Source organism: Cornus florida, unplaced genomic scaffold, assembly GCF_030987335.1.
Source record: "Cornus florida cultivar Cherokee Brave unplaced genomic scaffold, ASM3098733v1 CherokeeBrave_3.0.0_Hap2_Chr10, whole genome shotgun sequence".
Lineage (NCBI taxonomy): Eukaryota > Viridiplantae > Streptophyta > Magnoliopsida > Cornales > Cornaceae > Cornus > Cornus florida.
The window spans coordinates 81,397,279-81,541,457 of NW_026775580.1; the positions used below are offsets into that span (position 1 = coordinate 81,397,279).

General features: G+C 36.7%; 4 protein-coding genes, 1 long non-coding RNA gene and 1 pseudogene across 6 annotated transcripts in view; 3 read left to right on the top strand and 3 right to left on the bottom strand.

The window, feature by feature from the left end:
- LOC132279108 (glutamate receptor 2.8-like) overlaps window positions 1–53 on the bottom strand; it is a 2,171-nt gene extending 2,118 nt beyond the window's left edge. Inside the window, exon 1 of the mRNA XM_059781035.1 lies at window positions 1–53. This exon is cut by the window's left edge and continues 604 nt beyond it. The gene's annotated coding sequence lies outside the window, so the exon portion shown is untranslated.
- A 16,252-nt stretch (window positions 54–16,305) lies between these two features.
- Window positions 16,306–18,882, bottom strand: LOC132277972 (glutamate receptor 2.8-like). The gene is made up of 5 exons (XM_059779811.1): window positions 18,735–18,882; window positions 18,189–18,517; window positions 17,677–17,995; window positions 17,136–17,530; window positions 16,306–16,981 (listed from the first exon to the last, which is right to left on the bottom strand). Exons 1-5 carry the CDS (start codon window positions 18,880–18,882, stop codon window positions 16,568–16,570), a joined length of 1,605 nt encoding a protein of 534 aa, XP_059635794.1. The 3' UTR covers window positions 16,306–16,567.
- A 5,710-nt stretch (window positions 18,883–24,592) lies between these two features.
- On the bottom strand, window positions 24,593–56,151 carry LOC132279103 (glutamate receptor 2.8-like). 2 transcript variants are annotated; one of them, XM_059781031.1, is made up of 5 exons: window positions 55,859–56,151; window positions 41,521–41,853; window positions 26,111–26,429; window positions 25,621–25,997; window positions 24,593–25,241 (listed from the first exon to the last, which is right to left on the bottom strand). In XM_059781031.1, the coding sequence occupies exons 1-5, from the start codon at window positions 55,871–55,873 to the stop codon at window positions 24,756–24,758; spliced, it is 1,530 nt and encodes a 509-aa protein (XP_059637014.1). In that variant the 5' UTR covers window positions 55,874–56,151; the 3' UTR covers window positions 24,593–24,755. The 2 variants fall into 2 exon arrangements, with proteins under 2 accessions (XP_059637014.1, XP_059637013.1); XM_059781030.1 differs by having other exon boundaries at window positions 41,521–41,867.
- Window positions 27,285–38,047, top strand: LOC132279104 (uncharacterized). Its single transcript, XR_009471220.1, has 2 exons — window positions 27,285–27,534; window positions 37,911–38,047. It is a non-coding gene; the product is annotated as an uncharacterized LOC132279104 (long non-coding RNA).
- A 5,932-nt stretch (window positions 56,152–62,083) lies between the features above and the next one.
- On the top strand, window positions 62,084–63,626 carry LOC132277973 (protein FAR1-RELATED SEQUENCE 5-like). Its single transcript, XM_059779812.1, has 4 exons — window positions 62,084–62,173; window positions 62,344–62,597; window positions 62,658–63,253; window positions 63,358–63,626. The coding sequence occupies exons 1-4, from the start codon at window positions 62,084–62,086 to the stop codon at window positions 63,624–63,626; spliced, it is 1,209 nt and encodes a 402-aa protein (XP_059635795.1).
- Window positions 63,627–124,386: 60,760 nt separating this feature from the next.
- Window positions 124,387–129,192, top strand: LOC132277977 (DNA-directed RNA polymerase subunit beta-like; annotated as a pseudogene).
- The last annotated feature ends 14,987 nt before the right edge of the window (window positions 129,193–144,179 follow it).

Genomic DNA, 144,179 nt, shown 5'->3' on the forward strand with positions numbered 1-144,179 from the left:
TTCCACTAGTGTAGCCACATAAAAATTTGAGTATATATGTGGCAGTGTATAATCAGCGAATGATTCCCAGCCACCCAGTTTGTTCAGGTCCACCACTATAGGATCATCCAGCTAAAAAAAATTTGCAAAACGAATTTAACATTTAAAAAGCTATATATATATATATATATATATATATATATATATATATATAGGAGTACTGGCAATTACCAGGAAAAACTGAACTCGTATTTGTCCATCTTTCTTGAAAGAGATAAAATCAAGTTCAACGTTGATAAGAGCCCATTGTATTCTCTTGGTAACCCCTTTCTCCGGTGCCAGCAGTGGCGTTGGGGTGGTCAGTAAGTCTTTAGTCCGTAGGATCTTGTAGATGGAAGCTGACAATCTTGGCTTTTCAAATGAAACGGATGTTTCACACTCTTCTCTTTCTACGTTCTGCGATTCACCAATCCCTTCTCCTAATTCCACATTAAGCCCAAGGTCATTATTCATTGAATGTCTCATTTTTCTAACGTGTTATTAGTTTTGGCATCCCAAAAACTGGGCCCACCGGGTATGTGTTTGGTTTGATGTTTAGATTTCGACTTTTGCCTCTTAAATTAAAAAATAAAAAATTTATAAATATATATATCTATATATGTGTATATGTATATATATATATATATATCATGTAATTACATATAAATTGTATTAATGATCCATATCTACCATTTGATGAGATTAAAGTCTTATATTTTCAAAAAAAATAAAGTTGACCAAAATACTAAATATAAAAAATACGGTTCATTTGTCACTTTTTGTATTCTACAAAAAAAAAAAAAGAGTAATATGTGGCTGCACAAAAAATGGTATTTATGTGCTTAAAAGTGATACCTTTATGTCTACGTCAATATTTTAGTTAATTTTATTTTTTCAAAATTTTGAAAATTTGACTCTATCAAATAGTAAATATAAATTATTAGTACTATTTATTTAATAAACTCATATATCATTATAACATAAGATTATTCACTGGACTTACGACTCGCTTCATGGTTAGAGTTTTCACTTAACTTTCAATCCTTTGAAATATCATGCTCGTCACATAAAGTGAAAGTTTTCAAGAAAACAAATATTAAAGAGTCCAAGAAGACTCAAAGATTGGAAAAGAATAGGAGAAAAGAGTGATATGAAATTGGTAGAAGAAAAAATATAAAAGATGGAGGGAAAAAAGAAATAGAAGACTTAAAAAGCTTAGGAAAAAAAAAAAAAAAAGAAAAAAAAAAAAGAAGAAGAAGGAGAAAAAGAAGAAGAAGAAGGAGGGTACGATTATTATTTTATTATTTTTGGTAAATTTATTCACATTCTCCTACCCACCCTCTATATAACTTCAGTTGGTCAACCTAAAAAATGTAAAATAAATCATACACCAATTTAGATTAGGTCGACATGTAAACTTAAGAATTATGTGGACCGGGTCTAGGCCACTGTCCAAGTCATAAAAAACCTGGGGCGACTGTCATTCCTGTGTTTAAATGTCTTTAGAAAGAAAAAAACAAAAAAGAACAAAAATAATAATAAAAAATATAAAAAAAAAAAACAATGCATTTTCCTGGAGGAGATACTGCACAGGGCTTTTCAATTGCGTTGAATTTAAAACGGTAATCAGGATGGACGGCCAAGAAAGATGGGAGCGCCTTTTTGGAAGAAATTGGGTTCTGAGTGGAGTAGTTGAGATGAGCTGCTACACGCAGCATGGAGTTCACTTTTTCCATCTCATTTCCACCCATTACAGACTTCAACTGAAATAACAGCAACAATAAAACAAAGGAAGTCAAGCTGCGATTGGTGTTCATTTTCAGCTTTATATCAACCAGCTCTCTAGCTATTCAATTGGTACGTTGCTGAGTTTGAGTACAAATTTGACACTGTTGGAGATCAACTGATCATATCCTACATACAATGAATATATATATATACTTACTGAATTTATGGTGTGGTGAATAAACAGCATGTGAAGGGGTTAGAACTGGTCCAACGATATTCTATTATATATATATATATGGTTTGAGTGTCTAAGAATTTTCCTAGAAGGAACAGATGAAAGTAAGTTAGTTAGTATACCACGGTGACCGTATTTTTCAAGTCCAACGACTGGGGTTTTGCTCAAAAGTCACATATCCTACTAAATAAATCATGTGTGTTCAAATTAAGTCCTTGTTCTTGTCGACATATTAATCACTAATTAATTTTACTTGCCCCTAGGGGACGGATCTACTATTTGCCCTCATTTTTATTTTTTTTTCCAAAAAAAAAACAAAAAATTATATACTATTAATTTTTTGAATTATATATATCTATAAAATTTTAATATTGTTTCCCCGAAAAAAATAACAATAAAAAAATAACTTTATTTTAATATTCTTACATTAAATACTTTGTTTTACTATTGTGTGTGCTAGGGGAAACAAATTTACTTATGTAACAAATTTCCTTTGTTTTAAACCCCGCACATACAATATTCTGTAACTAAAAAAATAATAAAGGAACATTTCTACAACAATTTTTTTTTAGCCATTTTGTTTTAATTTCCCTTTGATTCAACCAAGGGATGAGCACATAGGTGAGAAAACAACCTATTTTCTAGTATTAGTTTGACTTGGACAAAGTTTTGTGGGCCGACCCAATCATATCAGCACAAACTTTCCAACTCCAATAACACCACCATTTTTGTTAAAAAAAATAAATGCATCAATTGATTTGAAATTAGTTTAATCAAATAAAATTGATTGTCTGAAGTAATTCATTTGGATAGCTAGAGGGTCAAATCAGCGTACTGATTTAATTTCTGGACCAATTTTAAAGTGTTGATTTTTTATCCGAAAAGATTATTTTTCTACACGAAACAGTCCGATGAGCATATACTTACATCTTTTGTCATTTTTGATCGAATTATATCATTTAGGACTTTAAAATAGAAGGCATGTTGATTATTTTGAATTTTTTGTTTGTTGGTTAGATGCACTTGGAATGCTCTCAGGTCTCAATTTTTATATGGGCTAATTTTATAAAATCTCCACTACTTTAATATTTGATTGTAAACTCTCAACCCATTTCAAAAGAATCCCTACACTTTAAAAAAACTGATCACATTACCTACAATAATTAAATTTAAGGGTTTAAGTTATATGAGATGAGTCTACGGTTTAATTAATTTACTTTTTAGTCTGTAATGATATATATACTTTGATTAACTTTGTGGGCTCATTGAACTTAAATCTTATTAGCCAGGTGTTTTGATAATTTATGGTGCTGGAGTTGTGATTGTGACATGTAAATTAGTAAACAAGTAATGGAAAAAATTAAAAAAGAAGTAGAGCATAAAACTATTACTTTTTTTTTGGATACTGCTCAGATAAAACTTCATAAGATTGAATTACCTGATATGCCTCCACCCATATCGTCGTCGTTTTTGTTTTTTTTTTTATTTTTTTTATTTTTATTTTTTTTATTTTTATGTTGTGATAATTTTAAAACAATAATTATCTTATAATATCATTATACTATGATAAAATGAAGTGTATTGATTTGGAGTCAATTTGACCAAGTAAATATAAATTAAATATTTGTTATTCTTTTTCTCTCCTAGTTTATTTTTAAATACTTATATCATAAAGGATGTATACTATATAAACAGGAGGGTAAATTATATTGATACTCTTTTCGGGCAACCTGATATTAGATTAATGATTGAATTTTTTATACATTTAACTTTTCATTCCAATCGGAAATGGGATCGGTCTTAGTACAGTCAATGCATATGGCAATGGCTAACGTCACTAAATGATATAGCTGGCACGGCTCAATAGGTCTTGTACATTTGTTCAAGTCAGGTAGATCATGATGACCTTTTTATCCATATGTCTCTACTGGTCAGAGTTCTCTATATTAGAGTTGCATTGCACAATCAATCGAATTTGATTTCAATTGTTGTGATGAAAACGTAAAATTATAACGCACGTTCGAAGAATAATCAAACAATCACAAAGGAAAAAAAATCACACCCGAGAATTCAAAATATACATGGTTCACCAAAATCTTAGGGCTACGTCCATGGAGCACATCGAACAAATTCACTATGAAAAAGATGAAGAATTACAAGGAGAATTCTCTCTCAGTTTCTCTCAAATGCTCTCTCTTGTATTGGCACACATTTTTCTCTAACTTTCTCACCCTATTTATAGAGTCCCCAAACTTGTCTTACAAGAATTTGCCTTTTGTAAAATTCAAAACCAATAAGGAAGTTAAATCAGATTAGGAAAACTGAATTTTCCTTAAACCAATAAGGAAGTCAAATCAGATTAGGAAACTGAATTTTCCCTAATAGATTAGGATATTGAATTTTTCTTAAAATTCAGTACTCTTGAAGTTTTCATATAATTAAATCTTCCTAAAAATCTTTCACCTAATCAAACTCCACAAAACCACAACAATCTCCCACTTGGAGTCTGGAGCACTTGTAAACCCATTCCATCTTCTTCTCATGTATGTCCCATACATGTCGGTGCATTTCTTTCTATCTTCAAGCTAGAAAACCAACTGAAGTTGCGCACAACTGAAGTTTCTCCATGGTCACTGTCTTGGTCAACATGTCAGCCAGATTCTTTGTGCCAAGTATTTTCTCAAGTGTCAACACCCCATCTTCTAACAAAGATCTGATAAAGTAATACCGAAGTCCTATATGCTTGGTCCTTGAATGAAATGCTGAATTATTTGCCAGATGTATCGCACTCTGACTATCACTGTGCAAAACATTTTTCTCCTGTTCAAATCCCAACTCTGTCAACAAACCTTGTAACCAAATCATCTCCTTGCTGGCCTCTGTCATCGCCACATACGCTGCCTCTGTAGTAGATAACGCTACAATCCTCTGTATTTGCGAAACCCAACTAACTGCAGTTGTACCCACCATGAACACATACCCGGTAATACTTCTTCTGTGGTCCACCTTACCAGCAAAGTCTGAATCTACATAGCCATGTAGCTTCACTTCGCCCATTTTAAAACATAGGCATCTGTCTGTGGTACCCCGTAGATATCTCAATATCTACTTTACTGCTTCCCGGTGTAACTTGCCCGGATCCTTCATGAACCTGCTTATTGCTCCTACTGCATATGCAATGTCTGGTCTTGTGCACACCATGGCATACATCAAACGTCCAATGGCTGAAGCATATGGAATTTTAGCCATGAAGTTTTTCTCATCTTCTGTCTCCGGACACTGAACTTGAGATAATCGGAAGTGATTAGCTAAGGGAGTACTCACTGCCTTAGCATTATTCATGTTGAACCTCTTCAGAACCCATTCAACGTACTCAGCCTAAGACAACTGCAAAGTACCTTTCTGTCTGTCTCTGCTAATCCTCATCCTAAGAATCTGCTTCGCTACACCAAGATGCTTTATCTCGAATTCACTAGACAACTGCTTCTTCAATTTGCTGATTTGTTCAAAATCAGAATCTGCAACTAACATGTCATCAATATAAAGTAGAAGGATAATGAAACTTGACTTAAACCTCTTGAAATAGCAGCAATGGTCAGCGTTGCACTTGTTGTAGTCATGTCACTTCATAAAACCATCAAACTTCTTGTACCACTGCCTCATGGCTTGCTTCAAACCATATAAGCTTTTCTTCAACTTTCACACTAGTTTCTCTTTCCCTTTGACTGAGAAACCCTCCTGTTGTTGCATGTAAATCTCCTCCTCATTGTCACCATGGAGGAAAGTAGTTTTGACAGCTAATTGCTCAAGGTGCAACTCATTTGTTGCAACAATGCTAAGAACTGAGCGAATGGTACTCAGTTTCACAACCGGGGAAAAAAATGTCTGTATAGTCAATGCCTTACTTTTGCTGAAAGCCTTTGACCATCAATCTCGCCTTGTATCTCTTGGAATCATTGTGTTCCTCTTTTACCCTGTACACCCATTTGTTGTGAAGAGCTTTCTTCCGCATGGGCAACTTGGGTAGTTCCCATGTTTTGTTAGAGATAAAGGACTTCATCTCATCTTCCATTGCAAGCTCCCACTTGCTAGCATTTTCAACTTGACATGCTTCATCATAGCATTTAGGCTCACCATCATCTATGAACAACATATAATCCAAATATTTCCTATTCAGTACATGAGGTCGCGTAGACCTTTTGGGTGCAGGCATAGGAGTTGGAATCTGCGGTGAACTATGCTCTGTGAGTTCTGGCCAAGAACCCTCATCTGTCTGCTCCGCATCAATGCTCTCTGGATCATCATCCAACTCAACAAACTCAGGTTTACTTTGTACAGGACTAGTTAACTGTGCTGCATCTCTATCCTTGTATATCACCTTCTCGTTGAAAATTACATCTCTACTTCTGATGATTTTCTTGTTCTGATTATCCCAGAGTCGATAACCAAACTCATCTCCGCCATACCCAACGAAGATGCATTTTAGTGACTTGGGGTGGAGCTTTCCCCTAGCATGGTCACTAATATGCACGTATGCAATACAACCAAAAACTTTTAACCATGAAAGATTTACCACTTTGCCACTCCATACCTCTTCTAGTATTCGATGCTCCAAAGACACCAATGGTCCACGATTTATTAGGTAAGATGCTATATTGATCGCTTCTGCCCAAAACTGTTTGGGTAGACCCGAATGTATGCGCATGCTTCTGGCTCTTTCTGTCAATGTTCGGTTTATCCGTTCTGCTACCCCATTCTGTTGTGGGGTTCTTTGCACAGTCCTCTCTAATCTGATCCCATTATCAAAACAGAACTTCTTGAACCCAATGTCTTCATATTCACCACCATTGTCTGATCTCAACCTCTTGATCTTCAAACCTGTCTCATTCTCCACCATGGCCTTCCACTTCTTGAACACATCAAATACCTCAGATTTGTGCTTTAAAAAATAAACGCATACCTTCCTCGTGTGATCATCAATGAAAGTCACGAAGTAGGATTTTCCGCCAATGGATGAAACAGTGGTTGGCCCCTAAACGTCTGTGTGAACTAGCTCAAGTTTCTCCTTTCTGAGATCTTTGCCACTCTTCTTGAAATTGACCCTCTTCTGTTTGCCCATCACGCAACTCTCACAGAAGTCAATATCAATTGCCTGTATGCCTGGTAGTTTTCCCTTTGAGTGCATAATCTTCAGCCCCCTTTCACTCATGTGACCTAGTCTTTGGTGCCAAAAGTTATGATCTTTTCTGTTTTCTGCAACTGCTATAGACCCACAAGCACTGGTAGTTGTGTAGAGAGTGCCAGATTTCTTACCACGTGCAATGGTTATAGTGCATTTGGAAACTTTCCACGAGTCTCCATTAAAGGTTGTAACAAAACCTTCATCTGACAATTGTCCCACCAAATTAGATTCTTCCTCAAGTCAGGGATGTGTCTCACATCCTTTAACTTCCAAGCTGACCCATTCAACTTGATTTGCACTTCACCCTTGCCAACGACGCTGCAAGGCTGATCATCACCAAGATACACCTTACCAAGGTTACTCGGTTCATAGCTATTAAATAGATCTTTGTTTGAGGTGCCATAAAACGATGCACCAGAATCTAAAACCCATGACTCCGCCTTGTTCTCCAAAGAGCATATCAATGCATCATCTGATTCTTCTGAGACAAAGTTTGCTTCAGTTTTTCTTTCGGTTCCATTCTTTGAAAGTCTGCAATCAACACGATAATGTCCATTCTTTCCACAATTCCAACACTCAACGTCACTGAGAGCTATGGAATTCCTGAAATTTTGAGACTGTGTCCTTCCATTCCTTGACTTGGATCTGCCTCTATTTCTATTATTGTTGCCCTTCTTCTTGTTTGAACCATTGCCTCTACTTTCAACATTCAACGCCGAATCACTGGTGGAAACCCCTGTTGTTTGCTTTCTGATTTCTTCAGTCAGAATCATGCTCACAACTTCATCAAACTTTAACTTGGTCTTCCCTGCAGAGCTACTGATCGCTGTAACTGTGCCACTCTAACTCTTGAGTAACTGCCCTAGAATTAGCAGTGCTCAGACTTCGTCTTTGAAGTCGATATCAACAGACTCTAATTGCCCAACTATCTCGTTGAACGCATTTAGATGTTCGTTGAACTTACCACCTTCGACCATCTTCATGTTCAACAACTTCTTGATCAAGTGCACCTTGTTCGCTTTAGAAGGCTGTTCATACATACTAGAAAGGGCTGTTATGAAAGACATCATCGTCTTCTCGTTCTTGATGTTGAAGACAACTGACTTTGACAACGTCAATCTGAAGGTGTCAAGAGCTTTCCTATCAAGTAATTCCCATTCTACATCCTTTGTATCCTCTGGCTTCTCTTCCAAAGGTTGATACAGATTTTTCTGAAACAAGAGGTCTTCTATTTGCATCTTCCAGAAACCGAAGTTTGTGCCATTGAACTTCTCGATCATGGATGAGGATGTTTTATCTTCTGATGCCATTACTCTAACTCGAACGGACAGATCTGATCGAAAGACTTTCAGAATTTCGTCAAACACCTTCTGTGCCCTAGGTTCTCAACCAAAGGCTCTGATACCAGTTGTTAGAGTAGCACTGCACAATCAACCGAATTTAATTCTAGTTGTTGTGGCGGAAACGCAAAATAACAACGCACGCTGTTCGAGGAATAATCAAGCAATTACAAAAGAAAAAAAAAAATCACATACAAGAACACAAGATATACATGGTTCACCCAAATCTTAGGGCTACGTCCATGGAGCACACCGAATAAATTCACGATGAAAAAGATGAAGAATTATAAGGAGAATTCTCTCTCAATTGCTCTCTCTTGTATTGGCACATATTTTTCTCTAACTTTCTCACCCTATTTATAGAGTCCCCAAACTTGTCCTACAAGAATTTGCCTTTTGTAGAATCCAAAACCAATATGGAAGTTAAATCAGATTAGGAAACTGAATTTTCCTTAAACCAATAAGGAAGTCAAATCAGATTAGGAAACTGAATTTTCCCTTATAGATTAGGAAACTGAATTTTCCCTAAAATTCAATACTCTTGAAGTTTCCATATAATTAAATCTTCCTAAAAATCTTCCACCTAATCAGACTCCACAAAACCACAACACTCTCTACTGGTTAGAGTTGCTTGCTTCCTTCTACCTCTTTTGTTGGGTTTTTTTTTCCGGTTCTCTTGGTTTGTTTTCTTGATTTGTCTTTCCTTTTGGTTCCCTGTTTTTCTTTGTGTTTTCTTCGGGTCTGGTGGGTGTAATATGTCATTCGTTTTGGGTTATTCCTGGTTCCGTCTTCGTTTGTGTTATGGTGTTATCTTTTTTTGGGTATGGTGGAGTGTGTTTCCGGTTTCTGATCTCTGGTTCTATTTTCCGTTGGGTTTCATTTTCTTGCCCTTTATTTAGGTGGTTTTTTCTTGCTGGCGGGTGGTTCAGGTTGTGGCGGCTTTTTCTGTTTGTTGCGTACTGGTTTTGCTCCATCGCTGGCGATGTTTATTGTATCTGTTTCTGGGTTTCAATGGGTGGTTTCCGGTGATGTGGCATTGGTCTAGGGTGGTTTATCGATGGTTGCTGTTTGCGACTTCCTGGTGGCTAGATCTTTGGTTCAGGTGGCCACGTGGGTGTATGGGGTTGTGTCTGCGATTGTTTTGGGGTACGTGGTTGATGGGATAGTGGTGGGCCCTTTTGGGACACCTTCATTTATGGTTGCTTATTTCCATTTCTTATCCACCTCAAAATTTCTTAGTGGAACTGCAGGTGCACGTGGGTCTCCTTCTTCTTTTTTTCCCATTTGTGGTGTGGCATATTGTGCTTCCTCTAGACGTTTTCTCTATTGACCTTGCCGTACAGTTTCGGGATTGGGATTGGTTGACGCGTGGTCTTCTGCAGTCTTTGTTCTCTTATGTTCTAGTCTGTTCTAAGTGTCTCGGTGGTTCTTCTTTTGGGCTTTATAAATATGTTTCTTTTGGTTGTTTCTTCTATATTTCTTTTGCTGTTGTTTTCTATCGTAAGCACAGAGTGAGTGGGTTAGTGGGTTGGTTTGTTCTAATTATTTTATTTGGGGCTATGGAGGTTCCTTTGATCGATCAAAAGTGTAGGCTTATGCTTACACAGGAGGAGATGAAAGCAGTGCTTTTTTTGCTTGATGACACCGCTCAGGGTGTGTCTGTGTGCTGCAATAGTCTGTTTGGCAAAGTCTGGGCTTCAAAGATTATTACTTTGGCGGGTGCTAAGTATGCTTTTGGACGAATGTTTCATAAGTTGTCGGCTAAGGAGACTTCATTTGAGTCTTCATCTACTAGTCTTCTTGTTTACAAAGTGGCACGAAACTTGTTTCAACTTCTTATTTTGGATCTGTCGTGTCGGAATCGGATTCTTCAGGGAAGTCCGTGGCTGTTTGATGGGCATTTGTTGGTGTTGAAGGAGTGGGAGGATGGTTTACTGTCTTCTAGGATGTCCTTTCACTTCTCCCCGTTTTGGATTCATTTGCTCGATGTTGTTGCCAATTATCTTTTTGAAAATGTTGGGCGGAGGATTGCGAATACTTTAGGCTGGTGTTTGAAAGTTGAACTTCGGGATAAAGGTATACTGGAAAGTAAAGAAGCTTTGTTGGTTGATAGTTGAGTTCTTCGTCTCAAGGTGGAATTGGATGTCACTAAGCCTCTTCGTAGACAGATGCGGTTACAGGGGCCGTTCAAAGCCGATTTCTGGGTTCAAGTTCGTTATGAAAAGCTTCCATCTTTGTGTTTTGCGTGTGGGGTTATTGGCCACCATTGGAAGTCTTGTTCTTCTGGAACCTCTTCGACTACGTCGGGGAAATTGGAATATGGGCCGTGGTTAGGGGTGGAAGGGTATTTTGGGAAGAATTTTTGCAATTCGGCCGAGGATCCGGCTGGTTCTATGGGCGATGGTGTTGGTTATGTGGAGGGAGAAGATTCTGGTTGTGGTGTTGGAGGTACTTCTCCTGGTGTGAATTTTCTTCCATCTTCTTCGTTTCCTCCAGTTGCTGTGGGTGAGACTCGTTAGGGTTTTCAAGGAGTGCACGGTTCTCCTTCGCAAAGCTTTGTTGCTTCGATGCAAATGGACGAGCCTGTCCATGTGTGCCCTCTGTGTCCCAGGATCAAGGCCATGATATGCCTATCAAACGGAGTGGTCGAAAAGGTAAAGGTGTTGGTGCTTCACATAATGGTAACCGGTTTATTTCTTTGCATTCAACTAACGGTCAGGGTTCTTCCATGACGAGACCTTATCGTAAGCGTCGTCCAAATTTGCATGGTTCGCTTAATGGGTCAACTAAGGTGGTGGGTAAGAAGCCAAAGATGTCGGTGGGGCATGTTTCGGCTGGTTTGTGTGCTGGTTCATTTTTGGCCGGTGTATAGGGCGATATCCAGTGTGGCGCCAATGGGGATGATAACCATTCCGATTCTTCTCAATTGCATTCTTTTGCGACCCGGTTGGCGCTTTTGGTTGGAAATGCTGTGACTCCGTGTTCTGAAGCCCACTGATCTTTGGTTGCTCTGTTTTTTGGTGGTTTTTTGGGTTGTATCTTGTTGGGTTGTTTTGCTTTAGTTGTTGGTCTTGGATGTTTGCTTTGTAGGTGCCGTTGGGCTTGTGTTTATTTGTGATAAAATAAAAATAATAAATAAAAAAAATGGAAAGGTAGATCATCAATATGTCATAGTATTTGATGTTGATATTTTGAGACTCAACGTGAACTAGATAGCAACAAAAAAAGACTTGCCGGAAAAAAAAAAAAAAAAAAAATCGAAATTGACCCAAAACATTTGCTATTGTGAGTCTCGTAAACTTGTTCGGTTTGGAAAGTTGGGACCAATCCAAATTTGACCTAACTAAAATTTACCAGGCCAACCCATTGCAGCTATAAGAGCCCATTTGGTACAATAGAAATGAAAAGAAAAATATGGTATGGGAGGTTTGTATTTGGTATGAAATGTTGGAAGACAAAAAAATATAAAAAAATGGAAGGATTTGAAACGATTTAATAAGGCTTTATCATTTTAAAATTTGGAAGAAAAAGAAAGAAAATGTTAGCATTTTTAATAGAATTTTGTGAATACCATATTTGTCCATCTTTTATATATAAAAGGATGTGCCTTGTAGCCAAGGTGGTGGGCGGGCCTCACGGGTTAGTGTGAGTGTCAGTGTTCGAGCCATCCATACTACTAACTATTAACTCCTCCCCTTCGCCCTCTAACTACTAACCCCACTAACCATTGCCAGGTGAAAAAAAAAATAATAATAAAAAAAGAAGATCTTTTATATATATAAAAAAAATTATAAAAAGTGTATAAAATATAAATTCATTAAAAATAGTTTTGTTTCATTTCTTTCCCAAAATATGATAAGTAATTTTTTTTTTTTATTCATTAATCAATCAATAAGTAGTTAACATTATCTTCTCCTTTTGTTTCTTTTCTCTCCAAATTAATGTTGTTTAATTTTAAATAAAAAGATGGTAAACCATTGAATAGTCTAGAGAAAAATAAAATCTATTAGAATCTGTCTATATTCTAATAAATATTGAGAAAATAAAAATAAAAAAATTTACAATGATCTCTCATCGATTGTTACTAAACTTAATTTAAGATTACAAACTGAACAATTTCTTTATTATATTCAATGAATGGTTACATATATCTATATACATGAAGGGGTTGGTTAGAACTGGTCCAACGATATTCTATTATATATATATATATATATATATATATATATATATATATATATATTGTTTGAGTCTCTAAGAATTTTCCTAGAAGGGACAGATGAAAGAAAGTTATTGTACCACGTTGACTGTAATTTCCAAGTCCAACGACTGGGATTTTGCTCAAAAGTCATATATCCTGATAAATAAATCACGTGGTCAAATTAAGCCCTTCTCTAGTCAATTTATCAATCACTGGTCCGTTTACTAACTCTTTTACTTTCTTATTTTTATTTATTTTTAAAATAAAATCATAATTTTCATTTATGAATCTGAAATATAAAGTTAAAATATGTTACCATGCTTTAAATATTTCAAAACAAGAAATTAAAAAGCAAGTTCAATAATTGTAATTTTGATTTTGTTTTCTAAATTGACAATCAATGTTATATATATATATATATATATATATATATATATATATATATATATATATATATCATCATCCCTGCAAGACCCAGATCACTGAAATCAAAGGGCATTGCAAGATCCAGATCCCCTTTGACCAAATAAGCAATAGTGCAAATAAGTCTTAGAAGGTAGAGAAATTGATTCCTGATTTAGAAGGAACAGGGGAAGCATGTTATTACGACCGAAACTTTGTCATCTGGAAAGTGCATATAGAACTGGGGAGCTTACAAGTTCAAGATTCTGTTCATTTCTTTTTATCGGGAGTGTTTGTAGAGAGAGAAAAAGAGAGAGACAGAGGCATTCTAACATAAACCAAAGAAGATTTCGGATGTGGCGATGATGCCGGTGGTTGTCGACAATGGCGGTGGTTGTAGACGGCGAGGGTCTGCGTTTTAGGTTTTTTCTTTTTCTTTTTCTGTGACTGGTTGAAGTTGATTTGGGTATATTGTTGATGGCTTTTGATGTGTATGAGAGAGAAGAGAAATGGCTGTGGCAGTGGCTATGGTGGGAGGAGGTGGCAGTGGCTATGTTGGGAGGAGGTGGGTGGAGAAAATGAGTGATAAAGATGACAAGTTAGATTTTATTTTTTATTTTGGATAAATAGTGTTACAGGATAGAAAGTAATTTCTACAAACAGTGTACAAAATAAAGAAATTTCTTCACAAAATTAAAAAGTACTTTTTTAAAATTAAAAAGTGAAAGTATTTTATTAAACATGATTTTTATTTTTGATTCTCAATTTTAGAAATTGACAGCATAAATCAAGAATCATTCCTGTTAGTAAACAGGCCAAAATAATTGATTTTACTTGCACCCAGGGGACGGATCTACTATTTGTCCTCATTGTTTTTTATTTTATTTTAAATATTATATATTACTAATTATTTTATTTTTTGAATTATATATATCTATAAAATTTTAATATTATTTCTCTGAAATTACAAAAAAATAATAATAATTATAACTTAACAAAAAAATAATAATAAAGGGACATTTCTATAACAATTTTTTAGCCGGCCTTCATAACTCGCCATTTTGTTTTAATTTCCCTTTGATTCAACCAAGGGATGAGTGCATAGGTGAGATTACCACCTCTCATGAAACTAGCTTTCTATTAGTTTGACTTGGACAAAGTTTTGTTGGGGGACACAATCATATCAGGACAAACTTTTCAATTCCAATCTAATTCACATAAAATGGGAATAAGAATGGGAGCGAATTCGAGAATGTGAAAGCAGCAGAATTAAGTCATAAGCAGTGAGAATCTAAGCGAAAGCGCGCTTAGAGCGTCAAAAGCAACACCTGTCAAAAAGAATTGTGTGACTTAGACTCCAATAACACCACCATTTTTGTAAGGACTTGAACCCAGTGGTCCGAATTGCTAATTGGGTCCTTACCCGAACCCGAGGTTATCTAAAGGCATAAAAGTCATTCCCAATGTCGAGACACCATTAATATACCGTTCTAAGGTTTGTAGCATTACATGACATCATCAAATGGCACGGGTTTGGAAATGGAACACAAGGGAAGAAGAGATGCAAACTGCGCAACAGCTTGTACCGGTCGACCGAAGAGTTGTATCGGTCGTCCGAAATGGCTATACCGATAGTCCGAAATGGCTCAACCAGTCTGCCGAGTATGGCTCCCTCGCGAGTTTGGCTACTGGAATTCACCCAAAAAGATACCGGTCGTCCGATATCCGTTATCGGTCGACCAAAATAACCCTGGAAAATGTCTTCGATCATCTACAGAACTGCTACAAAACATATGGGAAGGTAACGGCCTCACTTGGGATATGTAAATTAGTAAACAAGTAATGGAAAAAATTAAAAAAGAAGTAGAGCATAAAAGTATTTTGTTTTTTTTTTTTTTTTTTTTTGTTTTTTTTTTTTTTTTTTTTGTTTGGGTAAGTCTATCTTTTTTCTTTTTTTTTTTAATTTTTTTAATTTTTAATTTTTATTTTTAATTTTTTTTTTATTTTATGTTGTGGTAATTTTAAAACAATAAGTATCTTATAATATCATTGTACTATGATAAAATGAAGTGTATTGATTTGGAGTCCAAGTAAAATAAATTAAATGTTTGTTATTCTTTTTCTCTTCTAGTTTATTTTTAAATACACACAAATAGAAGGGTAAATTATATTAATACTTGTTTTTGGCAACGTGATATTAAATTAATGATTGAATCTAATTCTAATATCAATTATAATATTTAATTTATATATTCATTTCTTCGTTCAATCTAAAATGAAACAAGTCTTCCTAGTAACAGCTGTTAGCACAGTCGATGCATACGGCAACGGCTAATGTCACTAAATGATATAGCTTGCACGGCTCAACAAGTCTTGTACATATGTTCTAGTCGGCATAGTATTTGATGTTGATATTTTGAGGCCCAACAATGATGAACTAGATAGCAGAGAAATTGGGCCAATTCATTTGCTATTGTGAGTCTCATAAACTTGTTCGGTTTGGAAAGTTGGGACCAATCCAAATTTGACCTAACTAAAATTCACCAGTCCGAACCATTGCCAGCTATAAGAACCCATTTGGTACAACAGAAATGCAAAAGAAAAATATGGTATGGGAGGTTTGTGTTTGAAATGTTGGACTACAAAAAAATTGGAAGGATTTGAAACGATTTAATTAGGCATGAATGCTTTTGTTATCCTTTCAAAAATTAAAAAAATGAAAGAAAGAAAGAAAATACTAGCATTTTTAATAGAATTTTGTTAATACTAAATTTGTCCATTTTTTATATATATATAAAATAAGTGTATGAATGTAAATTCATTAAAAATAGTTTTCTTTCATTTCTTTACCAAATTAAACATGACAACTATCATTTTCTTTATTTTCATTTATTAATCAACCAATAAGTAGTTAACATTATTTTCTCCTTTCTTTTCTTTCTCTCCTAACCAATGTTATTGGTTTTTTTCCTTTCCCCTCAACCAAACATAGCCTAAGAGTCCTTTAGTTCAGTTTTATACTAGTAGGAAACTAATAGGAATGTTGTTTAATTTGCAATAAAAAGATGGTAAGCCATTGAATAGTATAGAGAAAAATAAAATCTATCAGCAACTGTCTATATTCTAATAAATATAGTGAAAAAATAAATAAATAAATTTACAACAATGCTCTCATCAAATCGAATGTTACTAAACTTAATTTAAAATTACAAACCGAACAATTTCTTTATTGTATTCAATTAATGGTTACATCTATATACATAAAGACTTGTTTACAAGTAAAGTTAGTTATTATATCATCCCACAAAATTAGGGATTGATACAAATAAGAAAGTAAATCAGATTGTGAAGGAATCTTGGTGATAAATAAAAGATTCCTACTCGGTAATTATTTGAATTTCTTACCTAATACAAATAATTTATGTTCTTGAGGCTAAGATAAGTTGACACCGTTGAGAACACTATGCTAGGAAGAGTGCACCATTTTCTTGCTTTCTTTTTTCTTCCATGGAAACAATTTCGATAGTTGAGTTAGAAGCAGTTGTAGATGGGAGCTGATATTGATGGTGAGGTGAATCTCCGGTAGTAACATTAACAATCCTAGTAGAAGACACCCTTTTAACAAATTGCCGCGCACGCCAAATTTCAGAGCAGAAAAGGCAAGCTATACTAATACTCCCCGCTACAATGAAGATGCCGATAAAGTTATAGGCATCGAGGCTAGGTGTTTCTTCAGGGAGCCGTGAAATTTCAACTTCCGAAATTTGTTCTTTGCCGAAATATTTCTGCTCAAGCTCAGTTATTTTCCCTTCATCGGTGAGATTCATGATTGCCTTCGAAATTAAAGGAGCTAAGCAAGACTTCAAAGGGAATGCCTGTTTTAAGAATGAATAATAAACGAGAATCAAAAATGCGTTTACGTTGTTGCTTCATGATTAATAACGGTAAGGTTGCCCCACTCCCAAAACAAAATAATTAGATATATATATACACATATAACAAATTCACGTGTTAGAATGAGAGACTCACAAAGCCAAGTCCATTTGTTCTGATAATTGGTCCACTCACAGAGTATTGTGAACCATACTTCTGGAGGAAGAGCTTGATGTAAGGCAGCTCGTCATATATGGCAGCTACACCTCCATTGTCACTTCCTTTAGACAAGGCCTCCTGATAGTCATCGATAGTCGAATATGGAATGATACGAGACGCATCGAATTTGGTCTCATTTATCAGATAAGTTTTCACAAACGAACCTTCTTGGCATCCGACTTTGTAATCCCCTTTCTGATTGAAGAAGGGTCGTAGCTGATCTATTGTCAACATTGTGGTAAAGTTTGCTGTGTAACTCTGCATTATAATGAATGCCGTGTACAACCATACCACCAGCACAAGTTTTGACCACATGCTCACCACCATCCTTCCTGTTACGTGCCACCAAAACAACTATATATACTTTAAATTGCTGTGTTCAAATTTGACATTTTTGTAACAACGAGTTTCAAAATTGTACACTCATTTTAGATAATTGAAACAAACAAAACACGAGGATAGTGATCGAGGAAGTTACTTTCAGGAAGGACGAGCATTGAAACTGGATACCAAATCATCATGCCGAGTTGCTGAAGGAGTGAACCTGAAAAATCCGTGTTGATGACGTTTGAACGCATCTCCAGAGTTCCAATTAGAACTCCAACAAAAATGAAAGCCATGATAATCCCCAGCCAAAGATTCGGGCTTAAGGGCTTGAGGAAGATCCACATATTTTTTCGTGTACCGTGTTTAGTTGGTACAAGAATGTAAATACTTGAGTCTAAATATGACATCGTAAAATCAACCCATGATGCTCGATAGCCCTTTATGGTCATGTCCCCCACTATAGCCTCATACTGATGAAAAAAACAAAGAAGGAAAAACATCATATAGCTAACCATTTTGGGGAGTTTAAAGGGCTGATATATTCAAATAAAATCAATGGATCGATCCGAAATCAAAATATGGGCGGCTACTAATTTTAAAAAATTGAAACACATATATATACATCCTTAAGAATAAAAAAAGCTGAAAGGATATCAAACTGACCTGGGCAGGATTAGCTGGTACATCCTTCAGAAATTCATCATAATCTTCAGTATCAAATGTGGAAAACTGTGGCTCATTAACCTTGAAAGGTAACAATTCTAAGGCGGCACGGAACACATCTATGGAAAACCCAGTGACACATGGATTAAGGGCTCTAGTATTATCTTTACATACACTAACAAATTCGTTGAATCCCTTCTTCTTTGGAACCCATAGTTTCAATGTATTGGGTATGGAAGCTTGGCATTCTTGCTCACCAACTGGAGTGCTTGACACCTGAGATGTTCTTCTCTCTAGAGTCCCGCGTTCAATATTTGTATCTCCTTTGCCTATTAATGACATACAACAATAGAATGAATTAGATTTTTTTCCCGTGCTTGCCTTGATTAAGAAATAATTAAAGAACAGCACGAAATCTGATCTTTCTTTTCCCTGTTACTCATGCGCGGGAAGAACAATATGACCAAGGATTAATCTATGCTAAGTTAAAAGATATATATACACACACACACAAAGGAGGGAAAAAATGAGTTTTAAGTGAATTACCTGCATAAGCTGCATTTGCAACGCATTGGAAATGTAACCACAATATGATGAAGAAGAAGAAGAAGAGAAAGGAAGTAAGGCGGGCCATTCTGTCCATTTGCAACTCCTCCTCATGCCAATTGCAGGTTAAGTAATACAGAGGCGTCATTGACTTTACAAAAGACCGTTGGAGAAATGGTCTATGGTCTATGGTCTTTGGTCATGGAAAACGGCTGTACGCGTCAGCACACAATATAATGGAAGCCCAAAAATGTATCTATACGCTAATCATTAAAACCTAATTATATAGATGTCATATCAAGAAGCCATTAACAAAAAGTACAAATTTAAAAATTAATGTACTGAAAATTATAGGTACTTAAACACTGTCGTAGTAATATTATTATTAAAAAATAATAATAATAAATTCAATATTTGTCTAACTAAATTTATGTAAATAAAAAATAATGTCACAAGTCACCATAATATCATTACCTATTCACGAAAATAACTCAAAAACATTGAACTTTCAAATCTTTTAACAATGAAGACAAGTGGGCCAAGCCCCCTTAATCTGCAATCAGAAGTACTATTGCGACAAGTCATGCATTCAAGAAGTAGATTCCGATTTCCGTGTAAAAGAAGTAACAGTACAGTTGACAACAAAAGTTGAAGCATTATTGAGAGAGAAGTTTCATGAAAGAAACAGACGGAAGACTGAGAATAACACACGCCTACGCAAGACGACCTTTTCTTGCCCATTGGCTCATAAGTGAATTCATCTTGCTAAGATCATCTTCAATACAAAATGTTATTTTTGCATGTTAAATTTATAATTTGAGAGGAATTATTGTATTAAAATACTATATTTTAGCAATTATACTCCAATAATGCATTTGAAAGGAATTACAATATCAAAATACTAATTTGAGAGGAATTACAATATCAAAAAAAAATAATAATAATACATATCTTATATAAATACGGAGAAACTTTTTTATTTTATTTTATCTTATATAATACGTGTTCCAGAAGGAGTGCTTTTGTGTGTGTAAAAACACAACCCAAAAGTTTTAGCCCCTACGCCAACAAAAAATTAGGCCCGATGGTGGCAGTGAAGGGACTGGTAATTACAACCCAACAAAAGCAAAGAGCAATCCCTCATGTCCGGGTTTTGTCAGTGACCCAAACCTGAATATTTTCAGGTCGGGCAGGTTGCGAGGTTCAACCCTTGTTTTTCCACTCACTTTTCCCTGGTTTGAAATTTTTCGAGAAATATTTTATCATTTTCCTGTTTGAAATTATTTAGCATCACTTAATAAAACATACCTTTTATATGTATTACAATTGAAATCACATAAAAGCATAGGACACTGAATATTGAATGAGAAAGTAACAATTTATATATGACTAAAGAATTTTTGAATTAATACGCTAGGTCAACCACTAAATACATAATTAAGGAATATTTTAATTTGTCACCCAATTCTATTTATCAGGTTCTTGTTACTTATCCACCTGTTGGTAGACTTCGTTATCTTTCAAACTAAATAAATAAATAAAAAATACTACTGATCTTCATCAAAATCAATTGTAGAGAGTTCTTTAAAACATATATTTTCAAATTACAAAGGTAAGGTAACAAGAGAGCAGCCAAGCCTAAGTACAAGTAGCTAGCCTTTGTTCTGATTTAGATACTATGGACAAGCAGATGTTATTAGAAATTCTCGCGGATGATACAAATTACCACTGTTTAGGATGATGGGAATCTAAATCGAACCAAACCCTGTGTGCCTTATCCATTGGGTTAAACATGTTGGTATTTGAACCTAGGGATAAATTTTTTTGTCTGGTTAGGTATGATTCATATGCTCTACAACAATTTTGTCCTAAAACTCATTCTCTAATAACATGTGAAAAAATGCCAATGATGATAGTATTTTTAATAACAGAATCCAAATTGTTCATATATAGCATCTTCTTGGTACGTAACAACTTGAATAACAAAATCAGCAATGGTGGGTAAGGAAATGTACCAAGTGTATCAATACATATTTCTTATGATGAACCAAGAAAGCACTGTCTTAGCTTCTTTGTTTATGGTACCTCTGCAAAATAAACAATTGATGATTTAGAAGTTATTTGTTCAAAGGCTGCTGTTAATTAGAAATTCATTAATCATTTGGTATTTGAGAGTGCAACAATTATTCTACACGTTTTAAGGAAAGTTTTTCCTTACTAGATGCATTTCGGTTCAGTTATGATACAATAAGGCTGAAAAATTTTAGTGTCCCTTCCAACTTTTAGTTGATTTAATTAAGGAAACAGATTCAATGTTCAAAGATATCTCTTGAGTATATTCTTATAGTCTTGCTGTGAAACGATAAAAATTATTCTACAGGTTTTGAGGAAAGTTTTTAGTGAGATGTGAGATTTTGTGAATCTACTATTTTCTATCGCTTTAGTCCATCTCCACAATATCTATTACAGCCACAGGTATTACCAAATCCTAAAAATGGCTATCTCAGGACCCAATCCCAAGGACTATTTGCCTTACTTTATCAACTCTCTCCATCCTCCAAATTCATGAAGAGTAATTTTAAAGGCTTGGTCTAATGGTATAACCTCTCTATCCTCAAGAATGAGAGGAATTCAAGTCTCATTAATGAGAGGAATTCAAGTCTCATTGTTTTGGAATTTTCTTTACCCATTCAGACAAGGAGTCTCATAAATTGGGCCATTTTGTTATTCCCATCCAGATAAGGAGTCACAGAAATTGGGGTGGAAGTATTTTCCTTTCCATTCATTCGGATCTCATGGTGGGTAGGAGAAGGATATTGGAGGTGCAAAGGTTACTTACATCATCTCCATCCATCTCTATTTTTTAATGGATCTGATGTATCGGCTAAAGACATATTGGTGGTTCAGCAGAGTTGATCTTAATCTTGATTCTCCACCGGCTAATTCGTTTGGCCTAATGGTACAAGTTGACAGAAATGATTTCAACCATGCCATAGTCTTAGAAAAGAGTGTTGAATTAAGAAAGTGAAGTGGATGTGGATGTGGATGTGGATGAAGACCGGGATGGGTTGAAGACCGTACCCGCAAGTAAACCTTTCGTTCAGGCCTTGGAGAAAGTGATAGTAAACCAGGGTTACATGGATCAATGTATAATTTGTTTCGTCAAGTTTCGAGTTGGTTCTGAAGTCACTCGCATGCCCTGTGATTATGTCGACCATGAAGATTGCATTGTTCATTGGCTTGAGATCGGTAACTTTTGTCCGATTTGTCGCTTCAAGATGCCAACAGCTGAATAATTTGAATTAGAATTGGTTTTTTTTTTTTGCATCCATTGTAATGGCACTGTAAATGTAATGACATTTTTTATAACATATATAAATCGTTTTGTTTTTATCAATTCATGTAATATGTTGTTAATTTTTTGTTCTTGATTTACTATTCTGTCGTACAGCGTCGGTTCATTCTTAATTTATTCAGTAAAGAAACAAATTGGCATAGAAATATTAAGCTTTCTCTTAAAATTGTTTTCAAGAATAGAGAACGTGAATGGTAAAATTACAAAACAGTTTTTGAAACGAGCAGGGATGGCAAATTCTCCATCTTCGCCGGGGCCCGTCCCATCCCACCCCATTTATAGCGGGGATGGGAATGGGGGCAAATTGTGAATCTCCACCGGCGCCGGGGATAGGGTAAACCCGTCCCGCCCCGTCCCGTCCCACCTAGATTAAGTGTGAAGTTACTAATATACCTTTACATATAATAATTTATTACTAAATTAGATTTATTATATATATGAAAATAAGAAAAAAATGTGTTTTTTTTTAATAAAAAAAATTATGAGCCAGGGCAGGGCAGGGTAGGGATGGAGATTCTGGCAAAATTTTAAGCGGGAATGGGGATGGGGAATGGAATCCCCACCCCGTTGCCATCCTTAGAAATGAGGGATATAATATAAATAGGAGAGAGAAATATGAATATAATGAGTAATATATATATATATATATATATATATATATATATATATATATATAAAGTATTTATAGAATAAAATTAATTAAATAAGGTTATTATATATATTATATATAGAAATGAGAGAGAAAATGAATAAAGGATAGTTTGGTTATTATATATATTATATATTTAGAAATTAATTATTTAGAGAGGAGAGAATAACAAAATTTAAAAATTATTTTCATTTTTTCAAAAAATCCCCCTGTATTTTCAAAAGTGTGCAGAATACCCCCTGTGGGCATTTTGGGTAGAGCAAAAAGGTAGGTTTGGTATTAAAGACTGACTTTTGGTCACATGCACGGCACATGCCAATTTTCTTGGTCAGAAACCCTTATTTACAACTTTTTGAAACTAGAGGGGTCAAGTTTGAACAATAGGAATGTTATTTGCACATTTTTAAAAATAGAAGGGTGTTTTTTGCACTTACCCGGTGTAAAAACCCATAAATTAATTATAATGGGAATGAATGGGATGGGAAAATTTGAGAAAAATAATAATCATTCACTAGCTTGTGAAGTTAGAAATAAAAAAGTCATTTTCTTTTAGAATGGTGGGCAAACCTAGAAAAGGAGAGTGATCTCCAAAATACTAAACGGTCAATTAAATAGTAATTATTGTTGGTTACTATTTATCTTTTGTTAAGTATAAGGTCACCCTTAAAGCAATTGTTTTTAAATTTTGATCACGAAAATCTAATTCTCTTAAAAAAACAGTTTAAACTTGTTCTAGATGAGTACTTTTTGAAATTTGTATGAAACATATATCATTTTTTAGAGATTGTATATATTCAACACACTTAATATTAGAGAGAAAAACATTTTATAAAAGTAAAATTTTAGAATTAATACACCCATATCAACATATTATTTCTAGAATCCAACACACTTAATTTGTCATTTCAACATATTATTTCCAAAAATAATGTATATAGATTTCTATAAATATATCTAAATTTAAAGAGAGAAACAGAGTATATATAATTATATATAAGATTTGTAGAGTTTAGGGATTCAACACACTTAATATTAGAAAATTTATAAAAATGAAATGTTAAATTATCAACGGATTTCCTGCGATTATTTCTAGTATGGAATGAGTCAATCATCCACTTTGATATCTTATTGAACAAAAATGGTGATATTCTTCCTCCATTGATCAAGAATTTCGATTTTTGGGAAGTATCATGATCATCCAATAAGAAGCGTTTCCATTTTTTCAAATGAACGATTTGAAGACCTATTGATTCTAACAACTGATTGCAGAGTTGATCATTCGGACCTTTCAATTCATAGACGTAGATCTCGGACCTATGAATGGGGATATTCCCGAAACTCACAAAGAAAAAAGGAAGTGAGTTAGACAAAAAGAAAAGCAACTTGGACAAAAATTCAACACACTTAATTTGTCATTTTGACACATTATTTCTAAAATTTCAACGCAGCAAAGTTGTTATTCATTTATAATATTATTTTCTAACTATAAAGACATTCTTCTGAAGAGTTAAAATGGTTTGAGCTCTATAAAATTAAATATCCCAAAACAAATTAGTTACCATATCATACGACCCTCTAGAAACACGGAGATATTTTTAATAGTTCCGGCATATCTAATATATCTCAAGTACCTCGAGTTAACCAATCGCTGCTCAATGAACCAAATCATTTTTTCACACACATCTATCAAAACTAAAGGTTTTGAAGTAAACTAAATCTTTACCCATAGAGAATTTTCCTGGGGGGTAAAAAGTCCCGACGTCATCGTCATCGAAGGAATAAGATTGTATGTAAATCAGTGGTAAATTATGAGGTAATTTAAAAACCTAACACCACCATCCATCACCAAAGGAATAAGAAAAAAACTAGGCATTTACCAAATTACAACACAAACTAGCCGTTTCACATTAAATAAGACAAAAGTATCCCAACCATACTTTGAAGAGGAGCTTTACTAAATTTATTCTAAAATTACAACAATTTATGATCTTAAGGTTGACAATTTGGAATATATAGCTCAACCGTTGAGAACACCATGATAGGCAGAGTGCCCTTCTCCTCCACCTTCATCTTCTTGTTCTCCTCCACCTTCATCTTCTTGTTCTCCTTCTTCTCTCATATAAACAATTTCGACATTCTCATTAGAAGTTGTAGGTTGGAGCTCATTTTGATTGTCAATATTTGGCAGATCTTCCACAACATTAATTTTCTTGGTAGAAGACACTCTTTTAACAAACTGTCTCTGGATCTCAGAGCAGATAAAAGAAGCTATGCTAATAATCCCTGCGACAATAAAGATGCCTATAAAGTTATAGGCGTCAAGGCTCGGAGTTTCTTTAATGTCGAGGCAAGTAGTTTCTTTAGCAAGTCGTGAACTTTCAACTTCTGAAGTGTCTTTCCTTCCCAAATATTTGTGCTCAATCTCATCCATTTTTCCTCCGTCAGTGACACTCATGATAGCCCTCGAAGTTGGAGGGACTAGCGAAGAGTTCATCGGGAACGCCTGTTTTAAGAATGAATAATAAACAAGAATCAAATATACTTTTTCGTACTTACATCATAATTGTTGTTACAAAGAAACAAATTATTTTGATTATAATTAATAATTATGAATATTTTCTAGTTAACTATTACACTTGCACATAATACCTAAGTAATGTTGCTTGGCATGTTGCCTTTTAGTATCTCCTCTTATTTTAAAAGCAAAATGTATATGGAATTCAGTCTCTTCAAAAAGTATTGTAAAAAAGCCATGTCCAAACTTTCATGCAAGCAATGGAAAAATATATAATAAAACCGGTAGAAACTTTTCTCTCCACACAAGAAATGCACATACATATATACATATATATATAGAGAGAGAGCTAGAATGAGAGACTCACAAAGCCAAATCCATTTGTTCTGAGTTTTGGTCCATCCAGTACTGTGTATTCAGAACCATGCTCTCGGAGAAAGAGCTTGACGTAGGGCAGCTCGTCAAAAATGGCAGCAACACTTCCATTAGACAAGGCCTTGTGATATTCCTCAATGGTTGAATATGACCTGAGACGGGTGAAGTTCTGTTGTTTTAGATAATCTTCCACAAATGATTCAGATTGGAATCCAATACTGTAATTCCCCTTCTTATTGAAGAAGGGTCGTAGCTGATCTATTGTCAACATTGTGGTCAGGTTCGCCGTGTAACTCTGCAAAATTACATATGATGTATACAACCATACCACCAACACAAGTTTTGACCACCTGCTTATCACCATACTTCCTGTCACCATCAAATGCAACCATATATATATATATATATATTTAGTCTTCTACGCAATCAATTTAAAATTTAAAATAGAATTCAAAGTTTAGTAAGGATAGTGAAGAAATTACTTTCAGGGAGGACGAACATTGAAACTGGATACCAAATCATCATGCCAAGTTGTTGAAGGAGTGGACCCTCAAAATCTGTGTTGGTGACGTCTGAACGCATCTCTATAATTCCGATTAGAATTCCAAGAGAAATGGAAGCCATGAAAATTGCCAGCCAAAGTTCTCTGTTAAAGGGCTGGAGGAAAGTCCATATGTTTTTGCGGGTATCATGTTTAATAGGTACAAGAACATAAACACTAGAGTCCACATATGACATTGTAAAATCAACCCATGATGCCCGGTTAGCCATTATGGTCAAATCTCCCACTACAGCATCGAACTGTTGTGAACAAATCAAAAAACATAATCTAAGCATTTTGTGGATTCCCCAGCGTAAATAAGTGAAAATCTAAAAAGATACAAAGCAAAAATTCTAAGGTAATGTTAGATTAGAGTTATGTTACAAATCTTTTTAATCATTGTACAACTTGAATATTTACCGGTGTGAATTTACAATAACTTCTTATATTTTATGTCACGATCCGTCCGCTGTGTAGATATTATTTGCTTTGAATACTCCTTTTACTCATGATTTTAAAAACGCGTTTACATGGTTATGTGTCCACACATATAAATGTCAATAATATTTTCCCCAGATGAATTGGGACATCCCAATCACTTCCTCTTTAGACTCAGTGTCTTCACTGGCTTGACCCTCATGGGTTTGTGCAAACTCTCCCACTTTTGGAGGGATTGCCTTTGATGCTGTGACGGCTCGGATTTTTCTGAATTTTTTTTTTTTTTTTTTTTTGGGGTTGGTTTTTATTTTCTTAGTGCATCGTTTTGCATGCAGGGCATCGATTCTCGTCCACGTGGGTTTCGGTAGTCCTTTGGGACATTTCTTTGAGTTTAGAATTCTTATAAATGTATTTGGGTCCATTTTAGCATTTTTCCGGTGTTTGGGTCGATAGATCCCATGTGAGTCCTACGCCCGAATTTCTCATACTCGGGAATTTTCTAGGCTCATGTGCATTTAATAAATGTTGTTTGGAGTTCATGTGGGGGTTATAGGTGGAAAATTTCATATATATGAAATTATTGTATATAGCTTTTGCAGAAAGGGCTTTTTAGTCTTTTTGTTGGTCAAAATAGACCCCACCTTTGACCAAGCAAGTGGAGGGGGACAAAATACCACTTCACTTCTGCATCTTCACTTCCTTCATCAGCCGACACTTCCCCCATTCTATTTCTATATTTCTCTGTTTCTCTCTTTAAACCATAAACATCATCTTCAAGCTTAGATTCGGAGCATTTAGGGTGTGAATTGGACCTTGAGCTAAAAGAGAAAGTTGAAGAGCTCGACAAAAGTTATTTTTTGGTACCATTTTGGAGGCCACTTGTGAAGGATCCGAAAATTCAAGGAGCTTGGGCTTTGCATCTTTGAGGTAGGGGTTTGCTTAAATTGTGTAAGCCTAAGTTGTGTAATCTTAAGTTGTTGTAAAATATACCTTGATTTCCCCTTAAAGGCATTCTTAATATGGTGAAATTTGACTAGTTTGTGTTCTAGGGTTTCACACATGAACATCACTTGCTTGACCTTTGATTGAATTGAAACAAATACTCTTTTATATGTTGTTAAGCATGATGACTGTATTTCTAAGTATGCTAATTTAGAAGATTGTATATACTATGTCATTTATTGTATGTTGTATGTGGTTTATTTGAGCCAAATGGTTGTGCATGTGAGTTGTACCATGTTTAGCATGCCAATTGAATGATAAAATGCATGAATTAGACTATCTATTTCATTAAGGTTTAATGCATGTGGGTTTAATTTCCAATGTGAGCTTCCTTTAATGAACTACATGCAAAAGCATACTTATTGTTTCAACTTTGGTTATGTATTGATGATGGAATGTATGGTTGTCCCAAGCATGTTGCACTTCATCCTCATGACATTTTTCATAGCATGATGTGGGTGAGTAGAGTGGTGTGTGGTGATTGTGGAGAAATTAAATTTGTGAAGTTCATGGAGTAAAGGTTTTCTTAAACCCGGTATTCGGGAGGTACCCCTTTATCGGCGGTGCTAATTAGCTACTAGGGACAAAATGAGGTACCCGAAGTCCGGCTAGTTAATGATTTTAGTGTGGGTGCGTTTGGGGTTGGTTGTGTAAGTAGTGTGCGGTTGCATAATGCATTACATACATTTCATTATATAATCCTAAAGTTTACGTTTGAAGGTTAAAATGTGTTGGAGTTATACTTCAAATTGATTTTATTAATCTATATTTATGAAGACTTTAAGTATTTTACAAACGCTAAACTTAAAAGTTCTTCACCTGATACATTTAATCTACTTTAGTTAATATGTTATTTATGAACATAATATATGTTCATTAATACTAAGTTATTTACAGTCCCACTACTACTAGTATAAATAGTATGGCATATGAAGCCTATGAGGACACACACTCTCAATACAAGTAAGAAAGAAAAAGAGATTTTATAAAAGTGTTTTTTAAACTATTGAGTTTGAGTGTGTGAGTTTCATTTTTTCTATTGATCGGACGGAGATAAATACACAGGTTCATGAAGAAGAAGTGCAACCTTCATGAACATACAGTTTTCATAGCTGGGCTTAGTTGAATCCCGGAGATAGTGCTGCCATTTATCTTCCGTTGCACGTGGGAGAGGCTTCAACTATATTCAAGAAGCGATTACGCGCCTCTAAGCCTCGATACTCACCATTTTAATATATTGGTTCTAACAATTTGAAGATAGTTTTCTTTCCAATGGCTTCATCTTTGTTGCTGGCCAATGCTGTTTCTTCGGTTTTTCAACCGAATATCGAGGCTTTTGATGGTAAAAATTACCTTCGGTGGAAAGGAAAAATGGAATTTTTCCTTCGACAATTGAAAATTGCTTATGTCTTGACTGAGCCATGTCCAACTCCTCTAGGAGACAAAATGCCATCTGATCAAGTTAGTTTGATCAACGAAAAGATGTCAAGGTGGATTGAAGATGATTACTTTTGTCGTAATCATATCCTTAATGGTATGGTCAACACCTTTTATGATCAATACTCGAAAAAAATGTAAGACCGCCAAAGAGTTGTGGGACATTCTTAAATTAGTCTACACAACTGAGGAGGCCTGCACCAAAAAGTTCTTGGCTTCTAATTATGTGGGCTTCAAGATTGAAGTTGAAAGGTCAATCTTTGAGCAAGCACAAAAATTTCAACTCATAACAAACGATATTATTGCTACTGGAATGTCTCTTGACGAGAACTTCCATGTAGGGGTTATTATTACAAAACTCCCTCTATTTTGGAAAGGATTTTCGTAATAAACTCATGCACAAAAGGAAGATATTACTCTAGAACAATTAATACAACACATCTTCATTGAAGAAGAAACCAGAAATCGTGATGTCAAGCAAGATTCTAAAGAAACAACAGTAAAAGCTCATGTTGTTGAGGAAAGGTCTCACAATAAAAACGTCAAGAAGAATCACAAGAAGAATGATTTGAAAGCCAAGTCTTCTGAAAGCTTCAAAATACACTTCTGGTGCAAATGCGAAAGACAAAGGTTGTTTCTATTGTCATAAAATCGGTCATTTTGCTAAAGATTGTCGAAAACATAAGGTTGATCTCATGAACCAGAAAGATCCTAAGAAATACGCTAAGGAAGATCTAACTGCTGTAATCACTGAGGCTTTTGTTATTGGAACCTCAGTGGAGGGGTGGATTGATATTGAAGCAACTCGCCATATTGTAACGAATCTTAACTCCTTTAAAACCTACGAAATAGTGGGGGATGGAATGTCAATGGTTATGGGAAATTCTTCCTCTTCCAAGGTTGTAGGTAAAAGAAGCGTGGACTTAAAGTTTACCTCCGAAAAAGTGATTACTCTGAAAGATGTGCTACATGCTCCAGATATTCGCAAAAATTTGGTGTCCGGTGCCCTCCTCTCCAAGCATTAATTCAAGATGGTTTTCGAATCTGATAATTTCATTCTATCTAAGAATGGTGTGTTTATCGAGAAAGGCTATGTTACAAATGGTATGTTTAAACTTAATATTGAAAATGAAATATTTTCTACTTATATTACTGTGTCAATTGATTTATGGCATGGTAGATTAGGCCACGTGAATTTTAAGTCCATTAATCAAATGGTTAATGAGGGGTTAATCACAGCTTGTGATAAAACACATATGGATCAATGTGTGACTTGTAGCAAATGCAAAATTACTAAGAAAACCTTCAATTCGATAGAGAGGAAATCCATTCTATTAGAATTGATCCATACTGATGTATGTGAAATTGACTTTTTATCACGTGGAGGGCATTGCTACTTTATCACTTTTATTGATGATTGTTCTAGATATACCTATGTTTATACTTTACGATCTAAAGATGAAGTTGTAGACAAGTTCAAGGCATATAAAGTAGAAGCCAAAAAGCAGCTGAATTCAAGCATCAAAGTTATTCGATCAGATAGAGGAGGAGAATACATCAAGTCCAAGTTTCAACATCTATGTGAAGATAAAATAATCGAAAAATAACTAACAGCCTTTTATACTCCTTAACAAAATGGAGTAGCTTAAAGAAAGAACAAAACTTTGACAGAAATGGTGAACTCAATGCTTACCAGTTCGGGCTTACCTAAAAATATGTGGGTAGAAGCTTTGTTATCTGCTTGCCACATTCTCAACAGAGTCCCACATAAGAAAGTCAATATGACTCCATATGAAGTATGGAGAGGAAGAAAGCCGAATGTTAATTATTTTAGAGTCTGGGGTTGCTTAGCTCATGTTAGACTACCATATCAGCAAACATCGAAGATTGGTCATAAAGGCATTGATTGTGTATTTATTGGTTATTCAACAACCAGTAAAGCCTACCGATTTTAGAATTTGGAGTCTCCCTCGCCTTATACAATCATCGAGTCAGTTCATGCAAATTTCTTTAAGAATATTTTTTCGAAGAGAGAAGGCAAAAATGAACATGATATTCCTTCAGATTCTAATACAAGAAAGAGAAAATCCTATGATCCTTCAGAAGAAGTTGAACTAAGGAGGAGCTTCAGAATTGTTAAGCCAAAGTCCTTTGGACCAGACTTCTATACTCTTATGATCGAGAATGAGCCTGTAACTTATTCCAAGGCGATGTCCTCACATGATGCTCCGTTCTGGCGAGAAGCAATCGATGATGAAATGCATTTAATTATGTGATACTCCCGGATTTCCGGATGCGGGTTGGCCAGGCTCACGCCCGACTATCCGAGGATATCAAACAAATTAGCAATAAACGAACACAGAATACAATTAAGGAAACAGGAATAAATAAAAATTTGCTGAAAAGAAACTAGAATGATAAACCAAATACTGAAACCTCAGAATAAAATTAAATTAATAAAGAATTATTCTGATACATCCAAATTCTCCATTTCTAATACAACTTGGGAATCCCTCTGGTGGACCCCTAATAAAAATCATCACTGAGAAATGAACCACCGAAAAAGAATCCAATGCTAAACCATACAGGAACCGCCTACGTCGTCGGAAGAAAGAGAAGTCGTCTCTGCTCAGCACGAATAAGATCTAAGACCTAGAACCGTCCGTTACCTGAAAAATAATAGTGGGTCAGGCCTACGAACAAGTTCTATCCTAACTATAATCCAAACAGAGACTCGATACGCAGATACATCCTAGATGTCTCAACCATATCCATATAGTCCGTAAATAGATATATACATAATACCACACTACAGGACTCTCACTAGACTATGCTGAGGGTCTCAACCTGAATAGAAGGTAACATGCAAAAACGCACCTGAGTGGGCATGACTACCTAAGCCTAACAGGGTATACCTCAACTAACATAGCTAGCTATGCATCCTACTGCATATACGCTCCCTAACCGTCGACTATGAGACTCAAGCTCAGATCGCGGCACCATAATTATATATATAAAGTCCAATCCTATCCAACCATAAGAAATCTAGCTAGTAGATCAGCTTGTTCAGCCACACAGACTAACATAAATTAAGTGTATATACAACCTATCCAAATACAATGTTGAACCGGTCAACTATTCGTCGCCAAAACACAACATATAATTAGGATTTAAATATTTTAATTAAATCACTATCCTTCCTATTAACAGAAAATATAAACAACCATCCAATATGTCGTTCAACTATTTTAGTTGACAGGACATGAAACCATGTAGGATTTAACTGTTTTAGTTAATCCATTCTGTATGTATGAATGGGTTGGAATTAGCGTTTTGATCTAATCCGTTCCTCCATATGTCACCGTCCCATACCGGTACATACCATGCATATGATCCGTAAATGATGCATTAACGCAATCAGTACACCAAATAGAATCCACATAAATCCATGTAGCTGATAAAACAAAATTGGAACAGTTTATCAACTAAATATCCATGATAATATCCATGAAATTGACGAGACAAAACTTAATCGTTCGTCAACTTAAAATCCAAAATCCATTCATATAATTGACAGAAAATATGCAATTAATTCTTCAATTAAGTCCAGGTTAACTCTCATGTAAATTACAAAACCTATGTTTTAGTTTAGCAATTTAAGTCCAAAACCATCATCCAGTTGAAAACCATCATCCAATTAATTGCAGAATAGTGTATCTAATAATTTAATAATTTAAAGCAAACCTTTTACTCATGTAATTGCAGAAAGATTAATGTTTCAGCAATATAAAAATCCAAAGTATGCACAGGTCTAATCTGTTAACTAAAAGACTCTACTGTGCATCTAAAACAAAAATTAGAAACATGTTATAATTCATTAAATTGCCATATTAGAGCAAGCAAGTAATTTCCTATCCTTAATCTACGTAATTGTAGAACGGATTTATTAATTCAGCAATTATATTCCCGAGTGTGCACAGATTAAATTTATTAAGTAAATGACCCTAACGTGCATTTAAAACAAGATTAACATCATGTTATAATTACTTAAGTCGCCCATTTAAAAATTGAACAACTACTTCCCTTCCAACCATTAACAGTATGTAAATTGTCTAAATTTCACACTGATCATTCCCTTCCTATAATAGGCTAACTTATGCAATTAGAGAGCTTAAGATCTCTTGAAATTACTTTTAAAATTGTTAGTTCACTCCCTAAAACAATTTAGAATTCCAAACATAGCCCAAACAGTTCCCGGACAGCTCCAGATTGCAACCAAACGTAACCTAACCAAAGAGCCTTCTCTTGAAAATCATAGAGTAGGCTCTCTACACCATGGAGCCTGCTCTAGAAACTTAGAGCCTACTCCATAAAAACTTAGAGCCTGCTCTTAAAGGCTTAGAGCCTTCTCTGTCCAGTTTTGCTCCGTTTCTCCTTTCAGCTTCGTCTTCGGCTATTCCCAACCTTCGGTTCATCTTTAATACTGAGTTTAAGAATCCTATTTACACCAAAAATCATCCCCATGACTGGTTTTATAATCCGTTCAATCAGTGAATTAAACTACGCAATTTAATTTTCCTCCAACCGTTAACAGTACTAAAAAGTTGTCTATGTTCCTACTGTTTAACACTTTAGCGTAAATGTATAAACTATGCAATAAGAGGTTTAAATACACTTGAAGTTTAAATTAAGAACCCAAATGCCCTCACAACACAATTCGAAAGAATTAAAATCATCCAAACGGTGCCCAGAAAATCAGAAAACACTAAAATACGTCAAAATAGGAGAGAGCCTGCTCTAAAATGCAAGAGCAGGCTCTTGCAAGCATGGAGCCGGCTCCATGCCTTCTTGGAGCCGGCTCTTGAATGATGGGAGTCGGCTCTTCAATCCCCAGAGCCGGCTCTTCATCCCTCTGAGCCTCTGTTCTCCTCCAGCTATGTTTTTTCGACCATCTGCTTCAGCACCGACCACTTCCACTCCCTTTGTTGGTTTTTAAAATTGTTCCTAGGAGTCCTAAGTATATCTAAAACCATCCCAAATCCTTACTTAAGTCAATTTGCATCAAATTAAAACTTAAAACTTTTACCGATCCAACATGCTTAGAAAGAGCAAGCACTGCAACCAAAACAAACTTGCGTGAACTGTAACAAAATTAATTCACGCCTAAATACAAATAATTGATTAAACAAATACTAAGTATCTAAGATTCAATTTATTAGTCCATTAACGCCCTAGAGACTATCTACAGATGCACAGAACACAGGCAACGGGAGAGAGAAAGGAAAGAACTTGGCTTTGCGGTTTTGGAATCAAAACCTTGTCGCCGTCTTCCTAGGTTTTTTTTCCGGCGAGCATGACTGCCGTCAAGCCTCCTACTGCTCAACCTTCCCTTCTCCTATGACCAATCATTTATCCACAGTTGAAACTCTCACCAAAGATGGTCTGTTATTGTCTCACAATTTACGCTCTGTTCCTCTCTATCTCTCTGGTACGTGAAAAAGGTTTACATATTTTTTTTAAAACCTTAAGTCAACATAATGATATATTTATAGGTTTAGAAAATCTAAAACCCTAATTCTAATTTTAATCCGAGAAAGAAAAACAACCATAAAAGTTATAATGTAAGTCGGCTAAAAACGTGAGAATATATGTAACCCTAAAATTATAACCTATATTAAATTAGGATTAATACCTCAAGTTTAATTATTAATAAATAGCAATAATTAAAACTAGCTCTATATACATATATACCCATATATATACATGTATATACTTCCATAGGTAAAATGGTACCCATTTACACTATTCAAATAGTCCGTTAATCATATCCAAGCCCAAGTTCGATTAAAAATAAAATAAAATAAAAACAATACATTTAATTTAACATTCCAAATGCCACTTAATCACGCACACTTATAATTAAACAGTTTATTCATTTAAACAACAAAACAGGAAACCACGTAACAAAAGTCATGAAAACACCTAAGAATAATAAAATAAAAATAAAATTTCAATTATGTCCTTTTTAAATTTAGGGGTATTACAAATTATGTCCAATAATACTTAGATGTTGGTGAATCTTCCTCTTGGTTGCAAGCCAATTGGTTACAAGTGGATCTTCAGGAAGAAATTAAAGTCAGACGAAATGCTGGATAAGTACAAGGCTAGATTGGTAGCAAAAGGTTTCAAGCAGAATAAGGAGATTGACTATTTTGACACTTTTGCTCCTGTTGCAAGAATTTTTTCTATTAGACTTTTGATTGCCTTAACTACTATCAATAATTTGACAATTCATCAGATGGACGTAAAGACTGTTTTCCTTAATGGCGATCTAGCAGAGGAGATCTATATGGAGCAACCTAAGGGGTTTGTATTACCTGGACAAGAAAAGAAGGTGTGCAAATTAATCAAGTCATTATACGGCTTAAAACAAGCTCCAACATAGTGGCACGAAAAATTTAAGAAAATGATGATATCTGCTCGATTTAAGATTAATGGAGGTGATATATGCATCTAGTAGATTTCAAGGAAACTTTGGTGTCATAATCTGCCTCTATGTTGATGATATGCTCATTTTTGGGACAGACATGGTTCATAGAAACTAAGAAGTATTTGACTTATAGTTTTGACATGAAAGATCTTGGCAAGGTTGATGTGATAATGGTCTAGCACTTACGCAGTCCAGCTATATCGAGAAGATTTTGAAAAAGTTTAATCACTTTTCAGATTCTGTAGTCTCTACTCCAATTGATCTTAGTGTGAAGTTGGTACGCAATCAAGGTAAAACGATGGATCAACTTGAATATTCTCGGATTATCGGCAGTCTTATGTATACAATGTACTGCACAAGGCCAGATATAGCCTTCGCAGTGGGTACTTTGAGTAAGTACACAAGCAATCCAGAAAAAGAGCATTGGAATGCCTTGCTGAGAATCCTAAAGTACTTGAAATGTACTATGGATTATGGATTGCACTATGGCAAATTTTCAACTGTAATTGAAGGGTACAGCGATGCTACATAGAACTCTGACAGAGAAGACTCATTATCTGTGACTGCCTGGATCTTCACATTCGGTGGAGCAGCGATTTTATTGAAATCAAATAGGCAAACATGTATAACTCATTCCTCTATGGAATCGGAGTTTATAACACTTTCCTCTGCTGGAGAAGAAATTGAATGGTTGAAAAGCATATTGGAAGATATCCCGATATAGAACAAGCCAATACCACCCTTGACAATATATTGTGACAATATAGCTGCAATGTTTCGAGCTAACAGCGAGTGTTATAATGGAAAATCTAGACAGGTGCGATTGAAGCACAATCATGTGAGAAGGATCCTAGCTGATGGAATTATTTCTACTCAGTATGTGAAATCTAAATCAAATTTGGCAGAACCATTGTCAAAGGGCTCGGATAAGGACCAAGTGTCCGAGACATCGAAAGGGATGGGATTAAAGCCTGTAATTGAATAAGTTGTACTGATATGAGAACCCAACCCGGTGATATTTCTCCTGGGTTCAATGGGAAAAACAAGTAACATAACAACTTGTGTGAGCACATTAATGTTCCTTTCCCTATGATGTGATGTGGTGCTCAATTCTGTAATCAAGGAGGTTGAGATTTAGATCTCTTAATGAATTTATAGATCAATTTTCGATTGGAGTGTACAGGATCACTTTTAATAAGTTCATCGACTAACCTTTGAGGAGGCTGAGACTTGTATCTCTTAATGAATTTTATAGATTGGATTTTCGATTGGGGTGTACATAATCACTCTTGATAGATTCACCAATTTATCTTGCAATGAGGACGATGAGATTAAATTCTCTTAATGAGTTCATAACCGATATTCGGTTGGAGTATGCAAGGTCACTCTTGATGTTCACACCGATCTGAGTGTGGAAGGGACCACTTCTATAGGATCCAGACAGGCTTGATCCTTAACGACACTCAGAAGTATGGATTCCGGACACATGGTCAAAACGTGTCAAGCTTTAGTACTTTATCTCCGAATAGAAGTGTGTGTGTAGTATTTCTTATTCATCAACATAGTTCTTGGTTCAAGACATCGTTCACCAAGTTCCTAAATAAAATGAAGGGTACTTACACTATGTAATGGTTCAAGTCCAAAAGACACCATTATTAATGCACATGACTGTATCGATCAACAAAATAAATTTGAAACAAGTGGGGGATTGTTGGAGTTATATTTCAAATTGATTTTATTAATCTATATTTATGAAGACTTTAAGTATTTTACAAATGTTAAACTTAAAAGTTCTTCACCTGATACATTTAATCTACTTTAGTTAATATGTTATTTATAAACATAATATATGTTCATTAATACTAAGCTATTTACATTCCCACTACTACTAGTATAAAAGTATGGCATATGAAGCCTATGAGGACACACATTCTCAATACAAGTAAGAAAGAAAAATAGATTTTATAAAAGTGTTTTTCAAACTATTGAGTTTAAGTGTGTGAGTTTCATTTTTTCTGTTGATCGGATGGAGATAAATACATAGGCTCATGAAAAAGAAATGCAACCTTCATGAACATACATTTTTGATATCTGGGCTTAGTTGAATCCTGAAGATCGTGCTGTCATTTGTCTTCTGTTACACGTGGGAGATGCTTCAACTATCTTCAAGAAGCGATTATGCACCTCTAAGCCTCGATACTCACCGTTTTAATATATTGGTTCCAACAAAATGTGATTGAAGTCATTTGCATGATCCCCTTTCTTATTATTATGCTCTTACGTAGTATTTGCTATACTTACTTGACTTGAGGAAACGCCATTTAGGCATCCTCTACTGAGCTGTGCTACTCACCATATCATTAACATTTTTCAGGAAATAGTAAAGAGGTGGAAGATGCATTGAAGGAGTACTTTTGCCAGACTTAATTGCATAGACAACATACTTATGTATATTTTTTATGTGTATGGCACCTTGTAACCAATAATATAAATTTTTGCTAAGTTTGTAAATTGATGGCTATTTATATGAAATTTTGGGGAGAAATGATTTTGAGGCCAATAATCCATCTTTTGTGGTCTCATAATGACTTCTACTACATCGTAGAATTCTATAGCCATTTAATGATGTAAATTGGACCTATTATGTTGTAGAAATGTTGCCATATTAATGTACCTATGTATGTAGATGTTTCGGGATAGTTTTGGAGTTGTAATGATGTGTCCATTAACATAATTGCGATGAATGAACCAACTAAAGCTTTCTCGGGAGTCCATGGACATTTCTAGGTTAAACCCGATTGATCAGGTTGGGATCCAATCAATCGGATTCTCCTATAATTAAAAAAATTTCAAATGATGCCAGAATTAGATTTCAATCCGATTGATCGGATAATTTTCCTAAACTTATATAATCTTAAGGTTGTCAAAATTGCTCGAATTGACCAAACTTCAAACAATCATAACTTGGTCATTTCTAACTCAAATTAAGCCATTCTTGAGTCTATATTGATGCATTTTGAGCCTATATTGATGCATTTTGAGCCACCTTTCCATTGGCATCAACCTAATTTTATAATTTTAACTTGAAATGATTATTTTACCCCTCGTAAACCTAAGATTTCGGTATGAACCCGAAGTCAGGGTTACCATTCTTTAATGATCCAATATGGTTATAAATGACTAGTATAACTTCATTATGACTCCTAACTCATAGTAAGGTGCATAATGATCATTTTGCCCTTAGTTGACTTCGGGTTCGGGTAAGAACCTGTTAACAATTTGGATCCTCAGAATCAGGTCGTTACATATACCATTTGTTATAACTCATCTTGTTATATAAATCTTATTCGCTTTACACACTCTCTATACTCATAATTTTCAAAACAAGTATGTACAGTCATGAGACATTCATACATATAAGTGACAACGATCTCTCCCATAAAATGATGTGAAATGTCACAATCACCCCCTATTGGAACCAATGTCCTTTACTTAACTCTCATGGTCATATCGTCCACAGCTACATGAGGGTCAGGCCAACGAGAACGATGGGTCCCAAGAGTAGGTGATTTTTCCACATCACTTCAAAAGGGGAGAAAAGGTTGTTGGAAAGTATATGCATGGACACCTCCTTGTTGGGATTTATATGCCCTGGCATAGCAAATTCCTATTTGGACTATAATGACATATGTTACTGACGTTTCTGAAATATTTATGCTTGATATAATTGGTGAATTCAATGTATTATGTTTCGATTCATTATAGAATTGATAGTGTCCACTTGATTACAAGAGATATTTATATATGTATGTGATGGCGATCAATACATGAATATAAATAGTAATCATAAATTGTTCATAGTCGGTAATTATGGATGGACTCATAATTAATTAAGACTTGAACAGGATCAGCGTTAGGTTGAGATATATTGCGAGAGCCGTCATATGCAATTGCTCCCTATCACTGTCATGGCATTTGACTCTTAAGTATGAGAAAAGTATAAACTCTTTTATTAATTAATAATTATTTTGATTTGTTCGGCGGATATTTCGGGATCCTTAGACCGACACTTTGGATAGTTATGTAATTAATAGTTAGAGGGTTATATTTTCAATATTTGCATCATTGCTACTTCTATTTTTTTTGTATTGATTATGGTTGATCACAAAGTAAATTCGAAAGCCTTCGTGTGTTTTTAGACAAAATGATTTATTATATATTTATTATTTAAATTATTATTTTTTGTCAAACAAATGTTTTATTGTAATCGAGCCAGATATAATCAATGGTACCAAAATAAATTTATCAATTAAATAGTCGGATTGATGACTTTATTTATCCGATAACTAATTATGCATAGAGGGGTCAAAGTGCAACATTGACTTAGAGGTTATTTATTATTTAATTGGAGTTCAATTAATTTCTTTTAGTGGAGTAGAAATTAATTTATGAATTAATTGAATTGGGTCCTTAGATCGGGCCAATTATTAATTCATTGTAGCCAATAAAATAATAAGCCCAAAGAATTCTCACTCATAGCCCAACTTGATATTGGAATCCTATTAGATTTGAGACATGTGAATTAGAGATTAAGAAGGATTTATTGTTTCCTTTTCTTTGTCTTTTTGTTGCCTATATATATACATGGTTTATGTATATTTTATGGGTGATTTTTGGAAGAAGGAAAAATGAATATATTTTCTCTCTCTAGAAAATTAGGATTTATATTCTCATCTAATAGAGGCTCTCACAAGCCTAGTTTTCCAAGGTCATTTATGGAGGCTTATGAGTGATTCCTAAAGGCAAAACAATTACCAAGAAGATGGAGATCCAAGGAGAAGGCATCTTGCTAAGGGATTTACAATAAGTGAGAACATTCACTTTAGAGGAAATATTTAAAGGTTTACTCAGACATTTGATGTAAGTATTCAATCTATTAATTGAATGATACATCATATTTTATTTTTGTATAAAACTTGTCTCTATGTGATGAATCAAGATTTATGAATCAAAATTCCTCGAAAAGTTTTTTACAACTTGCACGTTTCCCTACACTCCTAATGGTGTGGACTTATTTTGAAATCCGTGAATACTGAGAGAGTACATAGCAAACAGTATCATGGTTCGCCGTATCGGTCGGTTTGTAACGAGTCCAATACCATTACACACCTCCATGAACCGACCGATTTACACCGTGTCCGAATCCATTACACCGCAACCGATACCGCGATTGCAAACCATGGACAATATCTTCACAACCATGATAGGTCTGTTACAATTATTTGTTTGAAATCTTTTTAAATTCATCAAATTATATCACTTAAATTATTGATTTTAAATCCATTCATTTCGGATCCTTCAATCAAAATGAAACCAGAGAATGTTAACAGTGAACATCATGATTTTTGTACGTAAATTTGGTGTAGAACTAAATTTTACTGGTTATTTTTGAATTTTTCTCTACAAACTCTAGAGAGAAGGGAGTTAAACCCTCGACATTATCTTTTAAAAAGTAAAGAAGGACCACTAAGTTATAGATTTTGATAAACGATTTCTCTTCTTAATATTATAAAGATCGATCCATAAATCAAAATCTGTAACTTAGTAGTTTCATATGTAAATCCCATTAATTAAAGTTAAAATAGGATCCACCGATTGATGAAAAATTTACTGATCAAATCACGTAATTAAATTTGTTAAATACTTCTTAATCCATCAATATCTAACAATTAAAATGCAATCTGAATTTAGAAAACCTAGTACAAAAAACTGCAAAAATAGTTTTTATTTTTTAAAATAAAAAATACATCTATTTTAGCAATTAATATATAGAGAGAGTGAACATTATTATTATTATTATTATTATTATTATTATAACATCGTAAGAGAAGATAAAAAATTAAAAATAAAAATAAAAAGTAGAAGGATATCAAACTGACCAAAAATAAAAATAAAAATAAAAAGTAGAAGGATATCAAACTGACCTGCTTGACAGTTATATTATGAACAAGTTCATTGTAAGTCCCAGCACTTTCTCCATTTTCCTTCTCAAATGAGTAAAACACTGGCTCAACCTTGAAAGGTAACAATTGTAATGCGGCACAGAACACTTCTATGGAAAACCCAGTGGCACATGTCTTCTTGGTTTTAGGATCTTTGTGTACTTTGACAAATTCGGTGAATCCAACTTTCTTTGGAATTCCAATCTTCAGCTTGACGATGGATCCATTCAAATCCGTTCCTGTCTCGTTGGTGCAAGCTGAGCAACTTGGCACACCAGTTCCACCTAATACCTCAGATGTTTCTCTTCGTAGAGTCTGGTGTCGAACAACTGTTAAATACAATAAATAAAAAAAAGGCCTAAGAATTTGGCCAGGTATTGCTTGAAAACATACATAAACAACCATTTTATATTTGTAGGTAATGTTATCTTGAATCTTATTTCATATTTGGAACTATATATATGTATTCGAAAAGAACTATTGAACATTACACTTTCTACTTTTTCGACCAAAATTTTATTTTTTATATTTGCTAATTTGGCTCCTCCAAGTGAATCCTGAGAATCCGACGTCCCTATTTAGGGCGCGTATGTCTTACCAGCATTGAGTATGATGACTATAGTCTATATCCACAATCTTATTTGATTTTACAGTCTGACTGCAAATATATATGGCAAACATATATAATGGGAATTGGTCGATTCCTGTTGGGTAGAAATGGGGTGAGAGAAAAATTTAGAGAGAAAAATTTAGAGAGAGAATTTTAGAGAGATGGAAATAGGGTGAGTGTAATATAAAATAGATGTGTTATGCGTCAATTATGTACCGGGTGAAATAGATGTTGAATATAGGTATCCATATTAAACCCTTGACCCTCAAATTAACTGGTTAAAAATTACCCAATCTATTTTTGACCCACTTTAAATATGGTTCACCTAAAATCATTAAAAAGTGTTGCGGTCGGACCACCCTGCCTACCTGGGGTGGCTCACCCGGACGCCTTCCGGGTCGGGTGCTTAGCGTGGTACCGGATCAGGGACTGGGTTTAGTTCTGACACCAATTGTTAGATAATGCTGCATACCCACCCATTTATACCCACTCACTTTTCCAACCGAATCTGATGTGAGACAAATATCCCTTTGTAATATTATGCCATGTCGGACTCTTAATTAAGAAAAAAAAAAACCGCTGATTAACATACTTATGTATTGCAAAAAAATTTCTCTCTTCGATTCGCGCTCCCAACGATTTCCTCTTTCTCTGTAATATTCCATCATCTTCCTCAATTTTTTCTTTGGCTTCAATTCTGGTGTGCTCTCTTTCTTCCTTCGATTTTACATTCCTCATGCATATATTTATGCCTTAATCTTCTTTCTGAATATAAGATTTTAAGTCATAGTCCCTGTGGAGGGAAAAAAACTCCTTTCAATAAAAAGCGCACACGTAATCACTACACATATCTACATTCCAAGGACATATAAGGCCCATCATGCTCAAGCCCAAATTGAGGGTATTTTTAGCCCAAGACCATTGTTATTTGTCCTCTAACCTCCATCAAGGCCGAATCAAGAGGTCATCAGCCCAACTTGTTAACATTTAACATCCGGTCCGTTACCCAAACCCAGTCGGATCAAAGTATGTTCAGCCCAGTTATTCAAGAATGCACAAGTCCTACTAGTTGAAGGATTTACCGTAGAAGGAAAATTCTGAGATAGGAAGTTCTATACAAGGCAAGTTCTATGTATGGAAAATTAAACAATGGAAAGAACTCTATTAGTAAAGAATGTTTATATAGAAAGAATTGGAGGGCAAGCAACGCGAGTCCTACCATAATTTTACAATCTTTTGTATATAAATAGAGGCTTAGACCTCCAATAAGGAAATCAAGCAATTCTACGCTTCGACATATATTGTTCTTGTTTATTTTTACTATTGATTGAGTGAGTTGTTTTATTTTTCTTAATCATTATTGGTTGAGCGAAATTCTGCACCTACACTTTGGCGCCGTCTGTGGGAATCGTATAAAAATATATTCCCACTTGTTCTTCAAATCAAATCCTTAGTCGTATCTGGAATGTCAAACGGAGAGTCAGCAATGAATCAATAGATAGAATTGATGCAAAAGATGCGAGAGGAGTTCTTGCACCAATTTGAGACACTCCGGCAAGCAAACGATACGAGTGTCGCCCAGATAGCTGCGCTTCAGCAGCAAACTCATACGCTGCACACGGCAATGGCCAGGCTAACGCCACAACCACCACCAGGCGATGCTGCAGCACCACCCCCCACCCAGAATTTACCTCCAGTTCACGAGCCTCTGGCCAAAGGGACACCACCCAACGGGGCTCGACCTAATGAGGTTCAGCAACAGCAAAGGACAAGGTCCGAGGTGGTTTCTTCGGATAATCTCCCGCGTCGCACACAGGACGAACAAGCCAAGTCCAGCCATAGGCTTACGGTATGGTCCAATTGCGTTCCAGATGGCGCACGCGTACAAGATGCCTTCGATGAAAAGAAGCTATTAAGAGTTCAGACACCAGCCGAGATGGCTAAAGAGCACAAGAACTCCTTGGTCAAGACCCCATTTACTGACGATGTGTACCTTGTGGAGAGACCAAAGAAGTTCACTATGCCATCCTTCACCCAGTTCGATGGGGCAGGAGACCCCTCTCGGCATCTCGATCATTATGCGCAAAAGATGGCACTGGACGATCATAACGATCCGTGGATGTGTAAGGTTTTTCCTACCAGTTTAACCGGAGCAGCGTTAGAATGGTTCAGGAATAGGCCGCACAAGTCTATCCCTGATTATGAGACCTTGTGCACTATGTTCTTAGCCCAGTATTGCGGAAATAAGAAGCAGAAGAAAAGTATCGCCAGCCTTTTCACCATAAGGCAAAGAAAGGGAGAAACTCTGCAAAATTTCTTATCCAGGTTTAACATGGAAGCCTCGGAGATAGCAGATTGCCACCCTGCCACGACAATCGAAACATTTAAGTTGGCAATGATCCAGGGAACCAAGTTTCACACATCCTTGATCAAATATTCCCCCCCGGATATGCAGACTTTGAACCCTAGGGCACAAATCTACATTCGGTTGGAGGAAAACGTAGCCCACCGCGCACAGCACGCTACCCTCGTCATAGTGGAAAACAAGTATCGAGAGAAAGCTGCAAGCACAAGGATGCAGAAGGTACCTCATGTTACCACGCAAGTCACCCAAGCGCTTGAGAAGAGGCAAAGGACAGAGGACAGGCTTACCACTCTCCGTACTACCTTAGCGCGCCTATTCTAAGAGAATAAGATGAGGTTCGCAACTCCTCAGCCCATGAAACAACCCTTGGAACAGAGGGACAAAAGCAAACATTGTGCCTACCATAGAGACTATGGGCATACCACCAATGACTGTAGGTCCCTTCAGCGACAGGTAGAAAGCATGATAGCAAGAGGAGAGTTGGGGGAGTATCTCGCCACGAAGGAGTGCGTAAAACCTCGGGAGGTTAACCCTCGATGGGTAGAGGGCGGTCAGGTAAAGGTTATCCATGCCATACACGGAAGGTCAGAGGATGATGAAGAGTTGTACAGATCCAGGCTGAGAGAGGCTCATAAGTTACGAAGATTGTCTTCGGTAAACACGGTTGCACCAAGCAGCATCAACATTGGATTCGGTAACAATGATCTGTCTAGAGTCCAGCGTCTGCATGAGGACCCCTTGGTCATTAGCCTCCTAGTAGCGAATTATATGATTAGGAGGGTGCTGATAGATCCGGGAAGTAGTGCCAACATCATTACAAAAGCAGCCTTCGATCAGCTGGGGGTTTCACCATCGTCCATCAGGCCAACTTTTAGCCCCCTAATGGGGTTTGATGGTACTAAGGTGAATCCGCTTGGGGTGATCGATCTATTCGTTACTGCAGCAAAGAGGACTCTGAAGGAGAACTTTGTAGCGACGGAAATTCATCCATCTTATAACCTCATTATGGGGAGAGGTTGGATCCATCGTATGAACGGAGTCCCCTCTACCCTTCATCAAGTAATGAGGTGTTTATCCCCAGATGGCAGGGAGGCCATCGACCTCTGGGGAGACCAGGTTTCTATAAAAGAATGTTACATGCTAACGCTACATGAAGCAAAGAAGGCGTCGAAATCACCTCAGTTAGAGGCGAATCCCAAATACGCAATCAAATAGCAGTTACAGTATCCTCTGCCCAAGTATCTCAAGGCAGAGGAAGAAGCCGAGGCTGAAGCACCTACCGAGGAGTCCCTCGAAGCTATAGAGGTAGTCCTCGGAGACCCTCAGAAGGTCATCTACATTAGCTCATCTTGCACAGCCGAAGAGAAGGAAACATTGATTAGGGTCATTCGGTGCAATTCGGATGTCTTTGCCTGGGATCACTCGGACATGGTAGGGATCGAACCTACGGTCTCATGCCATAGTTTGAGGGTTAACCCAGAATTCAGGCCAGTCAAGCAGAGGCACCGACGGTTCACATGAATGGAATCGCATAATAGCCGAGGAAGTAAATAAACTATTACAAGCAGGATTCATTCGAGAGGTGCAATACCCACAATGGCTCTCAAATGTAGTAATCGTTCAAAAGAAGAATGGGAAATGGAGGGTATGCGTAGATTATACCAACCTTAACAAAGCTTGCCCAAAAGATAGCTTCCCTCTGCCCAAGATTGATCAAATGGTGGATGCTACGACAGGTTATGAGAGGCTCACATTCCTCGATGCATACTCCGGCTATAATCAGATTCCCATGAATCCTGAAGATAAGGAGAAAACCGCTTTCATCACAGAGACGGGTACTTACTGCTACAGAGTGATGCCCTTCGGTCTAAAGAATGCCGGAGCCACATACCAGTGACTTGTCAATAAAATTTTCAACAATCTACTGGGGAATACAGTTGAAGCCTATATCGATGACATGGTGGTCAAAAGTATACGGAAAGAGGATCACCCGAAGCACCTCTAGGAGGTCTTCGATACTCTCAAGAGGTACAATATGAAGCTGAACCCCACCAAGTGCTCCTTCGCCGTCTCTTCAGGACAGTTCCTCGGGCACATTGTAAATAAAAGAGGAATAGAAGTAAGCCCAGCTCAGGCAAAGGCACTCATACAGAACCAAGAGCCAAAAACCCGCAGGGAAGTGCAAGTTCTAACTGGCCGAGTTGCGGCCCTCAGCCAGTTCATATCCCGATTATCTGATAAGTATAAACCTTTCTTTGACGCTATTCGATCCAAAAACAAAGACATGTGGGGACCTCAGCAGCAGGAAGCTCTCAATCAATTGAAAAGCTATATGACAAAACCCCCAATCCTTTCTGCTCCAACGCCCGGAGACACTCTCATCCTGTACTTGGCAGTATCAGCTGTAGCAACAAGCGCAGTGTTGATCAAAGAAGGAGGCAAGGTTCAGCACCCAATCTTTTACACAAGCAAAACGATGACGGATGCCGAGACACGGTACAGCAAGACGGAAAAGATAATCCTGGCGTTAATTTATGCCAAGAGGAAACTTCGAAATTACTTCGAATCTCATAACATAGTGGTACTTACAAATCACCCTATACGGGCTATCCTAGCTAAACCAGACTTGTCTTGTCGAATTACAAAATGGGCTATTGAACTTAGCTCTTTTGATATCACCTATGCACCGAAGGTATCTCACAAGGGGCAGTCAGTAGCGGATTTCCTACTAGAGTATGAAGATCAATCTGAGGAACCGACACTTCAAGAGCGGTACTGGGAGTTACGGGTTGATGGCTCTTCCAACCAGAAAAGGGCAGTGGCCGGGATTGACATCACAACACCCGTGGGTACCAAGCTGCAGCAGTCAATTTTGCTAGATTTCCCAGCTACTAATAACGAGGCCGAGTATGAGGCGTTGCTTGCCGGACTTCGGCTAGCTAAACAGCTACAGGTACGGTGTTTAAAAGTTTTTAGTGACTCACAGCTTGTGATCAATCAAGTGACAGGGCACTATTATCCCAAGGAGGAACGTATGAAGTCATACAAAGATGCTGTGGAGAGTGTCATCCGGGAGTTCGATCAAATCGAATTCCATCAGGTACCACGAGATGAAAATGCCGAAGCAGATTGATTGGCCGCAGCCGCTTCATCTTCAGACGAAGAGTTGATTCGGCTTGTTCCAATCGATGTTCTCGAAGAACCTAGCATTAATCCCCGGCAAGAGGTGATGGTGATCCCGTAAGTTCCACGCGAGCCATGCTGGATTGATCCAATCGAGGCCTACCTCAAGGAGGGAGTTCTCCCAAATCAAAAAGCTGAGGCAAGGAAGCTTAGTGTCACGATCCGATTCCTAACGACGCCATGAGCATAGAAGATACGCATGCTGGTTGGCTAAGAACATTCATTGACTGGGAATGGTTCCAGGGAAGTGGCGTGCAGGACCACAGGATGGTACCTTTTCAGAGTTCAGGCAGGCCGACTCGGTTCAGTTCGAGGTGCTTGTCGCTAGTCTTGGACTTGACTATGAAGAAGGGAGTTGGCCATCCCTGCACAAACTGGTCGGGAGCTGGAGCCGTTCCCCTAATGAGGCCATGGCAGGCCGAAACCAGTCAGCATGTATCCTTGGGAGGGCAGGTCGTGGTGGCTGACCAGGGCGCTTGCGCGAGCTGAAGCAGCGCCTTGGTGCCGCACGGGCCGTGCCGCTGCGCCAAATCTCTAGGCCCGTGACAAATGGTATCAGAGCAGGACTTGGGGAAAAGCACAGAGGTGTGCCCCCTTGTCGATCCGGGGGTCTTGAGAATGAAGACGGTGCACTGAAAAAGCGTCGGTGGGCAATCAATGCTGTTGGAGGAGAGCCTCTATCTCCCCATGAAGATGCGTCCTTTAAGCCGGAGGGCCGCGCGCATCGGATGGCCGGAGGGCCGCGCGCACCAAAGTTCTTGCAAGTTCAAGAGGCGTGCAAACCGTTGTGAAGGGCGGGTATCAAGTCAGCCGGAGGGCGCTTGTTTGCTCGGGGTGTCGCGGAGGCGGCATAACGTGGGGTTGCGTCCCGAAGAAGTGGGCGTCCCTTTAGCCCGAAACCCTATCATTGGGCGAGTGCAGCCAGGGGTTGTACAAGGAAGCGATGGTGGGCAGGCGAGCATACCACTTGGAGGAGACAGACTTTGGAATGTTGGACGCAGCGGAGTCAGCGCCGCACTGCGACGAGGGCGTCGCAGGATTTGGGTGGGGGAAAATGTCACGATCCGATTCCTAACGACGCCATGAGCATAGAAGATACGCATGCTGGTTGGCTAAGAACATTCATTGACTGGGAATGGTTCCAGGGAAGGGGCGTGCAGGACCACAGGATGGTACCTTTTCAGAGTTCAGGCAGGCCGACTCGGTTCAGTTCGAGGTGCTTGTCGCTAGTCTTGGACTTGACTATGAAGAAGGGAGTTGGCCATCCCTGCACAAACTGGTCGGGAGCTGGAGCCGTTCCCCTGATGAGGCCATGGCAGGCCGAAACCAGTCAGCATGTATCCTTGGGAGGGCAGGTCGTGGTGGCTGACCAGGGCGCTTGCGCGAGCTGAAGCAACGCCTTGGTGCCGCACGGGCCGTGCCGCTGCGCCAAATCTCTAGGCCCGTGACATTAGGCTTACCGCGGCTAAATACTCAATCATCAATAACCAGTTATATCGAAGGTCATTCTTCGGTCCTTATCTCAAGTGTTTAACCCCTACTGAGGCTCTCACAATTCTAAAACAAATTCATGAAGGAGATTGTGGAAATCACTCGGGAGGAAGATCCCTTGCACACAAAATTCTAACCCAAGGTTATTTTTGGCCATACTTGGCTCGGAATGCCGAAGAATACCCAAGAAGATGTGACAAGTGTCAGCGCCATGGTCCAATAAAGCATCAACCTGCCGAAGGTTTGCACGCCATGGCTAATCCATGGCCGTTCACCCAATGGGGGATTGATGTAGTAGGACCGTTACCCAAAACCGTGGAAAAAAAGGAGCATGTGCTTCTGGCTATGGATTACTTCACCAAGTGGGTGGAAGCTGAAGCCTTCTCTAGCGTCACCCATGAAGAAGTAAAGCATTTCATTTGGAGCAACATTATTTGCCGGTTTGGGGTACCAAAAGTCATTGTAATGGACAATGGTAAGAACCTCGATAACAGAAGTACAAGAAAGTTCTTTAACGAACATGGAATCCTGCAAAAATTGGCTGCAGTTAGTCATCTACAAGGCAATGGGCAAGCTGAAATAACTAATCGCACGATATTTGGGTGCTTAAAGAAGAAATTGGAGAAATTGAAGACAAAATGGTACGAGAATCTCCCTCAAGTGCTCTGAGCTTATCGAACCACTCCAAGACGACCCACGGGAGAAAGCCCATTTGTTATGGCATATGGATCCGAAGCTGTCATTCCTACCGAGTCCATAATTCCAACCCTTCGGACATCCTTGGTACTGGAAGGGAACAATGAGCAACAACTCGAACATAGCCTTGATCTTGTGGACGAAAGGAGAGATGCAGCAGCAATTCGGCTCGCGGCATACCAACAGCAGGTGTGTAACAGTTATAACAAACGCGTCAGATTCAGGAGCTTTGTGGTAGGAGATTGGGTTTTGAAGCAAGAGACAGCTTATGTAAAGAAACTGGAACCTAATTGGACCGGACCCTACAGGGTTACCAAAGTAGTGGGGAAAGGAGCATATCGATTGGCTAAAGCTGGCGGACGTCCCATTGCGCGTCCTTGGAACGCAATACACCTTAAAAGGTATTTCCATTAGTTAAGTTTGTCAATTTTGCTACAAATTCTTCACAAATAAGGTTGAGTATGTCCACAGTCAGCCAAACTTTTCTTTATTTTGCTTCTATATTCAGTACAACTCTACTCTATTTATTTCTTTCTATAAAAATGGGGGCCATACTACTCTATGATTATGCAACTTTTATGCATGCGTCGCATTAGGCAATTTTTATGCATGCCAAGTCGCACTATGCAATTTTTATGCAATTAGAAGCAAGCTGCTAAAAAGCATTCGTCACAATGATTTTTAAGAAAAAAAAACATGAGTTATGGCCTATGCTTAAAACTTTCTATCCCACATCGACAAAAAGTATGTGCTACATTCTGTTCTATATGAGAATATTCAAATAGTTAATTATGGTGTAAGGAGGGCCCACTGGTATTTAAGGCTGTCAAGCTCGATACTAGAGGCATTCCTTACACCGACCTTTTTGACAAAATTTAGTCTGTATCCCACATCGGATAGAAATAGAAAAGAAATGCAGTTCATATATGCGTGGTCCACTACATTTGGTTGCCAAGAAGGGAGTATCAGTGGAGGAGAAAAGTCTCTAAAGTCAACAAATAGGAAACTTCACAGCCACTGTTACTCGCTTTCTTGGCCTCTTATCATTTTTGAATCCTCGGCCTCATGATAAGTTGTTTGAGAAAAAATATAAACAAACTTCCCCTCAGTCTCAGCGCCGGGGAGTAGTTCATTCGCCTCGGACCCTGAGTGTCCGGCTCGGCAAAAATCTCGCCTCGGACCCTAAGTGTCCGGCTCGGCAAAAATCTCGCCTCGGACTCTAAGTGTCCGGCTCGGCAAAACCTCCCCTCAGGCTCAGCGCTGGGGAGTAATTCATTTAACCTCCCCTTAGTCTCAGCGCCGGGGAGTAGTTCATTCGCCTCGGACCCTGAGTGTTCGGCTCGGCAAAAATCTCGCCTCGGACCCTAAGTGTCCGGCTCGGCAAAAATCTCGCCTCGGACTCTAAGTGTCCGGCTCGGCAAAACCTCCCCTCAGGCTCAGCGCCGGGGAGTAATTCATTTAACCTCCCCTCAGGCTCAGCGCCGGGGAGTAGTTCATTCGCCTCGGACCCTAAGTGTCCGACTCCGCAAAAATCTCGCCTCGGACCCTAAGTGTTCGGCTCGGCAAAAATCCCGCCTCGGACCCTAAGTGTCCGGCTCGGCAAAACCTCCCCTCCGGCTCCGCGCCAGGGAGTATTTAATTCGCCTCGGATCCTAAGTGTCCGAGACAGCTTCGGACCCTAAGTTTCCTATTCAGCAATATTCCTCCACAATTCAGTGCCGAGGATCAATTCACCTCGGATTCTAAGTGTCCGAGACTGCTTCGGACCCTAAGTGTCCTATTCCTCCACACTCAGTGCCGAGAAACAATTCGCTTCAGACCTCTGGTGGCCGGATCAGAACTTTTTCCTCCGGACTCCAAGTGTTTAATACCCTGTGGGTGTGGATATATCATAAGTTCATCATGATCCACCCCACATCAGGAACACACGAGAAAGAAAGAGTATGTATACGTCTACTGTAGGCAAGTCAAAGGCAAGAAGAGTTCACGTAACAGTTAGATCATTATCCATATGAGTCATCCTGAGATATCAATTAAACTGTTAAAAGGATCTCTTTCTTCCCACCATCCTTGCTTTTTCTCGGATAGCATAAATCCGAAGCATAAAGACAATGTGTTTTGTTTGTCATAAAAACATTACCAGTCAGAAAAGTATGAACAATATCAAAAACATACAGCAAAAACAAATCAGGTATTGAAAGCCTAAAACAAAAATTATATTTATTATCCCAAACATACTGTCAATAAAAACGAAATACATAGTTCTACTTCCTCTTCGGATCGAAGGGAGTAGATTCAAAAGCATCCACTACAGTAGGACTTGGGGTAGGAGGAATTGAAGCCGCAGGGGTAGAAGAGCTAGGAGTACCCTTCAGGTGCGCCTTCACCATCTCGGCAAAGCGGATTTCAGCTTCCAAAGCCTGTGGCCCTTCATCATATGGGAAGTGCACCCCCACCTGCTTGTCAAAAGCGTTCGGATCCATCGTCCTAGGGCTCGAGCCCTGATGATAGCCAGACCGGAACGCTTTAGCACTAGCCAGGTGTGCCAGACAGGAGTAGTGCCCCTGTATTTGCTTCCCCGCCTTGAAGCAAGTAGTAAGAGCCTCGGTCAAGCGTTGAATTTCGGCCTGAAGAGAATCCACCTTAGCCTCAGAGGTAGCCAACTGCCTCTTATACACATCCTTGGCTTCAGAAGCTATCTTCAGATTGGTAGAGGCAGTGGTGGCTCTCTTCTCTGCATTGTCAAGATCCTTCTCCAGCTTCTTGATGGAAAGGGATTGGGCTTCAGCAGTGGCGCAGAGGGCCATGGTGTGCTATAGACCCTGTATAACAGAGGAACAAATATGAGCATAAATGGAAACATGAGTAAGCAAGAGTAACATAATTCTGAAGGAGCAATACGAACCTCTATGGCCCGGACCGGGGAGGAGGGGAGTAGCTGTTCCAATCCCATTTGGCCGATGGCTTCCTCGTCCTTTAGGAGCCACATCCCTCGGGCCACAGCTAGTGCAGCTGAAGGGTCTGTGATCACAGAATCCCCTGAATGTAGGACTGACTTGTCAGCCCTGGTGAAGGAAGGAGTCCAAGGAGCCCCAGTTTCAGCCAGAACAAATGCCCTGACTTCATCTTCAGGTTCGGCCTCTCCAGCCTTTTTCCTTCTGTTTTTAGAAGGGACCTTGCCCTTGCCAGAGGATGAGGGGTTGAGGCGAGATTTCTTTATTGGTGGTTCCTCAGCCTCTACTTCACCCTCAATAGACCTAATAACGACCAAGGGTTGGGCATCTTCGGCTTTCTTTTTTAAAGCCTCAGCCCTCCGTATCTCCTCCTCAGTCATGGGGAAACTATCAAAGGATGGTAGAGACAGATCCATGAGGTCTGCAGCAACAGCACTGGAGGCAATATCCTTGAGGTTTGAAGAAGTTAGCAGGTCCTCGATAGGCGAGGGGTCACTCCAGACTCGGTCCTCAAGAAAAGAAAGTCTATTCCTTGCTGCGGAGGATGGGAATGTAGCTGAAAAAACACCAAGAAACTCATAAGTACGGCGAAACATTAAGACTTGGCAAGGAAAACAGGCAGAACACTTGGTATGAAGGGAGGTTAAGTATTCTATACCTAATTTCCCGAATTTGCGCGGGATGGGGAGTGTAATTGATCGAGGCACGAACCATTTTCCTTTAACTATAACCATCATTTCTTTCCACTTCTTCTCGGATGAAGGAAGGTTCGTGCATATCCTCTGATGAAGGGGAGAGGTAAAAAAGAAGCGGCCAGGCTCGGTCCCATGCTTAGATATATTATAAGTAAGCAGAAGGTCGGCAAAGGTCAAATCCAGAGCCTCTAATTTCCGGTGCACCAACAGTGCAGAAAGGATGCGAAAGAAATTAGGGTTTACCTAAAGGGGGGCAAGACCTAACTTGTTGAAAACTAAATGATAGAAGGGGTGAAGAGGGAACCGGAGGGCGCTAAGATGCCCTATCGAAAGAAGCAATTCACTCTCTTCAATTCCCTTGCCGGAGGTAAAATCGACACCCTCGGGATATTCTACAATTTCTACTCCCTAAGGAATATCAAATTCTTCCATTACCGAAGCAATAGAGAACTTGATGCGGCGAATAGAGATGATTGCTTTCCTCTCTTCATGAGTAAGAACATTATCAGAGCCTGAGGTGGATGTCTCGGCTGGAAGGGGGGAAGTACCTAATTGATTCAACGAAAGACGATCTGTAGAAACCCTAGGAGGGGGAGCCCTAATGCGAATGGGGGAAGATGAAGGTGTGGATTCAGAATCCCCAATGTCTATACGTTCGGGAGTAGATGAAGTACTCATAATGAAAGATTGAAGAGAAAGATGTGAAAAAAAAAAACTAACCTAACAAGGTGATGGAATGAAGAACGCAGGAGGGCAGCAAGGGCGAATGTAACTCTTGTAGAATCTTGTATAACGGAGTAATAAAGAAAGACCTCGAACCGTTTTTGAAGCAAAATAAAAAACCGGTTTCAATTCCTTCTTTAATGGGAGCCGTCACTCAATTAAAAATGAAATTTGGGGCAAAGCATGGAGGGAAAAAAACTCCTTTCAATAAAAAGCGCACACGTAATCACTACACATATCTACATTCCAAGGACATATAAGGCCCATCATGCTCAAGCCCAAATTGAGGGTATTTTTAGCCCAAGACCATTGTTATTTGTCCTCTAACCTCCATCAAGGCCGAATCAAGAGGTCATCAGTCCAACTTGTTAACATTTAACATCCGGTCCGTTACCCAAACCCAGCCGGATCAAAGTATGTTCAGCCCAGTTATTCAAGAATGCACAAGTCCTACTAGTTGAAGGATTTACCGTAGAAGGAAAATTCTGAGATAGGAAGTTCTATACAAGGCAAGTTCTATGTATGGAAAATTAAACAATGGAAAGAACTCTATTAGTAAAGAATGTTTATATAGAAAGAATTGGAGGGCAAGCAACGCGAGTCCTACCATAATTTTACAATCTTTTGTATATAAATAGAGGCTTAGACCTCCAATAAGGAAATCAAGTAATTCTACGCTTCGATATATATTGTTCTTGTTTATTTTTACTATTGATTGAGTGAGTTGTTTTATTTTTCTTAATCATTATTGGTTGATCGAAATTCTGCACCTACAGTCCCTAATCTGGATTTTCATGAGTATATTTCTAAAATTTTGTGGTTATTTAATGAACATAGTTTTGTGAATATTTTATTTTTTGAATTCATTTATTGCCAAATAGCGTAAGTGATTTTTGTACTAGCTTCGATTCTATCCCGTTTCTACCATCTTCCTGTTGTTTCCATTCTATTCTGTCTCTTCAATTTGTGCTCTCTCTCTCTTTAACTTTAGAAGACAACTCTAATATGTGGTATGTTTCTAAATCTTTATAGGTATGTTTCTGAATTGTAGTGGCTAATTCAAGAACAGATTTTTTGTAGGTGTTATTATGGAAGATTATGCATTTGGCATTCCCATTACAAAATGCATGTTCCCATGAGATTCATTAATTATAAGTTTCATTATTTATAAGTTAATTGAACTCCCTTAAACGAATTTGCAATCTTGTTTATATTTGATTTTGCAAACCAGCATAAACAAATACTCTGATTTCTCTCGAAATCAAGGATAGGCAAGAACCGAAAAGGAAAAAGATGAAGAGAGATGAGAGATGGGAAATCGCAGGGAGGGAAAATCATGTGGTCATAACTTTCAACCTTAGAAAGAAAACCAATTATATATATATATATATATATATATCCAGCATTTTTTTTCTTAGTTAAGGGTACGATGTGGCATAGCCACATAAGAATTGGAAGCAAATCAGATGTTTTTAGTTGGACCCCTATCACGGATTGATTTTTTTTTTTTTTTTTTTTTCAAAGTGAAAGGTGTGAATTTAAGTGACCTTAAAGACACATGAATGTGTAGATTTCTTGTTTTAAAAAATAAACAATAAAGTACCTGGGGAAGCTGCATCGACAACACTTATGAACTTGAACGTGAAAGGCAACCACAATAAGATGAAGAAAAGCGAGGAACGTAGACAATGCTTGCAGTCCATTTTGCAACTTCTCGTCCCAAATGCAGAGGTTTGTTCGATCACTTGCTTGCTGATTTATAGGGTTGCCTAAATCTTACTAACCCAAAAAATAATAATAATAAATAGATTGCTTAGTCTCCAAAGCAAAGTAATATATAAATGCAGTGAGGTCATACACAGCAACTACGCCCAACAATTGGGCGAATGATAAATAGTCAAGTGAGTTCAAAATATTAAATTATATAGTATGTGTGTATATATATAAGTATATTATTATTTGAAATAGAGTGAGAGATGGTGAGAACTTTCCTGGAAGGAACAGATAATTATTATGTTTACCATTTCAACTATAGTATTATTTTAATAAATTTTTAATTAAAAGGGAAAAAAATAGATTATAGAACGTGGTTACGTGGATACAATAAATACTTTGCAAGAACACTGATTACTACTGTTAACTGGTGAAAAAATATATATATATATATATATATATCGTTGTGATTAAGTTTCTTGTTATTGCTGTAAAAGTATATCTTTTTACCTTAAATAAAGGAAAATAAGAATTCTGCATGTATTTGATTAAAATGAAAACACGTAAGAAAGTTGTAAAAATAATATCAATTAACGTGTTTTTTCTTAGTGATTTATGTAATTCATTTCATACCTTTTTCTGAGCCATGAAATTACATGACAAGAGTCTTCTTGTTTTGAGCTCATATTTTCAGTTATTGAATTGAGAGTTCATCTCTCACTGCTAGGATGTTAAATTGAGCTATTTTAGTCTGATACGGATTAGTTGGTGCTTTATCTAATTTGATATCATCACCTAAGGAATCAGTCTAATAAATCTATATCTCGTTCAAATAATTCCATATGATAATCCGATCTATATATATATATATATATATATTACAAGACAAGAAGAATTAGAAATTAAATTAATAGATATAGAGAGTCCAAGCCTGCCAAATAAATGTATGGTCCGATACATGCTTAATGTCACGGACTTGGAACTTATCAAGTTGAGTGGCACCTGTGTGGCGTAACCTCTGGTTGCGGGGCGTAACATTAAGCTCCCTATTGGGCTTGTCCCTTATTGTTCTTGTATGTTTCTTTTCTCTGTTTAATAAAATTTATTTAACCAAAAAATAATAATAATAACAAAATTGAGAACCCAAACTTGTTTATCCCAAAGAATTTTTTTTTTTTTTTTTTTCTGACAAAATAATAAATATCAGAATTTTACTTTGATTTAGAATGCTATCGTTTGTTAAATGTACAATGGTCCTAGATAAATTATTATATTAAGCAAGAATTTCATACAAATTTAAAAGAAAAACCAAGTATTTTTAAGTATCATAGGTTGCAATAAAGAAAAAATAGTTGAAGAGAGGATTGTAGTCTGTAAAGATACAGAGTGCCCATTGATATAAAAAAAAATTAAAAAAAAAATAAAAAAGAAGAAAAGAAAGAGATTAAATTAAAAAGTGAATTTTAGAACTGTGCGATAATTTTAGAATTTTAAAATTTAATCGGTATAAAATAAAAATATAAATAGAGAAATTAACTGATGAAATAAAAGAGACACCTAGTTGATGAAGACAAGTGCAATAAACAAAAGAGGTCAAGCACAAAAGGCCTAAGAGAGGGGCAAGTCTTTAAATTCAATCCTCGTTTTGGGACGTTGTTTTATGTCAAAGACTTTTAAATGCATTGAATAACAAAATAAATAGACTATGAATATGAATCTACCCTTTTCTTTGGGTTTCCACGAAAGCATACAACGCAATAGGCATCAAGGTCCCCACAATGTCATGTCTTTCAACTTAAGACCCATGTTCTGAGAGTGACATGAAATTAAAAGTTCTACAAGTGCTTAATTTGCAAAAATGTTTATAGTATGCATGCATACATATATATATATATATTAAAATAATAATAATAATAAAGAAATAAAACTTTTGGTTTTCATACAATTTTCAAACTTAACCAAGAATAATTAGTTTTTCAGCTAAATTGTGTGATACAATCATACAACAATTGCATTGGCTTTAATCATTTTACTAAAATAAATATGAATCCTTAAATATTTGCAATTAGAATTTACTAATTTAGCAACACTATGGTAAAGAGAGAAAAATCAACTTCGGTAACTTTCCTCGATTATGTTTTTTTCGATACTTTGTAGCAAATGTACCAAAAGAGTGCTTTGTTTACAGTTACAGAGTTCGTTTTTATACACCATTGATAGAGTTGAAAGTTTAATGCCGACATTATTTGGTGGGTGGTTGACATGGCCGGTGTGAATTTCATAAAAAATAATAATAATAATAAAAATTTTAAAAAATTAAAAAATGGAAGGAAATAAGATTGATAAATTATTGATATATCCGTCAGTGGGGCCAGTTATTATTGAATTATGTATAGCATGATTATGCGTTTGAGCATGGGATGGAAAATATTAGTAGTAAGTAGCTCCAAATATATCATAGAAAATTGGCGGTGACTTTGAAAGGAATTAATTGGATGATGTGAATAAATCCAAGGGAAGGGCCCCTCCCCTGTAGTTTCTCCGAAACAAGAGGAACACTGCTGTCACATCTTATTCTTATCAAAATGTAGCTCAGGTACCATTCAGTTTAGGGAAAAAATCTTCTCCGGGCACCCTCTTACTGGAGGGTGTCCATTGCTAACATGGAAGCGTGACATGACAAGTTGGTAAAAAAAGTATTTACTTTATTTATATATATACTATTATGTATATATGTGTAGAAGAAGTTTATATAGTTATGGACAAATACAAGCTTAAATTTCCCTCCAAATATTGTTACTTCTTTTCCCCCCAAATTCTCAAATCTTATTCCCCCCAAGTGTCTGAAATTCTGCCCTCTCTCTCTCTCTAATTGAAGTCATGAAGAATCCGGTGACTGACCAATATTCCGGCAGCTGAATAACAATCCGGCCAAAGTTGAAGCTATTGAAATGATCTCTCTCCCTCGGTCTGTATATCCAGCGAATGGCCAAGGTTCGTACAGGTGATTGTCCCTCTTAAATTGAAGTTTGAAGTCTCTGGCGAAAGACGCTTCGTTCATGTCTCTCTTCCTCTGAAATTCAATTCTCCGTCTGAAATTGAAGCTTCGTTCAGGTCTGTCTCCCTCTGTCTCCCCAAAAGTAAAATGTTTATTCACAAATTTTGTATCATTATTTGTATCTGAAATTTTTTTTGTATCATTATGAAGAACTGAAGGTGAAGCTTTTGAAATGGTCTGTCTCCATCAGTCTATCTATCCGGCGAATGACTAAGCTTCGTTCAGGTGTTTCTCCGGCTGAAATTGAAGTGTGAAGAATCCGGCCAAAGACCAAGCTTCGTTGACGTCTCTCTTCCTCGAAAATTCAACTCTCCCTCTGAAATTCAAGCTTCCAAGCTTCGTTCAGGTGTTTCTCCCTCTGAAATTGAAGTCTGAAGAATCCGGCCAAAGACCAAGCTTCGTTCACGTCTCTCTTCCTCTGAAATTCAACTCAAGCTTCCTACACATTGTCCGTCTTCAAATAAGCATATATATTTGTACAAGAATTTGGTTTGTTTGTTTTTCTACATTTTTTTAAATTTCAGTGAAACTAAATTTTACTTTGTTTGTTGTTCTGCATATGTATTAGAAAATTTGCAGAGTCTATAGTTTTATTTACATGTTATTTATAAGTTTATTTTACATGGTATAATCACTAAATTTGTGATATATTACTAATTTTGTTTTACATTTGGGTTATGAAATACAAAACCCCTGAATTATATACGATTCAATGAAGACACAAAAAAATAGTGTGAGAGAGATAATATTTTTTACAGTGGACATATGTGTTTACATATAATTTATAAGTCTATTTCTCATCTGATTATACTAATTGAAATTGTGATGTATTAGGGCATTTGTTTTGTATTTGGTTTTTTAAATAACCCTTGAATTAATTTTGATTTAATAAATTAAGACACAACAAAACAGTGTAAAGTGTGATAATATTTATAGCAGTGTAGATATGTGTTTACATGTAATTTATAACCCTATTTTACATGTGATTATAGTAATTGAATTTGTGATTATAGCAATTGTGAATGTGATATATTTTGTATGACATGTTCATATTAGTAGTGCCACATGTTGGAAAAGTGTATGAATGTGTGGACATGCATTATATGACTCTATCTGTTAAAATCAAGTAAAGATGTTAGGTTAAAGATGTGATGTTTTATTTTTTAAATTGTTGACACTTCTGATGTTTAAGGTTATGTTCTCCATTTCAGAAGTTCATTTGTTTCCCACCTTAAATGATTTTCCTTTATGAGGTTAAGTTGAAGTACGTTATGAATAATTTTGTATGACATCGTCATATAAGTAATGCCACATGTTAGAAAAGTATATGAATAGATGTTAAGTAAAAGATATGATATTTTTTTATTGAACTGTTGATACCTGTTTGTATAAGGTTATGTTGTTCAGTTGTAAAATTCATTTGCTTCCCACTTTAAATGCCTCTATGAGTTTCAGTTGAAGTATATGAGGAATAATTTTGTATGGTATGTCCATATAAGTGGTGTCACATGTTGGAAAAGTGTATGAATGTGTGCACATGTATTATATTACTCAATCTGTTAAATTCAGGTCATAATGTTAGGTAAAAGTTGTGATAGTTTATTCATTACATTGTTGACACTTGTTTGTAAAAGGTTATGTTGTTGAGTTGAAAAGTGCTTTTACTTCCCACTTGAAATGATTTGCCTTAATGAAGTTTAGCTGATGTATGTTAGGAATAATTTTGTATGACATGTCCATATAAGTGGTGCCACATGTTGAAAAAGTGTATAAATGTTTGCACATGAATTATATTACTCAATCTCTTAAATTCAGGTCATGATGTTAGGTAAAAGTTGTGATAGTTTATTCATTACATTGTTGACACCTATTCGTAAAATGTTATGTTGTTGAGTTGAAAAAGTGCATTTGCTTCCCACTTGAAATGATTTGCCTTAATGAGGTTCAGTTGATGTATGTTAGGAATAATTTTGTATGACATGTCCATAAAAGTGGTGCCACATGTTGGAAAAGTGTATGAATGTGTGCACATGAATTATATTACTCAATCTGTGAAAATTAGGTCATGATGTTAGGTAAAAGTTGTGATAGTTTATTCATTACACTGTTGACATGTGTTTGTAAAAGGTTATATTGTTGAGTTCAAAAGTTGTGATAGTATATTAGGAATGGAATAATTTTGTATGACTTGGTCATATATGTTGTGGCACATGGTGGAAAAGTGTATGAATGTGTGGACTTACATTATATTACTCTATTTGTTAAAATCATGTGAAGATATTAGGTTAAAGATGTGATGGTGTATTTATTAAACTGTTGATACCTGTTTGTAAAAGGTTATGCTGTCGAGTTAAAGATGTGATGGTGTATTTATTAAAATGTTGACATCTGTTTGTAAAAGATTATGCTGTCCAGTTCAAAAGTTTTTTTGATTCCCATTTTAAATGCTTTTCATTTATGAGGTTGGTTGAAGTATGTTAGGAATAATTTTGTATGACATGTTCATATAAGTGGTGCCACATGTTGAAAAAGTGTATAAATATATGTTAGGTAAAAGATGTGATTTTTTTTCAGTAAACTGTTGACACCTGTTTCTAAAAAGTTATGTTGTTCAGTTCAAAAGTTCATTTGCTTCCCACATGTTGCACAAGTGTATGAAAGTGTGGATATGCATTATATTACTATCACTTAAATTCATGTCAAGATGGTAGTTAAAAGATGTGATGATTTATTTATTAAAGTGTTGATATGTTGTTCAGTGCAAAACTTCATTTAATTCCCACTATAAATGAATTGCCTTTATGAGGTTCTGTTGAAGTATGTTAGGTTTTTTTTTTTGTATGATAACTTCATATAAGTACTGTCACATGTTGGAAAAGTGTATGCATATGTGGATATGCATTATATTATTCTATCAATTTGATGTGCAGATGTTAGGTAAAATACTTGATGTTATGTTTATTAAACTGTTGCTACATGTTAGTGAAAGGTGGTGATAGTTGAACTATGCTAATACTTACGTGTTATGCTTACATTTGTAGGTTTTATATTTAAGTTATGGCCATGGAAGATGGAACTATTAATATTGAAGATATGGAAGATGGAACAATTAATATTGAAGATACAGATAGCGAATCAGATTATGAGGTACATGAAGTACAATGTAAACCATGTCTTGAAATGGAGTTTGATTTTGAAGATGCGGCGTATGATTTTTACAACAATTATGGTGGCAGAGTCGGTTTTAGTATTTGGAAGGAGTACGCAAATAAAAGTCGGAAGGATGGAAAAATAACATCTAGGTTGTTTGTTTGTAGCAAGGAGGGTTTAAGAAACCAAGGGCTGAAACACGCACAAACTATGGTGCACGCATGTTTGTAAGGTATGATGTTGGTTTGCAAAAGTTCATTGTAAGACAGTTTGAAGAAAGTCACAACCATCCCCTTATCATGCAGCAGTGCACCCACATGATGCCATTGCAGCGAAAAATCAGCTCAGTGCAAGGTATTGATGTAGAGTTGGCTTGTGATTCTGGAATAGCAGTTCGTAAAGCCTTTGAATTAAGCTCCAGGTAAGTTGGAGGTAGAGAAGCAATTGGTTACACCAAGGTTGATGTACAAAATTATATTAGGACAAGAAGACAGAATGAGCTAGAGTGTGGAACGGCGGGTTGGCTCATGAATTATTTCCAAACTCATTCATGGGAAGATCCATCATTTTTTCATGCTATCCAACTGGACAAAGATACAATGATAACTAATATTTTTTGGGCGGATTCGAAAATGATATCAGATTATGGCCATTTTGGAGATGTGGTTACATTTGATACAACGTACAAACTTGTCCAAGGTAACAGACCTTTGGGTGTTTTTCTTAGTTTGAACCATCTTCGGCAGACATGTGTGTTTGGTGCCGCTTTCATGTATGATGAGACGGCGGATTCGTTTGCTTGGTTGTTTAATACATTCTTGAATGCAATGTCGCGTAAAGTGCCAAGGACAATATTGACTGACCAAGACGCAGCAATGGCAAAGGAATTAGCAGAAGTAATGCCCGACACAAATCACCATCTGTGTACGTGGCACCTCATGCTTAATGCACAAAAGCATATCAGCAACATGTCTGTTGGTGGGAAAGGCATAAAAAGTGTGATCTCCAAATTAATGTTTGACATTAAGGAACATAATAAGTTTTTACAGGAATGGTCTTTGATGGAAAGGGAATTTGGTATGGAGAATAATACATGGTTGGCTAACTTGTTTCATTTGAAACATGTATGGGCCAAAGCATACGTAAAAAATGTATGGTATGTTGGTATGCGTACCACACAGCTAAGTGTACCACACAGCTAAGTGAAAGCTTCAACAGTGGGTTAAAACAGTACTTATCTAGACAATATGCACTTCCAGATTTCTTCAAGCATTTCGACATGTTGTTGTACGACAAAAGGTACAAGGAGTATGAAGCTGAATATGATTTGGTCCAAAAGATGCCTAGGATGAAAACAAGATCTCCTATATTAGATCACGCTGGACATGTGTACACTGCTAACATATTTGAACTTTTTCAGGAACAATTATTAATAGCTTGTATGAGTTAGTATATCCTGAACTGCAATGACAATGGTAACGGGGAATATGTGTATGAAGTTACGCTATATAATCAGAAGGTGATACGGCAAATGATACGGACACGTGACAACCATTTGTCTTATTCTTATGGAAAGTTTAAAATGGAGGGTGTCATGTGCAGCCATACTCTACAAGTCCTCAGAGATAAGATGTATGCGAGCAAAATACCGAGCCGATATGTTTTGAAAAGGTGGACAAAAAATGCGGAGGACGGCAGGTTGGAAGAATTAATTGGCCCAGATGTGCTGACGGATCCTAGACTTGAGATGAGACGATGGCACAGAATACTTTGTCGTCAGCTCACAGAAATATCTTCCATTGTATCTCTCAGCCACGACGGATTCAATAATGTTTTGATGTAGCTTAGTAATTTGAAACAAATTGCGGAAGGATCAATACCTAATCACGGCTGCCACCAAAGACATTGTGCAAAGCATTCCAATTTGAATTTGAAGGGGATTGCCACCAAAGATACATCGAAAGGAAGAAGGCGTAGGTTAGTATCTGCGTTAGAAAAAACCATTAGAAAGAAGAAAAAGACTGACAACCGTAATTTGGAGGTACATACCCTTAGCCTTATCATGCATGTATTTAGCTTTATGTGCGTGGTTTTACTCTGTTATGTTTATCGTTTTATCTCTGTTGTCATTATACAATTTTTAAACAACAAACTCCTCATATCGTGTTATATAGAATTCCAATGGTGGCGTTGTTGCCAGAGTGATAGGTTGCAGTGCTGGTATTACCACCCCTTCATATATTTTACACAATATGAGTGTTCTTCTAAGTTTCACATATCCAAAAATATATGTACATCGTAACACTTGAGTTGATGGTTTGATTGTTTAAAGGGTGCTGAAATTCCATCACACATATTCATGTCTGAAGAATTTGATAGGGCAGGATGATAAGCGCCGAATACTGTATATTCAAGCACCCTAAATTACATTCACAAAGTCCATTAATTGATTATTTTATGTAGATTATCTCCATTTGCATGTTTTTGTACATTTTCAAGTTAAATTGCAAAAAGGAAGCAAAAATGATGCCTTGTGGAATTTTGAACAAAAAGGGTGCCAATTCTGAAATTCTGGCAGCAGTAGAACCTGACTTTTGTTGCCATTTTTGACCTAGCAAACTCAAGAACTGGACTTCCATCATAACACAAAAGATTTAGAGCTCTGAATCAGCTTTCCAAATCTTCAAGCGGTTCATCATTCGGAGTTCGGAGCAGAGAGTTAAGATCTTCTTACCAGAGGTGCGCAGAAATGCCTGGCAGCACTGAAGTTCTGCCTTTCTCCCCATTTTCGACCACTCAGAATTAAGAATTGGGTCTTCATCAAAACATGAAATTTTTAAAGATCTGAATCAGCTCTCCAAATCTTCAAACAGATCATCATTCGGAGTTTGGAGCACAAAGTTATGGTCATTCTTCCACAGTGGGTCAGAGATGGGCAAGAATTGCATGTTGCTCATTACACTAATTTCGAGTGCTCGAGACCACCCTTCGAGTGCTCGAAATTCTGGCAGATTGCACTCGGAAATGGCTCAATTTCAGCCACTTGCACATTGGTTTCCTCAATGCCATCTTCCTTCTTTATGAAGTGGTTGGAGGTGTTCCTTGGAGGGGAGAGAGCCTTGACTTGAGCTTGATAAGAGAGAGGGAGGACCACATAAATGTTATCCTTCATTCTTACAAGATTAGAGGAGAGAGAAGAGAGCAAGGAAGAGAGTGTTCTTGAGTGCTACAGTAGAGCTCGAAAATGAAGTTGTATTCTTCTTCTTCTTCTTCCATTTTTGTATCAATGGAGAGCTAAACCTCCATCTAGGGAGGTGATGAAGCCTCCTCTTTTGATCATGTTCTAGATTAGGCTATACTTTTGGGGACTATAATGTATAATGTATGGTAGTTTCATAGTCTAAGAGCATATTCCTTCTTGTAATGAATTTTAATGTGTAAATGGTTGATGTAAGTTCATTGTCATATCTTTGATGATTCTTGGATCAATCTTGTTGCTTTTATTTTCATAGTGACAATGAAAATATAGACTATGAATGTTTTTCAAGGCATGTTGATTTTGAAACTTGATATTCCATTGCTTAGGTACCTCCTTTGATGGTTTATACTTGATTCCTACCTTCATGTGCTTCACCATTTGATTGAAAGCTTGATGGTCTTTTGTTTGAGATAGTGTATTTGATTCTACACCTTAGTTTAAGTAGTTCAACTATGGTTGCTTTTGATGGATCATTCTTGTTTTGATTAAGTGAACTTCTTGATGATTATTAAGCAACGGAGTTGCTTCATATTTCTTGACCATTGCATATATGCTATTTATCCCCAAATTTAGACCTAATCTAGCATGTACTTAGGGTGTAGTGTGGATTCATCTCCCTAGTCTTTTCTACTTGTATCTCACTTCTTCAATTTCATTGCAATCTATTGTTTTATGCATTTTAATTTCTTAGTTTAGTGACAAACACACAAACCCTTTATAAACCCCTCATCACTCTAAAATGACTTTAGATACTTAGGTTGCCTTAAGACTAGCGCAGTCCCAGTGGTTCGACTTACCCGTCCAATAGCCCTATTTTACAATGATTCGTGCTATTGCGAAGAGGGTTGATTTATAATTGATTTCGACCGTCGATCAATTTTTGGCGTCGTTGCCGGGGACTTGCATACGGTTTAGTGACCAAGGTTCTAGGATTAATTTTAGTTTGATTGTGAATATTGTGTTTTGTGCATATTTTTCGTGTGGTTTAACCATTTTCGTGTTGTAAGATTCTAGGGACTCGAATCTCGCCGTGGGAACGCTAGCAAAGCGTAAGTCTAGAGGACCCCAGGTAAGTTTCTTGACCTTTTAGTTTCACATTGTAAGATATCGTGCATGTGTTAAGCTTAGAAGTAGTTAATTTATTTGCAAGCCCTTGTTGAGGCTATATTATTGTTTTAATTCTGTGTATAAGCATCGGTCCTTGTCGTGGCCATTTATTTTCTGTCTTGATAATTGAGGAGAAAGGGAACATCGTATGTGGAGTTGTGGATAATGAATTGCTTTGTTGATTATATGCTATGCTGTTGATGTTCGGTCGTAGGTCACTCTCTCTACCCACAATCGATTCGCCCATTGATATCAATTCTCTTGAAAGAACTCTTAGAAGAAACCTTAGGGAATCTACTCTTACAAGGGATCTTGAAACTGAATTTAATACAATGGGAGATAATATAGGAAATCCGGGGAATGAAAGGGCTGAAATTCCTAATATCGAGCCAATGACTCGTAGAGATCATTTCATCCCTACCACCTATGCTTCTCCTTCTTGCATAGTAATGCCAAACATCGATGCAGCTCAATATGAGATCAAATCAAGCACCATCCAAATGCTTCCATCATTTCATGGCTTTGATAATGAAGATCCATATAAGCATCTTGATGAGTTCCTTGAAATCTGTTCGACCATCCGGTTGAGAGGTTTTCCGGACAATGCACTCCATCTCCATCTTTTCCCATTCTCCCTAAAGGATAGGGCAAAATATTGGTTGAACTCCCTCGCTCCCAATTCCATTACTTCTTGGGCTCAATTGCAACAAGAATTCCTTAAGAAGTATTATCCGGTGAGTAAAACCAACCAAATGAGGCATTCCATTCTAAGCTTTTCTCAAATTGATAGAGAACAACTATATGAGACTTGGGAAAGGCTACAAGATCTTCTTTTGAAATATCCTCATCATTTGATCCCAAAATGGCAATTAGTGCAAGTTTTCTATGCCGGCTTGACCGAAACCCATAGATTCATGGTTGATTCTTCTTGTGGTGGGATGTTCATGTCCAAGAATGCGGATGAGGCTTGGACCCTACTTGAGAATTTAAGCAAAAATTCACTTCAACATAATTCTCGTAGGGCTGCGACCTCAACCATTGCAAAGAACACCAACCTTTGTCAACCAAAATCAATAAGGGAGGAATCATCTCAAGTGGATGCCATCGCTCATAAATTCTACCAATTGAAGGCACCACATCTTCCTCCTTCATTGTCTCAAAATTCGGCAAGTTCAGTTTGTGCTTCATGTACTAGTCCATTCCATCTCTCGGAAGATTGCCCCACACCGGAGCAATTTCCCAATCCTAACCAAGAGCAAGCTAATGCCATGTTCTCAAGGCCCGGGCATAACCCATATTCCAATACATATAATCCGGGTTGGAGAGACCATCCGAATTTTCGTGGAGGCAACAAGCCCCACAAAATTCCCAATTTCAAAATCAAGGGCCTCAAAATCAGCCCTCTTCTCAATATCAAGGTAGGCCTTTCCAAGCCTCTTCAAGCTACCATCCTCCTTACAATCCAAATGTTTCCAATCAACCTCCTATGTGTCCAACTGACGAGATAGTAGCTGCAAACAAGCAAATGATGGAATCATTAAATAAGCAAATAATGGATTCCAACAAGCAACTCTTGACATCCTTGCAGCCTACTCTCCAAATGGTTCACTCTCATACTCAATCCATAGCTAATCTCGAAAATCAAGTGGGCCAAATAGCTAACTCGGTGAATCAATTGCTTCAAAAGGACAAGGGCAAGCTTCCCTCTCAACCTTTTGAAAATCCTAGAGGAATGCATGTGATTGATGAAACCCCTCCTCCGAGTGGGCCAACTCATGAACAAGTTCAAGCTATCACTACCCTTCGGAGTGGTAGAGTGGTTGACAACAAGGTTGATGGAGACACAAGTGAGAAAAACCCTCATTTGAAAAATCCAAATTCAAGCTCTTCAAGTCCAAATCCAAGCTCTTCTTGTCCAAATACCATTCACGGAAAGCCCACTCATGTCACCCCAAATGTGGAAACTTCTTATGAGCCAAAAGCTCCGTTTCCTCAACGTCTCCAAGAGTCGACACATTTTGGGAATAAGAATTGCAAAATTCAAGACATGTGGGAAGTTTTCAAGCAAGTAAAGATTAACTTGCCCCTCTTGGATGCTATCAAGCAAATCCCTCCCTATGCAAAATTTCTCAAGGATTTGTGTACTCAAAAGCGCACTTCTAAAAATCATTTGCCAAAGAAAGTGAGACTAACTGAGAATATGAGTGCAATCATTCAACACAGTGCTCCTCTAAAGTATAAGGATCCGGGCGCCCCAACTATCTCGTGTGTCATTGGTGACAACAAGATAGAAAGGGCCCTCCTTGACTTGGGTGCTAGTGTCAATTTGATTCCATACTCGGTTTACCTACAACTTGGGTTGGAAGATCTTAAGCCGACATCCGTGGTTTTGCAACTTGCCGATAGATCGGTCAAGCATCCACGAGGCATTCTTGAGGATATTATCATCAAAGTGGACAAATTCTACTTCCCAGTAGACTTTGTGGTTCTTGATACGGAACCGGTCCATGACCCAAAAAAGCACATTCCCGTGATCCTTGCTAGGCCATTTTTAGCCACGGCTAATGCATCAATTAATTGCCGAACCAGGGTGATGGACATTGCTTTCGGAAACATGCAAGTCAAACTCCACATCTTTCATACAACTCAACATCCCTCCAATGAGGATGATTGTTTTCTTGTGGATGTCATTGATGAAGTGGTCGAAGAATCTCTCCCCTTCATTCTAAGTAAAGATCCTCTTGAAACTTGCATGTCCCATTTTGACTTCTCAAACTTTGATGTTGATCAAGCCATTCAAGAAGTCAATTCCTTGCTTGATATTAATGCTATCATGGATGTACCTCCTTGGAAAATTCCAAAAGAACCACTTCCCCAACTTTCCACTACTCTTCCGGTCCCATCATTGCTATCTCCGCCACAACTTGAGCTTAAGCCGCTCTCGACCCATCTCAAGTATGTATTCCTTGGTCCAAAGCAAACTCTTCCGGTCATCATTGCCTCGGACCTTCAAAAAGACCAAGAGACCAACCTTTTAGCGGTGCTCCAAGAGCATAAAGAAGCTATTGGTTGGATAGTGGTAGATTTGAAAGGAAATGACCCCTCCATTTGTATGCACCACATTCATATGGGGGATGACGCAAAGCCTACTAGAGAGGTCCAGCGCCGGTTAAATCCAAATATGAAGGAAGTGGTCATGAAAGAGGTGATCAAATTGCTAGATGCGGGAATCATCTACCCTATCTCTGATAGCAAGTGGGTGAGCCCCACACAAGTTGTGCCCAAGAAATCCGGTCTCACCGTTGTTGAAAATTCAGCAGATGAGCTCGTGCCACAACGGACTACCACCACGTGGCGTGTGTGCATTGATTACCGGAAACTCAATTCGTCAACTAGGAAGGATCATTTTCCACTTCCATTCATTGATTAAATCCTGGAAAGGTTAGCCGGCCAAAGCTTTTATTGTTTTCTTGATGGTTATTCCGGCTATAACCAAGTGGCAATCGCCCCCCAAGATCAAGAGAAAACAACATTCACATGTCCCTTTGGTACTTTTGCCTATCGACTCATGCCTTTTGGGCTTTGCAATGCGCCGACGACGTTCCAAAGGTGCATGATGTCCATATTCTCGGAAATGGTTGAAAAGTTCTTGGAAGTTTTCATGGACGATTTTTCCGTATTTGGCTCTTCCTTTGACTCGTGTCTCAAAAATCTGTCTCTTGTGCTCCAAAGATGCAAAGAGACGAATCTCATTCTAAGTTGGGAGAAAAGCCACGTCATGGTCCAAGAAGGCATTGTTTTAGGACATGTCATTTCTAAGCGGGGAATCGAGGTAGACAAGGCAAAAGTTGAGTTAATCTCTAATCTTCCTCCTCCGAATTCCGTCCGTCAAATTCGTTTTTTTCTTGGCCATGCCGGATTCTATCGTCGCTTCATCAAAGATTTTAGCAAAATCTCACGGCCCTTGTGTAATCTCTTAGCCAAGGATGTTCCGTTCAATTTTGATGACGCTTGCATGGAAGCTTTCATCAAACTTCGCACTCTCCTCTCATCCGCCCCAATCATAAAACCGCCTAATTGGTCTCTTCCCTTTGAGATCATGTGTGATGCATCCAACTATGCATTAGGGGCGGTTTTGGGCCAACGTGTGGATAAACTTCCGCATGTCATTTATTATGCTAGCAAGACTCTCTGCGATGCCCAATTGAACTACACCACCACTGAAAAAGAATTGCTAGCTGTGGTGTACGCCTTGGATAAATTTCGCTCTTATCTTCTTGGTTCCAAGGTCATCGTCTTTTCGGATCATGTCGCTCTGAGGCATTTGTTAGCGAAAGAAGAGACAAAACCCCGTTTAATTCGATGGATCCTCTTACTTCAAGAGTTTAACATTGACATCCGGGACAAAAAAGGGACCGACAATGTTGTCACCGATCATCTCTCTCGCTTACTTATTGAAAAATCTTCCGAATTCGCAGCCATCCGTGATTCCTTTCCGGATAAGCAACTTCTTCAAGTTTCACATTTCAATCTTCTATGGTTTGTGGATATTATCAACTATCTTGCGGTTGGCAAAATTCCAACTCATTGGTCCAAACAAGAGAAGGACCGATTTTTCTCCCAAGTCAAGCATTTCATTTGGGAAGATCCGGAACTATTCAAGTATTACCCGGACCAAATCATCCGGTGATGCATTCCTAAAACTGAGACCACAAGCATTCTAAATTTTTGCCATACTCTTGCTTGTGGAGGCCATTTCAGTGCCAAAAAGACCGCTAACAAAGTTCTTCAAAGCGGATTCTTTTGGCCTACCTTGTTTCGGGATGCATACAATTTTTGCAAATCGTGTGAACGATGTCAAAAACTTAGATCCATGTCCCGAAGAGACATGATGCCCCTCACCAACATTTTAATTGTTGAAATTTTTTACGTGTGGGGGATTGACTTCATGGGACCAATTCCATCTTCTTATGGCTATGAGTATATCCTTGTAGTGGTGGATTATGTGTCTAAATGGGTTGAAGCCGAGGCTACTAAAACCGATGATCATAAAGTCGTGATCCAATTCATTCAGTCCCATATCTTTAGTCGTTTTGGTACGCCCCGAACAATCATTAGTGATGGCGGATCTCATTTCTGAAATCGTTATCTCAAATCCGTCCTTACCAAGTATTCCGTCATTCATAAGGTTGCTACACCTTACCACCCTCAAACGAGTGGTCAAGTAGAGATTTCTAACCGGGAGATTAAGCACATTTTGGAAAAAACGGTTAGACCGAACCGCAAAGATTGGTCATTAAGGCTAAACGATGCGCTTTGGGCTTACCGGACAGCTTATAAGACACCCATTGGCATGTCACCATATCGACTTGTCTTTGGCAAAGCATGTCATCTCCCGGTAGAATTAGAGCACTGTGCTTATTGGGCCATAAAAAGGTTCAATTTTGATCTCAAACAAGCCGGCTCTAATCGTACGTTGCAATTAAATGAACTTGAGGAATTGCGTAATGACGCGTATGAAAGTGCAAAAATCTACAAGGCAAAGACTAAAGCTTTTCATGACAAACACATCGTCAAGAAGTCTTTTGCCCCCGGACAAAAGGTTTGGCTTTTCAATTCCCGCTTGAAACTCTTTCCCGGTAAACTCCGGTCAAGATGGGATGGTCCATACATTGTCACTACTGTCTTTCCTCGTGGAGCAATCGAACTTCATGATCCTGCAAAAGGATCACTCTTCAAGGTTAATGGCCAACGGCTTAAGCCTTGCATTGATGGCACAATCCCAACCTGAAAAGTTGAGGAAGTCCTCTTGACGGACCCAATTTATGAGGATTAGTGCCAACTTTAACTTCGTCTAGCTATCGACATTAAATTTAGCAAAGCAAGGGAATAAATTCTTTCGATGTTCCAAGCTTCCCTACCTCCTTTCCATTGCCTGAGCCTTGAAATTTTCTGGGAAATGGTTTCGAAAAGCCAAAAATTTGATTTTTCTGGAATGCTCTTTAGTTGTGTTCCACAATTTTAGACCGACTTCTTAGACCTTCTCAACTCTTGTTTTCATTCCCGGAAGTTTCCGGCTCTATCGGGCAATTTTCTCAGACTTTCGACTTGGCCCTCACATGCATAGCCTTTTCTCTTCCTGCATTGTTGGATCATGATTCCTAAAAATCATCCATACATTACATTGATGTTGCAAAAAGTTGAAAAGTTTCTTAAATTCATTCATGCAGTAGAGAGTAGTTGCAAGGTCTCAAAATTTTCCCAAATTTCATTCATATATTCATTGGCGGAAAATTGCACAGTTTGAAAAATTTTCTAATTTTTCCATGTATTGCAATGAGGTATAGAGTTGAATTTTTCAGCCTTGCATTCGAATGACATGATGTTGCAAAGTTTAAATTTTGTTGCAATGTTTCAAGTTAAAAACATATATATTTTTATGCAAAAATTTTGCATTATTATTATTATTATTAACAATAATAATAATAATAAATTTTCATGAACTTGAAACATTGTCTCAAAAAAAAAAAAAAAAAAAAAAAAAAAAAAAAGAGAAGCAATTTTCATTCATTCATAGGAATTCCATTGCAGCCATGAGCTCATAACTTCATGCATTCATTCATCCATGCATTCAAGTTGGTTGAAAAATTTGTATCCCATTATCATGCATGCATAAAAATGATAAATCTTCAGGTTCACAGTTTGCATGAATGCATGCATGCATTGCATTCATGCATCCTCATCCATGTAGTCCAAGTCTTTCATCCAATTTGAGTCCATGCATCCCATGTTACATTTCTTTGTTGCAATCATCCATGCAAACTCATTGCCTTCATATTGCAACATGCAATTTCCATGATGAGCAACTTCATTGCCGTGCTTATTGTCTTCATTTTGAGCAATCCCATTTCCCATTTGAGTGCTCGCAGCTTTCAAAGCATCAATCCTAGCTACTGCCTTCATTTAGAGCACTCTAGTTTCCATTTGGAGTGCTCTAAAGTTTCAGCCCTTCATTTGCAGCCACTGCCTCATTTTCGAGCACTCTCAATTCCTGTTAGAGTGCTCGAATTTCCTGCACTACCATGCCGAGCCCACTGCCTTCAATTCGAGTGCTCGCAGGCTCAGTTCGAGCACTCGAATCTGCTTCCTCACTCTCTTGTCAACCATAAACCCAGCATAAACCAACACATCCATGCAAATCCACCTCCTCAACAACCCAACCTCAATCTCATCTTGGCATCTCCACTTCCAAATACACCACACAGCCCATGCACAACCATCCAACCCCAACACAAGCCAACTTCCCAACACAAGCAACCCACCACCTCATTTCCCTCGGTTCACCACCCACTCACCAACCATGCACACCAAACTGCAACCAACCAACTTCAACCATGCCAAACCACCCTCCAACTGGCAAACCAAACAACACCACAAACCATCCTGCAAACCACCCTAACCATCAAACCCACTCCATGCAACCATTCTCCACGACCTACATGCATGCATGCAAGCCCCATGCATGCATGCCCCTCTCGGTTCACCACCCTGCAGGCAACCTCTAACTCGAACACCCCATGCATGTAATCATGCCACCAAACAACCCCCATCAACCCATCTTTCAACTCTCGGCATCTCCCTCTACTTCCCAACACTCACCACCCTCACCACACCACACAAACCCTATGCTCGATCACCCCAACCCCTCCACTCACCTCATTGCCCCATTCTAGAGCACTCGAAGCCAAGCTTCGAGTGCTCGCCGTTCCTTGAGTCCTCTCACAACAACCACCCGAGCCTACTGCCTCCACTTCGAGTGCTCGAAGTGAAGCTTCGAGCACTCGACCAAACACCCACTTCCTCTCTCTTTTAAAAAACCCTCTCTCACTCGAAGCTCCCTCCCTCTCTTTCTTTTAAACCCACAAACCAACCAACCAACCTCCCCACTCCATCTCCCTCTCAACCCAAGCATGCACCACACCCTCACACCATCACACCACCTTTCTCTCGGCAACCTCTAACCAACCCATCCATGAACCACATGCATGCAACCCACTTTCTCTCTCTACCCAAAACAACCAATCCAACTCTCATCCACCACCAGCCAACCAACATTGCCACCACCCCTGCGCGTCTGCATTTCCCATTTCCCATTCTTTCCCAAGGTATGTGAGCTTCCTATTATTCTCATTTCTTTGTCTTTATTTCATCATAAGGAGGATGGGATTGCATGTCGGCGATTTTGTTGATGCTTGTGTTGCTTGTTGTTGATGATAGCTCTATCCTAGAGCTTGTTTTCTTGCCAAAATTTTTGAGTTTGCTCCTCCATCCCACTCACTCTCACCTTTTCCTTTTTGTGGTGCACGCCAGGTGTTCGGTGAAATTCCTCAACCAAGTCCACCTCTCTAAATGTCTCGTGCCGGTCCTTCTTGCCCTCCTAGACCCTTTGCGGGTGCCCGTGCTGTCAATCGTGAGCGACCATGTGATCCTTGGGTTGGCAAACAACTCAACTACGAGCTTTCTTTTCCGCTCACGGATGCCTTTGACAGTCTACCCACTACTTCGTGGGCTGTAGCCGAATTGACTAACCGGCGTCTGCAGTACATTTGCGCGCCCCTTACCAGGGTTGCCTACCCTCGTGTAGTGCGTCTCTTCTACCAGAATCTCCAATGCCCTGAAGAGCCACCCATTTCTCTCACTACATCCATTGATGGCACCACCTATGCTTTCACTATGACTGACATCATTCAGGTTTCTGGTTGCCCCATTGAGTGCCCCGCTGACCTTTTGGACCCTACTGGCCATACGTTGTATGAGCAGGTCGATGATATGACTGTCGAGCAGGTAGTGGCGGCCATTGGCAATGTTGACGATCCTAATAGGCCCCGGTCTTTTATCCGCAAAACCAATCTTCCGGAACGCCTCTGGTTCATTGACACTGTTTTCAAGCACAATGTCTGCCCTTTGGTGCATAGCACCGAGCGTAGGGGCCTGCTTTTGCAAGCCTTATATGCCATGGACCAAGGCCAATGGTTCTCCATCCCGGAGCTTATTTGGACAACATTTATGAAATTTTGGCATGACGCTCATAATCCACGGGTTTCGCGAGTTGAAAATCAGAAATTGCCTTTGCCGTTTTTCATCACTCGGCTCCTTCAGCATAAGGGTTTCATTGTTCCTCCCCATGAACCAAAAGGCGAAAAGATTAAAAATTTTACCAAGCGCCGGTGGATCAATGTTCTTAGCCATTCTAGCACCCCTCAGCCTGCTACCCCCCTATTCATCCAAGCTCCACCTCCTCCTCCTTCTGAGGATGCTTCCACGGCAGCAGCCGCTGCAAGGTTAGAGCCTCCGGTCAACTCTCAGCCAGACCAGGCTTTCATCCGGGCTAGCATTGCCGGTATTCATGAGCGGATGGATCGTTTTGAAAATTCTCTATCCGCGTACACTCGGACTATGTGTGCGACTTCTTCCCGTGCCGAAGAAGATCATCGTCTTGCTGCTGAAGACCGCCGTGTCGCAGCTGAGGAACGTCGTTTGGCTCAGGCCGATCGGCATAAGACTCAGTCTCTCCTCCATTCCATCCTCGCCCGTCTTCCCTCTGGACCATAGCTGCTGTGAGTGTTGGACCTTATCTTTTTGTTTCATATGTACATATTTCTCTTGTATCTGTTGTTTTACTTTTGCACTGTAAGAATTTGCTATGTATAGGTTGCTCTAGTAGACATGATCCCTGTACAGCTCTTTTTGTAATCATGTAAACTCTTTTTGAAATGCAAATTCTCTCTTTTCTGTTAACTTTATGTATATTATTTTTCTGTATTTATACTTGTGCTATTAATGCTTTTTGTAGTTGTCTCTTTTTATTTTTCATGATACTATCCAGGTGGCGCAGTTTATTTCAAGTTTGGGGGTTTTGTTTCACCATGCCGTTTCCTCCCCCTGGGTATTTTTGTTCCTTTTTATTTTTCTGTCATTTTTTGTCTTTAACTTCAACCCATGTCCACATTGAGGACACTGTGTAGTTTAAGTTTGGGGGTGCAATATTGCATTTTTGGCATAATTTTGGTATCACTATTTTGTAAAGCAATGATAGTATAGCTTGAAACTTGTCGGATACAAAGCATATGTTTAATACCTTGTGTATAGAAGCAATTGAGAATTTTTGAAAATAAAGAAATTTGAATTTGAAGTAATCATGCAAAATACAATGTAGTCTGTATAAATGCCTCAATTAGATTCTTGCTGGATTTACACTCTTATAAGCTTCACAATGCACAGATACACATTGGAAACTTAACTGTGAGGCATGCAACTTGATTGACCTTGACCTTGGCCTAGTTAATCTGATTTGATGAACTTGATAGATGAATATCTTTGGCATGATATAAGTTGTTAAAAAAAAAAAAAAAAAAAAAAAAATGAAGATGAGAAAGAAAGAAAATAATGACCAGTTGAAGTTCGTAGCCTTTCCAACTCGAGCTATTAAGTCCTATGGAGTGTCTCTACACTTAACACCCTAAAGCCGTCTGGTTTGGGAGTTGTTGGCCTAACGCTTGCTACATGGGTTGGTTAGAAAGCTTAAAGGACTTAAACATTGCACGGTTATTCAAAAAAATGTGTGTAATAAACATGGTTTGTTGGAATTCGTAGCCTTTCCAACTTGAGCTATTAAACCCTATGAGTGTCTTTACACTTAGCACCCTAAAGCCGTCTGGTTTGGGAGTTGTTGGCCTAACGCTAGCTACATAGGTTGGTTAGAAAGGTTAAAGGATTTCAACACTGCACAACCATTTTATGTTTCACTTTTGAGTTATAATAAATTCTTAACAGGCAACAAAAGTTGTCTTGAAAATAAAATCATGCCTTAGGGACTTCATGTAAAGGGGAATTCATTGATTTGAAAACTTGTGCCTTGGAATTAGAAAAGAAAGTAAAAGCCGCATGTTGAGAATTCAATTCACTTTCACTAGAGTTTGAGTTATTTCCATTTAAGAGATGACAATTGAATTATTTATACGGACTATGATGTTGATGCATGCATGTTGAAATGGTTTTTGCCAATTTTTGTATAAATGCTTCATATATGCAAGGTAGTCTTCCCAATGATCCCGTCTTCAGCTCTTTATCTGTTTCAAGTTGTATTTGAGCTATGTTTATGTTTATTTTTGCCATGGTGGATATTTTTGTAATAGCATTCCCATGTTTTTCATTCCATTGAGCTTTGCATTTTGGTTTTGCTAAGGGACTAGCAAAATGTAAGTTTGGGGGTGTGATAAGCGCCGAATACTGTATATTCAAGCGCCCTAAATTACATTAACAAAGTCCATTAATTGATTATTTTATGTAGATTATCTCCATTTGCATGTTTTTGAACATTTTCAGGTTAAATTGCAAAAAGGAAGCAAAAATGTTGCCTTGTGGAATTTTGAACAAAAAGGGTGCCAATTCTGAAATTCTGGCAGCAGTAGAACCTGACTTTTTTCACCATTTTTGACCTAAAAAACTCAATAACTGGACTTCCATTATAACATGAAAGATTTAGAGTTTTGAATCAGCTTTCCAAATCTTCAAGCGGTTTGTCATTCGGAATTTGGAGCAGAGAGTTATGATCTTCTTGCCAGAGGTGCGCAGAACTACCTGGCAGCACTGAAGTGCTGCCTTTCTCCCCATTTTTGACCAACCAGACTTGAGAATTGGGTTTTCACATGAAGTTTTTAAAGCTCTGAATCAGCTCTCCAAATCTTCAAACAGATCATCATTTGGAGTTCGGAGCATAAAGTTATGGTCATTCTTCCACAGTGGGTCAGAGATGGGCAAAAATTGCATGTTGCTCATTACACTAATTTTGAGTGCTCGAGACCACCCTTCAAGTGCCCAAAATTCTGGCAGATTGCACTCGGAAATGGCTCAATTTCAGCCACTTGCACATTGGTTTCCTCAATGCCATCTTCCTTCTTTATGAAGTGGTTGGAGGTGTTCCTTGGAGGGGAGAGAGCCTTGACTTGAGCTTGGTAAGAGAGAGGGAGGACCACATAGATGTTATCCTTCATTCTTATAAGATTAGAGGAGAGAGAAGAGAGCAAAGAAGAGAGTGTTCTTGAGTGCTACAGTAGAGCTCGAAAATGAAGTTGTATTATTCTTCTTCTTCTTCCATTTTTGTATCAATGGAGAGCTAAACCTCCATCTAGGGAGGTGATGAAGCCTCCTCTTTTGATCATGTTCTAGATTAGGCTATACTTTTGGGGACTATAATGTATAATGTATGGTAGTTTCATAGTCTAAGAGCATATTCCTTCTTGTAACGAATTTTAATGTGTAAATAATTGATGTAAGTTCATTGTCATATCTTTGATGATTCTTGGATCAATCTTATTGCTTTTATTTTTATAGTGACAATGAAAATATAGACTATGAATGTTTTTCAAGGCATGTTGATTTTGAAACTTGATATTCCATTGCTTAGGTACCTCCTTTGATGGTTTATACTTGATTCCTACCTTCATGTGCTTCACCATTTGATTGAAAGCTTGATGGTCTTTTGCTTGAGATTTTGTATTTGATTCTACACCTTAGTTTAAGTAGTTCAACTATGGTAGCTTTTGATGGATCATTCTTGTTTTGATTAAGTGAACTTCTTGATGATTATTAAGCAACGGAGTTGTTTCATATTTCTTGACCATTGCATATATGCTATTTATCCCCAAATTTAGACCTAATCTAGCATGTACTTAGGGTGTAGTGTGGATTCATCTCCCTAGTCTTTTCTACTTGTATCTCACTTCTTCAATTTCATTGCAATCTATTGTTTTATGCATTTTAATTTCTTAGTTTAGTGACAAACACACAAACCCTTTATAAACCCCTCATCACTTTAAAATGACTTTAGATACTTAGGCTGCCTTAAGACTAGCGCAGTCCCAGTGGTTCGACTTACCCGTCCAATAGCCCTATTTTACAATGATTCGTGCTATTGCGAAGAGGGTTGATTTATAATTGATTTCGACCGTCGACCACAGGACCTTCAACACAACCCCAAGAATATGAGAATAGCCCCCGTGCAGCTTATTTTGGTGAACCCATGACTCCATTAACTAAACTGTTTGCAAGTGAACCAGTAATGACCCATCAGCATATGAAGAACCATTCACGTTGAAACTGGTAAGTGTATATTATATGCATAAGGCCCAAATTTTTAATAAATTTGCTGTTGAAATTGCAAACAACTGATGTATTATTTTTTGTGAATTATGATAGTAAAAGGAAGTTGATGTAAAAGGTGTACGTCAATCGAATGTTGCCCCAATGTCCCCTGTGCCAATGGCAAACATGAATTAAACATGTCACCAACAATAGTGTCGAAAATAGGCAGAACAGAACATTCTGAAGGACATAAAAATTTGGTGCAGTTATTTGTTTTGATACAAATATGTTATTAATGAACATATATGAACTTAAATCTTTTGTTTCCTATGTGATCTTAGAAAGACTTTTGATACTTTATTTATGTTGATTGCATTTATTATTGCACCTTAAATAATTCGGTTTGGTGAAGTTGTTGGTAAGAACTGTAAAGAGTCTATGGTTTGTTTGGACAATTACTTTCCACCAACACTTGTAGTTGTGTGGACAATTAATTACAGTTTGGTAAGAACATTAAATAGGCGAGTTATGTTTACCCATTGCTGAACTTGAAGTTTAAATATTCGGGGATCCTTCATCCCCATATCCTTCGCCTCATATTCACTTCACATATTCTGTATAAGCAATGGGTACACATCGGTTTTATGTTGTTTTCAAGGGCCAGAATGTGGGTATATACAGGAACTTGGCAGACGCGATGGCACAGACACGAGGGTATCCTGATGCGAAGTATTATCCTTATACTAGTCATGCAGACGCTATTGAGTCCTTCATTAGATGGAATACCCACTGCCATGTTGAAGTGGTAAAAAGTGAAGGTGAGGTAGTACAAGATATTCAACCTGATGCAATCCGTCCACCTCTACAGGTGTCTCAAGTTGAATGGCAACAGGAACATCTTATTAAGTATGAGGAGTTAACAAATGCGAGGAGTGTAATTGTTGTAGAGTGTAGAAGAGCAGGTCTACCCATTCTAAGACCACGTTCACTTGAAATGAAACTGGCAGGTACATCAGATATGTATTCCATCATTGATCAGATTAACCATGAAATTCGTCAACTTTATCTGAGATGGCGTAAGGTAGAGAAAGTGAATGAAACTAAACAAACATATGAGGATCCAACTGAACAAATTGCCTCCATTTTGAATGACCCAGATCTGAAATCAGATTATGATTTGTCGGATTTTTCTGACCCAGGAGATGATGACTTTGTAATTCCACCTCCAAGATATAGTAGAAAGAAATAATGTAAGTGGATGTATGTTAAATTATTTCTAGAGTTGTACCTTTTTTATAATACTTATTTTCCAATTAATTTACTGGGAATAACATCAAAAGGATTTCATATGTTTTGTCGTAATTAAGTTATATGTACTGCAGGAATTATTTCGTAACAGAAGTGAAAACAAATTTTACCTATTCGCTGCATGTAATCGAAAACCATCAATTATAAATTTTATTTTCTAATGTACACGTGTACACTTCTACGACATCAATGAACTTTAAAAAAATGTATTAATGATTGACACGTGGAAACTTTCATCTTAGCCTTGTAACCGTTGTTACGTTGAAACGTTTTAACCTTATAACTGCCCTAGGCAATGTTTAAAGGTAAATTTATGCGTCTATTTATATCGCCATCCTCTATACCATATGCAGTTGCTGCATGTATTCAGAAACCATGGATGTTGTTCTATATACTGCGATTGAAGATGTGGTAGACGAGTTGAGGCTATAGCTTTTACAAATAGTCAGGAGAAGCATGCATGGTGAGTTATGTTTCAGTTTATAGTTTACAATTTACATGCATTCTCGGCTTATGGGTCTGCATTACCAAAGTGGGACATATGGGTGTTCTAAGTATTGAAAATGAAGGGAAACGGCAGAACTGGGCACTGGACCATAGACGACGGGTCTACAGCGATACGCTGCAACAATTGAATTAGTTGGACGTAATGGGCCAGATGAAAGTATCCCAGCAAGATGTATGTACCTAGAATAATGTTTTCAATCTCGTGATCATGTTGCAAAGTTTATTAGGGGAGTGGTATGTTTCCTAAGATCATGTGTACTCTTTTACGTATTACACTTTATTTATTTGTATACTCTAACATGCAAAAAAATTTGTACAGGTTGATTGAATTGTTTACAATGAAAAAATAAGGTTAGCTTTCCTCCATACAGATGGTTACGCATCCCTCTATCTTATGTGTATTGCATTATTATTTTCCAATGAAGCGGACAAAGTGGCGGGGATTAATTTATTAACGTTGTTGAGGACAAATTCAATACTCAACACTTGTATCAAGTCTGCCCGTAGAAAGATGTTAACAATTATTGAGAGGACTTCTTCCTGCAATCGGTTATTCTTTACGCATGTTCCAAAATGTTATCCCGAAGGCAACCATATTGATTGGCATTGCTGGATCCTTAACGAAGATCTCATTAATTGTAATCGTTGTTGGTGTGATTTAAATATCATGGTTTTGCAAGGTCATCTTTCGCAACATCACATAGAAGGATTATATGGGTAGTTCTGTAATTTGAATGGGTAACACACAGTGGACTTTCGCCACATTAGAATGGACTTTCTTCATGTATTCAAGTATATGAATTATAGAATAATGCATGATGAAAGTGATGCAGCAAAATATAATATTTGTAATTGTTATATAATTTTTGTATGGAGATGTTATTTTGAAATTGACGTCATAACATTTTAATAACAAGTGCCACAAGTATATTGTATATCATATAGGTATATATTTTAAACACATGTCACAACAATTTGTCAGACGTACATAACATAACATATGTCACAACTTTATATATGTTTTAAACATATGTCACAACTACATAACATAAGTAAAATATTGCAAGAATACCATGAAGAACCACACAACGCTTATAAAAGTTATTTCATCCATCCACCTCTAAACTTCCAAGTCACAATAGTAGATGGATCAAAAGTAGGTAGCTAATGGATAACCTATTTCCTCTATTTCAAAGAAAACAATCATTGTTCTACAGGGATATTTCAATTCAAACATCCTGCCATATCTGAATCGCTGCTGAGCACCATTATGTCTAATAAGGAAGGGATAGAAGCATATACATTCATAGCAAAATGATGTGGAATTGAACGAATGAATGGCAGTTCACACAAATCTTCTAAAAATTTCTGGTAACCATAATTTTCTTGGTCCACATTTCTGATTTCACCAATACGCGGACCATAGTGAACAAGAATGGAAACCATGCCGCCAATGCAATCTGAAAAGTAAGTACACAAAATAGAATAATTAAGTGGTCAGATTGAAAAGTATAATTTATATATGCACAGTTAAGATACAAATATTATACTTAACATAGGAACACTCACCAACTTCCCGATGAAGCTACCTTCCTATTTCTCGGGTTGCAAGATGCCTACGATTTTTATGGTTGAATAATATATATTCAGTAAACTGAATAGGAATTAGTAGTTCGGCACCATTAACTTTTCATTTATACCTAACAACTTCGTTGAATGCATCATTTCCACTCTGTTTTGCCACACAAACTTCTCTAATGCTTCTCTCTCTGATGTATCTCTCAATGCATTTATGTATGGTTAGATATGGTAGTTAGATTTCAACCCTATAAAACTTAACTCTCCACACTTTGTATAACCAGTCCCCCCACCTTAAACAACTACAGCTGAGACTGATGATGAGTTGGATATGATGTTGCGCCAATGTCCCCTGTGCCAATGGGAAACATAGGAATAAGTAAAGTGATTGGAAAGGGTGGCAATTTCAATAAACCATATCTATTTGGTTAGATATGCAATCTTTGCATATCAGCTTTGATTGACAATTTCCTATGAATGAAAGAACCGTAGCCTCTATAAAACCTTAGTATGAACACAGAAGATAAGTATTACATACCAATGGCTGAACAAGTAGGTGGAAATGGTAACAGTAGAGGAAGAAGAGGAAGAGTAGGAAGGAGAAGAGTAATAAGGAAGAGGAACGCAAGTCTTCCTCCTCCACCACTCCCCCCTCCATCACCATTCCCCCATCCTCTACCAACCACAAGTTTGTTGGAAAGTAGTAATGAAAACCTTCGGCAGTCGGTAATGGAAAAATTGGGCCGCCTCATAGAGATGGTGAATTGGAAGGAGGATGGAATGTTACTGGAGGAACGTGGTCTAGACTTGGTGGAAAATTATGGCGACGAAGGCCCCGGCGGGTCCGGCAGTACCTCCTTCTAAATAATAAGGGAAGGAAGTACGATGCGAATGTAAGTAAATATGAAGAATGGATGATGCGAATGTAATAATAGAGCTTTTGTTCTCAACTCGTTTCTATTTCTTTTGTAGTTCCGGCAGTAGTTCCAGCAGGCCCATTTAATTTCACTTTAACTAAAGCCCTCTATTTTTTCTTCTTTCTCTGCATTGATTTGCCGAAATACAAACCCACTTTAGCAAGATATATTACATTGAATAGAGACATTATTTTATTCTAATTAAAACCAAGTATTAAAAGCACTTTGAAACTGATGACTGACTTTAATTTGAACCATTACAAAATGAACCATTAGAGAGCCGTTATCAACACACAGACACACAGATCCTTTGTGTGTTGATAACGGCTTAAAACCTTTGAATAATCAGTCTTATTCCACTTTTCTCTAACAAAGGATCTGTGTACTCTCTCTCTTTGGTCTAAGGTCTCTACTTTGTTTACTCCATATTTATAGCAACTGTCTTCAATGGCGTCATCGAGCAGCAGTGGAGTACGTCGTAGAGGTGATGTTGACCATCCAATTTGTTTATATGGAGAACGAAGTCGTTTGCATGTTTCAAAGATCAAAGAGAATCTAAGGAGGCGATTCTTCAATTGTGTAGAAAGGCATTGTTCTTTTTTTGTATGGATCGATCCACCATCCATGGTTGAAAACATTGTTGCTCGTGCAACAACAACTACTGCAGATGCCGATCTTCTAAATATACATTTATCTATCGCAAAAGCTTTGTTTATTTTTTTTTCTTGTAGGCGTGATTTTTTTTGGATTGGCAGTCAATTTACTCATGCAGGTGTTATTGCGTAAATGAAATATTCGGATTCATGTTAGGAAATAATTCATATGTTATGCCCAATTATTTTGTAATGCATATTAGTGAAAAGTATGATAGGTATTTAACAATTACCTTCATTTCTTAATTAAAAGTTGTCATACATGTTAACAAATAATTCATATATAATATAGAATAACATTGTAACATATATTAGTAAAAAAATTTGATGTGTTTTTAACAGTTACCTTCAACTTCATAATTGAAAGTAAATACCCATACAAATGTATAGGGCTGTATTCTAATTAAATACATAAAACTTATTCTTACCCATCTGGTTGTCTGGGTAATGCCCTTGGTGTGCGGGGCTGAAATACTGTGAAATCTTCCTTAAACACGATCCCAATAAACTCTTTCTGTTGTACATACCAATATTTTGTAAATAATAAATGTTCACTCTTAATCAATTACATCAACACAAACTAAATATACTTACCAACAGTTTAACATAATCCATACGTTTATGGGGCCCTCCCAATGAACAAAGGTAATCAACCATCTTCTTCGAACGGTTGACAACAAAGAGTAACCAATGTCCTTCTATGCATGTAGGGAAAAATAACCGCGTCAAGGTAAGTATACAGAGTTAATGAATAGTACAAGTAAGGTTTACAAGATTATGTGGTAAATAAAAGAAAAAAAAAAACTAACCAGTTTTGCTGTCTGCACATCAGGTAGGAAACAATATTCAGCATTTTTCTTAAATTTTTCCCACACTTCTTCAAGCCGACTGATGCGTTCAGCTTTTTTCTTTAATTTCATTACATTCAATTCAGTCATTAACTAGATGGCTCTACTGCTAAAGTAGTACCTGTCCCCCTTCGATCCTTGGTTGTTTTTTAACATATTCCCAAAGTAATTAATTACCTGTAAAAATTTCAGATTTTTAACATACATGTTCAAGTAATTCAATTAAAAATAATACATATGTATAAACAATATACAAAGTTAAATTAACTCACATCATCGGAGACCCAGTTATCAGCGAAGAGAGTATGAATCTCATGGCGAGATACGGTAATACCATACATGGAAAGAATTGTTTCCTCCCTGTCGAAAATGCAATCATCAATTCAGTTTGTGATGATGAAAATATGTTACTAACTTGATTAATTTAGTTTGTGATGATCAACTAGGTGACACAGAAGTGGTGGTTCAGATTTCCATAATCAAGCACAATAAGAGTCTGAATTTACAAGAGGTTGCTGCAACCTGTTTTCATCTAAGTAATATGTTGTTTTAACAAGCATATTTCAGTATTTCAAGGGTATCAAGGGTATTTTAGTTGGCAGAGATAATTTTAATCACTTCTATGAAGGTGAATTCTGTAAAAAATGTTGAAAATACCCTTTTTTTTCCTGTATACACTACAAGTGACAATTAAAGGGCATTTCTGGAAGCTCATGAACAATTCTGTTCACAAGACTATACAATGACAATTCTGGAAGTTCATGAACAATCATGTTTTTAATCTCTGAAATTACCATGAAGAGTGCACTGATCCACTCAAGTCTAAAATGAACCTGTGAAGTTAATTTTCTGGTGTAAATCTGAGGCTGCTGAAGGTGAAATCAAGTTGTGGGTAAACCTGGTGTTAAAACAAGGTTCAAGCATGAGTGATTGTGGTTTTTACATCTGCAGAAAGTGCTTTCTTGTACCAAAGTGAGTTGAAGTAAGATTTTACATCTCACACCTTCATTACAGCTATTTTTCTGGTTTTCTCACTTAATCTGAGCTTATATTGTTTGTATCTTGCTATGAGCTGCATGTTATTCATCCTAGCAAGTTTCCATTACTGATTCAAGCCTATTGAAATTCAAGATTTACCAGAAAACTGATTATATTTGTGGTTGACCTATTAAACCTCACATTACACAAGGATTTTGGCCTGTTTACTGTGTTCTGAACTGAGAAGACATTATACCTTACTATTATTGATGAGATTTCTGTTTGAGCATGTGTATTAACATGAAATATGACTGAGAGTGTCTAGTACAAGACAGTGCAGCTGTGAATTTACATTCCAGTCCCTACTTATAGAGTTTCTGCAGAAACTGGTTAGGAACAGATTTTAGGGCTGAAATTTAATTTAGAAAAAAGTGATCGACCTCTAAGTTTTGTTTCAAAACATAAACCAAGTGTAGGAGAATATTTTCCAGGCCTGACAGCTTGCACAATACCTTTTGTACCCTCGGTTCATAGAGATCACAGTAACTACAAAACTGACCTAACCCTAGTTGTTTTGTTACTGATTCTGTGCTAAAGTTTGATTATGTTGTTGTGCTTATTCAGAACATTGTTGGTGTAAGTTTATTATGATTATTTGAAGCTGTGACAACCTATAGTTGCTCAAGGTTTAGGTGTTTTCAACTTGGTGTTGTGACACCTCATTGTAAATGGTACTAAGGCTTTGTACATCTTCTGTTCATGTGGTTTGCTTAACTTAACTTGCAATATATATCCTTCTCAGCTCAATTTCTACTTAAGTGAAAAGAAGAAGAAACTTGTAAGCAGACCAATTTGCCACCAACCACAACAAAGCTTAATATCATACTCATGTAATTCATTTTACACAAATTTTCTGCTATATATATGATCCATAAATCTAAATATATTAAAGCAATATTAGCTTAATTATAAGTTAATGTACCTTTCATATATACTACGCATTCAAATTAAATAACCAGCCTAATAAAAGTCGGTGTATTAGAAAACTTACGATTTATTCGGCTCAGCATTTGCCACATATGTCAACAACATGTTTTGCTTCGAAGTCAGACTAACCATTTCACCGCCTTTATATACATATGGATAGAAAAAAAATTTCTTCACTTTCAATTTACTCTTCCCCTTTCCCTTTTTTTGTTTTACATCACTGGTTCCCTCTTCAAAATTTCTTAAATCAATAACCACATTTAAATCATTTTTTTTCTCCGCACTTACCAACACCTCCTGCCTAAGACTAGAACAACCCTCATTTTTTTCACACTCCGCTTCACTGCACTCATCGTCACTTGTTCCATTACTTTCCCCACTCCCATTCCATTCATCTTCACTATTATTTGAACCCATTTTGTCCCCCATTATTTCATCATCACCACTACAGTCTTCCTCATCATTTTCATTATTCATAGGACAATCCTTACCACCTCTATTATCCTCTTCACATTCCCCACTTACACTGCTGCCGTTGTCATTGTTTTCCCCACACAGTTTTGTTTTTTTGCGAATTCCACGCTTCTTCAATGAAGTCAACAATTTTCCAAGACTCCTCTTCGAATTTCTTAAATTATATTCAACTAATGCAATGTCCATCTTCACTTTTTTTTATGCAGACCTGCGTATATACAGTTCAATAACATCCGTAAATTTTAAAACAAATATTTTGCATACATGAAATGCATTTCACTAAATGATTACCTCCACCTCTGAGTCGGAACATTCATAATCATCTTCTTCAAAGTTCAATGACTTAGACGGAGAAGGGGCCGAGCCATCTTCGGCTGCACCATCATTGCCTCTACTTCTTCTACATGTCTTTGCCTTAAGAGGCACCAACTATTCAAATTGCATATGAAAATACATAAGTTAGTCATTACATTATCATATAACAAAATAAATTACCTGTTCACAACAAAAACTTGAATTACCTGTCCACAACCAAAACCTCTGTTACCCAATTCCCATCTTATACGAGACCGAAAAATTTTTGTGGTACAAAAATCAAGCGCTTTAACATCTCCCTCTGGGTAGCCTCCATATTGTGTCTCACAGCGCATCATATAAAGCAGCTGTTTTCAATTACAACAAACAAAGTAAATAAAAAGGAAATCAAAATAAAACAAAAAGATAATCTGAACAAAAGAAAAGCAAATGCTGAAAGCAATGATAGCAATGATACCTACAAAAACATCAAACAACCACCATAGGACTTTTTTAGCTTCCCATTTGTACATGGTTTCATAGTTCTCAACAAATAATCGTGGACATAGCCGCACCAGTTGTAAGTACTGATACCATTTGCATCATCCACACTTTTCAACAAGCCCCAAGGGCATGTATTTCTGCTAGTAGGACTTAGTAAAGTGGAGTAAGCAAAGAGGACAAATGCTCTCTTGAATTCATCACTTGCCTTTAAGTTTACAACCTGGTCAAACAAAAAGTCATCATGAATTCCACCCGTGTCGAAGTAACCACCCTCGTTTATCCACTCCGCATCGTAAAAGTGGACATTTATGGGAACATTTGGAACTCCAAATGGTATCCCAAGAATTGAGTGCACATCGATTGAATGTATCGACATAAAGCCTCCATCCTCAAGTCTTATCTAAGAATTATCAGGGTCATAATTGTTTAGTAAATACATGCATAAGTCCTAAGACATATATATACATTTGAGCTTCAATAAATTTCCGAATCCAATGTCCTCCACAACTTTTGTCTTATCGTCATCAAGTTGTGCAACAGCTTGAACAAACATGGAAATGGCGCATTTGTGCCACGGACTTGGATGAGCAATTTTCTTGGCCTTTCTCTTCTACTTCATAGCCATACCATTAAAAAACAAACATCATGTATATAATATTTTTAAAAAACTTAGCCATAAAATTAAATCATTACAACAAAATATAATTACCTTCTCTTTAATGGGAGCTCTTTTTTCTGGAGCGAGCTTCTCATACTCTTCCATTAATCTTTTTCTTTCCCTTACCCACGGTTCTTTCTCTCTAGCCGATATTCCATTCTATGTCATTTTGCAAGCATTGTGCATTGAATTCATCAGTGCCTTTGACATCCTTCCAAGTTTGTTATTAGCTTTCCGATACTTGGCTATATAATCAGACCTATAATCATAATAAAGAATTTATTATAAACTTTTTAGACGACTCAATAGTTATTAAATGAATGTATATTGCATCAACAAACTAACTTTCTTACCATGTCCAACAACAGATGATAATATGTAATAAAAATTATCTACTAATTATGTTTTAGGCCTACCTCTGTGTTCTTCAGCTCTTAAAGGGAATAATTGTAAAGATTTGGTTGATAAGGTTATTAAACAGATTTCTCATTGGAATACAAAGCTGTTGTCTCTTACTGGTAAGTTAGAGTTGATTAAAACAATGGTGAATCCTATCTTTCTCTACTGGTGTAACAGTTTTAATGTCCCTGTCGCTATGACAAATCAAATTCAATAATTATGTAGACATTTTTTGTGGGGGAGTACTGTTCATGCTAATAAAATACATATGCTGAAGTGGGATATTGTTACAAATACAAAAACTGAATGACGTTTTGGCCTCAGGAAGCTGTTTGATCTTGAAAGAGTGTCTAGAGTTGTGTTGGCTTGGGACTTTTTACTCAGTAAGGAAGGTTATGGGTGTCTTGGTTTTGTCATAAATATTGTGCTAACTCAATTGTCTGGAATGTGGTACCGACAAGTTCTAATTTTGTCATTTGGAAGGCTATTGTGGAGGCTAGAGCAACTATGTTGACATTTGTTTCTTATCAAGTTGGAAGTGGCCAAGAAATTATATTGTTTGTTGACCCTTGGAGTGAGGGATTAACAATTACACAAAAATTTGATCATACGCTGCCTAGAAGGTTATGTTTACACAGGGATGTTTTAATGCAGAGTATTATGCTGAATAGAGGCTGGAATTTTGCTCTATTGGAAGATGATTTGCTTCTTCCTTTCAGGGCTTATCTTGACTTTATCAGTATTCAGTCTAAACCATATAAACTAGTATGGATTGCTGAAGTCCTACATTGGAATATGGAATTGCTTGTAGCTGTTAACACAATTTGGGAGCTTCTTCTCTGGTTTAATTCTAAGTACCAGAGTTCAATGGTTCTGAAAAGTTTATTTACAACATCTTTGTGGGCTATTTGGAAGGAAGTAAATGCTAAATTACATTTGGATGTTTGCACTCTTTCTAATTCAGTGGCCATACACATGTTTTTTGATATTGTCACAGTACATAATGCTAGTTAACAACATATTACTATATAAATTGTGGTTTTTTGTTGCTGTCTTTTGTTTGTGCTTTGCTGAGGTGGACATTGTAGGGGACCCTATTTTTTGCTGCTGTTTTGTTACCATGAACTGATTACAAGGCTTTATAAGTAAAATTTGTGAGAATGTTAGTAAAAAGTTGTAATGGTTTATTAATAAAGATGTTACACTTGTTTTTGAAAAGTTATATTTTTCAGTTGAAGTATGTTTGGATATATTTTGTATGACATGTTCGTATTAGTGGTGCCACATGTTGGAAAAGTGTATGAATGTGTGGATATGCATTATATTACTATATGTTAAAATCAGGTGAAGATGTTAGGTTAAAGATGTGATGTTAAACCATTGACACTTCTGATGTTTTGTTACCATGAACTGATTATAAGGGTCTGCATTTTCTGTTTTTTAAGTTGTTATTTTTGGATTCATTGGTTTGCTATTTTACTTTCCATTTGACGGCTTCATTTTTCATTTCATATTTCTAAAAAAACAACAATCCCAAATTCTTTCAACATTAGTGTATTATGAATTGCATAGTACATCAATAAACCTTCCTAACATGTGTATTTGTATTATACTTCTTATTGTAATAAATAAGATACACCTCATTTTTTATTTCATATTTCTATAAAAATAACAACCACAAATTCTTTGAAGATCAATGTATTATGAATTGCATTTATAGTTATACAACTAAAATTAACACAATGTGAATTTCCAGTTCTACAAATAAAATAAACAACACTAATTTAATCAATCAAATTTTATATAAACAATCAATCTTTGTAAAACCTAAATACTAATAAATGCAATTGTGGATATAAATTTATTTCAATAGCTTAAGGAATATTTACCTATACATCACGAAAACTGTGGCAGGTAGTTTCATTAATGTCTGCTCCCCACCTGCAATATCTTCTTTGTTCATTGTTTTAGATACCGATTTCTTTTCCAATTTCTTCTTCGCTATAGTTTTTTTCCTCGCCTTTATATTTCCCCAAATGCTTAAAACCCTCGCAAAATCACAGTATAAAACCCTCGCAAAATCACACGATTTCTTCTTTGACGAAATAAGATGCAACAACAACACCAACTGAACAACAACAACTGCTATTAAACAAGTGAAAGGAAAGACGGACAAACAAAAATACGATACCACCTCGGAGAGAAAACGAGACGAAGCAGAGGACGGAGGGAGGATGAAAGAGGGAAGACAAGGTGAACCAAGAACAAGATAACAGAAGCTAAGGAAGTGAAGGAAAAACTCAATGACCAAGGGGAAGCCGCCAGCACACGGTTCAGAGGGAAAACCAGAGGACGACGAAGGAAGAAGAATAGAAGCCTCGAAAAAGAAAAAGAAGAAGAATACGAAGAGAAGAGAAGAAGTGAAAGTAAAAAGTGTAAGTTGGGCCCACGTATAATTTTAGTATATTGTATTCGTATATGATAAGTATGTATTTTATCTGCAGTATTTGTACATGGTAAAAAAAGTGAGGTTAAAAACTAAATGCTGACATGGCGCTTTGTCATCGCTGACAAGGCAATGACATGGCAAGATGGGCTGATGTGTCTTCATCTTAGCCCTTGAATCTGCCATGCACACCCTCCAATGAGAGGTGCCATGGAGAGGATTATAGCCCTTCATTTTAAGAGTAGATGATTTAACGGTTTATGCATATGGAAAATGCACAGTCATGTGCAAAGTGGAAACACCTCCCATAATGATTCTATAAAAACACTACTTTCCTGGAGTTTCTATCTATTCATCATGTTGCACATAAGCTCAAACATAGACCAGATTCATTACACTGAAATTCTTAAGCCTCATTTGAGAATTCTTTGTATGAATGATTTGTTAGAAATGATTAATTCATTTCACCACACACACGAAAGTCTCATCAAATTACGTTAACACAATTATACAAGTATATATGGATATAACAATCACACATATGAACAAATAACATAATATTTTACGTGATTTACCAATTATGGAATTTCCTCCATAGACAGAGAGATTTTCACTATTATGAATTAAGAAATATAATATATAATTAGATGTCAAAATTCTCCCACTCACCCTCTCATCATTTTTTTGAGATATTTTTCACTTTCCTCACAATACTCACCTTTAAACTCATTATATCTTTTTTTCACTTCTCTTTCTCTACACCTTTCACACCCATCTTAATTTATAAAGTCATCCTTTTATCTCTTCTCCTTAACTTAGTGTTTCAATTTTTATTATTTATTTTTGTTAATAATCGAAAGTATTTCATTATCAAGGATGAAGGGTGCCTGAAATTATGGGTGTGGTTAAGCCCTGCAACTTTTTTTCTTCTTTTTTTTTTTTTTTTTTCCTTTTTTTTTTTTGTCAATTTGTATATATATAATGCAGTTCTTTTATTGGTTAAACTTGAAAAAAATGGAGTTATTAAATAAAAAAAATTTTGAAGGGTGAAATAAATAAATAAATAAATATATATATATATATATATATATATATATATATAATTGAAATAAAAAGAAATACACAAATTGAGAGAGAAGGGAGAGAGAGAAAGAGAGTTGGCGCAGTGTGAGTTAACAGAGGAGAGAGAATGAGAAGGGTAATGAAATAGATTAAGGAGGAGAGAGAGGTTTAGGTGACGTGTGGAGTTGTAAAAATAAAGGGTTCGTGCTAGGGACAATAGTGTTGTTGGTACATTTGTTTAACTTTTTAAAAATAATAAAAATGAACTTAACAAAGAAAATTTTCTTTGGCAATTATATTGAAAAAGGAATAAAAGAATTTTAATTTTATATTTTTTTAATTTATTTTATTTTTTTAAGCAATGAAATTATAGTTTTTGTATATATATAAAGTTGAATTTTCTATTCCTCAAATATAAAAATTATAATATTTACCTATATATATATATATTGGGGGGTAAAGACACAAGCTGTACGTTGGTGAAAGAGACTGGTATTTTGGTTAGGTAATTAAGAAGTGAAAGCATCTTCATTTTATGGTTAGTCATCTATGACCTCAATTGCAGTGAAGCTTCCTGCTGAAATTAGTCAATATAACATTTGACATTTAAATAAATGTATGGTCTGGTACATGGTTAATGTCACCGACTTCTGACTTTTCAAGTTGTGTGACGTAACCTCTAATCGCGGGACGTGACGTTAAGGGCCCGCTTGAAAAGTATTATATGGTGTAGTGTAATACTCTATTTTATAACAGAACAAGTGTTTTGTAATGTAATATAATGCTTTAGTCTATTGGACTTATCCCTTATTATTCTTGTATGCTTTTTTTCCCTGTTTAATAAAATTTATTTAACCAAAATATAATAATAACAAAGTTGAGAACCCAAACTCGCTTTTCCCAAAGATTTTTTTTTTTGGACAAAATAATAAATATCAGAATTTTACTTTGATTTAGAATGCTATCGTTTGTTAAATGTACAATGGTCCTAGATAAATTATTATATTAAGCAAGATTTTCATACAAATTTAAAAGAAAAACCAAGTATTTTTAAGTATCATAGGTTGCAATAAAGAAAAAATAGTTGAAGAGAGGATTGTAGTCTGTAGATAAAGATACAGAGTGCCCATTGATATAAAAATAAATAAATAAATAAATAAAATAAAAATAAAAAAAAAACAAAAAAAAGAAAGAGATTAAATTAAAAAGTGATTATTAGAAGTGTGCGACAATTTTAGAATTTTAAACTTTTTTAATATATAAAGATTGAATCTTTGAAAGAAAATGAGAGCTCTACCTCTTAAGCTCGAGCCCCTTTGCTAACAATGCACCATTTTGCATATCTGGGATTGTTTATCCAGCCGATGGTTCCTATAGGAGTGTTTCTGCAAAGATTCAATTTATTTATAGTTTTCCCCGTATTAGAATCTGTTTTCGACCATTTTTGAGATTCGAGTTCCCTTTGACATCCCGAAGAGTATTTTAACGAGTAAAGAATGAATTTTTGAATGAAAATACCTCGTTGTCAAAACAAGTCCGATCGAGTTGTAAAATTTCGATTCAGAATTTTAAAATTGAATATCAGAAGCAGATTTGAAGGTAGAAAATAAAAATATAAATAGAGAAATTGAGTGATGAAATAAAAAGAGACACCTAGTTGATGAAGAGAAGTTCAATAAACAAAAGAGGTCAAGCACAAAAGGCCTTGAATCGTAGTCCTTCTTTAGAATTTTAAAATCTTATAGGTACAAAATGAATAAATAAATGGAGAAATTGAGTGATGAAATAAAAAGAGACTGAATATAAGTGGAAGGTTCAATTAACTAAAGAGGTCAAGCACAAAAGGCCAAGAAATAGAATCATGTCCTTTTCAAGTCCACTTTAGGGGCACATTTAGGGAAGGAGAGATCCTTGTGATACCTCTCAAAAGTTCTTGAGCAAATACTACCAAACATATATAAATTAAATTATAACAAGCAATGGGTCTATAATAGACAAGAAGAGTTACGGAATTTAGGAAATAAAAATAGAAAAGGATTTTGCTATTAAAAAAGAACACATCTTTGATAGTTAGTCATTAGGAAAAAAAAAAAAAAAAAAGGCACTAAATCCTTTTGGACTAGGATATTTATTAGAACTTTAAAATTGTAGCAAGCACAACTTGGGTTCTGCAGGAAAAGTACTCTTCAAGAAAGTTTAAAAGAGCACTTTTTTTTCAGTGCATTTTTCAAAATACTCCACACTTGAAAGTGATCATCATTGTCAGGATCACAACTCTTAAACACGTTTGTACTATTTGCCCAGTTTTTGTTGTCAACATGTCTAGAGCATCACAATCCGCATAATTAAGAAAGGGTTTCGAAGGGTCTGAATCCTTTTCGCAGTATGATTTCCAGCACGATGTATACTGGTCAGCTGACGGCAAATATCATGCTGCCCCTAAAACCTAGAAGAACAAAATTGAATCATCAATTCACAAAACAATTACGAAATTCTCAAAAATGAAAAAATGAATAATAAAAGTTATAGAAATGTGAGCAAGTGCCATAACACTCGTAGAAGGTTTAAGCTAAATTGGTTAAAAGTATGCAGTGACAGATATATAACAAGAAATTGATATAATTAAAATTTACACATGGTTAGCCAACATGTACAATATCAGATTATATGCAGCCCCTGCCCAAGCCGATTTTGTGACAACTCCAGTTGCTTTAATAAGTTGTGAACTTAATAGCAAAATCAAATATAGTCTGGGAACACAGTGGAGTAGAACAATCAGCTCTTGGGCTGCGAGTTGCTGGTATAATGAACCAGATGACATTCAACCAACTATTCTCTCCCCTACTAGAATAACGGTAAAGAAAACAATAGAAGTAAAAATAGGCTTACATAGAATAAGGAGCAGAAATAAGTGTGATTGTCATGATGTGAAGTCTAGAAATATATAGAAATCACAAACTACTTACAAGGATTACTTTGATACTGATGAAACAGAGCATTTCTAAATTTCCCCCTATTATTAATTTTTTTTTTAATCTTATTTTTTATGCCGGGTGAACAACACAAGATCCAGCTAATTCCTTTCTCCTTTCAAGAATTTAAAATATATTTTTAACTATTAATGATTAAAAAAATAATAATTTAACTAGTAGCCTGTTTTTAAGTAGAAAATGATAAAGCTAAGTACCAAATTCCAACATCATCATCAGATGATTCTTCAACTTCGTATCCAATTCTTCAAATTCGTCTGATTCTTCAACTTCGTCTGATTCTTTAGCTTCAATTCTTTCTTTCACGACGATTTCATATCATGGAATCATCGATTGATCACACATGACTTGTGTTTCATAACCTCTCTCGCCGATGGGAAAACTCTGTCCCAATGTCAGATGCGAAGCTATGTACACAACTCGTTTAGGTAGACTGTTTCATTGAGGATATTGCAACAATATTTGAGAGTCATCAAATTTTGACAACATATCAAAAATTTTACTGGATAACAATATTTTTTATATCAATGTAACTTGAAATTGGAATCTAAATTTAAAGAATAAACTCGAATTTTATACTAAAAACTTACTGATAAAGCTCTGTATATTCCCTTGGTACGCGCGCAGCATGACTTAGCACCTTGATAATTTTTTTATGGTCAATCTCCAATATTATTTGCTTTGCTTCCCTTCTCCATTGGAGAATTTCATGTATCCCATGATGCACTCCAAGTAAGAATACTTCATCTCTGGATGTCGCATGAGGGAGTGGCTTATGGAACAAATTCAAAATCGTTCCCCGATAATCTCTTAAACACTTCTCCACAACCAGCTTCTTTGGTCCCACCAAGATTTTCCTTAAAAAATCCAGAAACGTGTAACTGGTACCACCCCTTGGCTGGCGCTCCACAAAAACATGCGATTAGTAGGTGTTCTAATAAACTCTCCGGACAACTCTCCAATACATAAATTCGCTGCTTAAACATGTAATTATAAATCGTTTTTCTGCACCGTATAGGAATCCTGTGGTACCACCAGACGACGTCTTCTCTCAAGATATATCTCAACTTGGAAACCCCATCCACATGCCAGTCAGCGTTTCCCTTTTTGTACAACCCATAATTTTCTAAAATTATGTTGTGCTTCTGTTCAATAAAAAGATCTCGGACTCTACAATATTCCTGTTGTTTAATGATCAAACAATATATTAGTTAAAAGTATAATCTTGAATTATATATGAAAATAAAAATTATAAAGACGTACAACATACCGTTAAATTGTTGAATGGAAACTTTGCTCCTTTGATCCAAACAGCACGCGCCATACGAAGATGGAATCCTCCAGGATGATGGAATCCTAAGGAGGCATAATTTTAAAACATCATTAAAGGCAAAAAAATAGCAACAAATAGAAAAACACTCTAATCACATGAAGCCAAAATCTTTCTTGATTGTTTTATGTATCAGGTACAAAAACAGAAATGATAATAAAATTCCATAGAAGAGGGAAGCTATATGTCAAACCTCGCCTAATTATAAAGGGAGGCTACGCCATGCAGGCGGCACGTGAGTGTTGAGAAGGGCGTTTTCATAGCAAGTGTAGAGATTTTGCGTCTAGAGTCTTCCTGAGTAATATACAGTGTGTTGGAGGATTCTAGAGCAGTAGAGAATTGGGATGTCCCACATCGCGCTGGGCGGGGCGGGGGAGAAGTTGCTGAGATTTATATGTGTGGACGCTGGACACCCAGTAACTATAGATGCATTTTGAGAAAAAGCATGAGCACCAAGAGAAGAGTGTGCAAAGCAGACAATATCTACACGGGTTTTTGGCAGAATGATATAGAATTGTAGATATTTTAGAAGAGAATTTTACAGGATCAATCTCAACTGTTGATGTAATGCATCATAGCCGTCCATTAGGGAGGAGATGCCTATAAATAGAGGAATGGTCTCATTTGTAACCCAACAAGCTCCAAGAGTGAGAGTGAGCCACCCACAAGTTGTGAATCTTTAGAAGTGAATTATTCCTCTTACCGACCAAAGTGCCTAAGCGTGTGAATGTGAAATCCAAACTCACCTCTCTTCTATAATAAATCAATGACCTTTTCTTTTTGAAATTAATGTTTTTAGTTTGAAATCATGAAATTATGCTAGTGGTCTATCAAAAATTTGAACATGTAGTGATTTGTTGTGCACTTGTGAATTAATACAAGCTAGCTTTCCATTGCTAGCTAAACAACGATGCATATCAAAGTCAAAAGACGCACTTAACGGGTTTGCACCTTGGAGTTTGAGCAAGCACCCGCCAAAAATCTTCGTTTTTTCAATAGGCGCCTCCGTTGGTTTTCGGGCTCAAGAGTTGAAAATCTACGTTCATTTGAATCATTCCATAGAAGCCTCCGGTGGAGTTCCATCTCAAAATCTCAAGGATCTGAAAGCATGTGCTCTATGTAATCATGGGGATAAAATTGCAAATTACAGACCTATTGCTCTATGTAATCTTGCCTACACAAATCATCTCTAAAATCTTAGCCAAGAGGCTGAGTATAGTGTTTCCAAACATCATTGGACCTGAACAGCCAGCCTTCATAAAAAATAGGAGTATTCATGACAATATTCTCCTGGTTTCTAATTTGGTCAAGAACTTTGGCATCAAAAAAGGGGATCCATCTATGGCTTTAAAGGCTGATCTGCAGAAAGCTTATGATTCAGTGGTGGTTTCTTTAGAAGATGTTACACTTACGTGGGTTCAGTGAAAAATGGATCAAATGGATCATGCAGTGTATATCACCAAATCCCCCTTCACTTATGAAGTGAAGCCTTAAGCATTCCAGACCTTATTAGGCAGCCTCTTGCCAATTAGACAAATAAAGGCACTTGCCTTAATAAGGTAAATCCAAACTCGATCTTTTCCCCGTATGGCTTATGCGCAAACTCCACAGGTAAATGGCAAGCTTCGATTTAAGAAAGTCTTGAAGAAAGTAGGTCGTGGGGTAGATCCTGCATCCAACCAAGATCCAAGCCCATAACAAGTAATTGGCCAAATTGTGTTGATGTCTTCGAAATATTTTACCCGAAGTGAAAAAAGGAGACTTTCAAATTTTCTATTTTGTGCAATAGTGTACCTGCAGCGTATTTCTCAGCTTCAAGAGGTCTCAAACAAGGGTGTCCTTTATCCCCTCTTCTGTTTTCCATTGTCACTGAGTATTTTCCTTATTTAATGGCAAATACTATTGGTAATGGTAGAGTTAAATTTTGCAATACTGTGAAAGCAGGGCTGCAGATCTCTTATGTTTTTTAGGCAGATGATCTTCTCATGGTGGTCAGAGCTGATTTGTCTACTGCTAAGGCTGTTGAGCATGTGTTAAACAAATTCAATGCTGCTACTGGTCTGCAGGTCAAAAAGGATAAAAGCTCCATCATCTTTTCTAAGTCTGTCAGAGGTAGAAGGAGGCTACTACATACTCTGCCATTCAAAGTTAAGAAATTTCCCTTCAAATACCTTGGAATTCCTCTCTCCAATAATGCTTTGACGGGACTACAGATTGCTGTTTGATAAAGTTAATGCCAGACTGGATCACTGGAGCACCATCAATCTTTCTCTAGCAGGCAGATTGGAACTGCCCAAATCAGTTCTCTACTCCATCTTATACCATTTGATTTTTGGTTTCAAAATCCCTTGGGACGTCAAGAACTTGATGGAGAGGAAATTCAAACATTTTCTGTGGAGTGGTAAACATGATGTTAACAAGCTTGCTCAATTGAAATGGAGTCAAGTCACGTTACCTGTAGCTGAGGGTGGCTTCAACATTTGGAGAATTGCTGATATTGAAAGTGCTGCCAAAAAGGACAAATTGTGGGTCAAATGGCTTCATGCTTTCCACTTACAAAGAACTTCATTTGGCTTGTTGTGCTAAAGTCCACTGATTCAACAATTTGGATACATATTGTGGAGGTCAGAGACTTAATCCTTGAAAACTGTTCATTTCAGATAGGTGATGGTCTAGGTTTTAACTTGCTGACTGATCCCTGGTGTGATAGCCAATCTCTGATTCAAATACTTGGTGCCACTATGCTTAGGCAAACTGACAGAAATGTGTTACCGGCTTCTCTCATTGATGGTGGTACCTGGTCCATTCCTTCTTCATTTCCCCCTAGTCAAAAAATCAATTCAAAGGTTGGATATCCACAATGGTTCTGACATCATCAAATGGAAGCGTGGTAATTTCTCTCTGAAGGCAGCTTGGAAAATTTGCAGACTCAGAAGTCAGACGCTAAACTAGACATGTCTTTGTTGGGCATTGCAGACCCAGAGTTGCTGCGAGTGTCACCATCATTCTTCACAATAAAAACCTCTCTTTTGTGAATCTGAAAAAAAGAGGAATGTCACTAACTTCAATATTCCACAACTGTTTTACTGATGAAGACTCTAATGATAACCTTTTCTGTACATGTGCCTTTTGTTGACTTTAAGATATAATCTAATCAAGAGTAAGTGATAAAGAAGAAGAAGAAAAAGAGAAGAAAGCGGATGAGAGAAAAAGATAGAGAGATAAGGAAAGAGAGAGAATGAAAGAATACTTTCATCCTTCCACCACATTCTATTTATAATAACAAGCTTTAGAAATTACACATAAACACTAACATTATAGAAGTAATAACAAATAAGCCCCTGACAACACTTCCCCTCAAGCTGGTGCAAAGATATCTATCATGCCCAGCTTGACTAACATATTTTGCAAGCAAGTCTTGCTCACACCCTTAGTCAAAACATCAGCAACTTGATCATGTGTGTTTACATATGGAGTACAAATCAACCCAAGACGAAGCTTATCCTTGATGAAGTGTCAATCGACTTCAACATGCTTTGTCCTGTCATGTTGAATTGGATTGTAGGTAATGTTAATAACAACCTTGTTGTCACAATACAACTTCATTGACTCGCGAACAGGATAACCCAACTCACCCAACATCGTATGTAGCCATAACCTATGTTACCTGGACTCAGGTACGGTGTCGAACACGGGTGCTTGTCTAGGGGTCGGATTCATCAATCTATCTAAATATTGGACATAAGTACTTGGACACTTTGAAAAGAGAAAATTTTGTAAGTTATGTTTGAGACATTAATCATAAAACTAAAAATATATATATCAATTGTAATTTTTTATAAGAATTTTATAATTATTACTGCATTTGTTTGCCTCATTTGACGGTGGCATGTCATGGCTATGCATTCCCTTATTACTGCTGTTTTATAGAACTTGTAAATAACAAATTCTGAGCTGTAGGGATCCTTTTGTATACCCAAGGACAAGTTTGGGATTGGGCTAATATGCCTTTGTATGTGCATCTTGGCATTTGGGCCTGTACAATTCAAAAGCCCAATTAAAAAGGATGACTAATTCAATATGGGCTAATACGTCTCCGTATGTGCATCTTAGTCATGGATTGATGCTTGGTTTTTGGGCCTGTACAATTCAAAAGCCCAATTAAAAAGGAAGCCGATTCAACAATATACACAGTATTTATACCAGTACTATAAAAGCAAAGTTACAGCTATAAGCACTCCACAGTAGGTAATGCTTTACTCTGTGTCCCGATGTCTCTTATCTTTCCAGATCCAAATAAACAGGTGTTACGATCCTAACCGTTAAAAGGCCGGATATTAAGTTATTAACAATTGCGTGAAACCACGCTCAAGATGGCACAAAAAATTACGCAAAAGCCAGCGCGTGTGGGTTCACAAACAGCAAGTCGTCTTCAACCTTCAGACCATCGATCCGAACCAAAACGACCATTGTTGAAACAGAAAGCTTCGTATAGCTGCAGATTTAACAAAAAAGCACGAAAAAAATTCCTAATCCTTCACAAGCATCAAACTACACATCATTTTATGTATTTTCGTCATCAACCATGTCCGATTGAAGAATGGAGGGTCGGACACATATCCCGTGTCTGTGTCGTGTCGTGTCAACACTCTGGCCTTCTCCGACGAGTCCAGGTAACACGGGCCATAACAACTCACAAACTCCATGGGCCATGGATTTGAACTCAACCTCTGCACTAGATCTAGCTACTACACACTATTTCTTGCTTCGCCATGAAACATAATTACCTCCAACAAATGTGCAATATCCTAAAGTAGATTGTCGATCTGTCACAAACCCTGCCCAATCAACATCAGTATACCCTTGAAGTAGCGAAGAACATGATGAGCTGCCTCAAGGTGAGGTGTACGTGGAGGATGCATAAACTGACTAATCACACTAATAGCGTAGACAATATCTTGGCGCGTGAGAGATGTAAATCAGTCTCCCAACCAATCGCTAAAATCTTCCCACATCATCTAATGGGTCTCCATCTACATCATTAAGCCTATGGTCCTGCTCAATGGGAATATCAATAGGTCTAGCTTAAAGCCTGCCTGTTTCAGCCAACAAATCTAACACATACTTCCGTTGAGAAAAGAATACCCCTTTCTTCGATCTGCACACCTCAATGCCAAGAAAGTTTCTCAATGATCCGAGGTCTTTAACCTCGAACTCTGTCCCCAAGAAGGATTTCATTCGACGAACCTCTTCTGGATCATTTCCAGTGATAACAATATCATCAACATACACAATAAGGGCAATGGTGTAGCCCTGGTGCTTTTTGATGAAGAAAGTATAAACTGTCTGACTTTGTGTGTACCCTACTCTTTTCACAGTTGTGCTTAACCTCTCAAACCAAGCACGTGGCGATTGCTTTAACCCCGGTGGCATAGTCATATACACCTCTTACTCCAAGTCACCATGAAGGAAAGCATTCTGCACATCCTCGCTGATGTAAAGGTGTAATACCCCGATAATTTTAAAAGATTTATTAATTAGGATTAATTATTTTATTTTATTTTTCAATGATTTATTTTATTTTATTGAGTGCTAGATTAATTATCTTATTTTAATTAAGTTATATTTCGTGATTATGTATGATGATTGATTGTTTGTGTGGTTGATTATTGATTGAATTATTGGTGTGTTGATTTTATTGGTATTATATGACTTAGTTGTAAATTCTTGTTTGTTTATGTGCTTTATGTAATTAGTTATTTTAATTTCTGTATTTAATTAATTATCTTATTTATTTAAATTAATTGGATTGGGCTTAAGGAAAGTTGGACCAAAAGATGTGGTCTTGGGCTTGTATGAAACCTTATTGGGTTAATTAATGAAGGTCCGTGGTTATTTAATTATTTAAATGATCACTTTTGTATCAATTATATATATATATATATATATATATATAATTATATATAAATATAATTAATTAATAATTGTTATGGAAAGATATATATATAGATATATATTTATTGATATTTATAAGTATATATGATTTAATTAACTAATGAGTTAATTATGGAAGGAATATATATTTATATATATATATATGTTTATAGATATAAATTATTTAAAGATTATTATTTTAATTCATAATACTAGTTGGAATAGGATTTGGAATTTAAGGTGTATAAAAATACATATAAGGCTTTAGGGTTAAAGGTTTTACACGTTAGAAAAATAAAACAGACAGAGAGAGAGGAAGAAGAAGGGCTGACAAGGAGGAGGTCGGATCTGAAAAGGAGGACGTCGGAATTGGAAGAGATAATTAAAGTTAAAGCGTCAGTTTCGTTTCGAAACCCTCAGGCGAGTTTTCTCTAACTTTCCTCTTAGAACTCATAAGGATTTCACCTTGAGTATCAACACTTTAATTAAATTATTAATTTAAATCTTGGTTAGAACGGATTAATCAAAAATATTAATTAATTTTATTTGATTAAATTAGAATAAAATCAGAGTATTAAAAGCGTGTTTTACTATTATTTTGTTTTTGGAATTGTTGAATTTTAGTTATATATATAGGTTGTGTATATTTAAAATCATTGTTATCCTTGATCTGTGACCCAAGAGAGTTAATTAGGATTTATAGAAGTTTTGGGAATTTTCTAGGAGTTCTCTAGAATTTTTCTAAATTTTCTGAATTTATTTTATATTTTTGGAATTATTTTAGAATTGATTTCTATATTATTTTGGCAAATTATATAAATATTGTTTATAAATATACACACTGGATGCGTCAGTTGACTGCGCGCAATAGTAGGGTTGTAATCCAGTGTTTGCATGTGCATAGGAATAGGGTACATACGCTGATCTGGCCCTTGGTTTATTTTAGTATAAGTGAGTTGCTCTAGTGTAGTGGAGATGCATGGAAATTAGGTGTGCACTAGATCTGGACCATGTAGTAGGTCTGGTCAACAAAAGAATAATCCGGTGTGGCGCAGCACATGAAAAACACTGTGTGCACTCAAATAATGGCTGTTGGATTAAATGATGAGGGGCGGATGATCCAGCGCATCGCGGTACATAAAGATTTGGTGCGCGCATGCATCTGGACCGTTGACTTGTTCTGGTCAACATAGAAATAATTCGGTGTGGTCGCGCTCACAGTAACTATTGAGCTTAACCTATTATTATTCCTGTTTTGTTACTCGAAATTTAAACAGTCATAATTTAATCATTTAAAATCGAAATTGGGTCATTCTTGAGCTCAAATTCAAGGATTTTTCGTCCTCTTTCCAATGGTACCAATTTCATTATCAGATTCTTATCCTAATAAGAGATATTTACGTTTTAGTGAGACGGTGTCGGAAAACTATTTAAACCGGTATGGAGTATTTAAAGGAAACTATTTCTGACATATTTAGTTGCACTAATTTGGGTAAATATAATAAATTAATAATTTGTTATGGAAGGAAGTGTATATATATATATATATATATATATATATATATATATATATATATAAAATTATTTATATATGTGTATATATAGTTTAATTTGTCTATGAGTTGTATGGAAGGATGAATATATATATATATATATATATATATATATATATATATATATATATGTATGTATGTATGTATATTGATTTTAAATAATCAAGGATTATTAAAGAAGGTGTTAAACACATATATACATTAAATAACATATGTGTAGGTATATATATATATAAATCATTTAAGATGATTAATATTATCATTCTTATTTGGCATATCTTAATAGGCTGGTTGTTAAATTAATGATATGCGTATAATATGCATGTGATGGCTATGTATGATTTAGCGTATTGTTAATTTTAAAGTTAATTCATGGTTAAAGTGTGGGCATGGATGAATTGTCAAATGATTAAATATATTACCTAAATATTTGTATGAATAGAATACATATATGGAAAGCATGAATGAATTGCTAATTAAATGTATGAATAAATATACCTGTGGAGGCATGGTTGAATTGCCAATGTATAAATATACATACACGGAGGCATGGTTGAATTGCCAATGTATAAATAAATATACTTATGGAGGTATGGTTGAATTGCCAATATATAAATAAAAATATTTACAATGGCATGGTTGATTTGCCAAAGCATAATTACGTTGTTATGTGTTAGATGATTAAAATATCATCTATGGTTGTTGTATGTATGGATTGGATTAGGGTTAGATATTCTTAAATGAGAATAGTTTAGTACTTACTGGTTAGTGTATTATTTTCCATTAATAAAATAATATTGGGGAAGACGTGGATGATTTGTCAAAACTTGGATTTTGGATATGTGATTTAAACAATTAAAATCATTATCGGGTTGGGATTAAATAGATTATTTCTTTTATTATAAATTGTTGTTTAAATGATTAGACAACTGACTAGGATGGGATTAAGGTCAAAGGAGTTTTTATAAAATGAAATGGTAGATTGGTCTAGGTATGAATATTATTTTAATAATTTAATAGGTATGGAAATTTAATAAACCTATTAATGGATGTGATTAGTATAGTATATATAATTATATATAGACATGTATATCGTGCTTTATTAAAGTTAAAACTTTATTAGGTTTGGTTTTGATCAGAGATGATCTGCTTATTGGTTTTCAGAGGCCTGGTAGAGTGAACTTGCTCGTAGGGTTTAACCCGCGATTTATTTTTTTCAGGTTATTAGAAGTTCCAAGTCTCAAGGTTGAGGATCCGCAACTGGAAGACTTATCCATTCTTTCTATTTTATTTCAAAATAGGATATTATTACTTCCGTAAGTATTAATAGATTAATAGATAGTGGATTTTGGTTTAGGGGTCCTTGAGTTACAGGATTCCCTAGTTGTAATTGTTGGAGAGTTATTAATTAATGAAAATTCTTATTTATTAGTTTTTCTTCAGCGTATTATTTATTCTTTTATTTCACTTTGTATTCTGTGCTTGATTAAATACTTTAATTGTTTTGATATCCCTTAATTTTGTGCGCGGACTTGATCAATCCGTGTTCCAAAATTAGGGGGTATCACAAAAGGCCAATTCAAATTAGTTGCCAAAGAAAGAAGAATACGTATAGAGTTCATCTTGGCAACTGGAGCAAATGTTTCCAGATAATCAATTCCATAAGTCTGAGTGAAGCCCTTTGCAACTAACCGAGCTTTATATCTCTCAATTGTTCTGTCTGCATGATACTTTATTGTGTAGACCCATTTGCAGCTTACGGGACCCCTAGGTAATGGAACAATATCCCAAGTACCATTCTTCTCAAGGACCTTCATTTCTTCGAGCATGGCTTTCTTCCATGGAGTTTGACTGAGAGCATCTGAAACACTAGAAGGAATAGATACAGAGGAGATACACAAAGTGAAAGCATAATATGTTGGAGATAAGACATCATAGGAAACAAACTGAGATATAGGATGTTTTGTACAACTACGAACACCCTTACAATAGGCAATAGGGACATCAAGATCAACAGGAATGCAATTGGGAAAAGAATCAAGAGTATCAATGTCAACTAAGGAATAACCTGGATCGAGGGAGACTTTTTGGTCCTAGGGTGAGTCAATGACTTGTTTTGCCCTCCTAGTGTAAACAATTGGCTACTTTCCCTGCTGCAAATCATTAGTGTTAGAAGGACTAGACATATGCACCTCAGTAAAAACCTCCCCTGAATAAGAACAGGCAAAGGACAACGGACTCTCTACCTATATAGTAGTCTCCCCCTGTAGAGAATCCCGAGTAGTGAAAAAAAAAAAGGAACAGACTCAAAGAATGTAACATCGATGGAGAGAAAGCGACGATGAGTGGTAGGGTTATAACACCGATACCCTTTTTGAGTGGCAAAGTATCCAAGGAAGACACATTAGATTGCCTTAGGGTCCATTTTGTCCTTTCGATGATGAATATGAACATAACAAACACAACCAAACACTTTTGGAGGGACGGTAATTTGGTAAACAAGGCAGTGTCATGGTGTAAGACAGAGAAGGGGGATTGATAACTAAGAACCTTAGAAGGCATGCGATTGATAAGGTATGTAGTTGTTAAGGTTGCATCAGCTTAGTAACTTTTAGGCACTCCCATCCCAATTAGAAGAGAATGGACAATTAGAAGAGATATGACGGTGTTTTCTTTCAGCTACACCGTTCTGTTGTGATGTATCAACACAAGAGGTTTAATGGACAATCTTGTTATCAGCAAAAAAGGAGGCAAGACCACCACACATAAACTCTCCTCCATTATCAGATCGAAGGATTTTAAGGGGACAACCAAACTGAAAGGTTTTTAAAAATGGAATGAACTTCATCTTTGGTTTTCATTAGATAAAGCCAAGTATATCGACTAAAGTCATTAACAAACACAACAAAATAACAAAAACCAAGTAACGAAGTAGTAGATTCAAGACCCCACACATCATAATGAACAAGCTGCAAAGGCGCTATACTTATAATAATACTAGTAGGATAAGAAACACGACATTGTTTGTCATCAACTAGCACATTGACAAGAAGTTGACCCAATAGTTGAGTCAAAAGCTCAACTTGTCTCCACAAAAACTTTATCTCATCTTCGAGTTGCTTGGGTAAGGGTTCAGCCAAAACTACACTCTACAATTTCCTCCTCTCGGTAGTTGTCGTGGAGGCATGATTGAGCAGTCGGGAAGCCGAAACCAAAGCTCTAATACCAAATTGATGTCGCCTTACCAAGAGGATACGATCAAATCGTCTTCACAACAACATTAAAATGAAATAAAAGAATAATGCTAGAAAAAGGAGAATTGCAAAGTTGCAAAACTTTATTTGCTGTAAAAATAATAATCTATTCACTAATCTGTAAACGCTAGCAATTATAAGGCTTTATATAGAGTTTCTTTCTCCCCAATCCTAGCCTTATATTAGCTAACTACCAAATATAAAATAAAACCAAAACTGAAAAGCTGTTGAAAATTAGAAAACTACTTGAAAAGGAAAGCTGAGAAAATAAAAAAACTACTCAAAATATGGAAAGTTTCTAAAAACCACAAATTCCACTTGCAGAAATTTGAAATTCTACGTGCATCTGATGTCGTCTTACCAAGAGGAGACAATCAAATTGTCTTTCACAGCAATATTGAAACGAAATAAAGAACAAAAGCAAGAGAAAAGGATAAATTGCAAAGAATTGCAAAGCAAACTTTGTTTGTTGTAAAAATAATAATCTATTCACTAAACTGTAAGCCCTAACAATTACAAGGCTTTATATAGAGTCTCTTCCTCCCCAATCCTAACCTTATATTAGCTAACTGCCAAATATAAAATAAAATCAAAATAGGAAAACTTCAGAAAATCATAAAACTACTTAAAAAGGAAAGCTGATGAAAATAAAAAAAACTAATCAAAATAAGGAAACCTTCAAAATATGGAAAGTTTCTGAATAACACAAATTCGATTTGCAGGAATTTGAAATTCTGCCTGCATCAGTCTCCTCGTGGTGGAAAAAACTCGCCACCGAGTTTGAAGCAATTTTTCACGATCAATCAAAAATCCGAACATAGTTTTCCATCCCTTCTTTCTTCTTTTCCAAACTCGAATCAAATAAGTTTGTCTTCTTATACTAACAAAGAATACACTCACATAATAAACATGGATTTTTCTAGAGGTTCTTTGAAATTGGGTAGGTTTGCAAAACTCGGTGGAACATGCATCTTGAAGAACAAGTGTAATCAACTTTAATTTTTCTTCCAACAATAGCCTAGCACTTGTAGTAGGCTCCAAGAATTCTTCCCAAATTATATCATAAAAGTGAAATTCATTATTTTTCATCCCCATGGATCCAAAATCTTCATGATCAACCACACATACTTTCTTGAGATCCTTCTTTTGTAGCTTCCTTATCATCCTTATGTGTCGGAATCAATAGTGGCTTTTGCATAACCAAGAATTCACCTATGCCTCCATATATGATATCATCCTCTTGCTCTGGGCAATCATCATATTTTGACTTGACCATTGGGGTTGCATTATCTTCCTCGATCAAAAGTTGTTTTTCTTCTCCACTAAAATTTCCTACAACTTCAGGAATTTCCTCTATAAAGCCACTATTCCAACACCTTTCATCAAGTGGAATAGATGCTGGTCTGGATGTTGCACTACTGCAAAAAAAGATTGAAAAAATCATCTATAAGATTGTCCTCATAAAAATCAGAAAGCGGAAAATTGATATATGTCAGCCAACAATGATCAGTCTGCTCATCGAGTGATCTATGGCGCCGCAAAAATTAGAATGAATCACATCATCATCCACCGAAATATTGTCATCAATGTTAACACGTGGACCCAATAGTTGAGTCAACAACTCAACTTGTCTCCGCCAAAACTCTATCTCGCTTTCATGTTGCTTGGGTAAGGGTTCAGCCAGATTCTGCATCCTACGATTTCCTCCTCTCAGTTGTTGTCGTTGTGGCATGATTGAGCAGTCGGAAAGCTGAAACCTAAGCTTTGATACCAAACTGATGCCGCTTTACCAAGAGGAGACAATCAAATTGACTTTCACAGCAACATTGAAACGAAATAAAGAACAAAAGCAAGAGAAAAGGATTAATTGCAAAGCAAACTTTATTTGTTGTAAAATAATAATTTATTCACTAAACTGTAAACAAAGCTTTATATAGAGTTTCTTCCACCCCAATCCTAGCCTTATATTAGCAAACTACCAAATATAAAATAAAATCAAAATAGGAAAGCTGCTGAAAATCAGAAAATTACTGAAAAAGGAAATCTGATGAAAATCATAAAACTAATCAAAATAAGGAAACTTTCAAAATATGGAAAGTTTCTGAAAAACACAAATTCAACTTGCAGAAATTTGAAATTCTGCCTGCATCAGTTTCCTATGCTGTTCGCTCCTGCTATCTGGGCTATCTTAGAATGCACCAAAACTGTAGGAGGGAGGCTGAGGATGTGGCTAAAGCTGTGGTTTTTTAGATTATTGGTGTGCTGTCACTAACTCTCTTGAAGATTTGTGCCAACATATGTTTCGTCTTGTTTTTATCTGCTTCCATGTGTATTGGAAATGGTCATTTTCAATTTTCCTTACTGTCTATTTCTCGCTGGGCGTATGCCTCCACTCTTTCCATTGTACTGAATGTTTATTTTAGTTAATGGAAATCATCACATTTATGGGGATACAAAAAGAAAGAAAAAAAGGAGGAGGATGAAGAGGACCTAGCCTAGTGTACAAGGTTCTCTAACTACATCGACATGGAGGTGGTTTACCGTGCATTTCAAAGTCGCACCGTAAGGGGCAAAATGAAGCAATCTTATCTGCCCTCCTACTCTGAGTAGAGTGTTGGGCATTTTGAAATAAAAAATGCATTTATGTAATCTATGGACTTGATTAGTTGTATTTTCTTTTTCTTCTTTGATTTAGAATAAATTGTCCTTTGAAGCATTCCATAAAGGTTTTTTTATTTTAATGTGTATCAGCTCAATGGATCTATCATGAAATAGTTTAACACGAGGTGAGGTATACCAGGTGGATTAATGGCCAGTGACATCTGATGATGATATAGTTGACTCTATATAAAGCATGGTTTTAGAAATTGTATTTTGAGTAGAAGAAATACTTTTGGTCTTCTATGTTAAGTGAATATTTTTTGTTGTTTATTATGTGGTGTGAAATTGGAATAAATTTGGTACTCCTCGGAAATTGGGACAATGCTTCAAAAAACATACTTTCAGCACATGTTTATTAATTTAATATTAAAGAAAGAACACTGTGAGTCACTTTATTACCTATTTCAAAACTAATGATATGAGCAAGCTAGTCAAAGGTGGAGAGCACTAGTACTAATCAAAAGTATACAGACATGGAGGCAAACCACAAATTTTGTAGTTTGTATTTGAAAGCCAAAAAAATAAGTAAAAATCAGAAGACCCAAATGATTCATAATATAACTTAAAGTCTGCAGTCCTAAGTAATTGGATTTGAAGAAAACTTGCAACCACAGAGAGGCAAAAAAAAAAATGGCCATGGAGGAGAGAAGTCAAGTGCAAAGTTTTTATTTTTTTCAAAGTCCCAAGTGTACAAAAGTTGAAACTTGGACCATTTCACTGTCCTTCAAACAATGAAATCTCAAGAGTAATATGCACGGAATCAAAAACTCTATATATAAAAAACAAAATGGACAGATGGTAAGCAACTAAGCAAAAAAACTAGATGAAAATATAAGAAATCGCACGCTGCCTGGGATCAAACGTGACAGGTATAGGTATTACTCACCACTATACTAAGACGACTTGTGTATCTTTCCGTTATCATTAGAAACTATTTGATGGTGCTTGCAGAGAGTTTCCTTTCTTTTCGGTCATAATTTATCCAACCATGAATACATATTATAGCAATTCTTTCTTTTCTCTCACAAGTAATTTTATTTTTCCTTTTCTTTTATCTCTTGTTTATCCAAACGAAGCATTAGCAATTAGGGATGATGTGAAGGATTTACTCTGACACGATGATCAAACGTCACGGTGGATTCTTGAAGAAACTAATATGGTAGCTTATAGAGTGAAAAGAAAAATGCTTTCAAGAGACCGTGCTCTCTCATGACACGAGACATGAACTCTCTATATAAAACAACTTGAATAATTTTATTAAATTATTCATTCAGCATTTCATAGATCTGAATAAATTGTCTCCGCCCGGTGGTTAAATATGTGGAGCTCGTAACTTTAGTCATGATTGAGCTCTCTTTATAACATTACTCAAGTAAAAAAATTGATTGTCATGGATAGCATTTTTTCAGCTTGGTTGGTGGAAAATCTCCCAAAAATTTCCTGTAATGTTTTTGCTTCCGAGTTAAAATTAATCTATTTGTTAAGAAAGAAAATTTATTCTGAAAAGTATTATTACACTCTACTTTTAGTAACTGAAAAAAATAAAAACAGAATGCACAATGTCACATTGGCAATAAATTTTGTCCTTGAAAAACAGAACATGAACCACCATTATTGTATTGATATTCCATAGGACAAATAAAACAGGCTTGGGCGCTCTTTGATAAAATTTAAAAGCTGATTTCTACGTGTTGAGATTTCTAAATGGTAATTAATAATTATTATTATATTTTAAATCTTTCCAATATTTAATTACTCAATGTTATGTGATAAGTGAGGTCAATACCACTTATCCTTTTTTCATTTTAAGTGACATTTAAATCACTTAATTTTTTATTTTAAGTGACATTTAAATTACATTTTAAAAAACACTTCACTTAATCAAACGACATCCTAATCAGCAAGATCATTTATGAAAAAAGAAAGGAATGAAAAATAAAAAATAAAAGATATAATTGGGTCATAGGAGATTTTTGGGTTGGGCTTTGAATAGAAGTATTTGCAGACCAGGCTCATTATTTCTTCCATAACCCTATATTTATATATTTATATTTATATATATCGGTGTGGGCAGCATTAATTGGATCAAACTTTGGCTCCTTGTTAAAAATAGATCATTAATACAAAATGAGACCAAGTAGTAGCCACCCTTAAACTTTAGCTACTTATTAGAATATAGAAAGTGTATATATATGTACTTAGATGTTCTTTAATATCTATCCGATTAATATACTTATCAAATTTATGAATTTATTTACTTTTCTATGTATCTACTTTATCATCATTGTGTCTATTGATAAAATTTTCTTTGGTCCTTTTTTCGAATCTCAAAGTTATCAAAGCTTGATATCAAAGCCAATAACAACCTGCTATTATCCATTAAGAATGTGTTTCTATGTAATTTTTCTCTTGTTTTTGAATTACCAATGATGTTCAATTTGTAGCTACTCCAAATATTATAGCTTTATTATATATATATATATATATATATATATATATATATATATTATATGTAAAAATGTATTAGAAAGTGTTCAAAAGGGGAACGCGTCCCTAGAGCTGCACAAGAAAGAACAAAAGGAAACAAAAAGGGAGACCTATGGACCCAAAGATCCCAAAAAGTCCATGATCTCCTCAACCTAAGAACAATCTCTCCCCATACCCCAACTAAAAAGAGAGCAAATAATAGAGTACTTTAAAACCCCAATGGGTAACTCCTCCCCAGCAAAGGATCTTCTATTCCGTTCTTTCCAGAGGCACCACCAAATGCAAAGAGGAGTCGCCCTTCAGAAATCGCGAACACGAGCCCCTACCCTCTGCCCCCTCCAAATATCAATAAGACCCCGAGAGTTCTGAGGCATAACCCACCCACTGGACGCCAAAAAGACCCAACATAAGGCTCCAACAGTCATGGGCCACTGGGCAGTGCAAGAGAAGGTGGTCCACTGACTCTCCATTGGTCAAACACAGACAAAACCGATTAAAAATGATATGTCTTCTCTTCCTTAAGTTGTCCAGAGTCAAGATCTTACCCAAGCAGCAGTCCAAGCAAAGAAAGCCACCCTAAGAGGAGCCTTCGAAAGCCAAACTGTTTTCCACGGGTAAGAGGAGGCCTGAAAACCGAAAAGGCAGAAAAAGAAAGACCGGACCTGAAAAGTCCCCTGCGAAGAAAGCACCCAAGTCAAGAGTTCTGCCCCAGTACCATCCACCTCTTGTCGATACAAAAGATCTAACAAGTCAATAACATCATCCAGCTCCCAATCTTGAAAGGTTCGACGGAACTGAACATCCCAAGACAGCCTACCGTTATCAAGGCGATAGCAGTCGCCAACCAAACATAACTATACACGGCAATCCTGAACAACCTTGGAAACCGGCGACACAATGGACGATCCTCGCACCAAGTATCCTCCTAAAACCGAACATTCCGACCTTCCCGAACTCTGAATCTAATATGCTTAGAAAACTCATCCCAACCCTTCCCAATGGACTGCTATACGCCCACGCTAATAACAGATCTAGCCGGTCTAGCAGACCAACCCCTTCTCTCCTCCGCAAACCGACAAGCAACGATCATCTTCCATAATCTATGTCTTTCAATGCCAAACCTCCAAAGCCACTTGCCAAGAAGAGCCCTGTTGAACGGGGCCAGTCTCCGAATCCCAAGGCCTCCCGACTTAAAGGCCTGCAAACTTGCTCCCACCGAACAAGATGATATTTGAATTCCTCCCCTTTACTGCCCCAAAGGAAATTACGTTGAAGCATCTCAAGCCTTCTAACAACAGAGGAGGGAATCTGGAATAAAGAGAGAAAATAAGTTGGAAGACTGGAGAAAACACTCTTAACCAACGTAACTTTTCCACCCTTCGAAAGATATTGCTTCTTCCACCCAGCTAATCTTCTCTCGAAACGCTCAATAACCGGGTCCCAACTTCCTATCCTCCTTGAAGAGACGCCCAAAGGTAAGCCCAAATAAGAAATTGGGAAGGAACTCATCCTACAACCAAGGATAGCTGCAAGAGAAGCCACCTCCTGAACCTCCCCCACAAGGACAAGCACACTCTTACCCACGTTGATTCTCAACCCAGAAACAGCCTGAAAGCAAACCAGAACACATCTCAAATATCTCAATTGGGACACCTCTGCCTTATAAAAAACCAAAATGTCATCCTCAAACAGCAAGTGAGAAATCTCCAATTGATGGACTGCCTCTGGACCAATCTTAAAGCCCCGTAAAAGACCCAAGGTCACAGCCCTCCTCATCAGCCTGCTAAGAGCCTCTATAACGATAATAAATAAGAAAGGGGATAGAGGTCCCCTTGCCTCAAGCCACGAGAACTGCCAAAAAAACCCTGATGGGGTACCATTAACCAACACTGAAAACCTGACAGACGAAACACAAGTAACAATCCATCTCCTCCATCTCTCACCAAACCCCATCCTCTCTAACAAATAGAATAGGAAATTCCAGCAAATATGATCATAGGCTTTCTCAATGTCCAACTTACACAGAACTCCAGGAACGCTCGCTACGAAGCCTAAAATCCACGCACTCACTGGCAATAAGAGCAGAATCCAGAATCTGTATGCCCCAATAAACGCATTCTAAGACTCTGAAATGACACCGTCCAGAACCCCCCTCAATCTCGATGCCAGGACTTTAGCTATAAGCTTATACATACACCCAATCAAGCTGATGGGTTTAAAGTCCCCTTCTTAGGAATCAAAGCAATAAAAGAAGTGTTCAACGACTTTTCGAACTTTCCATTGGAATAAAACTCATGAAAAGTACCCATAATCTCCTGTCTGACCACCTCACAGCTTTCCAGAAGGAAACTCATCGTGAAACCATCCGGCTCTGGAGCTTGATCACCATTACAACTCTTCAAGGCCTCCAGAACCTCCTCCTCCGAAAATAGCCTCTCTAACCCATCCTATCCTCTACAGAAATAGAGTCAAAATGAAGACCATCAAGCCTTGGCCTGCAGCGAAGAGGCTCAGTATATAACCTCTGATAGAAAGACACAATCCCCGTTCTCACTTCCTCATCAGAAACCAACAACGAACCATCCACACGAATCTGACCAATATGGTTGCCCCTCCTATGAGCATTGGCGATACGGTGAAAAAACTTAGTGTTACAGTCTCCTTCTTTTAAGCCACAAAGCCTGAGATTTCTACCTCTACGAGATCTCCTCCATCACCGCAATCTCAGCACATTCAGCCTGACAAGCTGCTTTCCTATTACGTTGAGACTCATCAAGACCTCCCGCCGCATCCAATCTATTATTCCATCTTTTAAGTTTATCCTTCAGAAGACGAAGCTTTCTTACAAGAATAAAACTCGAAGTTCCCACCACCATGTCCTCCTCCCACCATGTCCACACCAAACCCTGAAAATCCGCCGCTCTAAGTCACATATTTTCAAATCTAAAAGGGGTGCGACGAGGTCTCAAACCTCCACAGTCCAAAACCAAAGAAATGTGATCCGACGTCACCCTAGCCAACACAGCCTGAACTGCGTCTAGAAATTGCTCATCCCACTCTCCAGAAATCAAGAATCTATCCAGGTGGGAAAAAGTAGGCATCTCCCTACCACTGGACCAAGTGAAAGCAGCTCCCTCCAAAGGGAGATCAATGAGCTGATGATCACCGTTAAACTCTGAAAAAGCCTCATAGACAGAGTCTATAATCCACCTATAGACCTCTCCAATGGGGATCTAACCACATTAAAGTCACCAGCCACACATCATGGAAGAGACCACATTTCCTGAACCCCACTGAGCTCCTCCCACAGCGCAGGCCTCTCACAATCATCCACCGGCCCATAGACGCCAGAGAAAGCGCAAGGGAAGCCATCCTCCTCTAACACAAAGGCACAGGACAAAGAGAAATAAATTTAGGGATTTGCATATTTATGAGACGGTTTGGAATTCATTAGTGGGTTAGTATATGTGTGAATATTTGTTCAAGTGTGGTTATTTTAAATGAGATTTTTAGTTAATTCATTGGTTCTAATCTTTTCTTTTAGAATCTTGTTTGTTGCTAATACTGTGTGAGGAAATATTCCATTTGACTCCTTGTATAGTTGTTACTAATTAATTATTTGTATAAAAAACTTTAATTTAAATTATGAGTTCACTTTTTATCCACGTGGATCGTGTGTGCTATTTTACTAGTGAAATAAAACTTCAATCATTGTTAATGCATCGACCAAATATGGATTGTGTAGAGAATGTTATAATAGTAAATATCTATATTAAAAAATTGGCAGCTGCACAGAAAATATTCAAGGCAAAACAGTTTTCAAAAGAGAATCTTTAAGGCAAAATAGCTTTTAAAAGAGAATCTTTAAGCCAAAATAATTTTTAACGTATCGATAAGCTCACATATCTTGCTTCAATTTTTTCCCAGCAAGATCAGAACTCCATGTACTCTATTCTGGTTTTCTGTAGTTGTGGAAGCAATTTTACCAATGCAAGCATTTCAAATGTCAAAAAGACAATATTAGAACTTACGAGTTTCGTCTCTAGGAAAGACAGTTCCAAAGCTTCGAATTGGAAAGCTATACTCTGTTAAATCCTCCTAAAGATTGGAAAAATAAATTATGGGTGATAACTGGCCCGAGGAAGAATGAAAAGAAGAAAGCAGAATAGAAGAAATCCATTGCAGCAAATTACATACATCAGTAGCTTCCAGTCTTGTCATTGAACGTACAATGTATTTCTCATAAGTTGTCTTCAACTTTTTAATGGGTCGAGCACTCCTGTGTACAACTGAGTTAACACAAAACAAATGCTCGCAATTTAAAAACAACCAATATTCATCAAAAATTAAGATTAATAAGCAATAAGAATACAAATATACAATCTTCTGAAGTATGATATTTAACGTGATAAAGTACGACTTCTTAAAACAAACGCAGAAAGACAATCTTCATAAATAGGATACATTCCACCTCAAGTTCAATAGCATGCATATATCCAACTTTAAGCCCCATAAACACACAAAATAAAAAAAAATAAAAAAATTAAAGTCAATACCAACAGCCAGTGCCCTAACGATATCAAGCCCTTACCTTCCAAAGGGAGGTTAGGGGTTCAAGTCTTAGTCGAGACATGTGTGTGTGAGTACCAATTAGGAAAGAAAAAAAAAAACAAAACAAAATTTTGAAGCCAATAGCAGCGTTTTCATACATCGTACATAAGATTTCACCGATGCTTTTACAGTAAATTATAAGTATTAAATTGTTGAATTAAGAGAAACATATAAATGCAAAACCCACCTTCCCAAATAGAGAAAGAAAGGGAAAAAATAAAAAAAATAAAAAAGACAAAGATTCTCCATTAACTAGAACTACTAGAGAAAAGCTGGGACAATTGTCATGGAAAAGCAAAGGAGGTAATTGATATGTTTCTCCAAACAAAGTACAGTCTAGAAGAGAGCAATTATCCAAATTATTAGCGTTGAAAAAACAAGTAATCAACTCACTGACCTTTTGGTTCGGAGACATCGTCCACACTTATGTACCCAATGTCCTTGACAAGGTAATAGAGTTCAGTCTGGGACTGAACCAAGTGTGCAAGAGAATCATTATCTACTTAAAGCTCTGAGGGTTGCTGTTAATTACGTTCCACAGTTACATTAAGGTGAGCTTAATTGGCTTGCAGAGGTGATCTCACTTGAAAATATGCCAATTATTTGAAACGGTGATATCACGTATTGTTGGCTATAGTTTCAACCAACTAAATAATTTCTAAGTGAAGAGAGGAGAGAAACAAATATTGTATTGAATTGAATTCTTTGTTGTGTTCATATCTTAATAACAAATACATTACCCTATATATACTATTCTCCCATAGACCTTTGAACTTTTCAAGACAATCTCAACCACACACATGATACATGCACACACTTGATACATGTACATTCTTGATACATGTATTCACTTGATACATGTAAAATAATAGATGCATGAATGAATTGATTATTTGTAGAGATGTTCTCTTTAACTGGTATCAGAGCTTGATTTCGATCAAGAACAAACTGGGCGTGAAGCTTATTGACGGGAAAACAAACCCCAAAGAAGATCCATCGGGATGGCGACTACAGGCAATCAAAACCAAGGTGCCCATCAATCAGCACTTCCCATTTTTGATGGGAAAAATTATGATTTTTGGTATGTGAAGATGAAGACCATTTTTCTCTCATATGATTTATGGGATTATGTTGAAGATAAGTATGATGAACTGAAGGGTACAACAACTTTGACGAATGCTCAAAGACAACAATTGAAAGATCATAAGAAGAAAGATGCAAAAGCTTTAGGCTTGATTCAACAAGGAGTTGCTGATACAATCTTTCCTAGAATTGTCAATGATTCTAAAGCAAAGGAGGCATGGGATATTCTCGAGAAGGAGTATAGAGGCAGCACGAAGGTAAGAACTGTAAAACTCTAATCTTTGAGAAGAGATTTTGAAAATATGAAAATGAAAGAAATGGAGTTGTTGAAAGATTATTTTTCTAAACTTATGGAGGTGGTAAATCAAATGAAGACCTATGGGGAAGATATTTCTAATCAAAGAATTGTTGAAAAAATTCTGATTAGTTTGCTGGAAAAATATGACTCTATTGTTGCTGTTATTGAAGAGACTAAAGAGCTTGAAAACTTGAGTGTTGAAGAATTGATGGGTTCCATAAAAGCATTTGAGCAAAGGTTGAGTAGGCGCTCCGAAAAGACAATTGAAAGTGTTTTTCAATCCAAGCTCAATGTTAGTTCCAAAAATCAAGAAAAATACCCATCAAGTTTTGATCGATCCAAAGGTGAATCATCTAGAGGTGGAAGACACGGAAGAGGAAGAGGAAGAAATTCAAGAGGAAGAGGAAGAAATAATTTTGAGAGAAGTGGAAATATAGAGTCCACTCAACAAAATTGTGGAATTTGCAAGAGAAGTAGCCATGTTGACAAAGATTGTTGGTTTCGGGGAAAACCTCAATGTTTCAATTGCAAGAAATTTGGACATGTTCAAAAAGATTGCCGGTTGAAAATAAATCAGCAAGCTAATTTTTCCGAAGAGCAAGAAGGTGAAACGAGCATGTTTTATGCTTGTCACTCGACATCGGAACAAAATGATGATGTGTGGTTTCTTGATAGTGGGTGTAGTAACCACATGACCGGAGATAAAAACATATTCTTGGAGATTGATTCTTCATCCAATTCTCAAGTGAGGATGGGAAACGGTGCCTTGGTCCAAGCAAAGGGAAAAGGTACTATTGCTATAGAGACAAAAAAAGGAAGAAAGCATATTCGGGATGTGTTACTTGTTCCGGATTTGGAGCAAAATTTGTTAAGTGTTGGACAGCTTGTAGAGCATGGGTACTCCATTCATTTTGATGGGGACTCTTGCAAAATTTATGACAAGGGAGGACAAAATCATATTGTAGCAAAAATCAAGATGGGCAAAAATAGAAGCTTTCCTCTCACTTTTTCATGTTAAAAAAATATGGCCTTGAAGATGGATGTTGTTGATGAGTCTTGGCTTTGGCATAGAAGACTTGGCCATTTGAATTTTCAAAGCTTAAAGAATTTACAACAAAATAGCATGGTGTATGGGTTGCCAACAATACAAGAAGTTAAAGAAGTTTGTGAAGGTTATGCTCTTGGCAAGCATCACCGAGAGTCATTTCCAAAAGAGAAGGCATGGAGGGCTAAAGCACCATTGGAGCTTGTTCATACCGATGTGTGTGGACCGATGACAACACCAACTCAAGCGGGTAACAAGTGTTTTATTATTTTCGTTGATGATTTTTCAAGAATGACATGGATTTATTTCATGAGACAAAAATCAGATGTGTTATCTATTTTCAAAAAATTTCAAAAGCTTGTTGAAAGGCAAAGTGGCCATCTTATCAAAGTGTTAAGAAGTGATAGAGGTGGAGAATACAACTCAAATGAGTTTGAAAAGTTTTGTGAAGATATTGGCTTGGAGAGACAATTAACGGTTGGGTACACTCCACAACAAAATGAAGTGGCAGAAAGGAAAAATAGAACAATCATTGAGATGGGAAAATCAATGCTTCATGAGAAGGGGCTACCTAAATCATTTTGGGGTGAAGCCGTGTATACGGCTGTTTACTTGATGAATAGGAGTCCAACAAAAGCGGTGGAGAATAAAACTCCATTTGAAGCATGGAGTGGAAGGAAGCCATCATTGAAACACTTGAAAGTTTTTGGGTGTATTTGTTTTGCTTATGTTCCAAGAGAAGTGAGGCACAAACTTGATGAAGCTAGTGAAAAATGTATCTTTGTGGGTTATAGCTCAAAATCAAAGGGCTATAGACTCTTTAATTTGAAGAAAAATAAATTGATTATTTGTAGAGATGTTCTCTTTAACGAGAAGGCTGCTTGGGATTGGAAAGAGAAGAAAGTTCAAGATTAAATCCCCATTTTCAATGAAGAATCAGGAAATCAAGAAAATGAAAATGAAGATTTTCTTGAAGTTCCACAAGAAATGTCTCCCGTATCTAGCTTACAATCAATCCCAACTTCTCCATCAAACTCAAATTCCTCATCTCCAAGTTCAACTCCAAGAAGAATGAAAAGTCTTAGTGATGTGTATGCAAGTTGCAATTTTTGTGTTGTTGAACCGAAGAACTTTGAAGAAGCAATTAAACAAGAGGCATGGAAGAAAGCTATGGAAGATGAAATTTATGTGATTGAGAAGAACAAGACTTGGGAGTTAGTAGAGAAGCCGGAAGACAAAGATATGATTGGTGTGAAATGGATTTTTAAAACAAAATTCAATCCGGATGGCTCCATTCAAAAGAACAAAGCAAGACTTGTAGCAAAAGGGTATTCACAACAGCCCAGAATTGATTTTCAAGAAACTTTTTCACCCGTGGCTCGTCTTGACACAATTAGAGCACTCATTGCCTTGGCGGCTCAAAATGGTTGGTCCTTGTATCAACTTGATGTAAAATCATCCTTCTTGAATAGTATTTTGAAAGAGGATGTCTATGTAGAACAACCTCAAGGCTTTGCTGCAAAAGAAAAAGAAGAGAAAGTTTACAAATTAAAGAAGGCTTTGTATGGCCTAAAACAAGCACCCCGGGCATGGTATAGTGAGATTGATTCTTACTTCATTAAAAAAGGCTTTCAAAGGAGCAAAAGTGAGCCAACTTTGTACTACAAGACACAAGGTAAAACTGGGATTCTTATTGTTTCTCTTTATGTTGATGATTTGGTATTTACCGGAAGTGATGAAAAAATGATTGATGATTTTAAAAGAGAGATGATGAAAAAATATGAAATGAGTTATTTGGGTTTGTTGCATTACTTCTTGGGCATTGAAATTTATCAAAAAGAAGGAGGAGTTTTTATTTGTCAAAAGAAGTATGCAAAAACTCTTCTTGAAAAATTCAAAATGTTGAATTGCAAATCCGTTTGCACTCCCTTGGTTGTGAATGAAAAATTGATGAAAGAAGATGGAAGTAAAGAAGCGGATGCATCTCTCTATAGAAGCTTGGTTGGAAGTTTATTATATTTGACATCTTCAAGACCCGACATCATGTATCCTACAAGCTTATTATCTCGGTTTATGCACAATCTGAGTCAAATTCATGTTGTTTGGTTTTTGTGATAGTGATTGGGCCGGATTTGTTGATGATATGAGAAGTACTTCCGGTTATGCATTCTCTCTTGGTTCGGGTGTATTTTCATGGGCATCTAAAAAGCAAGAAATGGTTGCGCAATCTTCTGCCGAGGCTGAGTATATTTCAGCATCAATGGCAGCGTCACAAGCAATATGGCTAAGGAGAATTTTTGAAGATGTTGGTGAGAAGCAAAGGGAAGTTACTCCAATTTTATGTGACAACAAATCCGAAATTGCTATGACAAAGAATCCTATTTTCCATAGTCGCACAAGACACATTGCAATCAAGCATCACTTCATTAGAGAAGCCGTGGAGAATGAAGAGATTCAACTCAAGTATTGTAAGACAGAAGACCAAGTTGCGGACATTTTTACCAAAGCACTTCTAAAAAATAAGTTTGAATACTTTAGAGAATTGTTGGGTGTCACAATATGGCATTAAGGGGGGTGTGTTAAAAATAATTAATGCCATGTTCATTCATGTATATGTTCATTAATTATTTTTAACACATATAACACAACATCTCCTGACCAAGAAAAAAAGATAGCCCAGATTAGCAACTAGATATACAATACCTAAACCCATGCCCGAGTCACAAATATATCACATGAACTCACACTGAATTTTAAACCTAACCAAATTAAAATTGGACACCTAGCACCAAACTAATAACACTTCAAATAGCATTCATAACTCAATGAGAAAGTTAAAATCATAGAAAATTATATATGGCTTCAGCAGAGAATTATATAACATTTCAGCATCAACATAATTTCCAGACTGCAGTGCCATTTTAATATAAATCCCCTCTTTCAAAAAAATAAAATAAAAAATTTACCACAGATTAAAAAAAAAAAAAAACAAGCACCATGAATAGGACCCATGTGGTCTCTTAATAACTAAAACACAAAATAGAAGTGAAAGTGTAGAGAGCCCGCATCTTTTGGCCACACTTCCAGGTAACAGATGTCAGCTTTGTAGCGTTCTTTCATGGCAAAAAGTTCACAACCAGTACCAAGCAGCCCCCACCACCAACACCAATAGTGAGAGCCTCCTGAACCCATTTAACGCAACTTTGAAACTGAAACAGAAAATGTAATTCAGCACATCATCATCAATCCATTTAAAAAATTAGATTAAGATGAGTTTGAAGAGAAGATAGTATTGAGCATCCCGGCGGACGAGGTCCGGAGTTGAGGGAGTCAAAGAGAAGGTAGTTGAGAGAGTCAAAAGAGATGATGAAGGTGGTATCAAAAAAAAAAAAGGCAGAAGGTCCTAGAGAGAGAAGGTCAATATTTTTTTTTATTGAAAACCCGTAAAAAAATAAAACAAATAGATAAATCGTTAACGACAAGATAAATATTAAGTAACACTTCTGCCTTTAAAAATTCTAACATTTTTAGTTATTGAACGGCAAAAAGTAATAATTTCCGAGAAAAAAATGGTAAAAATACTAAATATAGCATATCTAAGCATTTCCTCTTTTTCTTTTATAGATATTATGATCCAAAATCTTTTTATTAAAAAATTGTAATATATTTTTTTTTAAAACTATAAAGAAGAAAATAATAATAATAATATTTTAAAGTATATAAATAAATACTCCTAAATAAATAAAAGTAAACCGACAACCTAACCCAAAGGTAGCCCGTAGGGTAGGGTGGGACAGTTCCGCAAAGCTACTTTTAAGATACTACTGTAGGAAACATAAATCTATCTGTCGAATAATATGAATCATTTGAAAAATAAATGCATTCATTTTATAGCGGATCTTTTACAAGATCAATTCGGATTGGCTTTGGTTCGTTTAGAAAACGTGGTTCGAGGAGCTATATGTGGAGCAATTATGCATAAATTGATACCGACTCCTCAAAATTTGGTAACTTCAACTCCATTAACAACTACTTATGAATCTTTTTTCAGCTTACACCCATTATCTCAAGTTTTGGATCGAACTAATCCATTGACACAAATAGTTTATGGGAGAAAATTGAGTTATTTGGGCCCTGGGGGATTGACAGGGCGAACTGCGAGTTTTCGGATACGAGATATCCATCCTAGTCACTATGGGCGTATTTGCCCAATTGATACATCTGAAGGAATCAATGTTGGACTTATTGGATCCTTAACAATTCATGCGAGGATTGGTCATTAGGGGGTCTCTCGAAAGCCCGTTTTATGAAATTTCTGAAAGATCAAAAAAGGTACGGGTGCTTTATTTATCACCAGGTAGAGATGAATACCATATGGTAGCGGCAGGAAATTCTTTGGCGTTGAATCAGGGTATTCAGGAAGAACAGGTTCTTCCAGCTCGATATCATCAAGAAGTCCTGACTATTGCATGGGAACAGGTTCATCTTCGAAGTATTTTTCCCTTCCAATATTTTTCTATTGGAGCTTCCCTCATTCCTTTTATCGAGTATAATGATGCAAATCGGGCTTTAATGAGTTCTAATATGCAACGTCAAGCAGTTCCGCTTTCTTAGTCCGAGAAGTGCATTGTTAGAACTGGGTTGGAATGCCAAGCGACTCTAGATTTAGGGGCTCTGGCAGACTGGCTATAGCCAAACACAAGGGAAAGATCGTTTATATCGATACTGACAAGATAGTTTTATCAAGTAATGGAAATATTCTAAGCATTCCATTAGTTATGTATCAACGTTCCAACAAAAATACCTGTATGCATCAAAAACCACAGGTTCAAGGGGTAAATGCATTAAAAGGGGTCAAATTTTAGCGGATGGTGTCGCTACAATTGGTGGCGAACTCGCTTTGAGGAAAAACATATTAGTAGCTTATATGCCATGGGAATGTTACAATTCTGAAGATGCAGTACTCATTAGCGAGCGCTTGGTATATGAAGATGTTTATACTTCTTTTCACATACGAAAATATGAAGTTCAGAGTCATGTGACAAGCTAAGGTCCCGAAAGGGTCACTAACGAAATACCGCATTTAAAAGCCCATTTACTCCAAAATTTAGACAAAAATGGAATTGTGACGCTCGGATCTTGGGTAGAGACGTGGGATATTTTAGTAGGTAAATTAACGCCCCAGATGGTGAAAGAATCATCGTATGCCCCGGAAGATAGATTATTACGGGCCATAGTTAGCATTTAGGTATCTACTTCAAAGGAAACTTTTTTAAATTACCTATAGGGGGTAGGGGTCGAGTTATTGATGTGAGATGGATCCAGAAAATGGGGAGTTCTAGTTATAATCCAGAAACAATTCGTGTACATATTTCACAGAAACGTGAAATCAAAGTAGGCGATAAAGTAGCCGGAAGACATGGAAATAAAGGTACATTAAAAAAATTTTGCCTAGACAAGATATGTCTTATTTACAAGATGGAAGGCTTGTTGATATGGTCTTCAACCCATTAGAAGTACCTTCAAGAATGAATGTAGGGCAAATATTTGAATGTTCACTCGGGTTAGTGGGGGGTCTGCTAGACAGACATTATCAAATAACACTTTTTGATGAGAGATATGAACAAGAAGCTTCAAGAAAACTAGTGTTTTCTGAATTATATGAAGCCAGTAAACAAACAGCGAATCCATGGGTATTTGAACCCGAGTATCCAAGAAAAAGCATAATATTTGATGGAAGAACAGGGGATCCTTTTAAAAAACCTATTCTAATAAGAAAGCCTTATATCTTGAAATTAATTCATCAAGTTGATGATAAAATCCATGGACGTTCCAGTGGCCATTATGCACTTGTTACACAACAACCCCTTCGAGGAAGGGCAAAGTAAGGGGGACAGTGGGTAGGAGAAATGGAGGTTTGGGCTCTAGAGGGATTTGGTGTTGCCTATATTTTACAGGAGATGCTTACTTATAAATCTGATCATAGTAGAGCTCGCCAAGAAGTACTTGGGACTACAATCGTTGGAGGAACAATATCTAATCGTGAGGATGCTCCAGAATCTTTTCGATTGCTCATTCGAGAACTACGATCTTTGGCTCTAGAACTGAATCATTTCCTTGTATCTGAGAAGAACTTAGAGATTAATAGGAAGGAAGTTTAATCGGAATGAATCAGAATTTTTCTTCTATGATCGATTGGTATAAACATCAACTACTCCGAATTGGATTAGTTTCTCCTTAACAAAAAAGTGCTTGGGCCAAAAAAATCCTACCTAATGGAGAGAGAGTTGGAGAGGTAACAAAACCCTATACTTTTCATTACAAAACCAATAAACCGGAAAAAGATTGATTATTTTGTGAAAGAATTTTTGGGCCTATAAAAAGCGAAATTTGTGCTTGCTAAAATTATCGAGTAATCGGAGATGAAAAGGAAGACCCGAAATTTTGTGAACAAAACGGAGCCAAATTTGCGAATCTTTTAGATAAACATCTTAAAGAATTTGAAGGCCTAATATATTGCGATGTGTGAATTGATCGAAATTCTGATTTTACAGATTCGGAATGAGAAACTGTCATCCCATTCAATCCAATTGGGATGCCCCGGATCTAACATGTCTCTTGGGAGGAGTAACATGAAGCTCAGAATTATGGGTGTATTTAATACTCCAAAATAAAAGGGGAAATTGATCTATAGTCGATTTTATAACAAATAAATAGGAATTTCTAGTTATACCTCGTAAAAAAAAGACTTCTTGCTTTTGTGGAATTAACCATTTTCTTTCTTTTCGAAAGAAATTATGTTTCTATATAAGTAAGCAAATAACAAATATGTCATGGTTACAGGAGTCTATCCATCGCGCGCATATAGGCTTTAAAGACATCGTGGCACAACCGTCGAGGTGATGTCGGGACCTAAAGATCGAATGAAACAATACATAGACAAATAATTCCTCTATGAATTCCAAAGTACTCCTTTAATTTTAATTAATGGGATTCATTATTCGAAGGGAAGTAGACGACTCAAGAATTTCACATTTCATTTATGTCGTAATTGAATAAAGAATTCATAAAATCTAAAAAATAAATAAAAGGAAGAAAAAATCAATCAAATCTTGTTTAGTCTGCACTGGGAACTTGAGTAAGGAGTGGATCTTTTGTTTGGGGGTTTTCTAGAATTTGAAATCGAGAACTTCGTTCTTTATCTTTATTTGGTGTACCTACTTAAGCTGGATGAAAGGAAACTTTCACGTCTGATTTTGCCGGGGGAGATCCGATATGATCTTATCCCAAATTTTCTTTTGCTAGGCCCATGGCTAAAAAACCCACTTTCTTACGATTACGAGGTTCATTCAAATATGAAATCCAATCCTGGAAATACAGCATCCCACTTTCTTTTACTACTCAAGGCTTCGATATATTTCAAAATCGAGAGATCTCTACTAGAGCAGGTGCTATCTGAGAACAATTATCCGATCTAGATTTACGAATTATTATAGATTATTCCTTGGTAGAATGGAAAGAATTACGGGAAGAGGGGCTAACAGGGAATGAATGGGAAGATCAAAAAATTGGAAGAAGAAAGGAATTTTTAGTTAGACGCATGGAATTAGCTAAGCATTTTATTCAAACAAATATAAAACCAGAATGGATGGTTATGTGTCTATTATCAGTTCTTCCTCCCGAGTTGAGACCGATCATTCAGATAGATGGGGGTAAACTAATGAACTCGGATATTAATGAACTCTACCGAAGACTTATCTACCAGAACAATACTCTTACCGATCTATTAACAACTAATAGATCTACGCCAGGAGAATTAGTAATGTGTCAGGAGAAATTGGTACAAGAAGCCGTGGATACACTTCTTGATAACGAAATTCGCGGACAACCAATGAGGGACGGTCATAATAAAGTTTACAAGGCATTTTCAGATGTAATTGAAGGCAAAGAGGGAAGATTTCGCGAGACTTTGCTTGGTAAACGGGTCGATTGTTCAGGGCGTTCCGTCATTGTCGTAGGCCCTTCACTTTCTTTACATCGATATGGATTGCCTCGCGAAATAGCAATAGAGCTTTTCCAAACATTTGTAATCCGTGGTCTAATTAAACATCTTGCTTTGAACATAGGGGTTGCTAAGAGTAAAATTTGGGAAAAAGAACTGATTGTATGGGAAATACTTCAGGAAGTTATGCAGAGGCATCCTGTATTGCTGAATAGAGCACCTACTCTGCATAGATTAGGCATACAAGCTTTTTGGTAGAAGGGCGCCCTATTTGTTTACATCATTAGTTTGTAAGGGATTCAATGCCGACTTTGATGGGGATCAAATGGCTGTTCATGTACCCTTATCTTTGGAGGCTCAAGCGGAGGCCCATTTACTTATGTTTTCTCATATGAATCTTATATCTCCAGCTATTGGGGATCCCATTTCCCTACCAACCCAAGATATGGCTCCGATGGTGACTAGATCAACGCGTTATTGCTTCAAGAGAAGCTCCCATCGAAGTTCACTATGAATCTTTGGGTACCTAACTACCTATTATGAGATTTATGAGCACTATCTAATAATAAGAAGCATAAAAATATATATATATTTCGATATACATTCGCACCACTGTGATGTATACTGCATCTACATCCAGCTGTAAAGCACTCTAAAGTCTCTGCCTTTTTCACATCTTTGGCATGACAAAGTGAATAACTTACAGGCCTTTTAAAATTACCTCACCACTTCCAGGCCATTTTTATTTAACTTACCCAAAAAATCAAAGGAATTTCTCTATTTAAGAAAAAATAATGGGCGGTTCAATTCTAAAGTTAATAAAATAAAAAATAATACAAAACTCAAAGGAATTTTTATGCTAAAAAAAATAAATAAATAAAATCTCTAAGAATAAATAATGGACTGTTCAATTACTAATTTAATTGAAGGTGAAAGCCATCTAACCCATACACATCAAACTAAACAACCAATATCATACGAATCAAATATGAGAAATCAGATTTTCAAAATAATTGATTTTAAAATTCTGAAAAGGATGAGAAGAAAATTTTATGGAAAGAGAGAGGGAGAAAAATATTGAGAAATTGGAATTCTATAATCATGCAAAAAGATCGTTGCTTTAAAAAAAATATGCAAAAAGATCGAGGAGAAAACATACCTGGTTAGGTGGAGAGAAACAGAAAAGAAAGAGAGTAGATCTGCATGTTCAAAATGAAAACTAACTGGTTCGGTTTGGGGAGAAAGCATCTGTGGAGGGACGAGAAAGTACGTTTTAAGAAAGACTAGTGCGTTGAAAGTTTGCTGTCACATGTTTCGGGTGTCCAGCCGTATGTTTAAAATTTTTGTGTAAATATGATGCGTTAAAGTAGATTTACACAAAAATGTTGTACTGATTATTTTTAACTCTAACAGTTATTTTATATCTTTTGTGTAAAAAAGTGTACTCATAACAACGAATCATGTGTCATACCCAATGTCCTACATAATTTTTACAAACCTACTGAATTACTTTATTCAGTTTACTTTTTAGTTATTAAACTTCACGTCCCAATCATCCTCAATTGGAAAAAAATAATAATAATAATTTCTCCCTATATTTCACTTTCCCATCCCGCCAATAGCAAACCTTTCACACCATCGCCACCGAAAACTTATAACAAATAATAAAAATAAGATAACAAATAATTACTTTATTCAATTTACTTTTTGGTTATTAAACCTCACGTCCCAATCCTCCTCAATTGGAAAAAAAATAATAATAATAATTTCTCCTTATATTTCACTTTCTCATCCCGCCAATAGCAAACCTTTCACACCATTGTCACCGAAAACTTATAACAAATAATAAAAATAAGAGTCAAGTATATAGACACTAAGTGATTAAAATATATATCTAATATTTGGCTAGTACATATTTATCTCATTAGAATAAAATGTAAAAGGATAAAAAAATCTTTAAAAACCCTATAATCTACAGTATGAATGCAGAAGATAAAGATCAAATGAAAGTGATGAATCAAACTATGTTTATTAAAAATATATATAAATAAATAAAAGATAGTCGAGCATTTCTTACCTTGCCGCCAGTTACAGATTCTTCTGTATTGTACTCTAGAAAAGTGGTAAACAAAGAGGCGTAAATGAATAAAAGAGAAGAAAGAGAACCGTGAGTGGGAAAGGAGAGAGAAAATATGCTTACATGGCAGTGTAAAAGTGTTGTGTAAAATACACAACCCTTTTACGCATTACTAATATGGCAGTGTATTTTAACAGATTGCTGGAGATGAAAAAAAATTACAAATCATATGTGGCGGTGTATATTTTACACAAAATGATTTTTTAACAGACAGCTGGAAATGTTCTAAGAGTGCATAACGGGATAGGACAGATCATTTAAAAAATCCTGGCCCTTGGGCGGTCTCAAAATGGATCGGGCTACGGCCTTGAATTGAGCTTTATGTTGGGCTACGGTCTTGGAATTGATGGGCTTGGATCGGTCTACTGCTTTAGAATGAGCTTTATGTTGAGTTACGGGAATACGGATCCTACCATGCTAAGCTCTTGAATTACTTTAATGGGAAAATATCACTTACCTAAAGGGAGGTTAAGCCTAATTAATGGGCTTGATCGGTCTACCGCTTTAGAATGAGCTTTATGTTGGGTTACTGGAATACGGATCCTACCACGCTAAGCTCTTAAATTACTTGAAAAACTACACTTGAGTAAATTTAAGAGCATTAAATAATAAATCAGTTTATTTTTAAAATTTATTTTTTAATTTGGTCGAGTTAGATAAAATAATTGCATATACATTAAAAACTACCATTTAGGTCCAAAATATTGTCCAAACTCTTATTTCAAAATACCAAAATACCCTTCCTAAATCAAATAATTATTTCATTCATAAAATTAAAAAAAAAAAAAACAAGATTTCTGAGTTGACTTTCAACTTGGCATTTCTACGTATGATGTATGTATTATCAAAATAAATAAAATAAATGAACATTTAAAATAGATCATTTTGTTATCTAATATTGCTAACTCTATGTAAGTGTAGTTTTTCCAAAAAAAAAATTCTAAGCTCAAAGGGTACAAATGTCATTTGTTAAAATAATTTGATACTAATATTTTATATTAATATAATAATAGAGGGTATATTAGTACTTTCCCATGAATTTCTACCGGAATGTAACGCTGACCACATTGAAGGGAGGTCGGTGTAATATTTGAAACGTTAGGAATACCGGGTGTAATTAGGCCTAACCTTGAGAGAGGTAAGTGATACTATCCCTTACTTTAATTTTACTTGCAAAAACCTTTTTTTTCCTGTTTTTTTTTTTTTTTTTTTTCCTCATTCTGACAACAACCCCTCAACTATTATTCCGTTTACAATTCATTTGCATTAGGATCGCCAATTTAGGTCTTGTATGGAAATAATTTTTGTTTATCATTTATCATTTAAGTTTAAACATAATAAGTATTTATGTATAACTTTTGTTTATCGATAAACAGATACATTGTTTAATAACATAAAAATATTTATTTTATTTTTAAAATAATAAATAGAAAAATAAGTTTGTTAACCTTAAACTATTTTTAAAAATTTAACACCAGTTTTAAATAAATAATAAAAGTATCTATAACGTGTCCAATTATTTCTTACTTATAATGATTTTAAGTAACCAATTGCTACTCTAATAAATACATAAAAAAATTCCCAGAAGGTATTTACTGCTCAAGTAATATTTCCAGGAAGGTATTATAAAAACCCACCAAAAGAATAATATTTTTTTTGCTTATTAGCTCTATTTGTTTTTCATATAAAAAAAGTCATAATTATAGACACATAAACATAAATGTCATTTTGACGTTTTTTTCTTCAAAATCCGTTTATATAAATAGTAAATTGTAAACATATATAATTATCAAACGGGGTCTTAATTTTCGGACTTCAACTTTTGAGCAAATTAGTGACAGCTATTCTGGATTATCTAATCAATTTTTTAAAATTTGGGGTTTCTCTTTGTAAGTGTACATTTTTGTCTAAAAAAAAAAAAAGAGGTAAGAAAAGCCTTACCTTCCTCTGTAAATTTCAAAAAAAATATACTATATTTCTATCAAGTGGTTATGTTGCTACTATGCATAGCCGACTAATGGGGCTCACAAAATATATATTAGTTCCCAATATTATTATATTTGATTCATTATTCCAATTATTAGTGTGCAACATCAACTCAGAATTATAATGGATAAGAACACAGCTTCCTTTGTTTTATTTATTTATTTATTTATTTAAAAAGTGTTCAAATTTGGAGTGTGTTATTTATTTATTTATGGGATAAACTCTAAAAAAACCCCTCTTGTTTTCAAAAACAATCTACTAACCCCCTAAAATACGGAAACTATCATAAAATCCCTCAACGTATTTTAAAATATATCATATGACCCCCTCCCCTTTAGTTGATCATCTAAAACTAACATCTTCTTATCACGTGAGCGTCACATGCACCAGATACCCCAATATAATGACGAAAGTACTCTTGTTGTATGGAAATGACGAAAAAACCCTTAAGGTTTGTTATCTAACCCCACCCCCTCGGTTATGCATAGTTTAAGGTTTGTTATCTCATTCCTTCTCTGTCGTTGCACTGGTTAGTGAGGATTGCCGCCATAGAAGATCTCTTCTCTCATTCGTTGCTATCGTTTTTCTTTTCGTTAACTGTCGTCTTTTCTCTTATCTCTTCGTTAAGTGCCTTATTCTCTCTTCTCTATTCTCTTTTCGCTCTTGTCTTCTCTTGTTCTCGTCTGTGATTGAAGTGGATTGAGGATTCTCCATAGCAGCAGTAGCATAAGCCCTAATTGATCTATTAAATTCTCCAATTGATGATTTGAAGCCCTAATCGATGTATTGAAGTCCTCAATTGATTATTTGAAGCCTAAAATCGCAACCACTGTGTGCCCTATTAAAAGCCCTAAACCGCGATTAGGGAACCCAAATGTCTTATTTGACCACACAATCTGTTAATCGGCAAGATCTCAGGTATAACAACATAATATGTGGTTGTGGCTATCCAGCTGTAGTGAGAGTTACAGGTTCAGATGAGTATAACAACAAAGGGAGGATATACTATTCTTGTGGTACAAAAAAATGCTCTTTATAGGCATGGTGTGATCCGATTTGTACAATGCCAGCATATACTGAAGCAGATGAAAGCAAGTTTAGTGAAATTGCAGAATTGAAGTTCCGGTATGATACAGTTAGTTCCCGTTTGGAAGCAATGGGAAAAAGTATGGAAGAAATCCAAAAAATTCTGAAGCAATTAGTTATAGGATTTGTTATGTTCTGTGTTGTTGTATGTATAATAGCTTTAGGAAGAAAGTAGTCAGTTGGTTTTAATATGAGGCTGTGTATGCAAAATATATTTTGAAGCCGTATGAAATGTGTATGCAATGTACTTTCTGAATTGTCAAGTGCATGAGTGAAAGTGTATGTTGAAGTTAAATTGTAGAATTGTAAGTGTTGAGTCTTGTGTTCCGAATTGCATGAACAAAATCAAAGTGACAAGTTACAATTTGCTAAAAGTGCATTCAAGGTAAAGTTGCATCCATATATTCAAACCAACAACTTCACTGTCCAAAATAGCGATACATTAAAAACATTCATTGTCATTACATTGCCATGCATTGTCAAATAAGCCAACATATTCACTGTCCAAAATAGCCATACATTAAAAACAGCCACTGTCACTACATTACCATGCATTGACAAATAAACCAATACATTCATTGTCCAAAATAGCTATACATTAAAAACATCCATGTCATTGCATTGCCATGCATTGTCAAATAAACCAACACATTTACTGTCCAAAATAAACCCACCATTGTCAAATAAACCAACACATTCACTGTCCAAAATAAACCATCCACATTACACCATTAGTCCAAAATACCCACCACTGTCCAAAATAAACCCACCACTGTCATTACTTAGCATTACATTAAAAACATAAGAAAATAGTAATATGTAGTCAACCATTTCTTCAATTTGTCCTCCAAAAAGGCTGCACAAAAAAGCTGCTACCACTTTCATCAACATGCCATCATTCTTGTGTGTTAAGTGTGGATGGAATGTCCATATGAACCACTTGATATTGGGTGGATGTTGATGCCTATTCAATGGATGGAAAGTATGTGTTAGTTCAGTTTTGTTTAATGTAACATAAAAAAAAATAATAATAGGTTGAATAATAATAAAGCAATAAAGAAATACCAAGACCAAGACCATAATGTTAGATGGATGTTAATGGCTATTAAATAAAGTAATAAATGTCAACCTACATGTGTTTATAACGTATAATAAATATGAAACAAAAAAATATAATTTTTACCTCTGAATGAAGTACAACAGGTTTGTTACTAGCTCTGCCACCACCTCTACTAGCTATGCCACCACTGCCACCACGATTTATGTTGTGGATGCATTCCAGAATATGTTCCTTAGTATTCTGCCTTTGTATTTCTGCCTGAAATTATCATACATGTGTTTAATACAGAACCTAAAACAAAACATTGTCATTGTAATATTCATCATTCACATCTTTAATATCATTACCATTCACATCATCATCCTCAATTTCATTTCCATTTCTATCAACATCACTGTCATCTTCACTTTTAGGAAGATCAAAATCATTGTCATCTGCATTTTCAATTTCAAGCATATAAAAATCACTGTCATCTTCATCTTCATCCTCAATTTCAAGCACATCAAAATGACTGTCATCTTCAGTTGCTATTGCAGGCACCGCTACTGATCTATCTCCATTATTCTCACCTTCTGCATTTCCTTCTTTAGTAATTAACACCACATATATTTTAATTAGGGAGAGCCTTTGGTTGTATTCGAACATGTCAATGACATCCCTGTCAGTCTTCAACTCTTAAACTGTGATACCTCTCGGATCTAAGACACGGGTTGATCAGGCCCAGGCCCAAACCCGAGGGATATCAAACAATTAAGGTATTTTAAATCGAACACAAAATACAAAGTGAAATACGAAATAATTTAATAAGCTGAAAGAAACTAAAAGGAAATCCTTGAATCATAATTAATCAAATCCGATAATCCAAAACTCCATAAGTTTACAACTCGGGAATCTATCCATTAGACCTCTTATTAAAATTCTCAAACCAAAACTGAAATAATAGAAATAAAATCCAAAACTATCATAGAGAAGATTCCTACATAATCGAAGGAATGAATATCTGTATTTGCTTTGCACGTCCAAGCTCTAACCCTGGAACTAACGAACACCTGAAAAATAAAGGAGTGGGTCAGACCCACATGCAAGTCCTGATCTATTACAATCCAACAATAATCTGATATGCAGATACATCCTAGGAAGACTCAACAATAGCTAGAGTAGTACATATATGTATATAGTACACACTATAGGACGCTCGCTAGTCCAGTAGGTCTGCCTCAACTTGAATAGAAGGCAACATGCAAATACGCACCCTGAGGTGGGCATGAGTACCTAGATCTACCAGGGAACAACACCTATGTCCAGTTATCCATCCTAGGCAATATACGCACCCTAACCATGGTCATGAGACTCAAGCTCATACCACGGCACCATATAATATATAAATCAAGTCCGTACTCCTCCTAATACAAAATACCATCCATCTGTGTAGTGGTATGATATGTGTATAACAAATCCGTCCTGAAACCATAGTAGGTCATTCAATTCACAATTAATATGCACATGTAGGTAATGGACTTAACCTTTATGATTAATCTATACCTTAATCCAAATTTAGGTAGGCTTAGTGTCTGAACTAATCCGTACCTAGTATGACACCGTCTTATACCGGTGCATACCATCCTCCAGTTTACGTAGTCAATAACACAGTATAATTATTTATTAACCACATCCCAGAATAAGCATAAATATAGTTTAGCATGTATACAACCAATTTATGCATCCAATATAACATTTAGACATCTCATTACAGTTCTTTATATAAATGAAAAGACTGTACGTTAACATAGTTGACGAAAACAGTATTTGATACTAATCAACCATACTCCAAAATTTGCATAAATACAGTTTAACATGTGTATAACTAAATTATGCATCCAATAAAAAATTTTAGAATCTAAATTCCAGTCCTTTAAATTGATAAATTAAAATTATACAATTTACTTCTCCATATAGTACCATAACTGATGCATTGCATGGAGGATTTTAAACATCAGTTAATTCCAACTAAGCATACAAATATTTAACTACTATATGATTTTATCACAGCTAAAAAACATGTCTCACAATTTAAGATTTCGCAGAGAAATAAAATTCCAAAAATAGTAGACAATAGAAATTAATTTTCAAATCATCCACCGACGGGTTCACTGTTTAATCTTAGATTAATTCCGTTCTCAATTCCTACTTGTAATCATGCATCCCAACATTTTTATAAGTCTTAAACATTAATTACAACATCCAGTAGCCTTTAAATAATTTTAGAAAATCCAATTTCAGCCAAAAAGTCCCTAAAACTCAATTCTGTGCATTTTAAGATGGAGCAGGCGCTTTAAAAACTTTGAGCCTGTTCAAAACCACTTGGAGCCTGCTCTAAAACATTTAGAGCCTGCTCTAAATCACTTAGAGCTGGCTCCAACTCTTTGGGAGCCGGCTCTAAGGGTTTTGGGAGCCTGCTCTCCTTCCCTTAGCAGCCGTTATCCGTTTTCCCTTTGTCTTCTTCGACTCCGGTGATTAACAGAGCCTCTGTATTCTGTTTTAATGATCATTCTAGGTTCAATCTTAGTCCTAGGTAAAATTTTAAACCACTGATATCCAATTAAAACATGTATGGAACACAAGTTTTGAAGCAACGATTTCAGAAATTTAGTTAGTAGTTTAAAGCAACTCAAAACAGATTTATTCCATGAATTTTACATACTGTTTCAAATACCTGTTCTAGGATTTAATCTTAGACCCAGATCAATTACAAGGCATCCATTCGTATTACTAACCACCATTAAACAAAACTTAAACGTGAACAACAAGAGGAACAAATAACAGAATATCATAGATTCATGCAAACCAGTTAATTCCACGAGATCAAATAAAATTCATATATGCATAAAAGACTTGTTATAATGTTGATTTAAATCCGTTTTAGTCTTTATTAAATCCCTGGAGTCTAACTAGGCATGCACAGAACACGAATTAACGGGAAAAAGAAGAATCTTAGATTTGCCTTTGAGAGTTTGAATTAAAAACTCTAACTGTCATCTCTATAAACTCCGGCAACGTCAACTTGTTATTATCAACCTCTGCCACTCCTAGTTAAATCCAGAACTCCTCCTTGAATCCCTCCCTTAATCTCCTAGGGTTCTCTCTGTAAATTAATCAAGCTCCCTCTCTGTTTCTCTGCCCTCACAACTCTCTGTATGACTCTATTACGTGAATTAACAAACCCTTGGCAGACGTATGCTTATATTTATAGGTTTTACATGAAACCCTAGATTAAATCCTAAACCAACTATATGTCGGCTCCGATCCTAAACACGATGTAAAAACATAAAACCCTAATTACCAAAACAGTGAAAACCTAAGCACGTAATTAATTATACTTTGAGAAATACATTTAAATTAATGTAACAAACCAAACATACAAAACACAATTTAATTGAATTAAAATAAAGTAAATCTGTGGCGACCTTGTGGGCTGGTGTGTGTGAGCGTGTGCAGGGGGCACCAATAGGCTACCATACTGGGCAAGCTACAGGTGCACAATCCCACATCGTCTGGGTGTGGATGGGACAAGTGCTATATGTAGATTCAACACCCTTATATGACACAACGCGTTTTAAAACCGTGATGGCCGTGAACCCATCAGAACTCTGTAGCTAAGCGTGCTTAACTTGGAGTAGTACCAGGATGGGTGACCCCCTGGGATGTCTTTGGTTTGGGTGAGCCAAAAGCGAACAATATTGTGTTTGGCCAAGGTGAGGGTCGTTACAAAATTAAATAAGCAAATAAATAATTAATTAATTAAAACAAGCAAATAAATATATTAAAAATGCACATAAATAATTAAAACAAATCCAGAACTATCCTTTAAAATTAGAGGTATTACATTCTTCCCCCTTAACAAAAGGAATTCCGTCCTCAGAATTCGCTTTTACCTTCATTCCATAATTCAGGAAACTGCGAGCTAATGACATCCTCCTGTTCCCAAGTGGATTCAGCCTCATTGTGATGACTCCACTGAACACGAACCAAAGGAATAATCTTGTTACGAATAATTTGATCCCGTCGGTCTACAATACGACACGGCGGCTCCAAATAAGTTGCATCCAGCTGGAACGCAATCTCCCTAACGTCGATATGTTGATACTGATCCTCATCTCGCAAAAATTTCCACAACATGGAAACATAGAACACATTATGGACACGATCCAAGTTATCCAGAAGTGCCAACCGATAAGCAACAGCTCCAACACGATCCGTAATCATGAATGGACCGACAAACCGCGGTGATAATTTTCCTTTCTTCCCAAAACGCATGACACCTTTCATAGGTGACACTTAGAGTAGAACCTGATCTCCAACCCTAAACTCCAAAGCACGAGTACGCCGATCAGCATAACTCTTCTGCCTACTTTGAGCAGTACGCATGCGATCCTTAATAAGAGCTAACTTCTCAGAAGTATCCTTGATGAACTCAGGACCCAAGAATCGGCACTCGCCAACCTTCATCCCACAAACAGGCGATCGACACGGTCGACCGTATAACGCCTTAAATGGTGCCATCCCAATAGTCTTCTGGAAACTATAAGCAAACTCCACAAGCGGTAAGTAATCCTCCCAGTGGCCCTTGAATCAAGAACACACGACCGAAGCATATCCTCTATAATCTGATTCAACTGCTCAGTCTGTCCATTAGTCTGAGGATGATAAGCAATACTAAGGTGCAACTCTGTACCCAAGGCCTACTGAAAACTCTTCCAGAATCCAGACACAAAGCTCGAATCCCGGTCTAATATAATTGACAACGAAATACCATGTAGCTTTACAATCTCTGCAATGTAAAGCCTTGCAAACTGCTCCAAAGTGAAGTCAGTGCGAATAGGTAGGAAATGAGCTGATTTGGTCAACCTATCCATGATGACCCAAATGGAATTGTGACCCTTAAAAGAAGTAGGAAATCCCTCCACAAAGTCCATAGAAATGCTCTCCCATTTCCACTCCGGTAGAGGTAGTGGTTGTAGAGCTCCTGGCAGCCTCTGGCGATCAATCTTAACCATCTGACAAGTACTACATTGAGAAACAAATAGAGCAATGTCCCTCTTCATACCTGCCCACCAAAACTGCTGCTTCATATCCTGATACATCTTGTCTCCGCCTGGATGAACAGAGAACTCAAAGTGGTGAGTCTCAGTCATCACATCTTTCCTCAAATCATCAGCAGAAGGTACCACCAAACGTCCCTTGTACCTTAAACCTCCGTCAGTCCTAACATGATAAAATGGAACCTCCCTAGAAGCTATCTCTGCAACTTTGTCGATACACTGCTGATCGGTGAGTTGTGCTTGTAAAACCTTGCGAATGATGGAAGGTGTAACCACCATACAAGCCATAAAAGCATCCAACAACGCATCTACATTCTTCAAAGCATTCCACTCAATGGTGAATAAGGCAGAAAGACTACTAACAGGTCAGCGACTGAGTGCATCCTCCACCACATTCGTTTTCCCTGGATGGTACTGTATAGAGAAGTGATAGTTTTTCACAAACTCCAACTATCTGCGCTGTCTTATATTTAGCTCCCGCTAAGTGAACAAATACTGCAAACTCTTGTAATCGCTGAATAATCTGAAGGACTCACCCAATAGATAATGCCTCCATATACGGTAAGCAAAGTCCACAGTTGCCAACTCCAAATCATGTGTTGGATAATTAAGCTCATGAGGCTTAGCTTCCGAGATCTATACGAAATCGGTCACTCCTCCTACATCAAAACACATCCAAGACCCTATAATGAAGCATCCGTGTAGACTAGATACTCTATCCCACTCTGTGGGGTAGACAAAACTGGTGCAGAAGTCAACTTATTCTTTAGCTCATCAAAAGCTTTCTGACAATGTTCATCCCACACGAACCGTACACCCTTCTTAGTTAGATGAGTGAGTGGTCCTGTTATCTTTGAGAACCCCTGGATGAACCACCTGTAACACCCTGCCAGACTGAGAAAACTCTGAATCTCGGTAGGTAATGTAGGCTGTCCCCACTCAACCACTGCAAAAACCTTGGCTGGATCCATCGCTATTCCTTTTTCTGACACCACGTGACCTAGAAACTTCACTTCCCGCTGCCAAAATTCACATTTCTCGAACTTGGCATACAACTGGTGCTCAAGAAGCGTTTGTAACACCATCCGAAGATGTCTCGCATGATTGTCGTCAGACCTAGAATAGATCAAGATATCATCAATGAAAACAATGACAAACTGATCCAAATAAGCCCTGAAGACCCTGTTCATTAAGTCTATGAACACTGCTGGTGCGTTAGTTATCCCAAACGGCATGACACGGAACTCATAAGAACCATATCTCGTGAGAAACGCGGTCTTAGGAACATCCTGTTCCCTAACTCTCAGCTGATGATAACCAGAACGCAGATTAATCTTGGAGAAGTACGTGGCTCCCCTTAACTGATCAAACAAATCATCAATCCTAGGTAAAGGGTACTTGTTACGAATCGTAACCTTGTTCAACTCCCTGTAATCTATACACTGGCGGAGCAAACCATCCTTCTTTTTCACAAATAATACTGGCGCTCCCCAGGGTGAAGTACTCCGGCGAATGAAACCCTAGTTAAGTAGTTGCTGAATCTGATCCCTCAGCTCGTGCATCTCCACTGGTGCCATCCTATAAGGTGCCCTAGCAATAGCCGCAGTGCCTGGAGCTAAGTCTATCACAAAATCGATCTCGCGACTAGGTGGCAACCCTGGAATCTCCTGAAATACATCTGGGAAATCTTGTACAATCGGTATACTATCCAATGATACAGTAGTCCCCCCCTCCGTTCCCTTCTCCACATGAAACAAATAGGTGCTACTGACTCCGCTAGAACGTGGCATGGCAATGACATACATGTCCTGACCAGGTAGGGTAAACACAATAGACCTATTAAAACAATTAACTTGGGTATGGTAGTGAGACAACCAATCCATCCTAAGTATCATATCATAAGTGTGCATGTCCAGGACCAATAGATTGGCTAGAAACACGAGTCTGCTAATATCTAGTGCCACAGGCCCATCACTCTCATGAAGAATGGCTGTATCGCCCAACGGTGTTGAAATACCCTGAGGTTTATTACATACTTGAGTTGTCATCCCAGACAAAGCAACAAAAGTCCTTACAAATGAGTGTGTAACACACGTATCAAATAAAACACGTCCATAAAAACCATGTATATGAAACTTACCTTCAACAGCCTGAGGTGCCTGCATATCCTGTGGCATAGGGTTATACACCCTACCATAATATAGCTACTGCGGTGCCTGTCCCTGAGGCTGCGGCGGCACTAGTAAAGCCAGATAAGTCTGTCCCTGAATCCGTGGAACCTGTGGAGCTGCTAAAGGCACTGGTGCCCTCTGCCCCTGCTGCACATGCTGTCCCTGTCCCTGTCCCTGTTTCTGTCTGATTGTAGGACACTGCTTGGAAGTGTGACCATACTCTCCACAAGTGTAACAACTACCCTGGAAAGTACCAAATGGCCTCCTCTGTCAGTTAGCCTGTGGCTGACCCTGTCCTACCTATGGTCCCCCATTCTGCTGTTGCTAAACAGGTGCCACATCCCTGGGAGCATCTGATCCACCCTTGTGCTTCTTCCAAGGCTATTATTCCTGGAACTTGCCCTTGGCAGATTGATTGGCAGAGACTCTGTCACCCCGCTTCTCACCCTTGGCCTGTCTGATATCCACAATCAACTGGTACTACTGTAGAGCGGTGTCTACTACCTGAGCATAGGTAATATAGGTTGGACTACCTATAATAGCTCTCTTGATAGACCACATCTGTCCCTTGATGAAACTGTTGCGCTTCTTCTCCTCTGTATCCACTTCCTCCCTTGCAAAGAGAGACAAGCGTGTGAACTGCTGCTCATACTCTACCACTGTCATGTTTCCCTGTTGCAGATAGAAACTCAGTCTTCATGGCTACCCTGACTGCATAAGGAAAATAATTTTCTTCAAAGCGTGCACTGAACTTATCATAAGTGAAAGTCATCATCTCCTCTATGGTGGTAACTGACTCCCACCACTGTAGTGCATCCCTAACAAACTTGAAGGTAGCAAACATTTGCTTCTGAACCTCCGTGCACTGAACCAAGCGAAGGTGTCGTTTGATGTCCTGTTTCCACTGGTGAGCTGCTCTCGTATCGGTGGAGCCTGTGAACTTAGGTGGGCTCCCCTTTGTGAAAGAACTCATAGCCTTCTCCCAAGTATCAGTCTGAACAACTGGTACTGGTACTGGTACTGGTAACGGTGCCGGCTGTACCCGAGAAAACGCTACACGAAAGTCTTATACGATAGAATCCTAAAGACACTTGAACCTGAAATGCTTTGATACCAATTGTGATACCCCTCGGATCCGAGACACGGGTTGATCAGGCCCAGGCCCAAACCCGAGGGATATTAAACAAATAAGGTATTTTAAATCGAACACAGAATATAAAGTGAAATACAAAATAATTTAATAAGCTGAAAGAAACTAAAAGGAAATCCTTGAATCATAATTAATCAAATCCGATAATCCAAAACTCCATAAGTTTATAACTCGGGAATCCATCAATTGGACATCTTATTAAAATTCTCAAACCAAAACTGAAATAATAGAAATAAAATCCAAAACTATCATAGAGAAGATTCCTACATAATCGGAGGAATGAATATCTGTATCTGCTCTGCACGTCCAACCTCTAACCCTAGAACTAACGAACACCAGAAAAATAAAGGAGTGGGTCAGGCCCACATGCAAGTCCTGATCTACTACAATCCAACAGTAATCCAATACGCAGATACATCCTAGGAAGACTCAACAATAGCTAGAGTAGTCCATATATATATATAGTACACACTATAGGACGCTCGCTAGTCCAGTAGGTCTGTCTCAGCCTGAATAGAAGGCAACATGCAAATACGCACCCTGAGGTGGGCATGAGTACCTAGACCTACCAAGGAACAACACCTACATCCTAGGCAATATACGCGCCCTAACCATGGTCATGAGACTCAAGCTCATACTACGGCACCATATAATATATAAATAAAGTCCGTACTCCTCCTAATACAAAATACCATCCATCTGTGTAGTGGTCTGATATGTGTATAACAAATCCATCCTGAAACCATAGTAGGTCATTCAATTCACAATTGATATAACACATGTAGGTGATGGACTTAACCTTTATGATTAATCCATACCTTAATCCAAATTTAGGTAGGCTTAGTGTCTGAACTAATCCGTACCTAGTATGACACCGTCCCATATCGGTGCATACCATCCTCTAGTTTACGTAGTTAATAACACAGTATAATTATTTATTAACC

Bases quoted from the DNA above. Each gene is read 5' to 3' on its own strand.
- LOC132277972 (XM_059779811.1), bottom strand. From the start codon at position 18,882: ATGACGCCTCTGTATTACTTAACCTGCAATTGGCATGAGGAGGAGTTG. The intron at 18,518-18,734 runs GTAATTCACTTA...TGTCATTAATAG, and splicing joins TGCAAATGCAGCTTATGCAG to GCAAAGGAGATACAAATATT. The intron at 17,531-17,676 runs GTAACTTCCTCG...GGCACGTAACAG, and splicing joins AATGCTCGTCCTTCCTGAAA to GAAGGATGGTGGTGAGCATG.
- LOC132279103 (XM_059781030.1), bottom strand. From the start codon at position 55,958: ATGGACTGCAAGCATTGTCTACGTTCCTCGCTTTTCTTCATCTTATTG. The intron at 41,868-55,858 runs GTACTTTATTGT...TGTATTTAACAG, and splicing joins TGTCGATGCAGCTTCCCCAG to TTGTTCGACACCAGACTCTA. The intron at 25,998-26,110 runs GTAATTTCTTCA...TGATGGTGACAG, and splicing joins AATGTTCGTCCTCCCTGAAA to GAAGTATGGTGATAAGCAGG.
- LOC132277973 (XM_059779812.1), top strand. From the start codon at position 62,084: ATGGCCATGGAAGATGGAACTATTAATATTGAAGATATGGAAGATGGA. The intron at 62,174-62,343 runs GTACATGAAGTA...GTTTGTTTGTAG, and splicing joins ATAGCGAATCAGATTATGAG to CAAGGAGGGTTTAAGAAACC. The intron at 63,254-63,357 runs GTATGGAGAATA...CGTACCACACAG, and splicing joins TTTGATGGAAAGGGAATTTG to CTAAGTGTACCACACAGCTA.